The following is a 111,856-nucleotide window of genomic DNA, read 5'->3' as shown; positions in this document are numbered from 1 at the left end:
GAGAGACATTGAGGGGCTGGAGCGTGTCCAGGGAAGGGAACGGAGCTGGGAAGGGGCTGGAGCCCCAGGAGCGGCTGAGGGAGCTGGGAAAGGGACTCAGGCTGGAGCAAAGGAGGCTCAGGGGGGACCTTGTGGCTCTGCACAAGTCCCTGACAGGAGGGGGCAGCCGGGGGGGTCGGGCTCTGCTCGCAGGGAACAGGGACAGGAGGAGAGGGAATGGCCTCAGGCTGGGCCAGGGGAGGTTTAGATCGGATATTTAGAAAAATGTCTTCACAAAAAGGAGTGTCAAGCCCTGGGCCAGGACAGTGGTGGAGTTGGTTATTTATATCTATGTGGGGGTTTTTTTTCAGGCTGTTTTACAGAAACTTAAGCGATTTTTGAAATAATCAGCATGGAAAGCATTGCTGAAGCTTTACATTTGGTACAGCACATGCCAAGGTAGCTGAGGATTTTTCACTTAACCTTATCAATACCCAGAAAGGGAATCTGCTGGGATCTGTGGCTTTACCATTCCTCTGGATTATACTGTGCCTGCCTGAATTTCAGCACTTTCTCACTGGCAGACCAAATCCTGTCTCACATGGAACATAAAAGCATCTCCAGCAGCAGATTGAGGGCCAGGATTCTGCCCCTCTGCCCCGCTCAGGTGAGACCCCACCTGCAGAGCTGCCCCAGCCCTGGGGAACAACAGCACAAGGACCTGGAGCTGCTGCAGCCAGTCCAGAGGAGGCACCAAGATGCTCCAGGGCTGGAGCCCCTCTGCTCTGCAGCCAGCCTGGGACAGCTGCGGGTGTTCAGCTGCACAAGAGAAGGCTCCAGGGAGAGCTCAGAGCCCCTGGCAGGGCCTAAAGGGGCTCCAGGAGAGCTGCAGAGGGACTGGGGACAAGGCATGGAGGGACAGGACACAGGGAATGGCTTCCCAGTGCCAGAGGGCAAGGCTGGATGGGATATTGGGAAGGAATTGCTGTCTGTGAGGGTGGGCAGGCCCTGGCACAGGGTGCCCACAGAAACTGTGGCTGCCCCATCCTTCAGGCTCAGGTTGGACATGGCTTGATGTGGTGTCCAGCCCTTTAAGGGAATGTAGCATCCAAGATTCACAGATGCTTGTGATCAAAAGTCAGACCACCTAATATAAGCCCATGGCAGTGGGTTTTGGATAAAGGGGTAGGGGAAAGGGAGTAAAGCTGGGTGGACTAAAGAGGGGGAAAGAGGATGAAAGAGAGCCACCAGGAGAGGATGAAAGAGAGCCGCCAGCCGTGGCTCCAGCGTTGATCAGCTGATAGGGTTTCCAGGGTGTCTGTATGGGTGGTATTGATGGGGGGAGCTTTTATAGAGAGTTTCTCTACCCTGGAGGTAACTTTCTCACTTTCCATGCAAATTTATCATCTGCAATTCATTCTTCTAGACCTTCCTGGAAATGGATCAGAGGGCTTCAGGGGTCTCTGGTGGTCTTGATTCCCCATACAGTCCTAGACCACTTCTCAGCCTCATTCCTGTGCTGTGTTGTTTTTATCTCCAGGAACTAGAACAAGGATGTTTGTCCCAGAAAAATGCTGCCCTATCTCTGAATGGCCCCTTCTCCAACCACATCCTGTTCTCCTCACAGCTGTGTTTTTACCAACGAGCCTTGATTGTTGTTACCAACAATCCTTGGTTGGCTCCACAGTTATCCAAGTATTGGTGTTTGAGGCATGCACACATTAGCCTGTGCACAAAAATCTCAAGACACAGTCAGAATTGCAAAGCAAATCAGTTTTATTAGTCACGCTAGCAATAAATACATACCGACCCCTGGATGCTGGAGAAGCTGCCGAGCAGGAGAAGGAGATGGAGCATGGCTCCCGAGCAGGAGGGGCAGGAAGACAGTGCACAGGACAGGGCGTCCCCTGGATGAAAATGGCTTGCATCATGTCTTCCTCTCCCCGCCATCCCACGGCCACACCTTATATCTCCTCCTCAGGAAAGGCCAGCTTCAGCATCATCTCACACGGGGCCAGCGTGAGACGAGGTCACAACGGCCCATGATCACACCTCCATGCCAACAATGGCTTTACTGTGTATTGTTCCCCTGTCACAGGATGAATCCCACCAGGTGACTGATAAATAGTTTCATTTCTGAAGGTTAGTCCTACCAACTAACAGTAATGTCTTCTTCTACATTATCTTGTCGACATGCACAACCGTGGACCAAATATGTCAGGCCTTAGATCTGTCTTTGGTCCCTGACACACTTATCTTCTGTGCTTCTGTACTTGGGGCAACCAGATTTAATCCATGAAACAGATAGCAGCTAACAAGCAAGCTCTGAATGATGTCCATGTGTTAAGAGAAAATGAACTACTTGTTGGGGGCATTGCCTTGTCAAGGTTTAAGGCTTGACATGCTTCAATGATCTCAGACCTAGGGGGAAGTTAACAAAGCTTGGGGAGAAGGATGTACCACTGACAGTGGGCACAGAGAATGTAGAATTTACAGGCCACAGGGATATCTGCTTGAGCTTCCAAGATGAGGAAGAAACTAATAAAGTGAACCCATCATCTCTGCTGAAATCAGCTCTGACTGGGTAAAGAGTAATTCTGGCAGGGGGGATCTGCAACCACAGACTCACAGACCACTGACCCAAGAAACCCACCGACACAAAGAAGAGATAGACTGGGCACGAGAAATGACAGAATCATGAACCAATAGAATACTAATTAGTAAGAGAACTGTGTAACAGGTAGCCAGTGAACGGTTGTTCCTTTGTATGCTAAAACATATAAATAGTGAGGAGTTTTGGTAGTTGTGGAATACCACTGAGCACCCATGCTTGTACAACCCTGCAAGAAATAATCAGTGTCTCTCTTGTGCGTCTAATTATTGGCTTGTTGCACACCAGGTAAGAATTCCAATTTTTGCAGGCAACACTGTCACTGCCCCTATCCCTTTCCCTACCCCTGATACTGAGCCCCGCAAGATTTGCACCCCTCAAGATTTAATCAGTAGATGTAGCAGGACAGCAATGATGAAGCAGTTGCACATTGTGAGCATTGTATGCTTGGCTAATTTTTAAAGAAATCAAGACGATTCCAAGAGGAATGGACTGTTTGGATGAGACCCACCAGGACTGAAGTCAGCAGGACTGAGCATTACCTGGGAGAGAGTAATTCCGGCAGTGGGAGATTGTGGCCAGCATCTTACTGACCACCAACTCAAGACTAATGAACATGAGGAGAGAGAGACCTAACTAGCAAAGAAGGATCTGAGTGGTAATTAATTGAAGTGGTAGTTAATAAAATGTTACTAACTAACAGAGAAGTTATGTAATTTGTAACCAATGAATGTTGATGCCTTCGGTTGTTGAAATTTATAAATAGAGTATCATTTTGATGATGAACACACTACACACCCAACTCCCTGCTTTGTGCTAACTAGAGTAAGATAGAAATACCTCGCCTCGGTGTGTGAAATCGTGCTGCACACCGGGGAACGAGCCCGCGGTCAGGGTAACACTTCTGTCCCTGATTCTGTCCCTGTATCTGCCCCTGTCCTTACCTCCGTTCTTTTCCGTGCCCCTGTCCCTAACCTTGTCCCTGTCCCTGTCCTTTTCCGTGCCCCTGTCCCTACCCTTGTCCCCGTGCCTGTTCCTTTCCATGTCCCCGTACTTGTTCCCGTTTCTTTCCGTGCTCCTGCCCTTGTCCCTGTCCCTTCCTCAGTTCCTGTCCGTATTCCTTCCCCTGTCCCTGCCCTTGTCCCATCTTCCGTCCTCCCTTACTCCCCGCCCCTTCCGCCCGCTCAGGGCTATTTCAAGGACACCTCCCACAGCGGGCTTTTTTCTAAGAGCCTCATTTAGGCTTTGTTAATTATTTGTATTACTTTTATTACATATTACACATATTTGTGCGTGCAGACAGATAGATTGATACATATATACACACAGATAAACCAGGGGCACGGGAAGCAGTCGCGTTTCGCGCCCCGCCCCCTGGGCGCGGCCTCGGCGCCAAAAGGGGCGTGAGGCGCCGCCGCCATTTTGTGTGCAGAGCGCGCGGCCGGCTGCCCTCAGCGTCCCCCAGCCTGAGCCTCCCCCGGGACCCGCCGCCGCCACGATGCTCTCCGCCCGCGTGGCCGCCGCCCTCGCCCGCTCCCTGCCGCGGCAGGCCGGCCTGGTGAGCGCCATGCCCGCCCCGCAGCCGGCGGGGCCGGGGGGACGCGGCGTTGCCGCCATCTTGGGGGCCGCGGTGACATTGAGGGGGTGAGGGGGTGACATCTGGAGGGAAGCAGGGGGTGTCCCCTCAGCGTTGTGTGACAGACCCCGCTGAGGAACGGGGTGTCCTTGCCCCGGCTCGGGGTACTGGCTGAAAGCTGCCAGGGCAAGGTCAAGGTTGTGGGTGTGAGGTGCGGGGGGGTGGAGGGGTTTATCCTGTGTTTGTGAGGAAATGGAGGGTGGGAAGAGCCATGAGGAACTACTCCTGCCAGTGTTTCCAGTGAATATGAATGGGGGAGAGGCCTGCTCGGGGAGCAGGGCATTAAATGGTATCAGCGTTGCTGCATAGTGTTGCACTGGGAGCCTTGCTTAAAGGTGCAAAAGCATAATGTTATAATTCACTCATCATCATAGATTTTTTTCTTTAGTGTTTAAAATTGGCAATGAGAAGAGTTTCTTCACTGGAAGGATGATTAGACATCGGAAGGGGCTGCCCGGGGGGGTGATGAAGTCACCAGCACTAGAGGTGTTTAAGGCTATAATGCACTTAGTGCTGTGGTCTAGTTGGCAAGGTGGTGTTTGGTAATAGGTTGTACTCAATGATCTCAGAGCTCTTTTCCAAAGTACTTGTGATTCTGATTTTTTTTGTTACAGTGCTTTGTGGTTTTTTTTTTCCATGTGTGCCATGTGTGTTAACAATACCAAAACCACTGCAGTGAGATTTGTCTTAGAGGACACAACCTTACTTGTCCCTGTGCAGAACCTGAGTGGTGCAGTGATTTCTCTGTGCCCCAGGATTCTGATGTTCAGCACAGAATTGCCAAATGTGAGGATGTTTCTTTTCGGGAGCTGCTGCAGCACTTGATGGTGACATCAGTGCACTGCAGACAAATGCACTGAGGCCTTTGGAGCAATCTCCTTCACTATCTGTCTTTTCTTAGTGGTGCTGGACTTGGTTCCAGAGCTCCACAGCTGTGAATGCAGTGCTGTGGAGCTTAACTCAACTGAGATGCATCATAAGCAGCTCAAGATCAAAGATGTGTTAATCTCTCAGCATTCTTTTTTTTTTTTTTGCATGATTGAGAAAATCCACTGTTACTGACAATGACTTATTTTAGATTTCCAGAAACACCCTTGGTGCAGCATTTGTTGCTACAAGAAACCTCCATGCCTCCAAACCATGCTTTCAGAAAACTGGTGAGTCTGAGAAAAGTCTTGAGTGTGGTTTAAGAATTTGGTCTGTCAGACAGAAAGGAATTAGATTATGGTGAGTGTTGGTTGACAGCACTCGAGGAGATTTATATTTTGAGAGTATTTAAGTGAACTGTTACCTGCTCACATGCAGCAAACTGCACTTTAATAGCTTGACAATGCCCCCTCAGCAGGGAGTGGCCATGTGTCAGCTGGCTTGCTTAGGTCGGCTGCTTCACTAGGATTCCAGTCACATGCATCATTATTTGAAAATTATTTGAAAAAACAGTGTCACAGATTGGAGTTGCCTGTAACAGAATGAAGGAGTGGGTGACTTTCCCAGGCCTGCCTGGGTTTGACCTTGTGTCCTTGAGCACAACTTTTTTTGCTGCCAACAGTTTGGTGTTTAGAGAAGACAGCTGCACTGCGTAGCAGTGTGTTTGGCAGTGCTTTACGCATATTTTTTGAAATGTTTTAAGGTGATTAAAGGCATTAGTAGAAAATAAGTTTTACGGTGTTATTTTCTGTTTTTTAGCTGAGGAGATAACAAGCTGTTGTAAGTCAAATGGAAGAAATATGGAGAATATGTTTTTATATCTTATATCAAACAACTTTCTCCCGAAACTTAGTGAAGTTCCTTTATATCGGTGTGCATCTTGGATTACAAATCATTTGGCAGAGTGTTCTGATGCGTCCAAGGCTAAGTAACTGCTCTGCAATCAGGCCTGTTGTGCCTGGCCTAAGGCTGATTAATTAATCTAATTGCTTTCTAGGGAGAGACAGTGTAGGACATAATCAGGAAAGTGGACAGCTACACAGTGAGCCATGTTTTGGTTGAAGCTGGCTGGTAATGATGAGTTGAAGCTGCTTTTATTAGCTGGGAATACAGAGGCTGGTATTTATCTTATCCTAAGCAAAGGTGTTGTTAGCTAGACTTGGTTGTGCAGCTAGAAAGGCCACTTTGTGAATTCGAGGCAGACTTACTGAGTGCTTATTGTACCATACCATGCTAATGTGATCTGGAACATCTCTCTCTAGGTACTGCTGAGGTATCCTCTATTCTTGAGGAGCGCATCCTGGGAGCTGACACCTCGGCTGAGCTGGAGGAGACAGGCCGCGTGCTCTCGATTGGTGACGGTATTGCCCGTGTGTATGGCCTGAGGAATGTCCAGGCAGAAGAGATGGTTGAATTCTCTTCTGGGCTGAAGGTAAGCAGTCATTAAAGCAGTTCCTCCAGCACAGAGATACAATTCTTTAGGAAGAACCTGAGACTGTGCTCGGAGGTATCGCTAGGAAGGTTGTGTTAACTTCATTGCAACTTTAATATGTAGTAACTGGTGATTTTTTTAACATTTGTAACACTTTGCTTTCAGTATCAGCATCTGATTCTCAGCCAGCATTTGAGCTTTGTCTTAATTTAGAAAGTAGTAACTTGGCACTGGATTTTTTTCTTTGGTTTCAGGGTGTCTTTTCTGTTTGCTGTTTAATAATGGCCTCTGCTTCAATACATTATGCAGCTTGCTGGCTTCTTGTAGCCCTAACAGTGGGTTAGAGTTAAAAACCTGTTTCAAGAGTAGTGCAACAGCTCTTTGAGCATTTTTAATGACCTGTCTCACCTTGGGCACAGAAAGAGCCAGTGCTTTTCCCTTGTCTAGCTTCTAGGCAAGGGAGTAATGTTGCACTTGAACTTTGCTTACCCTTCCTGTTCTTTTTAGAGAAACGAGTGACTTGAGTGCTAGGCTGCTGAGGTATAATTACTTGGTAGGTTGAAAGCTTAGGCAGGTTCTCTAACCCATGTGGAAGGAAATAGATACTTTGTACATAAAAGCAGAACATTGACTATTGTCACAAATAAGGTTGAGGTAGATCATGTAGGATTTTGTACACAGTAAAATAATAATGTCAATATTGAAATTTTTATGCATGTCAGTATGGATTTTCTCAGGATAATGTGATCTCTGTCCCAGGGTATGTCCTTGAATTTGGAGCCCGACAACGTTGGTGTTGTCGTGTTTGGTAATGACAGACTGATCAAGGAGGGAGATGTTGTGAAGAGGACTGGTGCCATTGTGGATGTTCCAGTGGGGGAAGAGCTGCTGGGCCGTGTTGTAGATGCCCTGGGTAATCCAATTGATGGGAAGGTAAGTGTAGCTGGGTGTTAGCTACCTCTGCTTCTCTCTGTGTGGTACAGACCTCAGCAGTTTTTTCCTCTCTTTTAAGGGCGCTATTGCATCTAAGACACGTAGGAGAGTTGGCTTGAAGGCCCCTGGGATCATTCCCAGGATCTCTGTGCGTGAGCCCATGCAGACTGGGATTAAGGCTGTGGACAGCTTGGTCCCCATTGGTCGTGGCCAGCGTGAGCTGATCATTGGTGACAGGCAGACCGGGTAAGTTAAATGCTCAAGCCTAAAACGTTCCTTAAACAGAGACTTGGGTACAGCATGTGCCAAGGTACAGGGCTGGGTAGGGGCTGGGAGAACCTTGGATGGCGTAACTTACCAGCCTCTCTGTTCTACAGGAAAACTTCAATTGCAATTGACACAATAATCAACCAGAAACGATTCAACGATGGCACAGATGAGAAGAAGAAGCTGTACTGTATCTATGTTGCAATTGGCCAGAAGAGATCCACTGTTGCTCAGCTGGTGAAGAGGCTTACTGATGCAGGTATGGATTTTTGGAGATGGTTGAGCCTAATGACACCTAATGTTTGGCACCTAATGACATCCTGTTCTCATTGCAATGCTGAGTACTGCTGTGACCTCTCCTGGCTGCAAGTGTAGACAGAATTCTTACTAAATGAGTGAATTACTTAATATTGTGAACAGGAAATCTCTATAGGTATCTGGTGAAGAAAATACCATTTGTGCTGTATCACAATTAGGAAGACTATTTTGAGGTCCCCAAACTGCTGAATTGCTTCTGGAAAAGTCACCCTGTGGTTTTAAGGTTTTTTTCAGCAGGCTTGAAAGCTTCATCTTGGCAGTCAGGTAGGCCTGGTGACAAGCTGTGGCCTTCAAGTTGTCATGGACTTGGCATTTGTCCCATGTGTTCCATATGCCAGTCAGTGTGAATGGCAGCTGCAAATTTAGTGAAGACCTTTCACTGTCCAAACACAAGGCATTAAATTATAGCATCTCTTCAGAGTCAGTGATCTCTATGACCAAGGCTCCACTTGTAACAGGGCTTGCAAGAGATCAGGCACGTTGACCTCTTGCCTGCTGAGCCTGGCGTCTATCACAGAAAAAAACACATTTTAAGGACAATAATTTGTTTGAGACTATGTAGCAAAGGGTTGTACTTTCTTGCAGCAGCCAGGAAACCATGGGCTTTCAGTGTGAGTTACTTTTCTAGAACAGAAGCTTGTCTTAGTTTTAAGCTTCGTTTTAATTGGGAAAGAAGTCTGCAAGTGTTAGATGTTAGCTGCCACAAACTTGCCTTTGAGACTTCCTGAGTCAGTGTTGCTAGCAGATGTGTTCAGCTGGTGTGCTGGGCTTTCCTGTAGCAGCCTAGTGACACTGCCTGGACTTGCTTCAGCACTGGTACTTGACATGCTTGTTGTGTTTGCTGATTTGGGAGTGATGAGGTAATGGCACTCAGAGGTGTCTCCAATCCTTTCCAGATGCCATGAAGTACACCATTGTGGTGTCTGCCACAGCCTCCGATGCAGCACCCCTGCAGTATCTGGCTCCCTATTCAGGCTGCTCCATGGGGGAGTACTTCAGAGACAACGGGAAACACGCACTAATCATCTACGATGACTTGTCCAAACAGGTCAGGAAGCTTTGGTTTTAGGCCTTGTGGTGTGGTGTCGGTGTTTGTAGCTGTAAGATCACCTCAGGCTTAGAAATCCAAAATGCTAAGTGGGGTGCTGAGCTCTGAAGGCTGTCTTTGCACCACACAGGCCGTTGCCTATCGTCAGATGTCTCTGCTGCTGCGCCGCCCCCCTGGCCGTGAGGCCTACCCAGGTGATGTGTTCTACCTGCACTCTCGGCTGCTGGAGAGAGCAGCCAAAATGAACGACTCCTTCGGGGGTGGCTCTCTGACCGCCTTGCCTGTCATCGAGACTCAGGCTGGGGACGTGTCTGCTTACATTCCAACCAATGTCATCTCCATCACTGATGGACAGGTAGGCCTTCCTCACAGCCCAGCATCTCCATGGAACTTAGTGGCTGGTCTCTGAGGAGGCCTCCAGGCTTCTGAACAAGATGATGATACAATTCCATCCTGCAGATTTTCTTGGAAACTGAGTTGTTCTACAAAGGTATCCGTCCAGCCATCAACGTTGGTCTGTCTGTGTCCCGTGTGGGTTCTGCTGCTCAGACCAGGGCTATGAAGCAGGTAATTGTGAAATTGTTGTTCCTCCTCATGCTAGAGATGAGTGGTGTGTAGGCGTTCCAAGCCATTTCATTCTGATGAGCTGTGAACAGAGGGAACAAAGCTTTGGATTTCTTAGTGTTACAAAATGATAAAAGAACAAACGTTAGCGATCTCTTAATGCTCCCATTGCCTGCTGAGAAAGGTGTGGGAGAAAGGGAAACAGTATCTGCATAAAGATGTGTACCGGATTAAATTTTGATCTGCTGAACTGGGTACTGATCACTTAGAAGTAGAGAATGCTCTCTTAACCCCAGGCTTTTAGTCCAGGTATGGAAATAGAGAGGTTTAGTATCAACAGTTGCTGTTTCAGGGAGAAATAGCATGCTTATGTGAAAGGGTGGGATTTTTAGAAATGCTTATGATCATCTGTCAGTTTTTAGATTGACTTGTCTGGAATGCAGGCAGACCTGACTCGTGAGAACTCTCGGCTGCAAGATAACCTTCCAACTCTAGAGACACTTGCAGGTGATCACAGTGGCTCTGACTTGTCCCCTGCAGGTGGCAGGTACCATGAAGCTGGAGCTGGCTCAGTACCGGGAGGTCGCTGCCTTCGCCCAGTTCGGCTCTGACCTGGATGCTGCCACGCAGCAGCTGCTGAACCGCGGTGTACGCCTGACAGAGCTGCTCAAGCAGGGCCAGTATGGTGAGTGCCCTGGCTTGGCAGGTCTGGGTGCCCATTAGTGCCTTGTGCTAACGAGGTTGGGCTTGGTTGGCATTTACTGTGTCTGTTCTGTGCACATGATAAATGCAGATTTGCTTGAACCAAACTGTCCATGTGCACTTGGTCTTCCAAGGACTCTGTGTAGTCTGATGTGTCTTTATGGAAGAGTTCCAGTGGTGTGAGTGCTGTCTTTTCCTGCAGTTCCCATGGCTATTGAGGAGCAGGTGGCAGTCATCTATGCTGGTGTCAGAGGTCACTTGGACAAGCTGGAGCCCAGCAAGATCACAAAATTTGAGAGTGCTTTCCTAGCTCATGTAATAAGCCAGCACCAGGCACTCCTCTCCACAATCAGGTATGGTGGTTTGTTTACCTCGCTTTATCTCAAGGGTGTTGATGTCTGGAGTGCAGATGATGGTCATCGAGCTGTTAATTTAGTGTATCCTAGAACATCAGGCTTTCAGCTGGCTGTATCGTAACTGGGGGTTAAATCAGCCTTCCTACCATCCACCTGCCTCAGCTTCAGCTTTTAGGAAATGCAGCTGATGCTTAAAGTGAACCTACTTAAAATGCATCTCCTCTAACTTGTTCCTGAAATCACTTGATTGAGTCAGTTCCTTATTTTGGACAGCTTTAAGCTGTTGGAGTGTTGTGGGTTAAGTGCTGCTGAGTGAACTCTTGGGGATTGAGTATTTCCAACGGCCTGTCCTGGAAACTGGTCCTGGCTTTTTTTTTGTCATGAGGGAGATCATGTGCCTTCTGTCTCTGGGGCACAGCTCTCTAGGTAGGGCCTTGCTGGAATATGTATGGCTGTTGTGAAAGAATTTGCAGGCAGACTTCAGTTCTTAAACAGGACTGGCTCTTTTAGGAAAAGGGATGTTCTATCAGTGGGATGGTGGCTTCATGCACCAAACAAATGTGTTCATTTATCTACTGATTTTGTTAGACGTGGGGAGATTTGTTGTAAAGCTTCTATGTTTGTCTTGGGGGTTGACCCTGTTTTGATTGCTGTGTCAGAAGTTTAACTGAACTCTTCCCACAGGACCGAAGGGAAGATCTCCGACCAGACAGAAGCGAAGTTGAAGGAAATAGTCACAAATTTTCTGGCTACTTTTGAAGCATAAACTCCTAAAACTGTTCAAACAGACTAGGCTGTTGTGATCCAGTGTTCCAGCTCCGTCAAAGATGAAAGCATGTGCGACTTGAATGTACAGATCTCGGTGAGAATAAAGGTTCCCATGTAAAAAGGCTCTGTTCTGAATGTAAAAATACCGTGTTCTGAATGATTGCCTTTTGTCTGTACTTCTGTCTGGCTCCTGTGCCTGTAGAACCACAGAGCTGAACTCCCCCGGGCACAGCCCTGCTAGAGGAACCCCAGAAATTTAGGGCTATCTTTACTGGTTGAGTGAGCAAACATCCCTGACATGAACCAGGAGGATGACAGAGCTGAGGGACCTTCTCAGTGTTCATCCTTTGTTCCGGGCAGCTTATCCTGCAGAAAGGCAGTGCTGCTGGGGAGGCAGCTTGTGCTGTCCTGTCATGAGGATAACCCACTGGACGTCACAGGAATCTCTTAACTGCCTGAGACTGTGAGACAGCATTTCTTGGAATTGCTGTCTGACCCATCCTGGTGCCAGGCCTTTGGTAGACTCATCCTTGTGTTTCAGGACAACTGCAGGTGTAGCTGTCACAATAGTAGTAGCTAGAAATATAAATCCTAGAATCCCAGAATGGTTCTGATTGGATGATCTTGAAGATCATCTTGCTCCACCCTCTGGTCATGGGCAGGGGCACTTTCCATTGTCCCAGGCTGGTCCAAGCCTTGTCCAGCCTGACCTTGAACACTTCTAGAGATGGGGCACCCACAGCTGCTCTGGGCAGCCTGTGCCAGGGCCTTGCCAGCCTTACTACCCTCACCAGAATTCCTTTCAAATATACCATCTAACCTTGGGCTTTTGTCACTATGAAGCCATTGCTCCTTGTCACTCTAGATCCTTCTACATTGTCTCTTTCCACCTTTCTTGTCAGCTCCCTTCAGATACTGGAAAGCCACAATTAGGTCACCCGAAAGCCACCTCCTCTGCAGGCTGAACAAGCCCAATTCTCCCAATCTTTCCGCACAGCAGAGCTCCTCCATCCCTCTGCTCATCTTGGTGCCTCCTCTGGACTGGCTGAAGCAGCTCCAGGTCCTTGTGCTGTTGGAGCCCAGGGCTGGGGCAGCTCTGCAGGTGGGGTCTCACCTGAGCAGGACAGAATCCCCCCTCCCTGCTGCTCACACTGGGGATCTGCCCAGCACAGGGGGGTTTTCAGGGCTGGAGCAGGACTAGCGTTGGTGTGTGCACTGTCTCCAGTTGACATCCTGTACCAGAGCGTCCTGCCTCCCAGTGCAAACCGGTAGAGTTACCGGCAGCTGGAAACATTCTCAGTTAAGGTTATACAGGATTCTCTTGTTATTGGCCTGAGTGCTTTGAGAGAGTGAGCTCTGCAGTACTGGGCAAAAATAAACACACACTTGCAGCCCTGAGATGTCAGATACCTTTCTGGGAACAGTTAGTGCTGTGCTCCAGGAGGAGGGGCTCCTGTGCAGATCTTTGGTCTGTCACCATCTTGTTTCTTTTCCCCCGCAGCCCCAGAAGAGGTGGCAGTGGGGGCCTCACAGGTGTGAGGGAATACTGCTGTGGAACGTTTCTGCTCTGATCTGCGCAACATCACTTGTTCCTACCAGGACAGCTTTTACAACTTGTGACTGTGTTCCTGCTCAGTGATTAAACCTCATTTAGTATTTGGTGTTGCTGTGCCATGTTTTACTTACATGCTGCTATAGTTGGAAAGCCCTGAGCTCAGAGATGTCTTAGTCCAAAATTGCATAGAGACAGTGTATTTTTCTAGTAACATAAGATAAATATTCCAAGGTTCAGGTTTCTGCCCTCCTGCCGCTGTGATGCAGGAAGGTGGTAACTTCCTCATGGAAGCACCATGTGGTAAATACATCCAGTCAGGTCATCGTGAAGGTCAGTGGATGAAGGTTTTGGAGGATGGGTCATGGGTCCATGGGCTGCCCTGGACAAGAGGTGGGGCTGGGAAGCTGGGAAATGGTGAGTGCATCACAAAATCACAGTGGGTTTGGTTTGAAAGGACCTTGAAGATCATCTACATCCACCCCCTGTTGTGGGCAGGACATCTTCCTCTATCCCAGGTTACTTCAAGCCCCATCCAGCCTGGCCTTGGTCACTTCCAGGGATGGGGCAGCCACGGCTTCTCTGGGCACCCTGTGCCAGGGCCTCACCACGGTCACAGGGAAGAATCTCTTCCCAGTATCACATCTAACACTGCCCTCTCTCAGTGGGAAGCCATTCCCTCTTGTTTCGTTACTCCGTGCCCATGTCCCAAGTCCCTCTCCAGCTCTCCTAGAGCCTATTTAGGTGCTTGATGTTGTGGATCCATGGTGAGGGTTTGTGCTCTCTCGTGTCAGGACGCTGCACAGGGTTAGTCTGCCTAAATCAGCCTCAGGTTACAATTGAGCAGATTTATTTCAGTAAGTGGAAAATGCTTTTTTTTACATCACTGGAGTGTTTTAGCTGTCCCTGTGTTCAAGCAGAGGCAGCAATGAGGGCAGTGGGTGTGATTGAGGCATTTCGGCACATAGTTTCATATCTCTGCTTTCGTAGTTTCAAAGCATTGCCCTGAAGTCCGTCAAGGAGTTCCTTGTGTCAGGCAATGGCCCCTAATAAACTGTGAGTGACACGGGATGTGTGTTGTGAAGGAGGGCTCTGTGCGTTCGGGAGCGGCTGCGGAGGCTCAGGCTGGAGCAAAGGAGGCTCAGGGGGGACTTTCTGGCTCTGCACAACTCCCTGACGGGAGGGAGGAGCCAGGAGGGTTTGGGCTGTGCTCCCAAGGTACAAGGTACAGGCCAGGAAACAGCCTGCAGCTGTGCCAGGAGAGGTTTAGATTGGATATTAGGAAAATGTCTTTACCTAGAGGGTTTTCCTGCCCTGGCACAGGCTTCCCAGAGCAGTGGTAAAGTCCTCATCCTTGTATTTAAGAATCCTGTGCATGTGTGGGGCATGGGTTAATGGTGGGCTTGGCAGTGCTGGGCGAATGGTTGGACTCGAGGTCTCTGGAGGTCTTTTCCAACCTAAGCAATTCTATGAGTCCATGAAACCTTCCCAAAATACTCCTGCAGCTCCGAGGCGGGCGGGCAGGGCACTGCAGGTGGCGTGGGCACGGCTGTGCAGCCGCCGGCCGAGCTGCTCCCGCTCCGCTCCGTCTTCCCTTGGGGAAGCCGCGCGGTTCAGCGGGATCGGCCCTCACGGATGGGTTTGTCCCACGGCCCGTGGATGCCGAGCTCCCTTCCCCGTCCGTAGCACCCGCCCGCCGCAGCCCGGGCCGCTCCTCGGCCCGCGGCGATCCTGGGGCGGGAGCACCCGTGCGTGGGAGGGGACTCCGCGGGGCGGGCCGAGCCGGGCCGGGCCGGGCAGGGAGCGGCGGAGCGCGGCGGCGGCGGCAGCAGGATGAGGGAGGCGCGGTTCAGGGACCACTTCTGGGTGAGCGGAAGCACTGCGGGACCGGGGCAGCGGGGGCAGAGCCAGCCAGAGCCGAGGGGGCACAGCTGGAAGTGGAGGGATCACTGCTCTCTGGTTAGAGTTAGCTCCAAAGCCAACGATCGTGGTCGTGGGGTGACTTTGCTGAGTGCTCTGGGTCGGTAAAACACTGCCGCAGGGTGCCCAGAGAAGCCGTGGTTGCCCCATCCCTAGAAATGTCCAAGGCCAGGTTGGATGAGGCTTGGAGCAACCTGGAATAGTGGAAGGTGTCCCTGCCCATGGCAGGGGGTGGAATGGGATGGGCTTTAAGGTCCCTTCCAACCCACACCATTCTGGGATTCTGTGATGCCCAGCAGGCACTGCCCACCCATGCACAGAACTCCTGAGAGTTCTGGCTTTACAACCTGCTCCATGCAGCCAAAATAATCCCAGCAAGTAGCTGCTGCCTTGCTGGAGGAAGTCAGTGCCAGGTTGAAGGATTTGATAACATTAATTGGCCATCGGTGAATTACTTGGAGACACCATGGCCAAAAATGTTCTCTTGATGTGGAGCTAATCCCGGACTAGGAGCAAATCACTCGGTGTGTGCTGCTACCAGCTGCTGAGCCATGGAGGAAAACCCACGGTTCAGAGAAAACCACAATTTATTCTTTTCAGTCTGAATTATGCTTTTATAAAAGGAGAAGTGCAGGAAACCCACATATCTGCTGCAAAACTTCAGCTCTGTGGCTACTCAGTTCCTCTTGTGGTGGACCTTCATTCCAAGTACTGGCAACCAGGAAGTAAATTACCAAATTTGGTCTTTTGGGGCTGAAAACCTGCATCTGTGAATGGTGCTTGGGGTTTCCCAGATGTTGCTTGAAAGCTGCTCCCATCTTGTAGGATGTGGAAGAGAAGCACAAGCCCCAGGAAGAGCTGGCACCGGGTTTGGGGCTCCTGAGTGTTGAGGAATAAGTGCAGAACACCAGGCTCACCCAGCATCATTAGCGAGTTAACTGGCAGAGGGTTGTCAAATACATGGAGAATAAAGCCAACTTTGCATCTGGCTGCTGCTTCCCAGCTATTTGTTGCAGAGCAGTTTTCCAAGGTGCTCCCTTTGCTTTGCAAACAGGCAGAGGGAAGGTTTTGAGGGTGGTGGTAGCATCCCCCCAGGCTGGGGGAATAACTGTGATGCCAGGAAGGCTGAATAGACAAGGTTTGTCACGCCTCAGTGGCACATTGCATTGAAGAAGAGCTGCTCGCCGCAGGGCTGACTTCAGCTTCTTCTGTCTAGTTTGTTCCTCTCCAGCTGTGGTGTGGTGCTTTTTGAAGGAGGATCCTGGAGGAGGGGGCTCAGTAGGAGAAAACACCAGCACAGGAGCAGCCTCCAGCTCCCAGGGCAAGGTGGATCTGGGGCATTGCATGGGGCGCTCACTCTTGCCTGACCCCTTTTACTGCAAATACGGTTATTTCCTGAACAATCCCTGGTTCTTGCTGAGCCCCAAAACACTTGGTGCTGCCAGGGATTTTTCCTGGTTTTTGTTCTTTCTGAAGCCTTCATGCTCCAAGCCCCCTGACCGAGGAAATGTGCCTGGGGCAGGCAGCTGGGGTGGAGGTTGGACTGGATGGGAACATGATGGATGTGACTCAGTGGAGAGACTGAGGCCCCTCTGCGGTCATTGGGCCCATGGAAAAGGCAGGTACCACCCCAAGCAGCTGCCACACCACGTACTGGTGACTGTGCATCAGCTGTGAGGGCTGGGGAGGAGGAGGGGAGTAAGGGCAGGAAGCAAAAAACAAATCAAGATGAGGTGTGGAGGGCTGCACATCCAGCTTCTGCCTGCTGCTGAGTGCTGTGAGTGGGTATGCACTTCCTCCTGCAATTTTCCTCTTAAATGGCTTTGCGTAAGGCAAAAATAGAAGAAGTCTTTGCCAAAGCAAGTGATTTCTTAGAATCAAAGAAGCATAGAGCAGTTTGGGTTGGGAAAGACCTTACAAACCATCTAGTCCACCACCCTACTATAGTCAGGGACACCTTCCACTAGACCAGGGTGCTCCAAGCCCCGTCCAACCTGGCCTGGAACACTTTCAGGGATGGCATAGCCACAGCTTGTGTGGGTAACCTGTGCCGGTGTTTTAACACCCTCATCAAAAACAATCCAAACAATTCCTTCCTTATATTTAATATGAATCTCCCCTCTTTTAGTTTAAAACCATCATTTCTTGTCCTATCATTACAAAGAGCTTGGTGAGGCACAACTTTCATCTTCTGTAGGTTCTTCACCTATCAGATAAGGTGAGATCAAGAAAACCATTGCTGCATGATTCTGGGCAGGTGGCAGAAGCTGCCACACATTGTTCTTCAGTGGTGATGCTGGCTCAGCTTCAGGTCTGCTGGTCCAACAAAATGTCCACGTCTTTTTTTTTTGCCCCAAATTAACTCATCATCCCACTCTACCTGCAGAATCCCTCAATACTGGGAAAAATGTATGTTATTCTGGTGGGGGCAAATTTCTCAGTGGTTAGGACAGCCTGATGAGAAGGGGGAGACTTTGGGAGTGCTCCAGGGGAGATATGCTCCAATTGACAAGACAGAGTCTAAAAAATGTCCAGGCCCTCAAAACCTAGGCCAGTTTTGGTATTGAATCCTCCAGGTTTGAAATGTGGCTGGTTGTGAGTGATGACCTCCAAATTTCTTTGTGTGGATAGGATGATAAGGGTGAGGGTGGTGAGACCTTGGCACAGGTTTCCCGGAGAAGCTGTGGCTGCCCCTGGATCCCTGGAAGTGTCCAAGGCCAGGTTGGACAGGGCTTGGAGCAACCTGGGATAGTGGAAGGTGTCCCTGCCCATGGCAGGGGGTGGGACTGGATGAGGTTTAAGGTCTGTTTCAACCCAAACCATTCTTGGATTCTGTGATTGTATGCTAAGCTGCAGCCCACCCTTTGCTCTGTCGGGGTAGCAGGGCTGTGCTTCTAGCCTCACCTGGGGACTGATTTAGTTTTAAACCCCACCAGTTCTGGTTCCTTCAGTGGGTGCTGTGTCTGTTCCTGCACTGGCTCCTGTTCCCTGCTGGAGCTGATGGTGTGATATTCCTGATGTGCTCTGTCGGGAAAGCACGGGGCTACTTGGCTCTCTGCGCTGAAGTTTGCTCTTGGGTCTCAACACAAGATGATAAATTTTCTTAAATAAAGAGGTTTGCTCTCTGGCACCCCACTGCAGCTCCTGCTTGCTCAGGGACTGAAGTCCGGACATGCCTGAAGCCGAACATTTTTTGCCCGGCATGCTCCAGTTCCCATGTCACTCCCTCCCACCAGCTGTGTGTCCTGCCTGCCTGTGAGAGAGCTGTGCAAAACCAGAAATACCCCAAAGCTTGTGTTTGTTTGTCTTTGCCCTGCCTGTAGTGATTGCCACAAGTTGGGCAAGCATGACGCTTTGTTTTCATTTGTTTTTGCAATCTGCTCTTCTTCTTTCACTATGTGAGGTCTTCTCTTTCACTTTTTTTCACTTTCTTTCTACATGCTTTGTTCTCCACAAGCTGATTCTTGCACGTATTTTGGATAACCCAACAGCCTTGGGTCTCATCACTGCACTTTGGTGCTGTAAAACCATATGGTAAAAATAGAAATGACAGTAATGCTAAGAACCGTTCTAATTCTGATCTGTGGGTCAATAGGTTGCAACTTGAAGAGTGGAATTTTGGTCATTTGGTTTTAATGAGACAATGCTCTGCTCCCTGCAGTGTATTTAGAGATGCTGCTAAAACAACCCATGGCTGGGGAGGACGCAGCCCTGGGTTCTTGGGTTTATTCCCTGGCTGCTGACTGGTGATGTGATGCTGGATGTTTTACTTCCCCTTTCTCCTGCTTGTCCTTCTCTAAACGGGGACTGGCTTGGTGAAACTTAGCAGTGTTGTGAAATCCCCAGGTCATTGTTTCAAAGGAACAAGGTAGGGTTTGTGGGAAGAAGAGGTCGTTGCGTCAAGGCAGGATGGTCCATTGCTTTTGGCTTCTCTGGGACAAGCAGGGAAGGTGTTGGCGTAGGGGGAGGAAACTTCAAATGGAAAATTACTAATCAAAAAGCTGCTTTTTGCAGGAATACTGATCCGAGGTGGGTGGATTTGCAGTGAGGCCTTTTCCTCCCTGCAATGAGTTTTGTCTGTCCTGTTGTACCCTCCTGGTTACGGGGTGGGGAGGAACTGCAACCTTGTGCAGGCTCTCCTCACTCTACTCCCTGCAGGCACCAGCATAAGCACTTCTCTTTGTCTCAGCAACTTCTGCAGGATACTGAGCGATTCTGAGGCTGCACCCTGAGCAAGGACAGCACAGCCAGTTACAGTTGCACAGTGTTTCTGACTACTAAAATAGTCACCGGCTTCTGGTGCCTTTCTCTAAGCACACAAGGCTGAGGAAACGTACTGAGAGCTTGGAATAAATATAGATCTTTCAAGAGATGGTTCATGAACAAGTGCAGTGCCCCAAACCGTTCAGTTTGGGAAGGTTGGGACAGACTGGTGGAGGGCAAAAAGGCTCTGCAAGGGCATCTGGGCAGGCTGGATCCATGGGCTGAGGCTGGTGGTGTGAGGGGCAATGAGAACAAGTGCCAGATCTTGCACTTGGGCCACACCAAGCCCTGCGACTCCAGGCTGGGGCAGAGGGGCTGGAAAGTGTCCGGAAAAGCCCTGGGGGTGCTGGTGCCAGCAGCTGGACATGAGCCCAGGGGTGCCCAGGTGGGCAAGAGGCCAGTGGCCCCTGGGCTGTCCCAGCCAGGGTATGGCCACAGCCCCAGGGCAGGGCCCGTCCCCTGTGCTGGCACTGCTGAGGCACCTCCAGTGCTGGGGACAGCTCTGGGCCCCTCAGGACAGGAGAGACATTGAGGGGCTGGAGCGTGTCCAGGGAAGGGAACGGAGCTGGGAAGGGGCTGGAGCCCCAGGAGCGGCTGAGGGAGCTGGGAAAGGGACTCAGGCTGGAGCAAAGGAGGCTCAGGGGGGACCTTGTGGCTCTGCACAAGTCCCTGACAGGAGGGGGCAGCCGGGGGGGTCGGGCTCTGCTCGCAGGGAACAGGGACAGGAGGAGAGGGAATGGCCTCAGGTTGAGTCAGGTGAGGTTTAGACTGGATTTTAGGGAAAATTCCTTCATGGAAAGGATTATTAATCCTAGGAACAGGCTGTCCAGGGGAGTGTTTGAGTCCCTATCCCTGGAAGGATTTAAAAGCTGTGTGGATGGGGCACTTGGGGACATGGGTTGGACAGTGGTGGGCTGGGCAGTGCTGGGGAGTGACTGGACTCAATGGTCTTGGATGGCTTTTCCAACTTAAACATTTCTGTGTTTCTATGTTTCTCCAATGCCATTTGCTTCATAGGGTGTGTGTCTGCAGGGGTTTTCCGTGTAAAGTGGGGCAGAAGATGGAAACGCCAAGGTCAGCAGCTTGCTGTGACTCAGACAGGATCATGACGTGCTTTCATATCCCCACCAGAGCATTTTAGCCCCTCTTTTGGCTGAAGATGTAACCAAATCCCAAAACATCACAAGCAGCACGCAAATTCCTTCTCCTTACTGAGTCCATTGGGTGCAAATCCAGGCAGCAGATCAGGAAGGGGGGTGCATGTCCTGCAGGCTCGGGAAACATCAGGTGCTGCTTTGTCACCTTGAAATCATCCGTTTGCAGTTTCCATGGGCTGTCCTCTAAATAGCACATGGGCTCAGAGCTCTGCCCAGCAGGGAGGGCCAGGACAGATGTCTGCTGGAGAGTGGCAGGAGAGGCCCTCGTGCTCTGTTTGGGCAGGGCTTGGTGCAACTCCCCTGTTGCAGCGGGGTCTCCTGCAACATGCATTAGACAGTGAGGCCTGTGGAAAGAAATAGGGAGCAATTCTTGATAGAAGTTTCAGAGATCTTTATTCTCCAGGCACATGGCCGGGGGACTGCTGAAGAATTGAGCAATCACCAGACAAGCAGGGTCCTCCCTGGGCAGGGGAACACAAAATAAGCAATGGGGAACAGGATTAGGGCACATGTGACCAGGGAGCAGGGAGACCCCATGCCTAGGCCATGCCTCTACCCCAGGGTCCCCTCTCCCAGGACCCCATGGCAGGCGGGGAGGAACCCCAACACTCCCCGTCCTTCATACCTGTCTTTGGGTTAGTTTATTACATTTTTAAATCTTCTTCTCTGTTCCCATGGCTCTGTGCTTGCTGTGTGGCACTTCCATTGCTGTCACCAGCCCTGCCTTTGCAGTCACAGAATCCCAGAGTGGTTTGGGTTGAAAGGGACCCTCATGACCATCCCATTCCACCCCCTGCCATGGGCAGGGACACCTTCCACTGTCCCATGTTGCTCCAAGCCCTGTCCAACCTGGCCTTGGACACTTCCAGGGATCCAGGGGCAGCCACAGCTGCTCTGGGCACCCTGTGCCAGGGCCTGCCCACCCTCACAGACAGCAATTCCTTCCCAATATCCCATCCATCCCTGCCCTCTGGCAGTGGGAAGCCATTCCCTGTGTCCTGTCCCTCCGTGCCTTGTCCCAAGTTCCTCTCCAGCTCTCCTGGAACCTCTTCAGGCCCTGCCAGGGGCTCTGAGGTCTCCTGGGAGCCTTCTCCAGGCTGAACACCCCCAGTCATGCTGGTCCTTTTGACTCTTCCTTTGCCAAACCTGCTCAGAAGGGTGCTGCAAAGGCTGATTTCACACTATACAGCCCTGCCCAGCTCTGTTTGGGACCAGAGTTCCTCGCATGGAAGCCTCTCACAGGGGGATTTAAAAGCCATGTCGATGTGGCACTTGAGGACATGGGTTAGTGGTGGCCATGGCAGTGCCAGGGAATGTTTGGACTTGATTGTGTTAGAGGGCTTTTCCAACCTAAATGATTTTATGGTTCTGTGTTTCATGTAACACCTTGCACCCTGGGGTCTGGTCCAGCCTTGGGTGCTTAGGAAACACACATGTGCTGGAATTAAATCCTTCTGCTGTAGGAGGAAGAGTGATAAAACAAGGAGCTTAATGCACATTATTGATGGATACTCCCAGTTTTCCCCTTGACCTGTCTGCCTGGCACCGAGAGCCCAAGAGTCCCGGGCAGCAGAGCAGGATGCAGGAGCCTTTGGGTGCCCCTGGACATGCAATGATGGGGCTCTGACCCTCCCTCCTGCCTGGGCTTGCAGTGACCAGCAGTTGTGCTCTGCATCCATTTTGTTTCCTTTGAAATGGGGGATAGGAATTCAAGTTAGGCTGTTCATTTTGCAAATGTAATGAAGACTGACTTCAGTGCAGTGTTTCCTTTTCACAGACCTGATTAGTGAAGATGTAGAGCAACCTGAGAGCTGGTTGTTATCAGTACTAACCTCATTTTGGAGAGACATTTGTTCTTTGTAAAGGAAGTTTGGTTTCTGCTTAAGTCCTGCTCCACAGTCCGGTCTTCTGTGCATCCCACAGACACAGCAAAGCTGATCTGGGATCCCTGTGGATTTCCTGTCAGTCCCACTCCATCAGATCTCCCCTTCACTTCTTGCTTTCTGGTCACTGGCAGTCAAGTACTTGAATAGGGAATTCCTCTTAATTAAATCCTTCCTTTATTGCAAATACCAGCCCTGTTCTCCTCATTTATTGCACCAGGAATAAGCTCTTGAGAAATCCCCTCTTCTGCTGCCTGCACTTTAATGCCAGATCTCTGCATACTCTCATCCTGGCTTTGAACCACGTCCTGAACCTCTCCATCCTGCCACTATTCCTCTTCAGGTTTCTCGATAACCTTCTGTGGCTTTTGTTTCCTGTTGCTGAGCTTCATACCTGCTCCTACTACTGCTCCCTTTCTGCAGCCTCTTCCCCTATATTTCTCCCTGTGTTTCTTTCCCTGGAGGTGTTCAAAAGGCAGGTGGATGTGGCACTAGTCTTTGTTCCAGAAGACAACAGGTGGAACCTTCTGCTTGGCTTGCTGCTTCTGCTTCAGGTTCTGTCCAGACTGGGAGAGTTCATGGTCTTTGCACTATCAAAGCACTTAGGAGCCCTGCCCTTAGCCTGGGGTGGTAAATTCCCAACAGTCATAGGGCAAAAGTCCATTTTTTGTCCTAAGGTGCTTCAATGCATGGGAATGGGGAAAGAATGGGGTAGAGTAAGTCAGCCTACATCATTGCTGCAACTATCTTTTTCTTTTCTTCTCTTTTTCTTCTTCTTCTTTTTCTTTTTTTTTTCTTTTTTTTCCTTTTTCTTCTTTTTCTTCTTCTTCTTTTTCTTCTTCTTCTTCTTCTTCTTCTTCTTTTCATCTTCTTCTTTTTCTTCTTTTTCTTCTTTTTCTTCTTTTTCTTCTTTTTCTTTTTCTTTGTCTTCTTCGTCTTCTTCTTCATCTTCTTCTTCTTCTTCTTCTTCTTCTTCTTCTTCTTCATGCATCAATGCAATATATGTTTTTAGGAATAATTTGCAAGAAAACACTGACCCTTCAGAAGTCTATAGCAAGTGTGAATGGCATAGGTGTACCTTGTTTCAAATTGCCACCATTGCTCTTATTCTGAAGTCTCTCCCATCCCTAAAAGAAAAGATTTTATTTCCTGAAGAGGCACTTGCATGCTTGCTCCCACTGAGCCATGGCCTGTGCAAATGCCTCAGGAGGTGGCAGTGGCCCTGGATTGCACTGACAAGGACATGACTCCTGTTCCTGTGTTTTCAGAGCACGGATCTGACCAGCACAGTTGGCTACGACAGCATCATTCAGCATCTGAATGATGGCAGGAAGAACTGCAAAGAGTTTGAAGACTTCCTGAAGGAAAGGTAGGGAGCTGCCTCTGGCAGCAGGTTAGGTTGAGCCTGGAAGTGATGCTGTGGCACTGCTCCTTCTCCTGGTATTCCCAGTTTGATTTCTGCCATGTGTAACTGTCCACTATGTTAAAATGCTGTCCCATGAAGTTCACCTTGCTGCTCACCTTGCAGAAGATCAGATTGGAAGATCTTGGCCTAGGAGAGGCACGGCTTTGTCCTGACTTTGTCTTTGTATGTTATGAACGCCCCACAGATTCAGTGTTAAAAAGTGGTAGGGTTAGGTACTGCTGTTATTAATCAGAGGAGATGACCTAAGCAGAGGTTCTGTGGCTACAGAAACAGCTGAGAGGATCTGGCCATGTATTTTGCCTTTATGGTTCACCTGGTTAGCAGTGGCTAAATGTGAAGAGCATTGTAGAACACTGTACATTGAATCAATGTCATGTTGGCAGTGACAACTGGAGAAAACCAACCTCTGACTGCATGACTTGGTACAGAGCAGCCTGGAACAAACATAATGGGCATGATCAGGAGGAGAACTGCACTTAGAGGTGCCTAATGCACCGACATCTGTTCAGGCTGTAATCCCATGTTCCAGAAGAACTTGGGCCTTCCAATGAGGAAGTGGACCCTGAGAACCACGTCTCACTCATCCATGACAATGCAGAGTGCCAAAAGCCTCCTTCACACCCTGTGTCCTCTTCATTCTTGAAGGAGGTGTAGGTTGCCACTGAAGTGTCTAGCCAGGAGGAGATCAGAGGCTGGACCTGGGTTTGCCGCTCCCTGGACTTGGCCCAGTTGTCCAGCATGGCTGTTACACAGTCCCAGCTATGGAGAATGTGCCTGCTGGATGTTTTGTCTCAAACAAAGTTCATGGGAATGCTGTTAGGTAGGAAAAAAAAAAAAATTGATCTGTAATATGTATTTTTTTTCAAATTCCCTATTAGCTTCTGGAGTTTTTAGAGTTAAGGTAGGTGAATTTCACTGCCAAACTCCAGAAATCAACCACCCAGGGGTCTGCCTCTGTGTTAGAAGTTAAGGCATTTTAGAAAGTTACTTGTTTTATTCAGTAGACATTCTAATGGCAGCCTCTAGCAGTACTTGTTCCTTTCCACTGGCCGCAGACAGCTAGGGTTGCCCACATGGAGAGAACTACACTTGACCAAGCAAGTCCAGCCCTGGTTGTCTGTAGTGATTTCAAAGCGGCTGCAGAGAACTGGTTGTTCTTACACTGCAACACATGGGCTCTCTTTTCCTCCTTCCTTTCTTCCAAGAGGGGGAGGTAATGTAGTCTCTCAAGGGTGTTATTTATGTCACCTCACAAGATTTGGTCTCTTCTTCAGGTGCTCTTCCTAAGGATTAGTGCCAGGTACAGAGAGTACTTACTACCACACATTGACAGAGGGCAGTTAGGTGGGATATTGGGAGGGAATTCTTCCCTGTGATGGTGGGCAGGCCCTGGCACAGGATTCCCAGAGAAGCTGTGGCTGTCCCATCCCAGGAAGCATCCAAGGCCAGGTTGGAGGGGGCTTGGGAGCACCCTGGGATAGTGGAAGATGTCCCTGCCCATGGCACAGGATGGAATTGGATGAGCTTTGAGGTCCCTTCCAACCCAAACCAGTTGATAATTTGTGACTCTATAATTTCTCTCTTTTCTCAACAGGGCAATTATAGAAGAAAAGTATGGCAAGGAGCTCATTAACTTGTCAAAGAAGAAGCCCTGTGGGCAGACAGAGCTGAAGTAAGTTCACAGTCTCCTGTGTTTATGGGTCTTTCTGGAGCAACCAAGGAGGAAGAGAAGGAAGGAAGCTGTGGGAGACAAAACAGAATTGAAATGTGATTGGGGTGTTCAGAAGATGAGCTGAAATAGTTCTCATGAATGAACAATGCCCCGCTGGGTTCTGCTTTTCTTTGAGTTGGACCCCACCAAGTTCCCACCAGCCACAGATTAACCAAAGCACTGTAGACGCTCGAGGGGTGTGGGCTGGTGGGTCAGCAGAAAGCTGAGGATCATGAGACCTTGGGTTAGCTCTAGACAGATTTTGTGCCAGAGGGAAGTACAGGTACTTCCTTGACTCAAACCTGGTGGACCTTCAGAGTCCAGAATGCTGTGGCCACTCCATTTCCCAAGTGACCCTTGGCGCCTTCTGCTTCCTCTTTTGTTTCTGTGCTTTATACAAGCCCAGACTGATGTTCCCTGGTCATTTACTTACAGTTTTATATTGAGGTGTCACATAAAATGTTTCTGACATCTTTACTGTGCAATATTAATAGGGAGAATAGCTCCCTACTTTTCCAACCACTGGCAAATGCACCACGTTGAAATCGTTCATCTGTTCCAAATGATGGTTTTAGGAGGTTGCCTGAAACATTTGTCATGAAACTTTGAATTTTTAATAGCATCCAGTGTTCAGAAAAATATAAAGTATATCTCAAACCAAGTGAACTGTGTTATACCTGCTGAGAGGGGGAAAAAGCTGGAGGTGCTAAGAGGGTAAATAAATGTGCTTTGAGGTACTTTGGTCAGTGTTGAGTGAGCTCTGTTTTGGGAGAGGTGCTCTGCTGATGTCTGTGCCTGACTGTGCTTTCCCACCCTTTTTAATGCCCTGCCCATGTTTTTCAGTACACTGAAGAGATCCCTTGATGTTTTCAAGCAACGTAAGTAATTCTTTGTGTTTGCCAGGACACTTGGCAGCACCAAAGCCTGAAGGCAACTGCTTGGGAAGAAAATAACAGGGAAATCTCTAAAGCTGTGCAGTGCTGAGGACAGGCATAGGCTGTACTGCTGGCCTGGCTCATCCCAGCGTGTGGGGTTTGGGACAAAGTGAGCCAGGGCACAGGTGGGACAGGAGACACACAGGGAATCATTTTGGGGATCTCTTGGGCTTTCAGATCCAGGTGCAGCTCAGAGGTCATCTTTATGTTGCACATAGGAAGCTGTGCATGGGAAGATCATCTAGAGTTTGTTAGGCTTGTCCTCTTCACAAACACACAGTAACTCACACCTCAGACCTGGGGACAGCTCTGGGTCCCTCAGGACAAGAGAGACATTGAGGGGCTGGAGCGTGTCCAGGGAAGGGAACGGAGCTGGGAAGGGGCTGGAGCCCCAGGAGCGGCTGAGGGAGCTGGGAAAGGGGCTCAGGCTGGAGCAAAGGAGGCTCAGGGGGGACCTTGTGGCTCTGCACAAGTCCCTGACAGGAGGGGGCAGCCGGGGGGGTCGGGCTCTGCTTGCAGGGAACAGGGACAGGAGGAGAGGGAACGGCCTCAGGCTGGGCCAGGGGAGGTTTAGGTTGGATATTAGGGAAATTTTTTCATAAAAAGGGTTGTCCAGCCCTGTCCCAGCTGCCCAGGGCGGTGTTGGAGTCCCCAGCCCTGAAGGGGTTTAAAAGCCGTGTGGATGTGGCACGTGGGGACATGGGTCAGTGGTGGCCTTGGCAGTGCTGGGGGAATGGTTGAACTTGAGGATCTTAAGAGGGCTTTTCCAACCTAAATGATTGTGTGATTCTAACTGGAGCATGTAAAAGATGGTGCTTTGGCTGCCACGCATTGTCATGTGTCACATCCTGCCAGGGTACCATCAGACAGCGCCTCGAGGGTGAGAATCTGCTATCCTGTGCCCAGTCCACCCCCTGCCCGATACAGGTTTCTTTGCTGCCCCTGTGGACCTCCCTAACAAGGCTCTGCCCTCACCACTGCTGACTGTTGACAGCTGTGTGTTTGGAGCAGCTTTGGGGGTTGAATCATGAGCTGCCATTTGGCTCCACTCCCATGGTGAGCTTGCTGGGGTGGTGTTTCACGGTGTGGCCTCTCACTTTCAGCAAGAGCAGCTTGAGATTGTTTTAGCCTTCATTTTTCTGTGCTCCAAGTTGGTGCCTGCTGTCCTGGGGCAGTGCAATGTGTTGAAACATGCCTAGATTTATCTGCATAAGGGGGAGAATTTTCTCAAACTGGGGGGCAGGTCCCAGCAGGATTGATCCTTACATTGGCAAGCACTGCTTGGAGGCTGCTTCAAACAAGTTGCTGCTTTTTCATGTTTCTGAGACTGGATGTGTGATGTGTTGTAAGCTGACATGAGAAACAGTCTCTTTAGGAATATACATATAGATACTGAATTTATTTTCTTTTTGCAGAGATAGACAATGTGGGACAAGGTCACATCCAGCTGGCACAAACCCTTCGGGAGGAAGCAAAGAAGATGGAGGACTTCAGGGAAAAGCAAAAGCTGCATCGGAAAAAGGTCAGGCACTGTGGGAAGATGTGCCTTCCTGCAGGGTGCTGATCCTGCCCCAGCAAGGGGCTGATCTCGGTGTTGTCTCATGCCTTGCCCCAGCCCCCACCACATCCCCGCTGCTGGGAAGTGCTGAGTTCCTTCCTCTGTGTAGTAACTGTGTTCGACTGTGTAGTAACCTCCAACTTCCTTCTTCTCACTTCCACGTCTTCTTCGTGTGCTTTTTGGGGTCAGCCGCAGCACTGGAATGTTTTTAAAGCATTTGTTTATAGTGCTGTATGATCTCCATAGGGGCTGCTAAAACAGCCAAGCCTTTTAACTTCCTCTGGCTTGAGATTCCTTTGTCTGGAAAACCAGGGGAAACTGCTAGAGCCAGGGACTGGCTTGTACCTAGCAGAGGGGAGTGGGCTTCCCAGTTTTGCCAGAGTCTATGGAGGTGATACAGTACTATATATTGCTAGGATTTAGTTTGTAGAGCTCCTTTGCATACACAATTCAAGGCTTAGGCAGAAGCATAAAAGATGAGTTTTGTGAAGATGCTTTGTGTTAATGGAGGTCCTTAAACACATCTCAGTGTGGCTCTTCCTCTTCTAAACCACACGGTGTGTCCTGGAGCTTTGATGGTCAGTGATGTGCTGACCCCAGGTCTGTTGTCTTCACAGATCGAGCTGATAATGGAGGCGATTCACAAAAACAGGAATCTGCAGTACAAGAAGACCATGGAGGTAAACCGAATCTGGGGCTGTTTCTTGCCATGTGGGTTAATGCTGCTCACACAAACACACATACACACACAGAGTGCTGGGACAGGCTTAAATGAGAAGGGTTTCCTCTTCTGCTGTGACTCAATGCTGTGTCTGTGCGAGTGGTGTGCAGGCTGTGCTCAGGAACATGCCAAGGACAAGGCCAGTGATAGCATTGCAGGGTTGGATACAGATGATTTGGAATCAGAGAATTATCTGGGTTGGAAAAGGCCTCTAAGATGCTTGAGTCCAACCATTTGCCCAGCACTGCAAAGCCCACCACTAACCCATCTCCCCAAGTGCCGCATCCCACACCTGCTTTGAACACTTCCATGGATGGTGACTACACCACTGCCCTGGGCAGCCTGTTCCAGGGCATGAAAACCCTGTCTTTGAAGAAGTTTTTCTGAATATCTACTCTAAACCTCCTCTGATGCAACTGGAGGCCATTTCCTCTTACCCTGTCCCTTGCACCCTGGGAGCAGAGCCTGACACACCCCTGGCTGCCCCCTCCTGTCAGGGAGTTGTGGAAAGACAGAAGGTCCCCCCTGAGCCTCCTTTTCTCCAGGCTGAGCCCCACCAGCTCCCTCAGCTGCTTCTCATCAAACTTGTGCTCCTGCCTGTTACCCAGCCCTTCTCTGGACATGTTCATGGACTTGACTGATAGCTTTTCACTGCAATCCAAGAGCAGCCTGCCTTGCAAGGCTTTTCCCAAGCTGCAGGGCACCTTTTGTGCCACTCCCTGCTCTGCAGGCAGCCTGTTCCCTCTCAGGCTGAGCTTTTCCCCAAGGCCTCCCCCTGAGGTGTGTCTGCATCTCGCTGTTCCCGGTGTCTATCCTAGGCCAAGCGTCTGTATGAGCAGCGGTGCCGGGACAAGGATGAGGCAGAGCAGGCTGTGCACCGCAACGCCAACCTGGTCACACAGAAGCAGCAGGAGAAGGTACAGGAAGTGGGTGGCCGGGGGATAGGGGAAAAGGGATGTCTTTCCTTGCAGCTCTCCTGCCCCACAGCTCTTCTCCTAGCTCTGGGTTTTGGGGTGAGGTGAGGTGGCTGGTGATGTTCCCCAGTGGGGCTGCAGTGCCATTGGTGATGCACCCAGGCTCTGCTTCACCTTCCTTCTCTCTCCTGTTATTGGCAGCTGTTCCTGAAGCTGGCTCAGACGAAATCAGCACTGGAGGACACTGGTGAGTGTGGAAATACCATGCTGGGAGGGCAAGGGAAGTGTTTCCAGGGGCAGTGGGTTGTGAAGCTGTGGAGTGGCTTGTGGGGGAGCTCCAGCCCTTTGGTCGGACACGGCTCCTCAAAAACACCTGCCCAAGGTATTGGCAGTGGGCAACCTCCCTGGAGAAGCTTGCATGGCCCCACCAAGGCCGTGTCCTTCTGCTTTACCTCTCATCTCCCAGCCTTTTACCTTCTAGTGAAGGGATTTTTTTATTGAATGTTAATCATGGAATTACAGAATCATAAAATGACTTGGGTTGGAAGGGACCTTAAAGGTCATATTGTTCCAACCCCACTGCCCTGGGCAGAGACACCTTCAGCTGAAATGTGATTTATCTCACAGACAGGAGTTACCAGCAGAGTGTGACCACACTGGAGAAGATCCGGGAAGAGTGGCAGAACGAGCACATCAAAGCTTGTGAGGTAAATGCCCCTAAACACCTCCACAAGCGTGGTCCTCTGGGTTTGCAATACTGGCTGCAGGCCTCAGGGACAGTGCAGATTTGTCTTCTGAGTATTCCCCTGGCAGTGAAGCAGCAGGATGTATTGCAGCTAACCCTGGGTGTCTGTCTCAAGCTTGGCTTCTGGATTCAAGGCCCCACTGCTTCAAGGTTTCCACTATTTTTTTATTATTTTTATTTTCCACCACCTTTTAAAATTGGCAGAGTCAAGGTAGTGACATTTTTGCCCATTACCTGCGTGCATGTTTGGTGTGGCTGTCATCTTGAATAGCTGTGGTCACCTCTGGATACTCAGTGTCTCCAGGCCAGTACATCCTAGAGCCTCAACAACAACTGGAAGAGTCTGTCTGAAACTCTGGAAGACTTTAGATGACTTCTCAGCAGAGGCTGGTGGTGGTGGGGGATGCAGGTGAAGCCATCTCCACATGCAAGCTGTGCCAGGAGTTGTTCAGCTTGTGTCTCACAGACTGTGCAGTAGTGTGGGAAACCCTCTGAGTGGGTGTATCAGCCTGAAGCAGACTGCCTCACAGAGAAGTGGTCCAGCAGGGATTTCTAGCACATGCTGGGGAATTCCAGACTGGTAGCGAGAGGGCTGAGCAGCTGCTCTGCTGCTGGCCTGTGATCTGTGACTTGGGGATGGAGGGATTGCGAAGATTGAGATTTTATCCCAGATCTGCTTCAGGCTTGCAACCAGCTTTCCCATTCCCAGCTGTGCTGATCCCTTTCCAAGTTACCTCTCATCAGGCTGCTATTCTACTGTTCCCTTTTGAACTGGAATTTGCTGTCTGGTGTGTGTGGGTGTCTCTGTGCTGGTGTACTTTTGGTGTCTTCTCTGGAAGTCTCTAGGATGGAGACACAGTTTAGTGGTGGGTTGGCAGTGCTGGCTTAGTGGTGGGACTCGATGCTCTTAGACAGTTTTTCCAACCCTAACGATTCTGTGGTGGGGAGTGGAAAGCAGCAGTTTCACTTTTGCAGGTGGATCACATGGAGGTTTTCCTCTCCATGTGTTGAAAAGGTCATAAGCGGTAGCAAGTGTGTATGTTCATGGAAATATATAAAAGCATGTGAAACTGAGGTGTACCAGACAGCAGATTTCAAAAGGGTTTAAACCTGCTTGGAAAAGGGTTGGGCTGGAAAGAGCAAGAAGACCAACCAGTCAATACACCTCTGTTTGAACCTGAGCCAGCAGTGTGCCCTGGTGGCCAAGAAGGCCAATGGCACCTGGCCTGGATCAGAAATAGTGTGGTCAGCGGGACCAGGGAGGTCATTCTTCCCCTGTGCTCGGCACTGGTGAGGCCACACCTCGAGTGCTGTGTCCAGTTCTTGGCCCCTCAGTTCAGGAAGGACGTGGAGATGCTCAAACGTGTCCAAAGGAGGGCAACAGGGCTGGTGAGGGGCTTGGAACACAAACCCTGTGAGGAACGCCTGAGGGAGCTGGGGTTCTTTAGCCTGGAGAAAAGGAGACTCAGAGGTGACCTTATCACTTTCTACAACTCCCTGAAAGGTGGTTGTAGTCAGGTGGGGCTTGGTCTCTTTTTCCAAGCAGCAACTGACAGAACAAGAGGACACAGCCTTAAGCTGCACCAGGGGAAATTTAGGTTGGATGTTAGGAAGAAGTTTTTTACTGAAAGAGTGATAAAGTTCTGGAATCATCTGCCTGGGAGGTGGTGGAGTCACCATCCCTGGATGTGTTTAAAAAAAGATTGGATGTGGCCCTCAGTGCCATGGTTTAGTTGAGCTGGTGTTAGGGCATGGATTGGACTCAGTGGTCTTGAAGGTCTCTTCCAACCTGGTGATGCTGTGATTCTGTGATTCTGTGTTTTCATACATCCCCAGTGCTTTTTATATTGCTCCATAACTGGAACATGGAAATGTTAAAAAAAAAAAGTACATGTGGCACGTGGGGAAATGTGTTAGTGGTGGCCTTGGCAGTGCAGGGGTAACAGTGGGATTCGATGATCTTAGAGGGCTTTTCCAACCTAAATGATTCTGTGACACAAGGGTACCTGTGTAAGGGAAGTGGGCTGGGACCACAGGAGCACAGGGTACCTTGGGAACCTGTACTGCCTTTAGGAAGCTGAGTTGGTCTCCCCAGAGGTAGCAATGTGCAGGGTGGTCCCCTCCACGTCAGTCCTGCAGATTTTCAAGCTTAGCACTCACCTTTGAATTACCTGGTTGCATAGAGGGATCATTGCTCCTCGGGATGAACCAGAGAACTCATGGCTTCCTTGTTTCCTGCAGAAGACCGACACCAACTGCTCTAGGCAGTTATCTTTGTTGTGACACGTGGGGGTGAGAAGCAATCAGGACAAAAGAGATTTGCCCTCGTTTTAATAATGTTTTGGACAGTTTTGTCTGTGTCGTTTCAGTTCTTTGAGACTCAGGAGTGTGAGCGGATCAACTATTTCCGTAATGCCCTCTGGCTCCACGTCAACCAGCTCTCCCTGGGCTGTGTCCAGAATGATGAGGTACCTCAACTGAAAATCTTAATTTTTCTGCATGGGAGGCAAAGTCAAATTTGTTTTCCTGGGCACCTAAGCTGTGTTCTGTCCAAGTTGGGCTGCGGCCCTTGACTGACCGCAGATACCAGCATGAGCGGGCAAGCAGAAGGATTGGCCAAAACTGTTGCAAATGGGGTTTCCTCTGGGATTCCCACATTTTTTGAGGGTGGTGAGGCCGTGGCACTCGGTGCCCAGAGAAGCTGTGGTTGCCCCATCCCTAGAAATGTCCAAGGCCAAGTTGGACGTGGCTTGGAGCAACTTGGGACAGTGGATGGTGTCCCTGCCCATGGCAGGGGGTGGAATGGGATGGGCTTTAAGGTTCCTTTCCAACCCAAACCATTCTGGGATTCTGTGCTTCCTGTGACACTGAAGCTTGTGTGCTGCGTGAGTACTGGCCTTTCACTGTGTGTGGGAAGCAATTGGGAAAAAACCTTATTTTTTGACCTGATGTATAGAAATGCATTTTATTTCCCTTTTGCAGAAATATGAGGAAATCCGCAAGAGTTTAGAAATGTGCAGCATTGAGAAGGATGTTGATTTTTTCGTAAATTTACGCAAAACTGGAAGTTTGGCTCCAGGTAAGAGCTTAGTAGAATCTGACAAAGTAGTGCTACTGCTCTGTACTCCTCATGGAGCTGGCTGCTCTGGTCAGCATCTTTTTGTGTGCAGAAAACACTCATTTTGCATTTCATTCATTGCCATGCAGCACTAGTCTCTGTCACTTTTGACAGCCCCTGGAGATAATAGTCCTGTTTTTTTAGTTTCCTGATCAGGTGTTTTCTCAGAGAGGGGAAAGACTTAGCAGCTGAATGTTGGTATAAAAAGTATTTTATGTCTATAAGAGGCCTGTACTTTACTGCTGTCAACTTTTCCTAGCTCCTGTTGTTTATGAAAACTACTATAATGCCCAGAGAAATGTGACTCCAGTGAGAAGTCCAGCTCCTGTACCTATATCAAGGTAAGGAGTGTGACATGTACAACTGCAATTGTTACTGCAAATTATGCTCGCTCCCCCAAAACAGGCATATTTTGTTCCTTTCAGTCTATTGGAAGCTTGCCTTGAGGGTATTAGAGAAAAATATTTGCTTGCATGGCTCTTGGTGTGATCTGTCTGTCTGAGGGGAGTTAAAAGCATTTGTGGGTGGAGGGAGGAACTGCAGAGCCGGATTCAGTCTTGTGGGACAGAAGCTGGGCAGGGAGGACACGGTGAAGGGTTTTTCTGCTGGGGGCAAGATGATGACTGGGGCCGAGGCTCATGCTAAGGATGAGTTGCCATTTTGGCTGCCACACTGGGAGAGGAGTCATGTTCAATTACGGCTTCCTGATGTCTCACTCTGGGCAAAGGCATGTACAAAGATGCACCCTGAGGCTCACTCATGAATTTTTCCTTGAGTTAGTGCTTTCTGGTTATTTTTTCCTCTCCCCCTCTGTATCAGGTTCAGTTCTCATGTTTGCCAAGCGGGGTGTGGGTGATGAGCCCACCATGACTTGCTTTATCAGGTCTCCATAAAGCCCAGGCTGGCCAAACCTCTTGCCCTCCCACCAGCCCTGCGAGGGCAGCTGGGGGTGCAGAACCAGGGCAAAGGGAGTCCCTTAGCCACGCAGATCCTCAGCTCTGTGTTTCCTTCTTGCAGGAGGGGACCCCTGCCCACCCCGACCAGCGCACCAGGTGAGTTACTGCTTTGTGGGCTTTCTGGCCCCACAGAGGAACTCTCTCTTCAGCCCTTGCCCAAAGTCCCTTTCCAGCTCTCTTGAACCCCCTTTAGGCACTGGAAGGAGCTCTGAGGTCTCCCTGGACCCTTCTCTTCTCCAAGTGAACACCCCCAGCTCTCTCACCCTGACTTGAGCCTCATTCACTCTTGCATTCCATCCCTTTAACATGGATGGCCAGTGTGTGGTGCTTCTGTTCCATTTAAAGTCATGTAATGAGCACTTTTCATGGGAAACCTGAAGGGTTTTTTTTGTGCTCTGTGTTTCAGGGGAGCCTGATTATGCCACAGTTGATGGCTACAGCTTGGTACATTTCTAACAGTCACAGTAAGTACCCACTTTTGATGAAGAAACGGGGCATAAAAGAAAGAGGGTGAGGAATTTTTTACCTGGGCAGATAGTAAAATGACAAGGGGGAATGGTTTTATACTAAAAGAGGGTAGATGTAGATTAGCTAGCAGGGAGAAATTCTTCCCTGTGAGGGTGGTGAGGCCCTGGCACAGGCTGCCCAGAGAAGCTGTGACTGCCCCATCCCTGAAAGTGTTCTAGGCCAGGTTGGATGGGGCTTGGAGCAACCTGGGATAGTGGAAGGTGTCCCTGACCGTGGCAGGGGGCTTAGAATTAGATGGTCCTGAAGGTCCATTCCAACCCCAACCATTTTGTGATTCTGTAAGAAAGGATTTAAAATGAGATGAAACTACACAGAAGAGGGACAGTGGAGAAAGAAAGGTCATTGGTTAAGGGATGACATTTTGAGGTGACTGGAAGTGATGCTCCTGTCAGCCCTCCCATCACTTATCTGAGCTGGAGCTGTGGTTTAGACACTGTTGATCCTGTTCTCTAGGTTTTCCAGAAGGCAGAAGACACTGTTGGTCTGACCAGCATGGCAGAGGTGGTGTTTCCAGTTATTTCCAGACACACAGAGCTGAAGTTCTTCTGCTTTTAAAGAGAATATTTGAGGACTCCAGTATTTATTTTTACATTCAGAAAGTGCTTACTAAAATCTGTGCCTTTGATCAGCAAACTCCTTGGATGGATCTTCACACTCAGAGGAAGAAAAGGACCAGATCATCAGGGGTGATCTGTGTCAGAAGAAGTTTTTTATTTGAAGTGCTTCTAAAGTGCAGCCATCTAGAAAGGCTGGAGCCTCCCACTCTGTAGATAATTAAGAGGTTGTATGTGCTGAGAGCAGTGCTGCATGATGCTTTGGGCACACTGGCTTGTGTTCAGGGTATGTACATCCCTCTCAGATCTCAGGTTTTGTGTGTTCCTAAAGTCTTTTGCCTGTTTCTTAAGTCTTTCATTAGTGGGGATTAAACTTGTCATTTAGATCAAATTTTACTCGTATCTCTCAGAAATCTTACTTAGAGGGGCACCAGCCGTTGCACTGCATGTCTGGCTTAGCTGTAGGTGTGCTCCACGCTTAAGCGCTGACACTCGAAGCTGATTTGCATCTACCCAGGGAGGGGCTGTACCACATCCAACCTGCTGGGAGGTCCCAGGAAGGATCTGAAGGAATTAGTTCAACTCTTCCAACCACCTCTGCCATGAAGCTCTTGTGAGCTTTTAGGTTCATCAGGTTGTCCCTGGTAAGCTTTGGAGACTAGGGCTTGGAGCAACGTGGTCTAGTGGAAGGTGTCCCTGCCCATAGCAGCAGGGAGTTGGAACTAGGTGTCCTTTAAGATCCCTCCCAACCCAAACCGTCCTGGGATTCTCTGATTCCATGATTTAATTAACTTCTGTGATTCTCTAAACTTTGGACTTGTTCTGGCTATGCACCACTGGAAACAAACTTACCTACTGCTGGAGCCGTGAAACTTGTTTTCTGAGCAGATCTCCTGAAAGTTTCTGCCCTTGTTGGTACCATATATATATATAGATATGATTATGGCTTTGATTCAGAAGCTTACGTGCTTCAGGGCTGCTGGTCTCTCTGATGTCCCTGTGTGCAGTGCTGCTTCACTGCTCCTCACTGCCTTATGACACTGCACACAGGGACACAGGACATGGGGATAAACACACAGTTTACTTGTCTAAACCTGGTGCCAGGTCACTAACCTGGAGCAACAGGATTTGCTGTTTTTATGATGTTTTTCAAGTTGCATCTGCATGGCTTCAATATGTGCCTTAGCCCATCAGTCCTAGGGGCTTTTACTGTATTTATTTGTGTGGGGAAGATGACAGCGAGCTCTAAAATCTGCCCTGCTGCCTCACAGTGAGTTGTGTGAAGTGCACATGCCAAGCAATTGACTATCCTATTTTATTTCTGAAAGACCAAGGACACAAATACTCTTCTGAAGGAGCCTGCTGTAGTCTTAGTTCTATAAATATATATATTAAAAAATAAGTTTTGAGTCTTGTGTTGTGGATATGCATTCTTTTTAAAAGTTGTCATGTTCACTTTCTGTTGGGGATAGGTTTGGGACCCATTCAAAGCATCCTAGTCTCTTCTAGAAGGAAACCTACAAGATCACATCCTTTACCTTTATTTCAATACCTTGCTCAATACCAACACAGTAGTGTGAGAAAACACCCCAAAAGAGAATGGCATGAGAAGTGCTTATGATTAGCCATGAGTTGCAGACCACGCAGGGCTGTTTGCCCTGGAAGAGTGTCTGCTCTGCAATAACTTGCATGGTTTATTTTCTGGGATTTTTCCACTAACTGAGCACAATAGTTGCTGTTAGGCTTTTCTGGATGTAGAGGTCCCCAGTGAGGCTGAAACTTGGCTTGCACATTTACTAAGAGCAGAGAAGTAATCCCAAAATAGGGGTGCTGGGGAAGGTTTCCCCCTAGACCCACATACAGTTTACCTTTCCCGTAGATAGTACAAATTCCAGGTTACGCTAATAACATGAGGACTTCTCAAGCCCTAAGTACAAGGTCCCACGGAGAGAACAGTGCCTGTTCAAGGCCATTAACTGGACTGTGATGTGTTCTGCAAGGTGCCACTGAGTGCTGGGTGCACTCATCCTCCTGGGGACTGGGAGAAGTCACTCCTGTCCCAGTGGGGTTCAGGCCCTGCTCCAGCTTTTGCTCCCTGGGGGTGACTGGGAGGATCTGAGGGACAGCAGTTCCAGGCCTGGGGCTGAGCCAGCATTCCCGCTGTGCTGGAGGTGTCTCAGGCCCTGGGGCAGACAGAAGCGACCTCACACTACCCATCCTTGCTAGTGGGGCTTGGCTTCTCATCCCACGTTCCCTCTGGCAGAAGCTTGGGCTGACCCTATGGATGGTCTTTGAATCCCTATAGCAGTCTCTGGTTCACTATAAACTATCTCTGGGTCCCTATGGACAGTCTGTGGGTCCCTATAGCAGTCTGTGTGTCCCTGTGGAGGGTCTGTTTGCCCCTGTGGACGATAGATCAGTCGCTTTGGATGATCTGTGTGTCTCTGTGGATGATCTCTGGGTCCCTGTAGTGGACCCTGCTCATCCATGGAGTGTCTGTCAGTCCCTATGGACAGTCTGTGGATCCCTATGGATGGTTTCTGGGTCCTTACAGCAGATCCCACTCACCTATGGATGGTCTGTGGGGCCCCCGCGGACGGTCTGTGTGCCCACGGACGCTCTGTGTGTCCGCATGGACGTTCTTGTGGGTCCCCTACGGACGCTCTGTCAGTCCCTGTCGTGATCTGTTGGTCCCTATGGCTGTTCTGTGTGACCCCATGGACGGTCTGTCAGTCCCCACGGAGTGTCTGTGTGTCCCCACAGACTGTGTGTCAGTCCCCATGGGTGCTCTGTGGGTCCTTATGGACAGTGTGAGTGTCCCCACGGACGATCCACCTGCGCCCCTCTCGCCCCCCGCCCCTCCCTCAGCCGCTCCCTCAGCTGCTCACCCCGCCCCGCCCTCACGGCCGCGGCCCCGCCCCCACCGCAGCCGCGCCCTGTGATTGGCCAGTGCCGCGGGGGGCGCGTCCCGCCGCCCATCGCTCTCTGTGATTGGCCAGTGCCGCGGGGGGCGTGTCCCGCCGCCCATCGCTCTCTGTGATTGGCCGGTGCCGCGGGGGGCGTGTCCCGCCGCCCGTCCCTGCGCGGCCCGGTGCCGCCTCAGCGCGGGGCAGCGGGGCCATGGCCGAGGCCGTGCGACCCCCGCGCCGCGCCCGCGCCCGCGCCAAGGTAACGCGGCACCGACGGGGGCGAGGGGCGTCACCCGCGGGCGGGGGTGAGGGGGCGGCGAGGAGGTGTCCCGCGTATGGGGGTGGCCGCGCCGGGCCGTGTTTACATCCGTGTTTGTGCGGTCTCTCATGGTGGAGGGTGGAGAGTGGGGGAGCGTGTGTGGGTGATGCTGCTGTGGGAGTTTTTTTTTGTTTCATAGAAGGATTCCTGCTGCTTCCTGCTGTTCTGCACTCCGTATCCATGGATTTGTCGTGTTTGCCGGGCGGGTGACGGGTGTGATAGGCCTTGTGCTGTAGCAGGATGTAAACAAGGTTTTTTTTTAATGTTGTCCTGCGGCCTCCTGAGGGGTCCCGTGTCCTGTGGGAGAGCTGGGGAAATGTGCAGCAGTGGAACTTGTGCGCATTTACAGTGTTATAGTGTACTGTGAGGTGACAGTCCTACTGACAGAGTTGGGGGTGTTCAGCTGCACAAGAGAAGGCTCCAGGGAGAGCTCAGAGCCCCTGGCAGGGCCTAAAGAGGTTCCAGGAGAGCTGCAGAGGGACTGGGGACAAGGCATGGAAGGAAAGGACACAGGGAATGGCTTCCCAGTGCCAGAGGGCAGGGCTGGATGGGATATTGGGAAGGAATTGCTGTCTGTGAGGGTGGGCAGGCCCTGGCACAGGGTGCCCAGAGCAGCTGTGGCTGCCCCTGGATCCCTGGCAGTGTCCAAGGCCAGATTGGACGGGGCTTGGAGCAACGTGGGATAGTGGAAGGTGTCCCTGGACACGGCAGGGGTTGGAATTAGATGGTCTTTAAGTTCCCTTCGACCCAAGTCATTCAGTGCTTCTGTGGTACTACATCTCCTCTAGGTTTGGCTTTGAAATGCTGAGAACACGAGGCCGCATGTAACTCATGACAGTGCTGCTTCTTCTTAAGTTGGTGCTGCAGTTTTTAAGTATCACTCTTCCTAGGTTTTTATCCTGTTTTGATTGTGTTCCTTGCTCGTGGTATTAGTACTGACAGCTTTCTGAAAGCTTTGTTTTCTTCACACAGAATGTTTGTGGGAGTGATCTGAACTACCTCACAAAGTGGAAATGTTTCCCTCTTTCTTGTTGTCCCTACGGACAACCATATAGAGCAAGGGCATTGAAGTAATGACTGTCAAAGCTCTTTGAAGACACTGAATTAATTGACCAGTGTTCTGTAAAACAAGGGTTAAATCTAAGTGTCAGGTGTGGGTGTGCTTCTTGAATAGAAGGCAAGTAAAGATTTGGGGGAAAAGCAATCCCAGGAGAGATACTGTGTCATTGTTTTGGTTTTGATTCAGCGCCCTGGCGTGTGCAAGGCAGTCAAACCTTCAAACTGCTGCCTAAGAGAATTGGTTCCCTGCAGGAAGGTGGTGAGTCATGGATGACACGCTGGTATTTCGTTAAGGACGTGTGTGGTGACTCCAGTCTTTAGCCATCTCTGCCAGGTGAAATTCACTGTGAAACAATTCACTGGAGGTGTCACATGTGAGAACCCTGAATTCTCCAGTACTACACATGACCCATTTCTGGTATTTCTATTGCTATTACTGTGCTCACCTCTGTTAATACCCGGGCGTGCCTGAGGATACAGTTTGTGGGTCAGTCACATTAACGACTTTTCCATTCCCATGCCACAGAAAAAGCTGTAATCCTTTGAAATGCTGGAATTCTTGTGAGCTGAGAGAAAGGCTGGCTCAGCTGTGGAGCTGCCAAGTGGTAGAATGGAGCCCAGGGCTTTCTGACAATAGTAGTCCCAAAGTTAAACTTGTGAAGCACCAGACTGATTCAAACAGTGATGTGGCAATGCCAGTGCACCTGGAAAAGGTGATGAGGAGGCTTTCTGTCTGTTTGTTTCTGTGGGTGGCACTCAGGTTACTTCAGAGATATTTCCTGAAAAGTAGTAAGTGTCCTTAGAATTCGAGGGTCACTGATGATGTGCAAGGAGAGGAGGGTGGTCAGGCATGGGGCAATGCTAATGAGCAGGTGCCATCTTCCTGTCCCTGGGAATATTCCAGGCCAGGTTGGATGGGGCTTGGAGCAACCTGGTCTGGTGGAAGGTGTCCCTGGTCATGGAAAGGGTTGGAATGAGATGATCTTTAAGGTCCCTTCCAACCCAAACCGTTCTGGGATTCTTTGATATGTGGGTTAAGCAGATTTTGCTTCCATGTTAGTTCAGAACCTGATTTCTCTCGTTCTTTCTCAGATGAAATCCCATTTAATGATTATGCCATTTTTTTTGGCTAGGAGAGTGAGAACTGAAAGGCACTTCATAAATTTTAAAAACAGCTGTGTCCGGGAGGGGTGCAGGCTGGTATGAGAGCTAAAGGGAGTTTATTCTGTATGAGGACTGCAAGAGGAAATGTTGAGATTGTAGAGGGGAGAGGACCAGCATGTGTTTGTAAAGTGTGTGGATCAATACCCTGTATAAATATGATTTACTGATACAGTATCCTGTGGAAGTTACTGACTTTGAGGTAATTGTCAGGAGATGTTAATTACGACAAGTCCCAGCTTTAAAAAATTGCGCTGATGTATTTTTAACCTCTCACCTGCAGCTTTAGTTAGTGAGTCAGAGCTGTTTTGTGATCAGAAGTGTTTACAGGTTTTAATATACCAGAAAACAGTATGAAACAAAGCCTGAGTAATTCCTTTTTTGTAAAGGAGCTGTGACCATACATTCAGTGTAAAATTAGTCTTGAGATCAAGGTGAACTAGTGCCTTGATTTGAGCTGTGTTCATTTATGCTTTCTCTTAAGGCAAAGACATTCAGATGTTTAGTAAAAATACATGTGATACTGTGAGCAAGTTTCCGAAACTGTTGTCTTTTCCCCATTATTATTTCCCCATATTAAAAGCTTGTACTCATTTCACCTGTGTTCATTGTTACGTTATCTGGGTCATCCAAAACTGGAGCGCTGTGACCTAACTCCTCAGTTTTGCTCCTAATAAACTGCTAGTTCTACACAGTTTACAGATTGGCTAATCACTTTGCCAAGTTTTTGTTTTACAAGTTGGCACATGATTTACAGATTATCAAAATCTTTGTTCATTTTCTGTGCTATGCTTTTGGGAAGGAGGCTAATGTACACTTTAGATTAGGTTTATGGGAATTATTTACCCTCAAACTAATTTTAATTTTCAATTGATTTACAATTTTAATGGCACTGTTAAATTTTTCTACATCTCTAGTGTGTATTGCCTGCTGAAAATAGGTATTTCAGTAATTGTTCAAATATCATGATGGTTTTAGAATGTAGCTAGGGGTTACATTCCAGACTCACTTTGTTCTGAAATTACTTTTTTGAAAATATTTTTCATGGATCTGGATCACAGAGTAACTTTTTTTTTTTTTTTTTTTTTTAGCAATACAGTGAAATTGAGTGACTCTTCTTAGGTATCAGGGTCCTGTTATGTTGATTATTTTCTGTGTTAATGAAACAGTTTGTCCTGTGATATTTATAGATTTTTACTTAGAAATGTTGAAGCCTTGTGCAAGAGCTGACCGAGAAAATACACATTGATAGGCAGTCTTCAGCGGGCAGCTAAAGAACAAAGACTTGCTTGGTATATTTGTTTTTATCTTTAATATTACAAAAATTAATATATTAAAAAGGGCTTTTGGAGTCATAATGCTGACCAGTGCTACTTTTGGTGTTGGTGGGATTTGGGATGCAAGATGGAGAGATGCACTTGGCAGTGACACTGTTAATTTTTTTGTTTTTTAGGAAAAAAAGAAAAAAAGTACTGAGGAGCCCCAGGTACAAGAGCCTGATGATGTCTTCCTGCCTCCTGTGGCAGAAGGGTCTTCTCAAGCTGGGAGAGTGCAAATGGAACATCCTGGAGAATTTACAGAAATTCAACTTGGAGATGAAGTAGACAATAGGAAAACTATTAATGATGTGTCTGACATCCCCCAAAGTCATTTATCTTCAGCAAATGAAGGGGGTCTGGCAGTCACTCTGGAGCCTCCCAAACATGCAGAAGAGGTCAAAGCTGGTTCTTCCCAGGAGGAATGTGAGGGGGATGTTGAGAAGAGTGAGAAGAACAAGTTGGACAAACCTCACAGCCCTGTGGAGGCAGCTGCTAGTGGATCAGGAAATTCTGATTTGTTGAGTAGTACCTTTCAGTCCAGCGCTGCTGGCCCTCAGACAGTGCTGGGCTTTGTGCGGGACAGAGGAGCTGAAAACCTACAAGATGTTAGAAATCCTCTCGTCTGCTCTTCAGAGAAGCTTCCTCTCAGCACCTCACAGCGCTCTGAGAAATCCAAGTCACGTGTTCCGCGGCTGGGATTCAGGTCGGTTTATCCAGACCTGTCCTCGGAACTGTCCTACGAGAGACTCACCATCATGGCAGTAAAACCCCTGATGCACCACGAGAGGCTGTACCCAGAGCTCCCCTCTGAGCCAGAGCTGGTGCCATTCACCAGGGAGCAGCTGAAAATCTTTGAGCCCTGTTCGTGGCTGGAGAACGTTGACTCCTATGCTGAGGAATTCGAGAGTGTGGCTCACCAGGACAGGCACGAGTTCTACGAGCTGCTTCTGAACTACATGCGCTGCAGGAAGCAGCTGCTGCTGGCTGAGGCAGAGCTGCAGGCCATGACAACAGACTGCCAAAATGTGAAGGGGAGATTATGGACTTTCAAGGAACAACAGAAAACTGTGCAGGTGCTGTTGCTGAACCTACTTTTGAACCCAAACTAATAGGAAATTGATTTACTTGCTGCCAGGTTTATTGTACTTAAGCTGTTTTGTTGTAAAAGAATCACTGAATGTTACAGGTTGGAGGGGACTTTAAAAATCTGATCCCAACCCTGTGTGCTATGGACAGGGACACCTCCCACTAGACCAGGTTGTTCAAGGCCTTATCCAGCCTGGCTTTGAGCACTGCCAGGATTGGGGCAACCTTCCTGGGCAACCTGTGCCAATGTCTCATCACACTCACTGTAAAGTTTTTTTTTCCTAGTATCTAACCTAAATTTCCTGTTCTTTCAGTTTAATCCTTTTAGTCCTTGTCCTGTCACTACAGTTCCTGACAAAGAGTCCCTGTCCAGCTTCCCTGTAGGCCCCCTGCAGATACTGGAAGGTGCTGTGAGGTTTCCATGCTCCTTCTTTTCTCCAGGCTGAGCAGTCCCAACTTTCTCAGCTTGTCTTCATAGGAAAGGTGCTCCAGTCCTCTTACCAACTTCTTTGCTTCCTCTGGACCTGCTCTAACAGTTCCATGTCCAGAGATTATTGCCTATGCTTTCTGTCTCTCCACTAACCCTCGATACTTCAGAATATCATCCTCTTGAGACTTAAGTTTGTTGTTTTATTTTTAACCTCTGACATGTGCAGGGCACAGGGAGATGTATTGGTGGTCTCTTTTGGGGTCAGAAAGAATGAGCTGTGTACACCCAGTTCTGCCCGTGGTGTCAGGTGAAGTTTGTACCACAGCACTCCGTGCAGGCGTGGGGGACATGTGGTGGAGTGACTGTAGCAGTGATGTCCCATCTGGCCTGCTGCCAACTGTAGGGACAGTTTCCATTGATGTCATTCCTGCTGTCAGAGTGGCAGCTGCAGGGGAGCTCGAGTCATGCTCAGGAGCAGCCCTGTAGCTCAGAGGGTGTGTAGGCCCATCCACTTGCAGTAACTTGTTCCATAAGTGTAGCTGTGGTTTTTCTTACTTCCAGAGTGGTCATGGTACTCTGTAACATTTTTGTCTGCAAAACAGAGGGGTTTATGGAGCTCTTTGGGGCAAACATCAGAAAAGTTTCCCCCAGACTCCTCCTGTGACACTTCCCTTCAGAGCTCAGCATTACAGTGGGAGTGAATGAAAATGTTCTGATGCTGTTTATAGCCCACACATCATCAAAATTGTCTGAAGATGCTGAACACCTATGCATAGGGTAGATTTTACTATTTCTGCGAGTGCAGTTCATCAGAGTTGAGGAATTGAACTGATCTCAATTCTTCCCTTTTTCTTGGGGAATAACACTGAGCCTCACTGGATTCTCAGGTTTGCAGGGATCATTTTTTGTACTGAAAGCAATTTTGGCTTTACTCTTGCATCCTCTAAGGTCATCACAGAGTTGTCTAAGATTTCTACTTGCTTTATTTCATCCCAGTTCAACATATATTTATGTCCAGAATAATTGTTGTCTTTATACCAATTTAAAATTCTTATTCTTCTGATTTAGGAAACACAGGGATGCTTTCAAGCTAAGCTTTCAAAGTGCTGGTTCTGAGGAGTGTTTCTTGGTTGCATACAAGATTAACAGGAATGTTATTTATGAAAAGAATAGCAAGAATGTTACTTATTGTAGTTTTCTTTTGCTGAAGAATTAGAGACAGGGCAGAGGAAAACTGACTTCAGCTTTTAATTTCAGTTTGGGTAAAGGTTAGAGTGTAGGTAATTTCTGAACATTTTAAACATGCAGTGGAGAATTGCTGCAAATTATCAGTTGTGGGAGTTATGAAAATACTTGTTTTGTTCCAGTACATGTTTTAGCTTTAAAACAGCAGATCCAAATGTTTATGAAAATCTATAAACTAAGAAGCAGGTGTACTCACTGGGAGTGAGACACCTGGTTTTGTTCACATCTCTCAGTGCTGCAGGCATGTAACTTCTGGCTGTTTCTAAACCTGAGTTACTGAGGGTTTATAAAATATTTTTTCTTCAGAAGCCAAGGATATGAATCTTCAGTAATCAGTAGCACAGAGGATATTGCCAAATGTTTGTATTTTCCATTTATGAAATGTCCCCTCTTATGAAGGCTTTGAAATCCGTTTAGGAGAGGGTTATATCATGATTGATTTCTGTTACGGTGACCCGGCAAAATGTCAGAACTGCTGACATAAAATATTTGCTCTCTTTTCAGGGTGTGTGTGCAGATCAGTGCAAAGTGACGGGTCACCACCGCTACCAGACAGTGGAGCTGAACGACAGCGTGCTGGGGGAGCTGAAGAAGCTGTTTGAGGCCAAAGCAGAGCACGTGCACCAGACCCTGGCACTGCACTCCTACACTTCGGTGCTGTCCCGCTTGCAAGTGGAGTCCTATGTTTACAGGTTGCTCAGCAGCTCGTCCCTGCTGAGATCTGTGGCCCTGCAGCAGCAAGAACAAGGTGTGTTTGCTGGTCTGGACTGCTCCCAGTCCTAGTCAGGGTGCCCAGCACCTTGTGCAGCTGCAGTTTTGGAGTCTTGTGGTGGAATTTGTGTACTGGAGTGTTTATCTTCTGATGCAAAAAACTGTTGATCTTATGTAGGGATCAGTGAAACTTTTTTCTGACAGGAAAATCTCCCATTCCCTTAACTTTATCATCTGGGCAGTAAAAGCTGAATGCAGGAGTGACTTCTGCTGTCTGAGATGTAGACTAACACTGATTACTGTACAGAAACACTGTGTGGATGGGACACCCAAACTCCCAATCTTTTGTTGTCCAAGGCGATATCTAATACAGTTCTTTTTCCTAATTCTAAAATGAGCTGGATATTTTTCCTGCTTTACTTCCTCTTGGAAGGCCATTTGACATCTTAAACTATTAATGCTTAGAATTGATCTTTTTGGTTTTCATCCTAAGTGTTTGGTTTGAGTTTGTGCCAATATAATCTTTTAGATAAAGTGTTTCCCCTTCTCCTGCCCCAGATATTTTTCTTTCCTAGTGCTCTTCCCTTTGCACTCCCAGATAGTTTATGTGCATAGTAAATGGTGGTTCTTACAAAGCTGATGTTGAGGGAAGGCCTCTTGTGAGAGTAACCATAATATATTCTTCTTATAATTAGTGTCCAGAGCTTAATTATAAGATTAAATAAAGTACTCTTAAGTATTCTTCTCTTACAGATTTAGTAAGCAGCTGTGTTGAAATATATTGGTATCTACAGATACAGAGACCAATTTTTTATGCAATCCCAAACCCACTGTTAATGTTGCTACTTCTTGTCAAAGCTTCTTTAATTCTGTTTTTAATTTACAGTTTCAAAGCAGTCAGAAAATCTCTCTTCAGACTTGAGCCACTTGAAGGAATGTATCAGTGTCCTTTTCAGCTTCACTCGCAGGGTTATTGAAGATCCTCAGTTTCACAGTGACCTTCTCATGTGGCTGCAGAGACTGGTGAGGGAGTATACATGGATATGTCTGATCCAGCACACGGGATGAATTGGGGAATAATTTCTGGAAGTGTTACTCTTTCTCTTACTGTCACATGGGCAATGATTTTTTTGGTGGGGTTTGTTCTACTTGAGGAACCAAATATCTTAGCAGACGTTTAGAATTGATTCCCTTATCTGATAAAGTCAAGCAGCATTAGTGAGGACTGGCACCTGAGCAGCCAGCACTGCTCAAAGTGAACTTAATAATACTCAGTATGCTTTCACTTATTTTGAAAGTAGAACTGTTCAGACTTGTCATGTTTGAGAAACTTTTGTTCTTGCCAATTTCTAAATAAATTAGATTTTAATGCAGGTGTAGAAAAAATAATTACACTGAAGAAAACGGTTTGTGGCTCATAAGGCAAGCAAGCAGATTTTAAATATTGTTCTCCTGTAACATGCTCTGAAAATTTAGGTTTGTTAGAAAGTGTGAGAAAAGAAAGGAGCTGTATTACTCTAGTTAGCAAAACTGTGAGAAAATGAACTTTGAAATTATTTACTTGATTTCTATATACATCCCTTTAGGTGTCTGTGCTGCAGAGAATTGGCTGTCCAGGTGACCATCTCTTCCTCTTCAACCACATCCTTCGGTGTCCGGCTGGCATCAGCGACTGGGCTTGTCCATTCATTCAGGTGTGAATGTTTAATTCTTTATCGTCAGCAGGTTGGAGTGGGAGAGGCGTGGGTAGAAGAGGAGAGTGTCTTGTGCGTGCTCAATCTCTCATGACCCACACTGCCTTTCCAGGTGTGTGGAGTCATGGTGGCAGCTTTTATCCATGTTAGGCCAGCCATGTGCAGGTAACAGCAGAACACACTGCACTCTTAATGGAGAGATTCCATATGAAAGGGAGTCAAGGCCTCATGCACCAGGTTTTGGGAGTGTTCTCCAAAAAGTGGAAAGTGTATTTAGACTTGAAGCAGCAGCTGTATATGAGAAGTGAGATTGGAATCAGGTCTGTGATGTGTGAGGGATCAGGAGGAGCAGATTTTTTTATATCCTGTACACTGAAATGGCACTGGTTTTCGTGGGAAGTTCAGAGGCAAAGGAAAGGGTTCACTTTGTCTAGGTCAGAGGGAGTGCAGATATCCAAAGGCACCAGGATGTTCTTTGAAAGAACATATTTGCTCCTCTAAGAGGAGAAAATGTTGGAAATACAGCCAGAGGAAAAGGGCTTCAATACACTGAGAGGAAAGGCAAACAATGCAATAAAAGTATGGAATAGAATAATTTAGGGTGGGAAAGACCCTTAATGTCACTGAGTCCAATCAACCTAATGTGGTAGGATTTCGACTTCACCTGTGCTCAGTGTCTGAATTAGCCCTGGTGCCCAGACCTACATGTGGAACAAAGAGAGAGGTTGTCTTTTTTTTTTTTTTTTTTTTTTTTTTGATGTGTTGTTTTTATTTTCCCCCCTCCTTTACTTCTTATAAGTAATTCTTTTGGACAAGTCACAATATTTTGCCATGGCAGTACTTTCACCAGGGTGTGGTGCTGTCTGTTACGGATTCTTTTTAGTGTTAACAAAAACCTAGTGAGTTGTGGATTTCTCTGCTAAGATTAATTTGCCCTTTGCTTATTTTGATTTACTTAGATTTTTGCATTTAATTTCAGATCAAAGTCTTGGATAACCCATCAGGTGTCTTTCATTTCATGCAGTCTCTTGCCTTGCTTATGTCTCCTGTCAAGTAAGTATGAACATTACTTTTAAACATGTTCTGATTATTTAAGAGTAGAAAACACAACACAATCTCCTTGTAAAACTCCAAAAGTTCATTGCAGGTAAAGTCATAAAAGTGGGCACAAATAGATTCACAGTTTAATTCAAACTCGTTTTACTCATTCATCTTAAAATTCAGCCTTGGCAGTACCTCCTTGTGCTGTACACAGTATGATGCAGCTTTCTTTCGGCTGTGAAATAGCTTGTGAAGGCTGACAGACCCACAGGTTTTGTTACTGTGGGTTCTGAAGTATCTCTTGCTTTGCACCATGGCCTGTTTTTTATATTGTCTCTGCAATATAATCTCCTGAGTAAAGGTGTTAAGCTGGTGTACACACTGGTTGGACCTCTTGATCTATTTTCCATCCTTTTTATTTTTTTTTTAATTTTTAAAATGTAGAAGGAATGTGGTGCATGGGGAAGCTAGTTAATGACATTAGTCATTAGTGAAATCTGTTATGTTCTCCAGATAAAATACACAACTTGCCTCTCCCCCTGCCCAAATTTTGAGGTCAAGGAATCAAACTGCTGGTATTTAGGGTTGTCACTGTGATCTTGATAGTCTGTCTCTTACTTAAGTGAGAGTCTTGATTATTGAAAGCTTTTACTTCAAAGGATTTTATTTTCACATTTCCTTTCTGTCTGGGGAAACCAGTGTATCCTGAGAGAATGTGTGTTGCCAGTGCCTTTTGATACTTGTGTTTGGAGCAAGGGCTAACTTAATGTGTCTGGGCTGACGTTCTAAATGTTGATACCAGAACTCAGAGCCTCCACAGGGTCTGCTCTTACTGCTGAAAGAGCTGAGGCTTATGTGTTATCTTATCTTGTTCCAGTCCTGAATGTCAGGAACCAGGTTATCCTAGAGTCATTTAAAATCACAGGATTGTTTAGTTTGGGAAAGATCTTTAAGGTTGTTGAGTCCACCCTTAATGCAGAACCACTGCGTTCACTGCTGACATATCCTCTGGTGCCACATGCATGAGCCTTCTGAACACTTCCAGAGATGCTGACTCCACGACTGCCACGGACAATCCGTTGCAGTGCCTGACCATGTTTCCAGGAAAAAAATTTCCCTGATACCCAATCTAAATCTCCTCTAGTGCAACTTGAGGCTGTTTTTGGTCCTATCACTTGTAATGTGGGAGCAGAGCCCAGTTGCTCCAATTGCTCCCCCTCCTGTCAGGGAGTTGTGCAGAGCCACAAGGTCCCCCCTGAGCCTCCTTTGCTCCAGCCTGAGCCCCTTTCCCAGCTCCCTCAGCCGCTCCTGGGGCTCCAGCCCCTTCCCAGCTCCGTTCCCTTCCCTGGACACGCTCCAGCCCCTCAATGTCTCTCCTGTCCTGAGGGGCCCAGAGCTGTCCCCAGCACTGGAGGTGCCTCAGCAGTGCCAGCACAGGGGACGGGCCCTGCCCTGGGGCTGTGGCCACACCCTGGCTGGGACAGCCCAGGGGCCACTGGCCTCTTGCCCACCTGGGCACCCCTGGGCTCATGTCCAGCTGCTGGCACCAGCACCCCCAGGGCCTTTTCTGCCAGGCGCCTTTCTGCTTTACTTGCTAATTTCTTCCTCTTGCATTTGGGTTTTTTAATATCCTCCCTTAACTGAAATACTAATTAATTCAAAAATTTTAATTTTCTAATCTTTTGCACTTGATTTTTACTTATAAACCAGAAATCGTGTGGACTTCATGTGCCATATGAAACCAAGTGAAAGGAAAAGTTCCTCTTCATCTGGGAAGGAATCTGGGAACTGGACTCTGGTAGATGAAGGAGGAGAAGAGGTACAGCAGACACTTCTTTTGTTTCTCTTTTTTTTGTCCTTTATGCTTTTGCTCAAGCTTATTGATCTTTGTGAAATGGGTGAAGAAACTCTGACTTGTTAAGATAAAAAGTGTGATTTGAAATTTACTTCTGTTTTACTCTCCTTTTATCTCTGTGGTATAACTGTAGAGAGTGGAGCTTCCAGTAGTGAGTATTAGCAGAGAGAATTCAAATATTTCAGTTACTCCTTACAAAACTGTAATTAATACAATAGTGAAGCGCTTTACTATTGGTTTTATTGTAAAGCTACTGACAACACCTTGTATTTGTCTATAGGATGAGGATCCCGAAACAAGCTGGATTCTACTCTTGGAAGATGACTTGATTGCTCTGTTGTCACAGTTCCCATTTCATGAACTCTTTCAGCAGGTCCTTGGGTTTAAGTCTGGAGGTAAATTGGTTGCTAAAGAGTTATTCTTCCTTATGCTTATGCTAATTATATTAATGACTACCACTGCCAAGAGTGCTACTGCATCATGGAACTCTCTGTGAGAAGTAATAATGAACCTGTGCAACAGGTCACAGGCTAAAGACATGAGATGGAAGTATATGCCATGTGTATGGGAAAAATAAAAACCTTGTAGCAATATGCATGCTAAACATTGGAGTCTTTTCCCTTAGTTTGGATTTGGTTGCCAGAAGTGCTTTCAGAACCATTTTTCCCCCTTGTCTCTTAGTTGTAATGTTACTGTGATTTTTCTCTGATTTTTTTTTGAAATCTCTGGGGAAGTACATGAAGACAATTGCTTGCCAGAGGTCTTATTACCTCCATAGTTTATTTGTAGTTGCATACTTAGCAGGTATTTATTGTTCATGTCATAAACAAGGCATACATTTCAGTTCACTATATGGTGAATTGTTGCTTTGAGTGCTTGTCAAATTATTTAAAAATCCATAATTCACACTTCTCTTTTTTTTACTGTTATTTTTGTGTCTCCGTCTTAGGTGCTTATTTTCCTGAAAAAACATCTCCCCAGGAGATGATGAAGATTTTTGCCTTTGCAAACTCCTTAGTGGAACTTCTGTCAGTGGGGTTAGAAACATTTAACAGAGCACGGTACCGACAATTTGTGAAGAGAATTGGCCAACTCATCAAGTAAGAGAATTTTTCTCTCTAGTGTGATTTAATCTGTTTTATACATGTATTTGCTATTCAGAGTTGCTAAAAAGCTCCAGAACCAACCATCAAACAACCAAAACAAACCCAAACCCCACCCAAACAATTGTCAGGTAGGTTTTGCTCTGACAGTTGGTCAGTTCAGGGTTAGCCAGTCTGGGAATCTGAAACGGGGAATTGCAAACTCTGAATCCTGTGGGTACAAAGGAGCCAGGTGAGCTGTGGAACACCAGTGTGACTTCCATCAGTGATGTGATTAGGTTTGTCTTGGGTAGTCACTGAAACCCAACAAACAGAAATTCTTTGAATTTCCTCTGTCTATAACCAATGTTACTGCTTTATTTCCATTGTTGCCCAGAATTGCTTCGGGGTTTTTAATTTGCTTCCTGCAAATTATCCTGGTTTTGCAGTAAGTAAATGTAATTGAAATCTAAAAGTTGCTCTTTATTTTTAAATCTCTAGCATTCCCTCTGTATTGCTTCTGTGAGTGTGTTCTTAAGGGGGAATACAGTCAAATCAGAAACAAAATATTTTTCTTTGTGTTATGTAGGGAGTAACTTTCTCAGTGTAATTTTTCCTGTATGAGCTTTCTGCTTGTACTGCCGTTTCATCCTGTATAGTTACCTCAAGGCTCCAAAGGTCACACACAAACTAATTTGCTGTAACAGAATGTTAAGCCTTGTTTTCTTGCAAAACCAGGGAAGGAGAACACAGAAATCTGACTGATGCAATTTATATAGAAACCTCTGGAACCCAGAGGGCAGAATGTTGGGCATGTCTCTTGTGGCTAGACCCTGATCTGGTTGTCCTTGTCTGTGTTTTCATGGGGTGGTGACATACTTAATGATCCTTTGGCTTGTTTCTTCTGCTCTGTAGGATGACACTGTGTCATGTCAGTGACCACTGGGCCCAGTATGTTAGTGGCAATAAACAATACGGATCACTAGAACACCCCTACTCCGTGGAAAAATTGCAACTGGAGTTTGATGAGCTGTTTTTTAGAGCTGTTCTACATGTTCTGAAGGCAAAAAGGTGGGTTGTCCCTTCACTGGCTTCATCTTGGAGGAGTTGAATACTTGAAACTGGGCTTTGGAGTAGCTTTAAATACTTAAAGGTTTAAACAAGACTGAAATAAGTAGGATTTTTCGGTGCATTGGTAGCATCAAGATGAGGAGGAATTATGCCATGGATTGTAGCATCTGACAGAAGCTCTGAAGTCTTGGTCAGTTCAGAATGAGGTTGGCTCAGAATCTGAGGTGCTGATACCCATCCTCACATTCCTCATTCTGTTGCACAGCAGAGGTGCGGGCAGGAGATGTCTCCTTTTCAAATGTTGGGATTTATCAGGGGGGACCTGTTCCTATCTGCCTCTTCAAATCCAACAGGTTGGGAGTCTGGCTGTTCATGTCCGAGATGCCTTACGGAACCTTGTCCAGCAGCATGCTTTGGAGGCTCTTCTTTGTCATGCACTGTGCCGACAACGAGCACCTGGAGCAGGTCTGCTCTACTCTGCAGCCTGCTGACTACAGGCAAAGACTCAAAGGTAAAATTCCCCCACAGAGAACCAATTCTAATCCATTCAGCTGCTGCTGCGTCAGCTATGGGTTTAACTCTTTGCAGGTTGCATTGTTAAATACACCCTTGAGAGCATGACTGGTCCAGTGGCCTTAGAAATGTCTTGGGCAGTTCATGGTTTTCCTGTAGCTGTTTGTCCAAGTCGTCATTTTAACAGCAATTGATAGATTTACTGTCCTGGTTTTCTCTCTGGCTGCCTCAGAGCTGCAAGAGTGACATGTAGGAGGTACCTCATGTATTCTCATATCACCTCCCATCTTGACCTTCAATAGTATTTGGAGAGTGAGGTTTAAATCCTAAAGTGCAGAGTTCTGTATCACTTAGGGTTGGTGTGGCAGTTTTTTGGTTGGGTTTGTTTGTTTGGTTTTCTTTTTTTTTGTGACTGGTTGACTGTTGAATTGTTGATAGTTCTATAAAGTATTTTTAGAGTCCTCTTTTTTTCCACTAAACTTGCTAGTTTTGGTTTCAGTAACTCACATTATCATCCACAATGATGTTTCCCTTATCTCAAGCCTTCTTTTGATACGTTTCTTGTCCTAAGTGGCACCTTTTATTTTTATTTCCTCTGGACTTGTGTCCCATGTTGATCTTCACAGTGACTGTGGTGTCTTCAGCTGTAGCAGAGCTATTTAGAGGCCAGCTGGAATGCTAGTTTCCCTTTGCTGCTGCATTCATGGGTAATATTTCAGAACTTGATTGACAGGGGGACAGGTAAACAAGCAGTAACTCCCTACTTCATGGCTCCTTTGCGGTCTTCAGGGGGAGAAAATCTCGTTTCTGTCAGTTTGATTTCTCAGCTGTCTGGTATCTGAGGTAGCTGTTACTCCATTTGCCAAGTCTTTTGATGGAGAAGCAGGAGACAATGGTGGTCCTGAGATGTTACTGAATGTCTTGACTGTGCAAGCTCAGCTAATATTTAAGGCAATTTGCACAGAGTGGGAGAGAGATACCAAGATTATAGTTGTTTACACTTGATGAAGTGCTGATCTGATAAGCACTTGCCAGCCAAAACAGTAACTGTTACACTGTTTCTGTAGAACATCTTTATTTTTGGTTTTGCTAGAAATTTTTTACTGTATCTATCACGTGTTGCAGTAACAAACACAGTTTGTTTTTTTTTTAAATATATAATTTTTTTTTCAGGCGTTGTTTTGCTTCTAGCTAACTTTTATGTTTCAAAATCCCTGGTATGCTGATGCAGAATTTCTTTATCCTCTTCATTCTCCTCAGTGGGTTATGTCAGCATAATACTGTTTTTCACCAGTGTCTAGACAGGGAATATCAGCAGTTCTTTCAGTGAAATCCATCTAATCTTCTGGAATATCTTCTTTTAACCGACACTTAATGAATTAATGCTTAATTTACTGTAATTCATACCCTGGAAGACCATGACATTAATTTTCTGTTGGGAGAGGACCTTTTTTAATGATTTTCCTTCCCAAATTAAGCTTGAGAAAAGGATGGTGAATCTGCAGGTGGAATGAAGCCTTGGTAATAGATGGAAGCTTTTGGCATCAAATCCATAGGGGCGGGAACATAGTTGCGGTTCTAGTGAGTGGCATCCCTGCTGTGGCAGGGATTTGGAACTAGTTAATATTTAAGATACTTTTTAATCCAAGGATTCTATGATTCTGCTTCTGGTCACAGTTCCCTTGCTGCCAGTACCAAGATTTGAGGAGCCACTGATTTTTAGTGTGTCTCTGGAAGGGAATAGGGCCAAGTAGCAAGTAAATGGTGAAGATGTTGTTTCTCCACGGTGAGACGACAGGGTTTAGGCGGAGTCTCTCTGCTTTCCTTATTTCTTGTCCCCATCCTTCAGTCCCAGGCTATGGCTTGGTGTGGAGTCCACAGGTGACCCCTTCTCCTCACTGTGGGTCACTCTGCTATGCTATTAGATACAGTAATGGTGTGGTCATTTTTGATGTCCTTCTGCATCACCTTGAAAAAACCTTGAAGTACAAGAGGAAACACAGTTGTCTGTAACTTCTGCCATAAGAATAAAAAAGTAGCATTAGGAAAGGGAGGGGAATGGATGAGGCACCCCCTGTTTGTCTGCTGTATCTAGCAGGAGGGTAGGTTGTCTTACTGTTTGGAAGAAACTGTTTTCCTAAGTTGCACAATCCTCTAACATGCTGTTCCATGAACTGTTTTGCCTATACAAGCCTGACCTTCTCAGGTTGGAGTACAGTTGCAAAATTCTTGAAAGCCCTTAAAATAGAATGTAACCTAAGTGCAAGTGTTTGATCACAAGCACGGTGAGCACATGCCTGTTCAGGTTAGGTAGCTGAGTGCCACAATGGGTGCTTTTTCTGTATATTCAACTGCCATGATAAAATCACTGTAAGCAGTGTTTTCTGGCATGTTGTGGTTCAGAGAAGGCAGATCACTCTCCAAAACTTTTTACAGCTCAAATCCTGCTTTCAGTGTTTGTTTTGCTGCACAGTCTCTGTTTAAACTTATTTGGAAGAAATAAAAAACAAAAAACATTTTGAAGCCCTTTACAGGTTCTTTTGTATCCTTACCTTCCTGTTGTCCCATACCCTGAGGAATGGAATATTTTTTTGCTTTTGGCAGTATCTCTTTTGGCTTTAAAGAGGAAACCTGCCTTGAATTTGAGTGAAAGCATCTCTTAGCCTTCCCCCTGTGCAGGTTCAGTTCTCTGTTTTCAGAGATAGATTCCAAACAAATGCATCCAGTATTTTTTCTTGTATTGTATTTGGGAAACTAAAACTTGCCTTTCCTTGTAGCTCTTGGGCATAATCAAGACCTGGGGCTAGGTCCTTGCAGAATTTTTATTTGTAGCTGGCATGGAATGATCTCCACAGATCACTTTTCTAGGATTTGAGTGAATAACTTTATAGATGCTGCTGATGTGTGTCCTATAGCACTTTTATCATGTTTCTTTCACTTGACTTTCTTTCTAGATCCGGAGCACCTTGAACAGTTTGAAAAGTATCTCCAATCAATGAACTGCTCGGAAGAAATCTGTCTGCTCACCACATTTGCTCAGATGGCACAAACCAAACGGGCTGATGTTGATGAGGATTTTATCAAAATCATTGTTTTGGAGATATATGAGGTTAGTAATGTTACTGGGTCCATTCAGGAAAAGAAGGAAAATTCTCTTTTTATTTGTAACAGTGGAAGGTGTGAAACTTTCATGGCTTCTGTAGTTCATTCTACTATGGAATTAAGAAAATGCTACTTTAAAAAAGTACTGAATTAAAATTGCCTGAAGTACTTGTTTTTTTCTGGCAAAAAGAACAGCTTTTCTGTAGGCAAAGCAAGAGTGAAGCAAATGAACAAAAATATATTTCTTTTGTTCTATTTTTCTCATGCAGGCCTAACTGATAGCTATGAAATTCCTTACCTGGTGTTTTTTCTGTTGTTTTTGGTAGGATTTTTTTTTAGTGCCCATGTTGTTCCTGTGTTTAGTTTTGGACATTTTTTTTGGCATGGTGACATAGAACTTTCCTGATCTTCTAGGCCAGTCAGTTTCTCTTTTCATACTGGCATTTATCAACTTTGTATGATGACCAAGAGCAATTTAGTCCTGTAGTTTCCAAAAGGCATTTTATTTCTGTGTCAGTGGAGGTCAGCCAGAAGCAGTAATTTCTCCCTACTCATCTTCCCATCTTCTCAGGTATCCTACGTTAGTCTTTCCACAAGAGAGACATTTTCCAAGGTTGGTCGGGAACTCTTGGGAGCCATTGCCAGCATCCACACACAGATTATTTCTATACTGCTGGATCGGATTAGAGAGACCATTGAGAAGGTGGGGATGGTAAGTGCTGATGTCCATCATTTAAATCAGACACCTAGTTAAACCTAGAGGCCATACCAGGCTGTGTGATAAGACATGGCTTGGTATGAGTGGATGTGTTAAAAGGTCTGTCTGTGGGGTGTTTTGGTCATACCACCCTTTCAGATAGCAGGGCACAGTGCTGATTATTGTTGTGTGCTGAGTCCTGATTTGCACTTTTTGCTCTCTCTCCTCAAAGGTTTCTTTATATCTGTTTAAAGAACTGCCACTGTACCTGTGGAAGCCTTCTTCATCTGAGATAGCCCTGATCCGTGACTGGTTGTTAAATTGCAGCCTGACAACAGTGGAGAATAAACTGGCCTGCATTATTTTGGAAGGGCTGAACTGGGGATTTGGTGAGCATGTATGTATTGAAAACAGGAGCCTTGAACCTCCTCAGTTTTTCAGAGCAGAAGTTTAACTCGACCTGGGAGCAGAGCAGAATTAGAAAACAGTTAATTAATGATATGCTTTTATATTATGGCTGTACACCTAATGGTGCAAAATGTGAATTTCATAATAATTTTACAGCACTCTGCCTGAGGATTTGCTTGTGCTGCACCTGAGTTTAAAAGAGATATTTAAGCAGGAATTTTTTCTCTCAAAACAAGAGGAAACAGCTGACCAGACAATTTTTATGAGTCACATGAATAAAATGCTTTTGGCTTCAGAAACAGAGGAATCCTCCAAAAAATGTGTAGGAGAGCGGTGTGACTGTAGTTTGTGTGCTGGTATCTAGGTATGTTTTTTACAGTGCAAGAAAAGTAATGATTGAAATGAGACATTTCAAAACCCTGAGCATAATTTAAATTATTGGAACTTATTCCATAATACTGGGTTGCTCCAGGAGGTCCATGAGTTCAGGATTCAGTTGAGGGGGAATGCTGTTTCAGAGAAAAACAGAAATAGGTTGGGGGAATAATCCTATTGCCTGTGTTCAGTGATACAGTTTTAGCATTGCATTCTGTGCATTTGATCATCCTGAACTCTTCTCTTTGCCATGATGATGGTTTTACATGAATATTTATTTTTTCTCCCTGTTTCTTGTGAACACGTAAAGAAAAATGAATGTTAGGGAAAATTAACACAGTTCTTCGCTGTGGAATAGCAATGCCATGTCTGTTCCCTTTGATGTGGGGAAAAATGGCTCTTTAATGGCAATTGATGGAGGAATTGCTATATTTTCCTACAAAAAAGATGGTGATGTGATTTGGTTTTGTTTTTAAAAGGAAGAGTTCACGTGTCTGTATTATGTAATTTAAAATGGCATCTGTGGATTTTTTGATTAATTATTATATGTTCATAAAATGCACATGGAAAGTGAATATTATGATGCCTTTTAAAAAAATAATCTAGTTGTTGGGCTTTGTATTGCCCTGTGTGAGCCTGGTACTCTTATCATTGAGCTGAATTTTTTTCACTGGGCAAGATTTTTGCCTAGATAATGCAATAATTAATTTGAAGATCCAGGAAGAGATTAGGATTTATTTCTCTGTAGTGCAGCTGAATGTACAGTTGTAGAGACCTTGTAAATGACTCAAAGCTATGTGTTCTATTGCTGTTTTTAGCAGAATACTCTTCACCTGGATCCGGCTGTCCATTCTGAAGTTGCATTGATGGTCCTGGAAGCATATCAGAAATATCTCTCCCAGAAACCATATGCTGGGCTGCTTTCTGAAAGCATAAAACAGGTATCCCTTCTTCTGAATTACGAGGAATAGCTTATGTGATTTACCAAAATATGAATATCGATCTAATATCGATATCCAACTGAGACAGACAAAAACTCTCTAACAGTTTAGAGTTAGAAAGTGTATGTTTTATTTTTGTGTGGGATAGCTCCCTAAGACACAGGCCCCGATACAAGCAAACGTGATACCTTTTATTCCCAAATATTATGAATATCCAAAATACAAATGCATATTCATAGTGTTAACACCTCCCATTCTCCACTTCATATGGAAATGAGCTTACATGTCATTAGGCACGCGTAGTGTGTGTTCTGAATTGAGTCGGTGGTCTTGAATTGGGTCAGTGATCCTAAGGAAGATGAAGTAACTCCTCTTTCTCACTTCGACCTTTTTGCCTTTCTGAGTTTTAACAATCCTAATTACTTTAGTGACCTCTAAGATTCTTCTTGCGTGACTTTTGGACGAGTTCCCACAAAGGGAGGAAATTGGTAATTGTCCTTGTTCCCTACACCAACTTATCGATGTTTCTATTCCTCGTTCTAAGCACAGCTAAGCAAACATACAAATGACAGATCATCAGTTATTTGGCAATCAGTTACTAACATCTTAAAACCCATTTCAGGTCCAGCTCTCCTAACTATTTTAATTAACTCTCACTGGGCCCAAGTTCTTCCCTTTTCCAACTAATACCAACACAGCTAGCCTATAACTAAAATCTTTGTTTCTTCTAAATCTATGTTTCATATGGATGGCTATAAATGGAAAAAGCTGCAGGGCAAGACCTTGTTTTCTCTTTTTTTTCTTCTTCTTTTTAAAGCTGTTCTTTGTGCAAATAGAATTTCATAACATACCAACACTCAGTGTTGTTTGCACCCACAGAGCTATTTGAAAATAATGTTAGGCTTCTGTTGCACATCTGTATGAGAATCACAGAATGGTTTGGGTAGAAGGGACCTTAAAGCTCATCCAGTTCCACCCCCTGCCATGGGCAGGGACACCTTCCACTATCCCAGGCTGCGCCAAGCCCCGTCCAACCTGGCCTTGGACACTGCCAGGGATGGGACAGCCACAGCTTCTCTGGGCACCCTGTGCCAGGGCCTCCCCACCCTCACAGGGAGGAATTCCTTCCCAATATCTGCTCTAATCTACTCTGTCAGTTTGAAGCCATTCCCCCTTGTCCTGCCACTCCATGCTCTTATAAACAGTCTCTCTCTGTCTCTCTTGAAATAGACATTTTAATTTTGACCCACTTGCAGGTTTGTGTATAGTCACACACTGCTCCTCCTTTACTCATACAGAGGTGGACAGTACTTGATTAATGAAAAGCTGTTTCTCCTTTGCTGGTGAGCATAAGAAAACTCAGTCCAGCTCTTAACCTTATTTGAAGATTCAAGTGTTAATCCCTTTAGGAGTTTCTCAGCAGTGGGCAGCACTGTGTGACCTGAGCACACCACAAACATTTATTAAATTGGTTTTACAGCACCCTGGACTCGCGAAGTGATAGCTCCAAGTTACAGAAGGCAAATGGAAGGATAGAAAAGTCAAGATTAAAAAATCCCTGTTTCAGATATTCAGTCCAAGATGCCTCTATTTATTTACTCAGAGGTTTTAGCACTGTGCTGGGCTTTGTCTTCTCAGTATTTCTTGTACGGTGTTTTCTCCTTCTCTGTGGCTTTTTCCCCCGGCCTTTTCTTCCCACACTCTGAATGTTCTTTGTTGTCTGCTCTGTTCTGACTTGCTTCTCTGCACTACTTAACCGTGATTTGTTTCCCTGTGCCAGCCAGATGAGTCCTCTTTTTTAAGCCTGTGTCAGCCCTAGTTGCCACTTGTGCTGGTGAATCAGTCCTTACTTGCATGAGCCTATAACTAGAATTTGAGAGAAAATAGTGCTTAGGTTCTTGTACCACTACTCAGAGAGGATGAAATATCTGCATTGCCCTCCAGCTCTGCAATTTACACTGCTCTGTCAGAGCATGTACAGTATTTTTTTTCCCAGAGATTTATCATTCCTTCTGACCTAGACAGGGTCTTTGTGACAGTGGACACGTATACATATATCTCTGCCTGTCCACATGCAGGCTTTTTTCTAGGGACAGGCTGCCAGGTTTTAGGCTTTTTGTTGACAGATAGTGTTTTTGCATAGGTTTTTTTATGTTTCCTTTCACTAGCAGTCTTAAATGTTTTAAGCATTATGGAAGGTTGTGTCTGGCTTTTTATTTTTTTTCCTGTATTAAAATTAAAATTTAATTCAAGGTCAACATCTAGCTTGGAAAAATTTAAGCAGACAGTGTAAGTCGATAGCCTTTATCTGAAGGGATGGGGGGTAGGAGAGGGAGGTAGAAATCGAGGCCACAGGAAGAGTGTTTAGATAAACTACATGGTATGTCTAGAAAATGATTGCTGTTAGTCTAATCCTAAAAGATTTGGGTTGGAAGGGACCCCAAAGGTCATCCAGTTCCCTTTCCATGGGCCAAGTCCCAGACCAGTGCCACACGTGCTGTGTCACAGCTGTGCTTCCTCTCATTCCTGCTCCTGCTGCTTTGTTCCAGGTCTCCTACCTGGCCAGCATCGTTCGCTACGGGGAAACACCAGAGACTTCCTTCAATCAGTGGGCATGGAGTTTGATTTTGAGGCTGAAGCTGCACAGGAATGACCGTGGGGTGCAGCAGAGTGGGCTGGCTGTCCCCGTGTACGACACTGCGCTGGACACGGCCGAGTCGGTCACGCTGCACCCCCTGCTCAAGGCTGTGAAGGCAAACATCCCCATCGGCTGCTACCTGGCACTGGCAATGACCACCCTGGGGCACAGGTGAGGGCTTTCTGGGTGTTTGCCTTGGGTGGATGGCCCCAGGGACTGAGCAGCCTCTCTAATGCTTAGCTGAGGGTTGTTAACAACTCTGTGCATGTTTAAAGAGCGAAGGACTTGTGATGCAAGGGATCGAGCAGCTTGTCAGGGACAGCATCTCTGATGAGGAGGAGCTGGGCCTGGTTAGTCTGGAGAAGAGAAGAATGAGAGGGGGATCTCTTTAATGGAGATAGCCATCTCAAAGGGGTGTCCAGAGAATGGTGCTGGACTCTTTTCAGTGGTGTCCAGCAACTGCATGAGGAGCAATGGCCACAACTAAAACACAAGAAGTTTCAGCTCAGCATGGGGAAGAACTTCTTTGCATTGAGGATGGCAGAGAGCTGAAACAGCTGCCCATGGAGGTCATGGATTCTCTCTCTCTGTAGACATTACAAACCCACCTGAACTCGTTCCTTTGTCTCTTGCTCTGGGTGACCCTGCCTTGGAGGGGTTTGGACTGGATAATCTCAAGGTCTCTTGCAACCCCCATACTCTGTGCTTCTGTGACTGTAGTTGCACAGAATCCCAGAATCACTTAGGTTGGAAAAGACCTCCAAGGTCATTGAGTCCAACCTGTGACCAATCCCCACTTTGTCACCCAGTCCAGAGCACTGAGTGCCATGTCCAGTCATTCCTGAGACACCTTCAGGGATGGGGAATCCACTGCCTCCCTTGACAGCTGTTCCACTGCTTAATAGTCCTTTCTGTGAAGAAATTCTTCCTGAATTATTTCAAACAACGTGCTATTTATTTTACTAACAGTTTTTTTTGCCTTCTGCACTTTAGGGTCATAAGAAATAGGACTGAAACTAGGGGTTAACGTAATTTCTCTGGACAGGAGTAGCTTTGAACCACACTTACTGAAAGGGTTGTTCTGGAGGTCATTTCTTGTATTAGGGCAGAACAGCATTCAGAAAATAGGGAGGAGAAAAAACCCACTCACTCTGGGAATGGTAAATAAAGAGCATTGTAAGAGCAGTGAACCTCTTAGCCATGACTGTGTTCCAACACAGTCTTTTCCAGTGCTTTTAGCAAAATTGTAAGTTAGGCTTTTGGATGTATTCAAATGTACTTGTTGATTAAGGTACAGAACCACACAAAATTTGATCAATTCTCACCAGAACTTTTTTCCTTGACTCTGTGATCTCTTTAGTTATGCGTTATACTATTCAAAATTTTCAGTAACTTGTTTTCTACATATAATATTATGTTACTCTTTAAATGAAAAATTATCTGGGCTTTCTTCTCCTTACCCAAGAAAGGCATGGCTTGTGGGTAAGATTGTGTCATAGATACTTCCAAGCACTGGAGTAGTTTGAGACTGATATGAAGGTATTTTGGGTTGAGAGTGGAAATTTTTCTATAACTTTGAGCATGGAATAAAAAACCAAAGAATCTCTTTAGTCTGTTCCAGTGCACCTTCTGTGTTTGGCCTTTGGCTCTCCCTTTCCCTGGAGAGGGAGGCAAGTTGTCCAGGTTAGGCAAGAACAGTGAGCTTTAAAGTGATAGAAACTTGATGAAGACTTGCATCTCCACTGAGTTTTGGAAGACAGGACACTGATGCCTGGAAGAGAATTTGTGAAGGAAGGAGATACTTAGCAAATATTTGAGAAGGAAATACTAAGAAAATCACTCAGCGATTGAGTGACTCCTGCAGCTGAAGAAAAAACCTCTGGATTTAGCTACTTAGGTTTTCAAAATAAAGTGTAAAGTTATGAATGTATTTACATCTCAGTTCATAAAAATGAAATCAAAACCTTTTCCTCCTTTCTGCTGATAGTCAATGTTTTTTTCTTAATTTTATTTTTGTTTGTTTTCTGACAGCATTGAGAAGTTCTGTGCTGAAGGGATCCCTCTTTTGGGTGTACTTGTCCAGAATAGACATCTGAGAACAGTAGTCCATGTGCTGGATAAAATTTTACCCATGTTTTATTCTTGCCAGTATTACCTCCTGAAGAATGAACAGTAAGCATGATATGTTCATAATATGTTCATTTTAAAATTTTATATATTTATTTACTTAATTTATTAATAGTTGCAGTGGAAGTTAATCATAATGTTTTGGTTTAGACCGCCTGACAGTCTCCCAGACAAATCCTGAGTAAGATTTGGGTGCTGATGTAGATCAAGAACTGTGTTTAGTCCTGATGAGCTGCCTTGAATTACAGTCTGCTGTGAAATGTTCATACTGTGCCCATTGTATTGCTAAACTGGAGCAATTAAATCTGCACTGTGGTTGTGAATCAAAGCCTTTCTATATGTATCTCACTGGTGCTATTGAGCTGGTTTAAAATTCTCTGGAAGCAGGTTTTCTATTTATTATTCAGTAGGAGATATTTTAATTTCGTTTGTTGACATCCCTAGGTTTTTATCTTACGTTGAACTGTTCCTTCATCTGGATAGTGGAGTCCCTCAAGGAGTGACCCAGCAGGTTACCCATAAAGTGACACAGCACTTGACAGGAGTGAAGTATGGAGAAAACGTTAAGCTGCTCAGTAGTATGATACAGGTAAAAAGATTATTTAAAAAAGTAAAGGAGGGGAGAGTGTTTAAAAGCAGGCTTATTTGACTGAGCTAGTGTTAAAGGTTAGAAAGGATACTAAACCTGGCAGTTCAGTCACAGAGTACCTGGTATCAAATATTAGTAGTTGGGCTTGGTTTCCTGAAATTCTCCTGCTGAAACTTGCCTAAATCTGGCCGTGCATGTGACACTAACAACAATATTTGCCTTTCAGACTTCTTGGAAAATTCATATCCCAATACCAGGTCAAAACTGTTTAAAAAAGGGAATGTAATATGCAGCACTACTTTCTTGTTTGTGTTATTTGAGGAATGCAGCAGATACATTAATGTTTGAAAGCTTTGCTTTTGGCCATTAATGTGGGCTCTGGAATGGAAAAATGTTCCTGAGTGAGGGAGCAGTAGTATTTTTTTAAGCTCAGAGAGGTCAAAACCCAAAGCTCTCCAAGATTAGAGGGGGGCAGTGGAAACAGACCTATTATTTTTCTTCTGTTTTTGTATCTCGAGTTCTTTTACTCAGAGTTAGAATTAAGATGCAGAAGATCAAGAACTCTTGTTTGGTCTTAGTTGTTTATTACATCTTAGCAGTAATACAGCTGCACAGTGTGTGCCTCTTGGTTGGCAGGGTGGAAAATGGCTGTGAGTTCTCATTTCCAAGGTTTTTTAAAGTCTAAATTAACCAATTATGAAATGCTAAGTAATATGTTTTTACTTACAACCCAGTTACTAACCTTTCATGTTCTGCAGTGCGGAACTTTTGACCCAATGACAGAGCACTCAGATTTGTGAAGAAGAAGGAGAAAGAAGACAAATCCACACCCAAAATCCTCCATATTGTAACCTATTATCACCTATATCCCCTAAACCTAATTTTCTACATTTCTACATATTCCACCCAGTGATAAGACTTTTAATTACACAGCAATAACCTCAGTGTTATCACACAATTTGGGAAACTTTTCCCAGGGTTTTGGATGGAGTACAGTGTACTTCTGAGGATCACTGCCTCTGAGCACTGACAGGCTGAAATTCTCAGAACCCAGGGTTCCAACACACACCTACTCTGGGAAGTCCTTTTGCAGAAACAGCAGGCTGGACTTTAGAAATAGGTGCTATTTATGCCTGCAGGGGTCCTGCTTAAGGCTTCTGTGTCTGTTTTTGCTGATTGCACAAGGTCCTTTGCTCTTCAGACTTCAGAATCTGCAGAAAATTGGAGGCTGAAGATGACAAAGCTGTCCTTACTTGGGTATAGAGACTGTTGTTGTAAATTATTTAATTTAAGGATTGGCCCACAGCCTCAAGCAAGTCATACAGTTCTCCAATAAATTCTTAAGCTTTACTCAAAGCTGCAATCTGTTGACTAATTTTACCTTTTAATTTGTCAGACTCACATCTTTCTAAGTGACCAGCCAAACGGAGTGGGGCCAGCTGCCGTCCTGGAGTTCTGGGTGCAGGTCCTTACCAGCCAGCAGCTGTGGCACAGGGACCGCGCCACGCTCTGCCTGCTGGATGACTTGTGCAAAGCTGCTTTTCAGTACAGCCAAGAGGACTGTGTGCAAAAGCTGCTTTACCAGCAGCACAAGGTAAATAGCTGTGGTGTTTTGGTGTGGCTGTTGAGTAAATGGTCAGTTCGTGTGTTGCACAGTCTGATTTTGAGGTGAATGTATTTTCCTGAAGTGCAACAAGAACGGCTGTGAAATCCTAGAATGGTTTGGGTTGGGAGGGACCTTTACAGCCCATCCAGTTCCACTCCTGCTATGGGCAGGGACACCTTCCAGGGAAACCTAGACCAGGTTGCTCCAAGCACTGTCCAGCCTAATCTTCAGCACTTCCAGGGATGAGGCAGCCACAACTTCTCTGGACAACCGGTTGTGATGATGAGTGATGATGGGGTTATCTGATTTGTTACTGAGTGGGTCAAAATTAATGAAATGTCTGATATTTTAATAATAATGATAATAATTATTAATAAAACCAATTTGCTATACAATTTTGATTCATATGAGTTCTGTTGTAGTTTGTCTTTTTTGCATTTCAAATATTTGGTTGTTTAGAACAAAAATGGAGCTTCTTCTGAAAAACCAGACACTGTCACTGTAACGGGATGTTTTCACTGAAAAAGACAGTCCAAGCAGTGGTGCCTGGCTGAGCTGAGGTTGGAAAGTAGCAACAGGAGGTGGAAAGGAACCTGGATGAAGACTGAGTGATGCACCTGTAGCTTCTAAATCACCTGCTCACAAAAAAAACCCCAGATGTTTTCTGTTTTATGCAGAACGCTTTGGGCTATCACTGTGACAAGGGTCTGCTGTCTTCTCTCGTCAGCTGGATCGTGGCAGGCAATGTCACACCATCCTTTGTGGAGGGCAATGCCAACTCCTCTCAGGTGAGTGCCATGATGGTGTTGTGTGATGGGAAAAGCAGCATACTGGTCTAGGGATCTTTTTTTTTTTTTAAGATCTCTTTCTTGGTCACTTTTTCTTCCTATCCCAGAGTTTTCTTGCGAGGAAATCCTACTTTAGCCTAAGAGAATACTGTGGGTTTGTTGCACTAAAAGGAACATGGATATTTTACATGGGGAGAGTTTTGTCTAATCTGCATCCAAGAATTCATATAATAGGATTGGATAGTTAAATTTTCTTCTAATCTGGTATTATTCTTGATCTGTTTAAGAAGACAAAATCTGTAAAGCCAGACTTTTCTATTAGATCAGTCTTTATCTGATAAGTGTTTTGAATTCCAGCTGCTTTCTCTCTGCTTAAGTGAGCTCCTTATTCAAGCAAAAAGGGAAAAAACTCTTGCAGTACCCCAGACAGAGATGTGTAGTGCAGGTGGAAGAGAGGAGATCTTGTTTTACAGAGACTCTCTGGGTAGTTCTGTCAGTTTTCTCTGGTTTTCCCCTTCTTTCCCAAGATTGTACGAAGGGGAAGTTTGAATTTAAGGGTAAAGAGGTTTTGTTGTTGAGATGTGATACTGTTTTTTGCAACTCTGCAGTGAGAATCTGTCAAACACCTATTCCTCTTAAGAGAGCATCAAGCTTCCTGATGCTGCCCCCTGCCATTTTGTTACCAATATTTCTCTTATTTCTGGGTTGTCCAGGTCTGGTTTGCATGGACGGTGTTAAATGTGGAGTCAATATTTGAAGAAGATTCACAGCTTCGCAGAGTTGTGGAGGGGGAGCTGGTTATCAATGCTTTAACTCCTGATCAAGCTTTGAAGGTGAGAGAACTGTTCATCCCTTTTTATTATTTTATTGGAGAGGACTGCTGGGGAAAAGGGTTCCCTTGTGTCATTTAGGTTTTTTTCTTATGTACTACTTTCTTACCAGGATAAAAGCATAAATAATGCTTTACTTGGCTGTGCAGGAGAAAATGTACCTCAGGGAAATTTTCTTTTACATTTTGAGTATGATTGAGTTCTTCTATGTTTAAAAGCTACCATGGAAATATCTGATTTTACTGTATCAATATTTACAGAAAACTAATTTGTGCTTTTACATGAGTTTCTGGGTCATCTAAATGCCTCACAAGCTTCAGTGGATTTATCCCCTGATATGGGGAGTGCTTATTTTTCAGATGGGAAAACATGTCTGTATTTCAAACAGATGATTTCTCAGATGACATGAATTTACAGGAGACTGGCCTTTACTTTTCTCTGTTTTCTGAATTATTTTCCAAGGCTTTCAAAACTGTTCAGGTCTCTCCTTTAAGAAGGCACTTAATCAGCTCTACTTCAGGCCACATTGCAGCATTTTCCAGCTTCTTTGCCCAAATTCAGTTATAAATTCTGGAGTGAAGCAAGTGAAAACCAAAACTGTCCATTCTCAAAGTGTAACTTTTGGCCCATCCTTCGTCTCAGCTGTTTCAGTGTGTTTTAATGAAGGAGGTAGCTCTGTGAAAATAGGTTTGTTTGGGCTGTGTCCAGTACATGTCTTGCATCCTTGGAGCTGGTTTGGAAAACATTTGTTCTTTAGCTTGCATGGCTTGATTCAGCTGGAAAACAAATCGGGTGTGGGCAGTGTGTGGAAAAGGATGCCAGAAGTCTGGTGTAGGGGATGAGGGAGTGCCAGGGTCTGCTCTGAGACTTGGGAACTCAGAAGAGCCTCCCATTCCCCTGCTTCAGGCACAGTCCAGGGGAGCTTGGAGTGGGACTGTTTAATGATTTACTGGATTTGTGGTGTTGCTGAAATGGGGTGCTGCTACTCATTGCGTTGTCTTTGTTCTGCTTTTGCTTCTGTGTTCTTTCTTCACATTAGTTATACTTTGCATTTAGAATTTTCACTAGAGGTATATTACATGTAATCTGGAAAAAGCTAAAAGTAGCACGCTGGAGATCTAAACCAGGGACATCTACTTCTGTGAGGAAGAACAGTAATTAACTGTAATTAACACCAGTGGCCCATATGTTGGCCTGGTGTCAGAGCCATCATGCTGGGTTTTTGTAAACATCAGAGGTGTAGGTCTGCTCTCCAACGTAACCGTGAGATGGGCAGCTCATCCTTCAAGGCCCATAGCAGATATGTGACGGCTTCCAAAGTTTTCTCCTCTGTAATTACCAAGTGTTCACGCTGTGTTAATCCGCTCAGTTAGCCTGTGACAGCCTGTTACAGCACCACACTTGTCTGGAAATGTTGTTTCTGCAGAAAGCCCAGACCCAGCTGAAGCTGCCCATCGTCCCTTCCCTTCAGAGGCTCATGATTTACCGCTGGGCTCACCAGGCCCTTGCTACCCCTGCAGATCACCCTCTCATGCCTCTGATCTGGCAGAAGTTCTTCCTCCTGTACCTTCACCGACCAGGACCACAGTATGGGTGAGTCTGACCTGCTCCAGCAGCTAGCAAGCACTCATTAAGTGCACAGAAGAAAGTGAAAGTAAGTGCGTTACACTGACTGAACCTGAAAGCAGTGGGTACCAGCAGCTTCTATGGTGAGCCAATTTATCTGCAGAGATGCTGATTTGACATTTGCAACAAGACTTAGTTGTGCTTTTTTGTTCATTTTTAGATTACCTGTAGGTGGTTGTATTGGAAGACGCTTTTTCCAGAGTGCAGCTCATGTTAACTTGCTGACTGAGATGAAGCAGCGGCTGACAGAGGTAGCAGACTTCCACCACGCTGCCAGTAAAGCACTGAGAGTGGAGAGTCCTGAGGGCAGTGAGAGGTCACCAGAGAAGGCCAGCTGCTCACCTGATTACCTGACTTCACCTGAGCTGCATAAGGAACTTGTCAGGTAAAAAAAGCCTGCCCAGTTCCATCTTAATCAATGCAACTGCCTGAGTAACTGCTACAGCGTAGTTGTAGCTGTGTGAGGAATGAAGGGATGTGACCTTAGATGTACTGCAGGCACTTACTAAAAGCATGAAATCACAGAACCATTCAGGTTGAAAAAGCCTTCCAAGATCAAGTCCAGCATTTAACCCAGCATTGTCAAGGCTGCCACTAACCCATGTCCCCAAGTGCATGGGTGTGCTCAAATCCATTCTTCTGTTTGCACAACTTGTTTGAGAGGGGGCTGGTCTTCTAAAAATAAAACATTATTGATAGATTTGTCACTCCCCTTAGGGAAAAAGCTTTGCTTTTTAATGAATGGTAGCCCCATGCTGGCAAAATATTTATTATTTAGGCATATCTGCTACTCGCATGTACGTCACTAGCTATAAATGTAAAAGGCTACTTGGTGTGTATGCATGTTTGTCGCAGACCAGGACCTGAATTGGTCTGAGTAAGATTACTTCATCAGGAAATTTACTGGGGACTTCAGCACGTGGTTCAGTGCAGTTTACTTAGTTAGCAGCCTAAAGGTGAGTTCTCTCAAGTGTCTTCTGTGCCACCTGAAAAATGGTAAATCTGCTTACCAAAACCTCGCCACAAGACTCCCTTTTTGTCTTGGAGTAGGCTAAAGAGAGGGACACAGTCACTCACTGCCACTCAGCTGCTGAATGCCCACTTTTTTGAGGGATGGTAGCTCCTAAGAGCTGTCTATACCTCATGCACACTAAACTTGAGGCAGTATGTGAATATTCCCAGGAGCTAGTTGAAAAGATGATTTGAAGAGAGTCCCTTGTTCAGGGACCCTGGATGTGTGGAATCTGAGCTCCTGCTCAGTGCTCCCCTCAGCAATCAGTAGGTACTGTACAAACAAACAAGGGGGATCATAAATCCCACCTGGTTGCCTGTGAAAAATAATCCAGAGATGCTCACTGGGTGAACTTGATTAATATTTTCAGTCTTTCATTTAAAAAATGTTTCCCACTCCAACAGAGAGCCAGACTGCTCTACACCCAAATAAATCTTATGCTCAGGAAGTTTAATGACCTGTCTAGTTTCCTAGACAGGAGCGAAATTATTGGTAGGGTTTATAGGGGCTGATTCTTGGAACTGGTGTACTTCCATTTTTTCACCAGTGACACTGATGAAGGAAGCAGGAGTTTGCTAGCGATATTTAATAGCACAGTGTGAAGATTTAATGGCATTCTACTCCTTCCTTGTCAGGAAGGCTTGGATGGTGTGATAGTGAAAATGGTACCCGTGGGTGGAATGATGTCAGCTGAAGAAAAAGGTGTATTTATGTTACAATTTTAACAGAGGAGGAAATGAGAATGAACTAGCCATGATTGAGACTCTGAAAAGAAATTAAAAGATGTGGCTTAACTCAGGCATGACTTTTTGGAGCGGGCACTGCAGAGAGGTTGTGGGGTGAGAAGCCAATCTTGCTCACATGTAATCTGTTTATTGCTTTGCTCTTTTGAGTGGGGTTGTGGTGATACTTCTTGACATAAGAGACAGTCAGTCCTGGGTCTTATGCTAGTTTGCATAAATGTTTTCTTTTTCAGAATTTGTCCTATTACCTTTGTTGTTGCTGTTCATACTTCTCTAAGAAGCTTCTTTCCACCGCTGGTGTTTAACTTGACAGTAAACGAGTGAAAAAGCACCTGAAGTACCTGTTTTTAACCATGTTACCTTGTAGCATTATTTGTTGCCTTAATTCTAAACCTTAGAACAATCAAACTCACACTAATTTTATTTTTTTTCCTTTTTTTCCCTTTTTTTTCTTCCCTCAGGCTTTGTAATGTTTTAATTTTGTGGTTGGAAGAAGAGAGTTTCCAGAAAGGAGATACATACATTCCCTCTTTACCAAAGCAGTATGATGCACACAGACTTGCTAAAGTCATGCAGAATCAACAGGTGAGTTGCTAATAACACTGACAATCTGAAATCTCCTTGCTAAAATGAGTCCTTGAAGTCAGTGGGTGACTTGTGTCACTGGTCTTTAATACACATACAGCATGTATGATACCTTCATGGCTCTAACCTTTTTCCTAAAACCCTGTGCTATCCCAAACTGCCTTCCTTTATGTTTGAAAGAGGACTCAGATGTAAATTTCTTGCATATCTGTCATTTCTTGCAGCACAGTACTTTTTCTGTACTGCTCTGTAATTAGTATTAGAGGGTAATTTAATTTGTAACTTTAAATAACAAATGACTGGAAGCCAAAACGTGCTTGTGTTGGTAGTCTGTAAAATGTCAAAGGTTCAAATATAAGTTAGTGAGTGTGTATTATTCTGTTCTTGAAGACTAAAGACTTAGTATAAGCAAAACCCTGCAAGAGGGGAGATTTTGGAAGGACATTTCCTTATGCTTGCTTTGTTTTCTCTCCTACAGTGTATGTGACTGCTGGAAATACAGCCTGCTTTAGCCTGGCTGCAGTTAATCATGCCATGATCTTTTAAACTATCTTGGTCTCTTGTATTCCCTTTTTAGGAACAGATTTTTAGTAATCTCTCTTTCCCTTTGCCTCTTATTTATCAGAAATTATACCATGTGTTAGATTTCATCTCTAAGTGTCACAAGTGCTTTTCAGTCAATATCTATATATGTAATAAAAAGTGTTCAGTTTTTCTTTCAATTTTAGATTTTTTGCCCTTAATAATAAATTTCATGTGACTTAAAACTGCAGGGTATATTTTTATTTATTTGCTTTAGTTCCCCAGGTCCTAGGATGGGTGGACAGCACATGATACATGATCAAAATGGGGATGATAATTTAATTATTTTGTGCTTCAGGATCTGTGGATGGAGTATGTCAATGTGGAACTCATACACCATGAGTTTCAGGAAGCTCTGAACCTTTGGCTGCAGGTTCAGCTTGAGTCCCATACAACCTGTGCTTCTGCAGGGCAAACAGATTTCACCAATCCTTTGTCAGGTAAGAGATGAAAATACTGTTATGGAAACTGTGCCTTAAAGACTTACTGGGATGTCAAAGCCTTGGTTCCTTTAGGAGCTTGATGATGCCTGTCAATAAAGTTATTAATATGGTTTGTTTTCTATGGGTACAGTATTTTCCTTGAAGTTGTTACAGTTTTCTCACTAAGATTCTTGTGTGAGAGGTTAACATTGATGCTTTTTGGCTTCAAGTTTGCCATGTCACAGAGCAGAGCTAGGGCTTCATGGGCAAGCTCGCCAAAAATTCCTCTGCACAGAGGATGTTCCAGACATTTTCCCAAAGTTCAGACAGTGACAGGTACAAGCAAAGGTAAAACCAGCTGTACCTGAAAACATATTTTCTCTGTTTCGTTTTTTTTAAGTTTTGTTTTGTTTGTTTGTTTTCTGTTTAGTGTTGTTTTTCCCAGTGTGTTTCCCTGGAATTTTGGTGTGGTAAAAGTGCTGTTCTAGCACAGAAGGGGTGATAGTCATGACTGGTATATTAAGGATGTGGTGAGATTGGATTTGGGGCTGATCCAAAGAAGGGGAAGGAGTGAGGGAATAGAAGGGAACTGGAATAGTTCCATAGCTGAAGTGGCACTGTTTGGACAAAGAAACTGAATGCAAATCAGCAGGACAAGAGGGCAGACCCGGAGAGAGGCTGTGCTTTGAGGAATTGGCACTGACAAGACTAAAGATGAGGATGAGCTGTAGGGAAAGGAACATGAATTTTGATTAGAATTTTGTTTGGGAGCCTCTGTCAGATGAGTAAAATAAATGGGGTGACAGGAAAACTGGAAGATAGGAGTGTTTGGGGAAAACAAGGAAACCATTGGGTCTTTTGATCCTAATCTTTGTGTGATGGAAGAGCTGGTCATGAAAATTAGCTGTGTGAAATAAACTTTGGCAAAAATAGGAAGATTAGTCGAGTGATTTTTTTTTTTTCTTTTTAAAAGGGGGAATCCTGAGAAATATTTGTCCACAGTTAAAAATGCTTCATGCAAATAAATGTTTTTGTTCAGCTTCTCCTAGTTTTCTTATTGACCAAACTTGTTTCTCCTTTTTTTTTTTGTAGCCAAAGTGAGGATCATGAATAATTTGAAGAAGTTTGATACTCCCAAGCCCCCTCTGCCACTGCAGACGATGAAGGCTCCTGTGCCAGTGATTTCCTCTGCCAGTCTCGTGAGTCAGAAAGATGCAATCCAGCTTATGCGCACGGACCTGAACATCTTGCAGCAACACGCCAGGTGAGTCATGTCTGTGTTCCTTGTGCCTCAGCAGTGTGTCCAGCAGTGCCTTAAAATGATCATGGAGTCTCTGAATGGTTTGGGTTGGGAGGCACCTTAAAGCTCACCCCATTCCACCCCGTGCTGTGAGTAGGGACACCTTCCACTATCCCAGGGTGTTCCAAGCCCCAATGTCCAACACTTCCAGGGATCCTGGGGCAGCCACAGCTGCTCTGGGCAACCTGTGCCAGGGCCTCAGCACCCTCAGAGGGAACAATTTCTTCCTGAAGATGCCCTTCACAGCAGCCTCATTTGTGGTGTTGGCACAAGACTGTCAATACTTGATTTCTGCTTCTTGTCCCATTTGTTCTATCTTTCTTCTGGTCTATCATGTTGTCATTCTACTTCTTCAACTGAGATAAGAGTGCACAAGTCTTATCTAATGACCGAGATTACCTCAGACAGCATCTAACTTCTTTTCTCATTTGTCATATTTCCTGAAATAAAGCCTCCTTTTAGGCTAGATTTGTTGACAACGAGTTATTTAACCCTTTGGCACTGATGTAGTAGTTGCAATATGAAACACCCAGGGGAGAAATCTGATTTCTGGTTCTGCTAGCTTTGCGATGAAAGAGGCTTTCTGTTTTTAATATTCCTACTCAGATATCCAGCTGAATTGTTTTCAATCACAATTGGTCAATCTGTAGTCATTCTTACTCATTGTAGTCATTTAATAACGATATTATGAACCAGAACAAAAACTACTAAGCCCACGAGAGGCTGTGTCTAAACAATTCCAGCATTAATTTTAGGTGGGTTCTCTTTTTTCTTTCTTTTTTTCCCCCTTCTGACTGAATCATCACACTCCAGCTTTTTTTTTTTTTTTGTCTGGTGGAAAATTACGTTTCCTACAGAGATTATTCTGTTTAGTGTCCTTCCAGGTTGTCATCTAAAGTAATTCAAAAGAACTCACACATACTTGAGTATTTTTGTTCTTATGAACCTGTTTTTTTTATTACTTTGAAGTGCTATTACTTTGAAGTTTTAGCTCAATTTCATTTAATAACCTTTTATGTTTTCCAGGAAGGTGTCATGAGTCTTTGTACAGCACATCAAATTGAAGTCTCCTCTGTTGCTTATAAAATCTTAGCCTTGCCGTTTCCGGGAAAGATTGTGGTAATTTTATTAATAAATGCCTTTCAGAACTGCAGCTCTCTGGGAGTCTCAGCATGTTGCTCTGAACAGTGAGATACTGGACACGGTGCCTAAGCTGTATGTCAACAGGGAGGAGCAGATCACCCTCCACCTGGAGTGCAGGGGAACTTCAAATAAAGGCTGCCAGGGAGCAGCTCAGCTCACCATCCAGGTTAGAGGCACGGCATCACCTCTGTTTTGGGGCTGTTGGACATAGAGGATGAGTGTGAAATGGCTGAATTACTGTAAAAATGGTAGTGTGTGACCAAATAAATCCACAGACATCTTAGTGATCTGAAACACCTCATGTGTAATGCTCAGAAGGAGAAGCAGATCAAGAGCTGAAGAATAAGTTGTTGCATGATTTTTTTTGCTCATGGTATCCATTCTAAACTGCTTCCCAGTGTATGGATGTGGGAATTTGCCTGCTGATAGGAATAGAAGCATGAAAATGTTTAAAGATGTTGCTTAGTAAATGAATTTTTTGATCCCCTCTAAGTTTTAGTCCCTGTGGATTAAAAGCCTTAGATAAAAGACATGAATTATATTAGTGCGTATGATAATTAATTAGGAACATGTCCAAAGATGTGTGCTTGGGCACAATGTACTGAATCTGATCAAAGCTCTCAGGGGGAAAACCATCCAAATTCAGAGTTCTCTGACTGACTGGACTGTGCTTTGTTTTTACGAATAGCTGCAACATGGAAGAGTTTTAGCAAAACCGTGTTAATTCTGAAATGAGTATGTGTCCTTTTGTCATTTAGTTTGAAGGGAAGCACAAAAATGAAGCAGTGAGCCAGCAGCTTCATGCTTTGCGCAAAGAAGTGAGACAACTGCAGGCAGAAGCCATGAAGCCACCTTCTCTGGGTGTTGTGGAAGCAGCTGTTCACGTGGAGAATTTCATAACGTAGGTTGTTCAGACACTGCTCTGGGCAGGGGTGTTTGTATTTCCATTTTGGTATGTTGGAGTTAAAATGTGGAATCTGTTCATGTGTTTTCCCTCATGCTTGTCAGCTTGGGCCAACAATCCTGAGACCTCTAAAGGAGTATTTTTTATTATCAGAGGGTCACTGAGGCTCAACAAGGCACACACTATTGTGTTGTACTTCTGTTTATTGTTTTCTACTTCTTTTTATTGTTCTGTGCCTTATAACAGCCTTCCTAATCCTGTAAAAGCACACTGAGTCATGACACGGATGCTGTGCTAAACTTCAGGAAGTGGCAAACTTGTACCACAGCTGTCTCAGCTATAGGCTAAATTACATGATTCCAGTATGACTCTCTATGGGTTTTTCTGTATTATAGTGCAGAGCATAATTCTTTAATAGAGTGCTATAATTTGAAGTAGTTTTTCAATTTGTGAAACCAAATGTTGCAGTGGAAGCAGGCTAGATAATACCACTCTTTTAGGGAGTGTGAATAAAATGGGGTCATCCAAGGCCCTCTTGCTCACTTGAAGATCTTTTACAGTTCTTTCCAGAGGTCCACTTTTGCAACTTCATTCTCAATTTTCCAAATTTCTGCTGGGATTCTCTTAGTGTAGCTGGTTTGCTACAGAGTGTAATGATTGTACAAGTAAAAGGATTTACTTACTACTTCTACTTGTTCATTCTTGATCGTTGATTTGAAAAATTCTGTGGATGAACTAGTCCTTGGGATTTACATCTGTGAAACTGCATCTTCTTCAGCTCTTTTAATTCAGACTCAGTGGAGACAGGGATTTAATCTCAACAAAACATTTACTTGGCAATACACAAGAAAAGATTGATTCTGTTTTAATTCTTTTATTGTTGAGCCTGTGAAATAAAATGAGGTAATTTTTCTTGCAATACAAAGGTAGTTGAGATGCCATCAGAATATGATGATTACTTGATTAGAGGGAGAAATAATCCAGTGGAACTCTGCTGTGGAAGTCTTTCAGTGTTCACTTTCTGACTGTGGTTATAGAGACTTGCTAAGGTTTGGAAGTATCCATTTCAGGCAGCAAAATTACATGAGCTAAATCTGTGACTTTTCAGCCTGGATATGAGAAGGAGGGATACTCAGGGGATATCACAAATACCCATCTCAAGGCTATATATTGGCAAGAAACCTTTCTTTATTGTCACAGGTTATTCTCTGTGTGTAAATTTAATTTGCCTTTTTAACCTAATTTTTTAGGGCCCTCATAAATATCTACAAGGTGCAGCCTATGCCTGCAATCAAGAAAGTTGGAATTGGCTTGTTTTTTACACTGGTAGAATATGTGTGTGATGAAACTCAACGCAATCCTCCCACAAGACAGTTCTTCACGTCCTGCATTGAGATTCTGGGCCAAGTGAGTTTACTTCTTGAATATGAAAATATTTTTCTAAGTTTTTAAAATTTGATTTTTGGATGCCTATTCTTATTCAAATTGCTTGCTGACATTGGGAGGTCTAACATGTTCAGAAGCCTGAAAGTTAATTTCTAAGCTTCTATCCCATTTTCTTTTCAACTAATTGTGTAATATGCACAGTCTTCAGGAAAGGCAAGGCTTGCATTTAAGCAAAATAAAAACTTGATCTGAGGTGCCTGCCTAATGTGAATAAATTGTCATTGTGCTAGTTAAATGCTAGAGTTTGGCAGATAACTGGGGTTTGGATACTTTCAGTTCATAGAAGTGTGTTTCAGCATAGACTTTGCTTTTACTTGTCGCTTTCTGGTTGATGTACATCTTGTCAACTTCTGTATTTAGACGTTTTCTTCTACAGCCTTGCAGTGTTCTCTGTGTAGTGAGTTATACCAGAAGTTTGCTGGAAGAGAAGATAAGTGCTTGTTGGTGGTGATAATGTTTGCTGTGTTTGTGCACTGAGAAAAATCATTAGCCTCTGCTTTGGGTCAAGATCCTTATTTTTATCTTAGATGCAGCTTATTTCCATGTGCAGCTGTCCTTGAGCACCTCTAACAGCTGAAGTGATGAGAAGTTCTTCAGAGCTGTAGTTCAGTTAAATTTTTCCTATTATCAAGCACGGCTGGTCAGATCAGGATTCATTTTCTTGTACTATTCCATCAGAAAAAAATGGTATTTCCAGGCAACATATGTGATCATAAATGCTGTTTTAAAATGTGCTAGGGAGATGTGTTTATTTTGTGTTATATCTTGTGGACCAACAGCATTTAGCTGATGTTAATCTCATACAGTGTTTTGTTTTTGAGAAAATCTTCCCTTTTTATAAAAGGACCAAAACTGTGACTGTGGAAACAACTAGCTTAAGAGATGTATTGCCCAGTTGGCTCGTATTTGGCTGTTATATTTTCCACCATTCCCACTTTTCTCAGGTGTTCATCAGTGGGACCAAATCAGAGTGCAAGCGTTTGCTCCAGACAATCCTGCAGAATCGAAGGCTTTGTACTCTCCTTTCTCCTTACTTCACTCCTGTTGCCTCTCCCAGTGAATTTGTGACTTTATACGAAAAAGTTGTGGCCTTTCTGAGTGAGGATAATAGTGATGTTGTCTTCATGCTGCTGACAAAGGTAAAGTCTGGTCTGTGGGTGTTCTTCCCCTGAAGACCTTGTCTTTGGGCTAAAGAGGAAAGAAGTGCAAATCTGGTATTTTAAAATAGCATTGACCGGTTCTGTAGAGCTGTGTTGGTCATACTGAATAGTAATTTAAGCTCAAGAGGTGCTGGAGTCAAAAGAGAATAGCTTAAATAGCCTTTTCTAGCACACATAGTATCAGTATGTGCTTCCCAGGGCTTAGTGCTGAAATTAAAACCATCTCTTGATGGCTTCTTCTGCCTGATTATCTCTGCAGCGACATTCATCACAGTAGCCAGTGAATGCCAGGTATCTTATAACAAAATTTGGAACAGTGTCTGCATTTGCCAGCTCTTTTTGGCACCCACGTCCTTCCTGCCTGTCTTAAAACTGAATTAGGTAATAGCAAGTGATTTACACATATCGTGTTACTCATGATAGTGCCAGTGGAGAAATTAGTGTAACACTTGGCCTTTGATACTGCTCTGATTCTCCTCTTTAGTTACAGGGTGACAGCTGGAAGCAGCAGAGAGTCTGTCCTGGGCAGGACTCTGAGCTGTCCATGGTGACAGTGGCCAGCATTGTCCCTGCTGACCGAGGTCTGAGCAGCTGCTCAAGAGGCTACAAAAGCTTTGCTCCTCCGTCTAAAAATTTATGGACTATGGACATCAGGTCCAGTTTAATGCTTGTGTGGAAACTCAGATGCATCTTTATCAATCTGAGCCCCCCTGCCAAGGGCTGTTTAATAAATCTAGGGACTTCTGCGGTATGCTAAATCATAGCCTTTGGAGAGTGAGGTTTGGAGCTAGGGCTAACAAGATGCACATTCATGAGGGTTTTCTTAAACACATAAAAATGTCATGATTTTATTTCCCTGGCGATTTCTCCCTTCTCCCAGAAGTGTTGTGGCTGTCAAATCTAGTGCTTGCGAATGCTCCCTGTGCTCTGTTCTAGTTTGACCTCACGCAGTGGTTGAGCGTGGCCAAGCCGCCTCTCTCGGAGCGCACCCAGCTCCTGGAGTCCATTCACTTGGCCCTCAATGCATGTGGCCTGGAACCTGAAGAAGATATTTTGATGCCATTTAATATCTTCTGCAAGCATTGGACTAACCTTCTCCAGTATCAGTTCCCTGACCACTACAGTGATTTCTTAAGGTTGTTTGTGCAAAGTAAGTATCTGAGGTGATGCATTTTAAGCTCCTTGTGTAGAACCCTTCTGGCTTAAAAAAGTGAACTCTGTGCAGTAGAGTTAAACAGCAACAAATGCAGTACAACTTAGACTTCCTTAGGTTTCTGTGGGCACTTTCATGTGCCTTGCTATGTGATGTATTTTTATTAGACATATTGTAGCTCTTCTGTGGCTCAGGGCACACACATCCATGACAACAGATTTTTCAGCCCATGTAGCAGGAGAAGGATGGAGGAGTGGTCTCCTGTTAATGGAAGCACCTATTAATTATGGTTATGCCACAGTCTGTAATGCAGAAACCAAAACCAAAGGGTTTTTGATCACCCTTCAATATCAGGTGGAGAACTGGAAATATGAAGACCTGGAACTGACACTGAAATCTGCTGAAAATGTCCTGGTTGACATTTGATGCCACCCATAATCTGATGTGTCCCTCAAATGAGAGCAAAAGTACTTCTCTTTGTCATGCCATACCTGCTGAGGTACCAGCTGTCTCTAAATGTGTGTTTGCGGCCAGGGATGTACAAAGTGCCTGGGAAGATCTCTAAGGAGAGAAACATGTAGATGCCAAAAGGAAATGTTAAGTTGATTACATTTGCAAATTAGAGATAATCTCTCACTCTCAAACTTGGGGCTTTCAAACTCCCGTGTTACCTAATTTTTCGTGTAGCAGGGAGCTCTAATTTCAACCTTTTTTGAGAGAAGGGGACTAACTTTGTGGTTTTCACGCGTGCATTCCCTTCTTTCTCCTAAGGCTCATCAGAGCAGCTTCTAAGCCCTGACTGCTGGAAGGCATCACTTAGAGCTTTGGGGTGTGATTCACTGGCGATTGAGCAGGGCAGTGTCAAGAGAAGTGATTCTGCTGAAGCTCCTGTGGTGAGGGAGGCTGCAAAAACTCTCCTCTCTACAGAACAGGTGGGTGCCTCTTGGGTTGATTGATATTTTTCAGGTGAAACAGCTTCTCTCCAGTGACAGATAGCACTGCTGTGCAGCCTTTCTGCAGCTGATTAACAGCTTCCTTCTTTTTACAGGTCAGAGAGACAATAGAATGGCTTTCTACATCCTTCTGCAAACTCCGACTGGCCTCGGTGGACTTCGGGACTTTCGGCCTGTTTTCAAAATGGACTCCTTATGTGGCTGAAGTGAACAAATTCCTGGAGTATCTCATTAAACGACTTATTGACACTGAAGTTGACAATTTAGCCCAAGAACCTATTGGGAGTAGCAGAATTTTAGCAGGTAATGTGTCTTAAAAGCAAATTACTTAAGTACCTAATTTCTCTAATTCTGCCTGTTAAGGGCCATTTAAATAAACAGTAAAATTTTTTACTTTGCATTTGTATTAAAATACAGATGGGAAATGTTGATGCTACTTCGTGGCCGTGTAGGACTTTATGCTTTATAATCTGAGAAGGAAGCTCTTTTATATTTGAGCTTGCTTCAAAATTATTTTATGAGGTGATTGCACTTTCTTCAAGAAAAATAGTCTTTTGCACTGAGCAGAGGTTTGGAAGGAGATACTACTGAATTTCATCATGCATGATTTAGATCTGGAGAAAGTTGGCTTTTACTTTAATTTTTAATTAATTTTAATTTAAATTTTAATTAAAACATTTTAGTATGTGGAGGTTTAAAGTGTGGATCATCATTACCCCCACAATCTCTGGTGTATTATTAAAATTATACTAATAAAACATCTTAACAATGCAAAATGCTCATGATGGTTGTTCATACAGCCATATTGTTAACAGTTATTATCAAGCATATTGTATTTTAAATTCTTATTTGACTAGAAAGGACTGATTGAATAGTTGGATTCAATGATCTTAGAGGTCTTTTCCAGTCTTAATTATTCTATAATTCTGTGAATGTTAGAGTGAGAAAAGGATATTATATGCAAATTTAGAAAAGTGTAATATGTTCACTGTTGTTGATTTGAAAGAAAAAAGCAACTGTTTTGTTTCCTTTTAGCATTGCAGTCCTTGTATTCAGTCATTGCTGGACTCTTTAAACCATGGATACTGGTCTTGGATAAAGAAGATGCAAGGTATGTATTGCATTTTAAAATTAAATTAATTTTTGCTAAAGTAGGGACTTTAGTCCTGTAAGAATGACTTTCATTATTACCTGGTTTTTAATAATTTGTGACTGTCTTGCCTTCCATTTAAATAGGTCTCACTTTGTCATTTCCTTAATAATTACAGAACTAATTAATGACCTACATCAAATTTTCCAAGGTTTGGATAGAATAATTATTTTAGATATGACAAAGATCTTGTAATAATAACATGAGCAGAGCTTGATTATGTGAAGGATTTCACTCAGTTTTAAAAACACTGAAACTTGAATTTCAGATTCCCTTTTTTTAGCTTCCATAATATCTATAATACCTGTTTAAAAGAAAACAAAAAAGCCAAACAAATATAACCTCAAATGCCAGTGGTATGTAAAGAAACTTCAGGCTAAATCAGTGCTGTGATGATCTATTGCCTTGTGTACCTCTGCCTTCACGTAAAAAGTTAGTTATGCTACTATACATTCAAATTGTGCTTTCTTTCAAAATTAAAAGCTTTTGGAGTTGTGAATGCACTGTCAGCACTGAAGTTAGGAGGTTGTCTGCAGTTGGTGAATAATATCACTGAGAAACTCTGTTGTTTTAATTCCATCATGAAATACCAAACAAGTAATTTCTGGTTACTCTTCAATGGGATAGTAAACTATGTAGCTCTTCTAAGGAAGAAGAGGAGAGTCCCAAAGAGCTGAAAGTGGGAGAACTGCTGATACTTGTACTTCACTGCTTTAGAATATTTAAATTGCAAATGTTTATGATCAGGTAACTGAACACTGAAATTTGTGTTGTGCCTGTTTTCAGTAGCCAGCCCTGCTACCCTTGGCTGGAGAGTGACACTCCTGTAGCCTCCACCGTGGTCGGTTTGTTTGCAGATTGCATCAAGCTTTTGCATGAGAGCTTTAAAGGTGAGCATGAAATCCTAACCTCCTCACTTCTGATTTGGAGAAAAAAACCACAGAAATTTAGTGTGCATTTTTTTCTTTGAGTGTATTTTAGTGTAACTCACAAGTTTTCATCTTCAGAAATAGACTTTCTTCTGAAAGCAAGTTTTATCTGAATTTTTTTCTGTTGTTAATTCAGCAATTTTCTTTGATTCTAGAAAAGCTGTTGCCAAGCCACCATGGGGCTCTCTGGTTACACCTAATGCATTACTGTGAATGTTGCACAGCCCCCAAAATGCCAGAGTTTATTCTCTATGCTTTCCACACTGAGTTCAGAAGGCTTCCATGGAAGGAAATGCATCCCGACCAGATGCTTATGGAAGAGTTCTTTAAAGTGAGTTCATGGAAACTGTTGAATTAAGTTTGAAGTCAGTGCTGCCCTCGAAAAGAGCTGGAGAGCAAGAGACAGTTCTTTTAGCAAGTAGGCTTTTAAAGTTTGTTTGTAGCATTCACAGCTGCTCAGTTTGTGATGGATTTTTGTAAAGGAGTGCTTTTGAGTCCTAGACAAAGTTGTGGGGAGCTGTACAGCTCCCTTTTCGTTGATGTGCTTGAATGTCTCATTTATTGCTTATGTATATAATGTTTTTAGTTAGATTTAATATATTTTGCTAGTGCCATGTTGTTCTCACTTCCAAGTCATCTGAGACAAGGTAAAGCTGCAAGAGGGGGAATGAAATGATGGAGAGAAGACATTTGTCTACTCTTCTGCTGACCTAAAATGCTGCTGTAGATTTACAGTTGGCTAAGGAACTAAAAAGTATGAAAGTACTTACATCTTACATTGTACTTGCATTGTTTTACGCACCTTTTTCCCTTTCTCCTTTCTAGATTGAAAGAGGCAGCCCCAAGAGTTGTTTCTTGTTCTTGGGTTATGTTTTATGTGAAATAAACTGGGTCAGTGTCCTCTCTGATGCTTGGAATCCCAACCCTCACCCTCAGACTCACAACATGATTGTCTGTTTGCTGTATATGATGGTGCTGTTGGCAAAGGAGGAACAGCTTATAGGCAAAGAGGTAATTTTTGTGAAGGTTCTTACCCATCTCTTAAAAGAAAAATAATCCTTTACTAGAAGGGACATGCAATGTGACTAAGTCCAGTTCATTGCTTCTGGAGGACTCTGCAGAGGGTCTTGATTGTCTTCAAGAAGTCCCATTTCACATCTGTCAGCTTTCTTCCACTTGCAGCATCTTCTGTTCTCCATTTCCTCTGAGGCATTACAAGATGCCACATCAAGATGTCACCAGCAGCCTTTGACCATCATTGTATTTCAGTTTAGGAAAATTACCAGAGTTCATGTGCTTTGACCTGAACGTGTTTGCTTATCAGAACCTTCTCAAGCTTCAGAAGATAGCTGTTTGCACATGGTGTGAGTCAGCCTCAGGAATTCCCTCCTTCCCTCCAGCAGTGTGTTAAACTGACACACTGTCAGGAGGTTTTTGCCTCCCAGAGCACTCTTGTGACGCCTTGATCTAAATCTCAAACTTTCTCAGCCCTGTGTTCCAGGGCATGAGCAACTTGAGAAGTACTTGTTGTACCAGTGTCACATTCCTGTAGAAGTAGTGTAATTTGTGTTAGTTCTGGATTGTCAGCACAATTCTAGTATTTGTTCATTCTAAAACCTGTAGAAACATAGAGTAGGATATAGAATATCCTGAGTTGGAAGTAGTCATGGAGTCCAGCTCCCAGCCCTGCCCAGACACCCCAGCAATCCCACCCTGGGCATCCCTGGTAGCGCTGTCCAAACGCTCCTGGAGCTCTGGCAGCCTCGGGGCCGTGCCCATTCCCTGGGGAGCCTGGGCAGTGCCCAGCACCCTCTGGGGGAAGAACCTTTCCCTGATACTCATCCTGCACCTCTCCTGACTCAGCTCCATGCCAGCTGGTGTTTCTCTGTGTCCAGGGGCTCTTTTTTTACTGCAGATATTTAAGAATAGATGAGAGCTGCTTGTAAACAGACAGCTTTCCATCTGCTGACTTGCACTGCTTGTGTGAGCTGTGTCTCCATCCCTGCTGTGCTGTTTAGGGTGGTGTTTATGAGAAAAAGCACATGTGGAGTCTCCCAGGTTGGTGGATGATTCACTGAATCAAAAATTAGGGACACAATTTCTACTGTGAACTTAGATGAACCTATTTTTAAAAATAATATTTTAATGCCTCTTTTAAACCTGTACTGAAGTGACTTTAACTTGAAGGGTCTCCATATCTTTCTAGCCATCTTTACGTTTTTACATGTCAGATTTTAACATTTTTTTCCACTGACTTTCATGCTTGATTAGAGCTACTGCAACAGTCTGCATACAGTTTTGCAAATGCTAGAGATGAAATACATGTGTTAGCTTACTGCTTGAATAAAGAATTGGTTTTCAGACAGACTCCCAATGGTCATCTATTTCTGTGGCTTTTCTGCTCCATCTCCTTCAAATTCTGAAGCCAGATCTTCCTTCCAGTATTGAGTACGGTGCATATGAATTGAAAACTGCAAAGAAGGTGTAGCTTAAACCCATGTCCTTAAATCTTCAGGAATCTCCACTCATAAATCTTCTTGGACAGACCAGCTCCCTTCCTTGGCAGCTTGTGGGCATTTCATCTTACCAAAGCATCATCAGCTACTGCAACAGTCACTACCCTCCCTCTGTTATCCTTGCTAAGGATGCTGGAGCTGAACTGATCGTGAAGCTCCTGAAAATCTCAGCAGGCTTTGGGGCATCTTCGGATAGTCACATCCACCTTGTGAGTTGAACTAGTTTTGGAGCATCTCCATGCTGTTACTGGCTTTTGCAAAGTTCTGCTTGTGTATATTACAGAATAAGGAAAGAGTTCTAGGTGTGATTTTTCTTTTTTTTTTTTTTTTTTTTTTTTTGGTCCCCTAATTGATTTTAATTTTGTTTGACAGGATGCAACACTGAAGTGCCGAGCATACATTCGCCAGGTGGTTCAGTTCCTCAGCACCTTAGAACAAAGTGGAAAGATAACCCTTGCTGTTTTGGAACAAGAAATGGCCAAGTTGCTAGATGATGTAGTGATCTTTAGTCCCCCAGGTTTGTGTTGAAGAAATGGCAAATCACCTTAAAGCTGTTCAATGCTTTGTTCTGCTGAGTAGATTGATCTGTGATGATTTAATTATTTGCATTACTGTCATGTGTCCCTTACAGGCAGCAGGGCATGGTGCTTTGGTGATGTATATATAAGTGGTATATTAGCACAAAGCAAAAATATGAATCTTACTCCACGGAGCTGTCAAGAGTGACAGAACCAACATTAAAAACAGGGGTTGTGTTGTGAATAAAACTGGCTGATACACAGGAGCTTGAGGGATAAATTTCTTTGTCATCTGGTGGTTTAGGGTTTTTTCTAATTTTTATTTTACTCGTCATTTACCTCTTTTTTGAAGGGAGGAATGACACAAATCCATTCTCTTGGTCCTGAGCGATTAGAAGTAATGGCTACAAACTTAAAGTGGGGAAAATTAGGTTAGATGTTAGGAAGAAAGTCTTTACTCTGAGGGTGGTGAGACACTGGCACAGGCTGCCCAGGGGGGTTTTAGATGCCCCAACCCTAGCAGTGCTCCAGGCCACGTTGGATAAGTCCTTGAACAACCTGGTCTAGTGAAAGTGTCCCTGCCCATGGCAGGAAGGTTGGGACTAGATGATGTTTAAGGTCTCTTCCAACCCCTAACATTTTATGATTCTATGAGTGGATTCTCACAAATGGTTCTAAATCGTAAAACTAGTAAAACTTGACAGTATTGACATAGAAGAGGTATATTGGTGTACCCTAGTGGTATGGTGTGTCCAGACACACAGGATTTATCTAGATCTCCTTTTTAGTACCAGTACTATCTTGAGGTTCCTCTGTCAAACTGTGAGTTCAGGTGAAAACTGTGTCTCGCTGTAGTCCGCAGAAATGGTTGTGAGGGGCTGTGTCTCTTCTGCCCATGGCCCACAAAGATGTGTAACGAGGAAGACCAGTGTCCACACAAAGTGTCCAGTGGTGAAGCTGAACCTGGGTTCCAGCGTCTCTTCACTGAAATGCTTCTCTGCTTTCTGACTTGCAGACATGGATCTGCAGACGCGCCACCTGGCCCTCAGCAGCCTGTTCACGGAAACGCTGATGATGCTGAACAACTCCAGCATCACCACGGCCGAGTCTCTGCGGGGCAGCCTGCGCAAGTGGATCAACAGCAGAGTGCAGGGGCTGCTGGCCATGCCCCTCCTCACGGCCGCGTGCCACAGCCTGGCCTCCGTGCGCCACATGGCCGAGACCACAGAGGCCTGCATCACTTCCTACTTCAGCAAGGGTAGGAGCCTGTCTCTGTGTCACTGCCTCTGATCAGTCCGGGATGCCACTGTGCACAAATCATCTGGAATTATGAAGTGCTTGAGGTTGGAAAGGGTGTTAAAGATCACCTTGTTCTGGCCCCTCTGCCATGGGTAGGGACAAGGGGAAATGGCTTCACGCTGATGCAGGGTAGATGGGATATGAGAGAGAAATTCTTCCCTGTGAGGGTGTTGGGGCCCTGGCACAAGTTTCTCAGAGAACCTGGGGCTTCTCCATCCCTGGAAATGTCCAAGGGCAGGTTGGACGGGGCTTGGAGCAACCTGGTCTAATGGAAGATGTCCCCGCCCATGGCTGGGGGTGGTATAAGATGGTCTTTTAGTTCCCTTCCAACCCAAACTATTTTGTGATTCTGTGATTGTGGTTTGGGTTTTACAGCTGCTCTAATTGTGTGTTTCCTTAATATCCATACCTGTCTCCGTGAAAACCGATTTGCTCTGTGTAGTGTGGCTGTTTTTCCAGCTAAAGTGGAGGACTTCATAAAAAAAAAAATCACCCCAGGAGAACAAAAGACATTTTTCCCCTTCTCTGTAGGGTGTTCTGTAGGCTAATTTAAGAAAAAAATACTCTGGTTTGGTAAAACTCTGTAAGTGTGGTGTGCGTGGTTTTCTTTGGTTTTTTTTTTCTTCTATTTTTCTGTTTACATAATCCTTGTGGAACTACATTTCTGTTTCTTTCACTCTGTGGAAGATTTTAGTACACCTGAGGGAAATACTTCTAATTCCATTGCTAAAATGTTCAAATTTTAGTCCTGGCTGAATGCTGAGAAAATAATCTTCACCTTGACCTCAAGGAGGTGCCCTATGATAGTGGAATTTTTCTTTCCTCTCCATCAGTTGCATGATATGCTGATTCCCTGAAAAACACCTAAACCAGCCCAGATTCTCTTAACTAGTAGCCCTGGTTCTTAGGTTTTACCAAGTGCTGCTTTCTCACACGCTTTTTATTCTTCTGCTTTCTTCAAAGATTCCCCTCATCACCAGGAGTTAGGCTGGGGCCCTATACTTGCCTCCCTCCAAGTTCCTGAGCTAACCATGGAAGAATTCCTGCAGGAGTGCCTGTCTTTAGGAAGCTACTTGACCCTCTATGTCTACCTGCTGCAATGCCTGAACACTGACCAAACCCTTACCAATGAAATGAAAATCCTGCTGACCATCAGCAAATGGCTGGAGCAAGTGTACCCCAGGTATGAAACTTGAAGCTTCTGAATGTGCCCAAACTTTTAGATTATTATTATTTATATTAAAGTTTATTTAGAGTTGTGTAGCTGGTATAATTAGGTGGCCCTGGTTAATTAAGTTAATTTCAACAGGCTGCTGGATGAAATGGCCTGTCCTTCTCTATCTACTGAGTCTACCCATATGCAGTGCCAACAGAAAATAGTTGTGGTGGTTTAAGAGAAGAAGAAATTTAATTTGCTAGCAAATTAGTGAGTTTCAGTCATTTTTCAGTCAGATGAGCTCGGTTTCAATGACAGCCTGGATTTGCGCTCAGTTAAAATGACCAAAAGCAAACCCTGAATTGCTCTGGGTTCCACTTCCCAGCGTGTCCACAAGGTGGGATGTGTTATGTGCTGAATATTCAGTCTGGCATTCTGAGAGACCTGGTGCTGAAAGCTGCTGGATGGGGCCTGTGCAGCAGCTCTGAACCAAGTCTGGAGCCAGTGGATCTGGTGGGATGCCCAGGGTTGGTGGCCTGTATTGCTGTAAAACTTCTCAGATAACTGGGTTCTGTGGGGAAAGGATGCATAGCCTTGGGGTCAAAATAAAAATACTTAACATATGTAACAACTGTAGTTAGAGTTGCTGCTGAAGTTGCCAGGATTTAGCAATCCTGATTATCATTTTTCTGTGTTAGCGTTGATAATGTTCATATTTTCTGTAAAAGAACAATTTGGGAAAAGGTATGTTCCCACTGTTTCTTGAAATTCAAAAAACACTTTCACTGTGGTACGTACTGTAGTAATTTGATTGCCAAGGTGTGAAGGAGACAGCAAAGCCACCATATAAAGCAGATTAAACCTTGCTCTAAACATCAGATCTGAGATTGCCTGGGATAGGAAATGACTGGGAGGAGTAATGTGAGGATAGTCTGATGCAGGAAACTCATGCTGGTGCTTTATGTGGAAAATCTGAGCTCGTTAACTTGAACTGCCAGCTGTTTGGGGAAAGATTAAAAATAGCATAGGGGGAACTTCATTTTGGGCTTTACTCAACAAAAATCTTCAATGTTTCCTAATCTCAAGGATCATATTAAAAGTCTAAATTGTTGTGGTAACAACATCCAGTGCTTCTTAAAGTGTTTTATTGGTAAGTAAAAAAAAGAACAAACAAGTAAAGATACAGCTTAATTCCTTTTGTGCCAAGTCTTAGGCAAGTTTAAATCCACTTACGACCGCAGTATCATTTATTTCCAGTTGTAAAGCTTAAAAGGAAGCACTGTTCTTTGTCCTCTTACAGGCCCTTAAAACCTGCTAGCTGGTGGATCAAATCCCTAACAGTAGCAGTTACAGCAGTATAATAACTGGTGGGGTAGTATAGTTTATGCTATCCTTATGTAATAAAATTAGCTGTCACTAATTAACAATCTGAATTCTTCATGGATCTAATGGGGAGAGAAATAAACTTCTTAACCTATGCATCAGACTCTTTTTATTTTCTCTAATTTTTCTCCTTACATCTTCCCTAAAGCTCAGCAAAGGAAGAGGCAAAGCTGTTTCTCTGGTGGCATAAAGCCATGCAGTTATCCTTGGTGCAGCTAGAGCAAGATGACCCTGTTCTGATTGAATCTGTCATCCGAACCCTGCTGTCCATCCAGGGCCGGCAGAGCCAGCTGGCTGAGGAGAGACTCACTTCTGGATTGCTTGGTGCTATTGGGTTAGGCAGGAGGTCTCCTTTGTCACCCAGGTGAGGGCTGAGACTGTGGTGAGTCAATTGGTTTGAGTCATGGTGTTGAAGAAACTGCAGCCTGGGTCAGAATGCCCAGTGCAGTGTCAGAAGGTGATCAGAATCCAGGCTGCCTTCAGATCTGTAAAGTTGTTTGGACCTATCACAGAAAAAGCACAAGAGAGTGTGTTCATCAGGTTAAGAAGCGAGTATGAACCTCTGCAAAGGTGGTGAAAAAGGAAAGAAAATGCAGTTCTGATTCTGTCCACCTCCAGCAAAGTTTGTAGGCAGATACAAACTTCGTATTTGAACTGTTAGTTAGAGGGAGATACTTCCAGCTGGTCTGTAGAAAACTGCTTCAGCTTTCTACACAGACTTCACAAGATTTTGTTTAAAAGCAGACACATTGCATTTTCTGTCCTAACCTTGAGGTATTGGAAATGTTAAGAGAAGCTCAAAGGAGCATGTGCTTGCTTGTGATTCGGTCTACCTTCTAAAGAGAGACACTAAGTTTGTTAGGTGTCAAAATCAAGTTCACTGTGGAAAGAATGCTGAGAAAAAATCCCATAATTGTTTGTGGAACACCAATTCAACCCTGCACCTAAACATAACTTTGTGTTTATAAAGACCTTCTGGGATGCAGTGCTGTTCAAATTGCCCTGAATTTTTGGTGTCATTCAACTCATCCCTTGATTTGGGCCGTAATAATGTTTTATATTCTGTCACCCGAGGAGTATTTCAGATGTGAGGTGAGGAGTATTTCAGCTAGGCTTGAAACTGATGCAACTTTTCATGTGAAGGGTATTTTGTTATCTTCTAGTATGTGTTGTGTCCTGTTGTGTGTATACCCAGAGAAGCTGGGATCCCCTTCCAGTCCTGGAAGTGTCCAAGGCCAGGTTGCACGGGGCTTGGAGCAGCCTGTTCTTGTGGAAGGTGTTGCTGCCCATGGCAGAGGGGTGGAATGAGATGAGGTTTAAGGTCCCTTCCAACCCCAGCCATTCTGGGATTCTGTGATATTGAAGTGACACTGGAATAGATCCTCTCAAGCCTTTACTTCGTTCCTCATGCAGTAGATACCTCATGGATAGATCTTACAATTTATCTGCTGCTGAGATGTGAAAATCTGGTGTCACCTTGTCCCTCTGTGCTCTCCCTGTGCAGGTTTCGGGTGGTTGCCCGCAGTTTGTCCACCTTCCTCCTGGTGCAGATCCCTGCAGAGAGCCAGGTGCGCCTCAAGGCTGGGTCGGAGCCCAGGCTGTCTCAGAAGGCTCAGCAGGTGAGGTGTGCCCATCTCTGGCTGCTTGACGTGCCCTCTCTGCGTGCTTGTTTAGCTTTTGGGGTGAACTTTGTAAGAGTCACTGCAAGCATTTCTTCAAGGTAAATCCTGCTCTGACCTTGTTGTTGAACTTCGGCAGTAGGACTGTGTGTTTGACTCTGTCCTAAAGTGATCCTGGGTAAAACTTACAGTGTTTTGCATTAATATGAAGGCACCATTTTCTAATCTTACACAATTAAAAGGGGCAGACGAACATATGTCTGTAAAACCCGACTTCAGAAAGTTTGGAACATAGCAGGTAGAAGGAATTTAAAACAAACAGGAAAAAACAGTGCTGCTGTGGTTTGCACTGCTTTTCAGTGATAAAGCAGGGCTACATTCACACTGACATTTGTTTATGTGCAGTCAGGGCTTAAAAGTCCTGTGACAAATAAACATTCCTCCTTTAGCATGTGCACTGACTGTGGTGTTCTTTCAGTAAGCTCTTGAGAAGAGGAAGGAGCTGTTGGTTGGAAACCAAAGCAAAGTAGCTCAGTACAACTTGTTTCTCTAAGAAAAGAACAAAACTTGTTCAGAAATATTTTCTACATTTTCCCTTGCTAGACTTGCCAACGTAGACTTCTCTACATAAAATTTTTAACTTGACAGTTAATATCTAACTTTAATACTATTAATGGGAACAAAACAATACTTTTACGAAAGTCAATATATTCAAAACAACCTAAAGTGAAGATCTAAGTGTGTTGCAGCTTGTAGTTTGACATAATTTCTGTGAAACCATGTCTTGAGTTCATGAAGTAAATATTTTACAACATTTGGGTTACAGAATCCTAGGAAGCCTTAATAGGACAGTTTTTGTGTTGATCTTGGGGAGAGAACAGCTTGACAAATACAAGTTGACTTGAAACACTGTTATGGGATTGTAGTTTACAGTTGTTTTGTTCTGAGTACTCTGTGGAGGTGAGGATCCTTTAGGGGAATTGTGCAGACGGTGGTGTGTTACGGATCGAGGTACACACAGCTAACAGCATCTTCCCTTCTCCCTGTAGGCACTGAATGCTCTCGAAGCCATGTCATCCAACAAACAATACATGGATTTCCAAGAGCAGCTCTCCCAGGCCTCTCTGTTCATCAAGCACCCCGAGCACTGCCTTCGGGATGGCAATAACCTCCTGTCCCTGCTCGTGAACACGCTGTACCCAGAAGTGCATTATTTGGACAGCATTCGGTAGCGGCGCTGGGTGCGCGGGGCCGGCGGCGGCTCTGGTTTACAAACAGCGTCCTTATTGCACAAATGATTTTTACCTTCAGAATTCCACTTTAATTAAGTCAGACCTGTGAATAGGAACTGCACACTGTCAAGTTTTCTCCACTTCAAGGTTTTCTTGCTTTCCTTTTGAATTTTAGGCCTGTGGAATTGCTTAATGGTTTGGGTTTCTTGGGGCTTTTTTTGGTGGTTTGTTCTTTTTTTTTTTTTTTTTTTTTTGACTGAAAGCACTTGAGTATCTTCTGTGCGTGGTGCCCTTTGAAGAGAAGGGTGCCTGGGGATAGGTGTACAAATCACTAGTCAGCACAGCTCATCCTGTAGTGTCTGAAATTTTTGCTTGGTGCCTTTTTTTATTTTCCAGTGTGTCATCACTCAGACCAGTTCAAAGTGAATGGAAGACTGTGTGTAAAAGAGGTTTGACTTTCTTAACCAGGATACCTCTGAGTCTTACCTGAGTGTGTGTCTAGTGATTTTTGTGAAATCCCTGTATTTGAAGAGATGGTATTTTAAATCTTGACTTTTTTGCTATCCCACAGAAATCTGTAGTTTAGAGGCATGCCTACAATCTTTGACCACTTCTGTAAATACCAACAAAAATAGGAACTAAAGAACTTTTTTTTTTTTCCTGTTTTCTAAATATTAGTGTGTCTGCATCTATATTGCTTGATTAAATGCAAGTAACTTCTAGCCAAGTTCAAGGGGATTTAAATCCAGAGACATATTTTCTGGATCTCCAGTGTCTGAGAGGGGAACAGTCAGTTATGATCACGTTAAATAGGATTCCTTAATTACTAAAGTCTGGTTGTTTAGGAAATGTTTAACAACCACCACTTAAGCTTATTCTCTTCTGCCTAGCTGGGCATGACATGACAGGATTTTAGATGACACTGTGAAGAGGCATTTTTGTTGTATTAAATTTGGTGATCACTTGTTACAATTCTGTTGCCAAAGCATGAACCATGAGCCTGTAAATCTGTTGTTTCATCTGAATGATCACTGCTTTTGTTGCCGTGTCTGATCATAGGATGCACTTTTGTTTAGGAAAAGCAGAAGGAGAATTTTCCCGGTACTTGTTTGATGTCCCTTTAATCACTGATCTGTTTGAGCTGTCCCAAGGTCCTGCAGTCCCAGTCCCTACAGCTCTGTGAACGAACTGATCGCTTTTTCTCTTCCTCCATTAATTGTGCCTTTGTGTTTATGACACGGTTGCACGTTAAAACATGAGTTCTGGTCAATAGGGGATAGAAATGTGCTACCTGCTGTCTGGTCAATGATGCTTTGAACTGTTGCTCTTAAACCATGGTTCTGGTGCTAGAGGACAGATCACCTTTTCCTTCTTGGCAGATTCTGCTAATTATGCCAGCTGGGTCATTAGATCACCGTCATTTTAATGTGGTCTTAGAGTTCTTTGCTCTATCTGCGAGCCTATAAATAAATATATATATGTACATCCCCCTATATAGTAACCAGATACCAATGCAGCATGGTTTTTAACAGACTCTTTTGGAAAATTCATGTCTGGAGGAATACATTCTGCTGCTTTTGCCCCCAAAGACTTAAAACCACTGGGTTTATTAGGCTCATTGTTACTGATCAGTTGCATATAAATGTGAAGAAGTCAGAAATATGTGTTTGACATGCACTTTCAAAATGAGGAATTGTTTCAGCTGTTGAGTTTTTACAAATGTTGTATTTATAACATGCTCTGTCTGCAAAGACCATGCAAAATAAAAAAGGAAAATCAAGCAATTTGTAACAGACACTGTGGTATTTTCAACTTGGTAGAAGGATCCACATCAGATAACACATAATTGCTGTATCTGTCACCACAGACCAGTCTTCTGGCTTCATGATCAGTGTGGCAGTGGCTGAAGTCTGAACCTGAATTGTAGTTCTCTGTGCAAGTGTGAACTCCAGAGCTTGAGGCCTTATTTTCCAAGTGGTGACCAATAGATTGACTTTTTATTCTTTCTAGTTTTACTGGAAAGACTTTGGCATTCCCTGCACCTCCCAGATGAGTTCAGTACCTGAAGCCTCCTGGTGTGTGCACTGTCCCTCCAGTTTATACTGGTTTGAGTGGGTGTTTGAGTCTCCCATGAGGACCAGGGGGAATGAGTTGGTTTTGGGATGCTTCTGTCTGGACCCAAACTAGTTGAGTTAAAAGAAGTAATTTTTGAAAGAAAAATTCAGAAAGCCAAGCCTCAATCTCATGCACAGGTAGAAGTGGGTTCTCATTACTCTGTCTGTAAATCATAAGGGCTCAGAAATCCAATTCAATTTGTCCAGCTGATATCTCTGAGGTCTCTTTCCTCTGTGACACCTGTGAAACCGAGCTCACAGATCTGTGACTACACTGTCTACTCTAACTTCCCTTTTCTCTTTGCATCTCTTCTTACTTTTATTAAATCTGGCTTTGTCACTGCTGGGATTTTAAGCTGGGATTTAAAAGATCAGGTTCAAGTATATCCTTGCATCTATTTCTGTCTTTTCTCCCCTTATCATCCTGGCCAAGTAATTTAAAATTCTGCTTTGCTTTCCCAGTGCAGATATTACGAAGGGGTGAACTTTAAAATAATGATTCCCAGCCTGGGGTTGAGCTTGCAGGCTTGATGGTATTTCAGTAGCAGTTTGGTGGTTGTTACCAGGGGCAGGATTGTGCAGGGAACAGTTTTGGAGCTGCTGCACTGGGATGGCTGCACAGAGCATCAAATCCAGCAGTAGAAACGTGAAAGTAGGTTCAAGCCACTTGCTCTTTCTTAATTCTTTCTCCTCCTCCTCATCTAAGCCAACGTGTTGCTCTTTCCAGCCTTATCCTGGGCATCTGTCTGCCTCTGCAGGACTCCAGGTTGACCCACATTGCCCTATACCATAAGCTGGGCCTGTTCACCTCACCTTGGAGGATGTTTACAGTTGGGTTAGAGATTTGTCTGTGCTTGGCCTTTTTGTGACTTTGTACTAGTGACTTCATCTCAGAAGAGAGATTTAAGAGATGAGTAGTCAGGCCTTAAAAAAACTTCTCTGTGTAACACAGGGATGGAAATGGTTTAGACCCCAAAATTGGGTGTATTGGAACATTTTCACAGCACATTTATCACAAAGCTCTGAGTTTCTGGGCACTCAGAGCTGCAGTAAAGTTAGAACACAGACTAGTTTAGACTTCTTATGTCCTGCCTTCAGCTCTACCAGTTTTTAGAAACCATCTTCCTTTTTTGCTTGGATGCCTCTTTAAAGTTAAGGTTTCCTTTAAACTCTTAAATAAACTCTTCTGGACATTTAGGAATAATAATAATAATTTTAAAAAAGGAAACAAACCCCATCAGAAACTCCAGTAGTGTTTTGCCACAGCTAGTATTTGAAACATGTCGGTAGCCCACTTGGATGTGGTTGGACAAGTGGAGTGGTGAAAACGGCTTTTCGGAGCAATGTTTGAAAAATACCAAAGCAAAAAGCTGTGAGACAATTTTATACTGTCACCTGCTTGCTAAATATCTGATACGGGCTAAAAACACACAGATAGGGTAAAACTGACATCCTGTGCTTTGCTCTTCCAGCTCCATCCCTTCTTTTTTTTCTTGTTTCCCCTTAAAGGCTGCTCTCACTTGTGAGGAGCAGCAGGGCTGGAACTCACAGCATCATGGAAGGGACCGTCGAGATCATCCAGTTCCAACCTCCCCGAGGCTGGTCTGACCTTCTGTGCCTCAGCCAAGGCCAGCTCTGTGTTCCCTGGGGAAGGACACCTGTGGGGGGAGCGGGTGGGGATGGGTCCACGTCCCCTGCTCAGCTGCGCCTCGGCACGGCCCCTCCTGTGGGCAGGGTCTGGCTGCCGCCGTGTCTGCGGTCAAAGTTCTCGTAGGTGCACTCTGGCAGCTGTGGCCTGGCAGGAGGAGATGTTGGAAAGGTGAGGGCACGTTTCAGGCTGCTGCGGGTTTTGCGAGTGGCTCCAGTGAATGTCAGAGCATCTGTGACACTCTGAGACAGATCCTCTTCTACTTCACAGTAGTTTTTAAGGGTCTGAGTTGCAACTGCTGTTTTACAGCTTAAAAGCTTTTACATCTTAAAGTATGCAGAGCAATCTCCTGCACCCTTAGCATCCACTGTGCTACTGTCCTGCTCAGAGCCTCGGGAGGTTGTCACAAACCTCTCCTGTGAAGGATCTTCTTATGTAAGTGTTGGCTTTAAGCCTTCTTATCTATGTAAGTATCTATGCAAATATAACCCAGGGTGCAGTGTGGTTTACCCTGATAAATCCGCAAAACTATGCTTTTTTTATGCCTTTTTACAAGTAGTTACAAATTTGACTGTAGGATTAAATTCCTTGTTGTTTCTTTGGCTGTGCCCTGTATGCTTGACTGTCCTGCTGGGATGGCCATGGCCATTGTTCTTGTGTAAGGTCAGGGAAGGAGACATGTAGGGGTAACTCAGGAGGGTGGTATCACAAAGAAATGAAACTACTCAGATTGAAAGGGGGCAGCCCCATGCAGATGTAATTATCCTTGACCTCAGATACATCTTCTGTACCATTAGACCAAGGGTTGTTTCTGGTAGGAATTTTTTTTTTTTTAATTTATTTTTTCCCATCCCAGTAGTTTGGCCACCCTATCTGTCAGGAGTGTCCAAGATCAGTGTTGTGCTGGGTAATGGGAAATGCCAGGGATTTGTGGGAGCATGCTGTGGATGCCAGCCCAAGAATCAGGCCCTGTCACACCCGAGCTGGGCTGTTTGCTGTCTCCATACCTTCCCTGCACACTTGGCTGAGCTCATCAGCTTTGGTGTGGCAGCTGCTTCTGCTCCATTACAAACTGGGGTGCAGAGGGAGGGGAAGATTTCTGTTTGACAGTGTCAGCACAGACTCCATCCCTGGCCTTTCCCTTGGGTGGATGATCCATTGTTAGTTTAACGTGGCATCACAGAACCATGGAATGGTTTGGGTTGGGAGGCACCTCATCATTCAAACCTCATACAGTGCCATCCCCTGCCATGGGCAGGGACACCTTCCATGGTCCCAGGCTGCTCCAAGCCCCGTCCAACCTGGCCTTGGACACTGCCAGGGATCCAGGGGCAGCCACAGCTGCTCTGGGCACCCTGTGCCAGGGCCTGCCCACCCTCACAGACAGCAATTCCTTCCCAATATCCCATCCAGCCCTGCCCTCTGGCACTGGGAAGCCATTCCCTGTGTCCTGTCCCTCCATGCCTTGTCCCCAGTCCCTCTGCAGCTCTCCTGGAGCCCCTTTAGGCCCTGCCAGGGGCTCTGAGCTCTTCCTGGAGCCTTCTCTTGTGCAGCTGAACACCCCCAGCTCTCCCAGCCTACCTGGAGCCTTCCAGCCATGCTCTGGGCTTAAGGCACATCCAAACTTGTGTTAGCCCTTTGCTGGTGTAGCAGCCGTGTGCTGTGGTCTTTACACTGCTGCCCAGTCCCCTGTCCTCACACCACTGGGGTCTCCTCTCAGCTGTGCCCAAGCCAGAACCTCCTCCCAGCAGTGTCCAGTCCTTGTTCCCTCATGCTGGCTCACCTGACCATCAGCTGAACCCTTTCCTTGCCCCAGGAGCCTGCTCTGAGGCCAGAGAATTGTTACCAAGACCAAGGACACACTGCACTTCTCACCTGGGCCATCCTCACTCTCCTGCAGGATAACATGAGTAGAAGGCAAGACATCCTTACCTGGCCAGGCTGGATGGAGCAGAGGGGGAACCTGTGAAGTGGGAAGGATGATGTGGGTTAGCAATGAGATCAGAGTGGGCTGGGAAGCCAGGAGTGACCTAGAGCTGTTGGGAAGCTGCACCGGAGGGTGGTTGTGACACTCCAGTGAGTGGGAAGAAGCCCTGATGTCAGGTGTGGGGCCCTCTTCATGTTCTTGGGAATTAGGCACTGGAATATAAGGAACAAAAGCATTTTTGGTTGGTTTGACAGCTTCTACTGTTCAAATCAAGTGGTGGCTTCCATGAGTGTGACATCAGATTGTCCCTACAGATGAGTCCCAGCGGTGGGACATCTCATTCCCCTCAGTCCCCTCCTGTCGATGCCACCACTCAGCAGCACTGGAGGGCTGGGGGCCAGTGGCCTCCTGGCTGCTTGGGATGTCATATCCGTCAGTCCATGGGCTGATCCTCATCTCCTGTAAGCTGGGCATTCCCTGATCTCACAGCCTTGGTGTGGCTGGAAGGTGGGATTTCTCAAATGCTGGCTACTGGGTAGTGAGGCCCTGGGGGACTGACAAGGGCGATCTGTAAAATGAGGGTGCTCATCCCAGGAGATTAAACTTGTGTGGGATGCAGCAAAGGGAAATCCTGGCTGTGAGCTACAGGGGAAGTAATTAGCCTGCTTCAAGGAAAAAAAAAATCTGTTTATGTAGGCTGTGGCTTCTCCACTAATCTCCCCTCTGTTGGTTTATTAACATTTCTTCCTGGGCACAGGGAAACTCCTGCCCCCTCTGAATTTTCAAAGGCCCCCTGTGTCAGTAGGCTGTGACCAGCCAGCCAAGAGCTCTTGGCTCTTCCTGCTAGAATTATCCTCCTAGGGTAGAAAATAATAAAATCATTAATATTCCCCCCCCCAAACAAACAAACAAACACACTGCCTGACTGTTTCTGCTCTATCCATCCCTGGTTGCCAGTCGGCTGGAGGGAAGTCAGGACACTGACCTTCTCTGGAGAAAACGGTGAAGCTCAGCATCACCAGCAAAATGAGCACCTTGATTCCCAGCGGCACAAAGATCAGGATCATGAAGGAGGAGCTGTCGGAGGCTCTGAGTTTGTAGAAGTAGAGGGCCCCCTCTGCCCTGCCGTGGCTGTTGACAGCAGTGCAGGTGTATTTCCCGTCGTGGGTCAGGGACCGCAGCTCCTTGGTGACGCTGTGGCCGGAGCTGCTGGTGGAGCTGGGGTTGCCGTAGAGGGGTCCGGTCCAGGTCAGGGCGGGCGCTGGCTCCCCCTCGGCCGTGCAGCGGGCCTGGAAGGTGTGGTCCCTGTTGGAGCTGACCGTGATGTTAATGATCCTGGGAGCGGCTGTGGGAATCGCAACAGGGGAGGGAAAGTGGGTCAGGCTGCAAAGGCAGGTCTGGTGCAAAACACCCGGAGTGAAGTTTTGGTCTTGGTGGACCCTCAGCATTGTTCTCTCAGGGTGAAGTTGGGCACTGGTGGGGGAGAGCTGGACCTGCCCTGCCCCTGAACCCCCCGTGCCCTGGGCTGATCCCCAGCGTGGGCAGCAGGGGAGGGGGGATTCTGCCCCTCTGCCCCGCTCAGGGGAGACCCCACCTGCAGAGCTGCCCCAGCCCTGGGGAACAACAGCACAGGGACCTGGAGCTGCTGCAGCCAGTCCAGAGGAGGCACCAAGATGCTCCAGGGCTGGAGCCCCTCTGCTCTGCAGCCAGCCTGGGACAGCTGCGGGTGTTCAGCTGCACAAGAGAAGGCTCCAGGGAGAGCTCAGAGCCCCTGGCAGGGCCTAAAGGGGCTCCAAGCAAAATAGGGACAGGACTTGCTGTGACAGGACAAGGATTAATGTTTCGGAATTAAAAGAATAGAGATTTAGATTGGATGTAAGGAGGAAATTTTTTGAAAAGAGGGGTTTCCCAGAGAAGCTGTGGCTGCTCCACCCCTGGAAATGTCCAGTACCAGGTTGGACAAGGCTTGGAGCAACCTGGTCTAGTGGAAGGTGTCCCTGGCCATGGCAGGGGGGTTGGACGAGATGAGCTTTAAAGATTCTCTTCAGTTGAAACTGTTTTATGACTCTATAGATGTCTGGATCAGCCCTCTCCTTCCTTGTTTTTCTTGGCACTTTCTTCCCCTAGATTCCCCCACCCAGCCCATGTTGGATAGAGGGGCAAAAGGATTCACCCAGCAAAGCCTGGATGCAAGCATGTGTACTCTGTTTGTTTTATCCCAGTAATGCCTCACTCATTTTTCTGAACCTTGACCAACTTCAACTGTTGTGCCCTTCCTTGGTGGCAGAAGGCAGAGAAGTACCACCCACCATTGTAGGCACAGGTGCAGCTGGTGACCTTTTTGGACTTGGCTGCAAGTCCACGTGGTCCAGGACATGTCAACCACAGTGTTCTGCACAAGTATTTTTTGGCTGTTCCTTCAATTCCTGACCTCCAGAGCGCACGTGGATGGACCCATTTGTGTGAGCCCTTTGCTCAGTGCCTGGGACTTGCCAGATTTGGCAGGTTAGTTATAGGAAAATTTCTGCTTCTTGCCACAACCTATTTTTGGTGTTTTTTTCCAGCCCCAGAGTGACCAGATCACCTTTAGGTGGGACATTAGGAGAAATTTCTTCACGGAAGGGGTGATTAGACATTGGAAGGGGCTGCCCAGGGAGATGGTGGAGCTCTTTTCCCTGGAAGTGTTCAAAAAGGTGCTACAGAAAATGAAGGGCACTAAGTGAGTATCCTTACAGAGGAAGAGCAGGAATTCATTTTTTTTCAGACTAGACAACAAAAATAGAGTTTGCAACCACCTACAGCACATCTTCCCCTTCGTCCACACAGTGCAAGAGGAATCTGAGGCTGTGTGTCATGGGTCTCTGTGTTTTGGTTTTTAAATTAACCTTTTAAGCATTAATTAACCCCTCCCAATCACAGCGTCAGGGCCCATTCCCAAGCAGGGTACTGTTTGTGTGTGTGTTATCATTCCTCTGGTGTTAAAATCCCCTGAGAAACAGGTCTTGCTGCCATCCTGGCCTGGTCCTGCTGTGTGTGGGTGCTCATGAGCTGGGGCAACTGAAGGAGAGCCTCAACTGTGCAGAACTTCTCAAGAAACAACCAAGCTCATCCTTGGGTCCCATCTGGACACCCACGCTGCACAGCAGGTGTAAGGAACTTCCCTCTCAAAAGCAAAATCACCCAACCTCATGGCCTGGGTAAGATCTGAGTCTGCTTCTGAGGCCTCTCTCCTAGCTCCCCCTTGATCTGTGAGCTTGCCCTGGGAAGTGGGATTAGCATTTGACATTTGTTGCTCTGAGCTGGCTTTCCAGGACATTTGTACTTCATGTTTCACGCTCCAGAGGATTCTGGATTTATATTACCTGGGTACCAGGTATCTTGTCTTTCCAATCCCCTGCTACCAGCCACGCCCTGTTGTGCTAGCGCCTGTGAACGTGTGGTCAGCACCTGGGCTGTCCAGTTCAGGTTCTGATGGAGAGGATGTCTTTAACCCCATCTTGGCTCACCCCAGCTTGCCTCTGCTGCCTGCCCTGCTCCTGTGCTGCAGGGACTAAGTGGGATGCTCAGCTTTTGGTGGGCTCTCACCCCAACTGCCAGAGCCTCGCCATTTCCTTACTGGTTGTGTTCCTATTCCCTTCCCTGCATTGTGCTCATTGTCTTATGCTGGAAGACTGAGGAGCACAGTGAATATTCCCTGCTATAACGGAGAAAGAAAAGCCAACCCTTTGGAAAACCATCTCAGGTAAACTTCTGCTACCATTTGTCATTTCCCACATCCTGTGGCTCTTCCCTAGAGGGTGGCTTTGCCTCCTTTGTCTCTCGCACCCTCTTACCAATCACATGCAGCTTTATCCCATTCCTGCTCTCATACTTGTCGTGGATGTCTCCGGCTAGCTCCACCCGGCAGAAGTACCTCTCGCTGTCGCTCCAGGTCAGGTTGTCAATCCTGATGGACAGGTCCTTGTGCCGGGGGTTGCCCAGCAGCTTGTACTTGCTCTTGTGGCTGATGGCAGTCTTGCAGAGCTCGCTGCTGCTCTGGCTCACACACTTGAAGACTATCGTGCCATTGTAAGGCTCCTTGATCCTCCAAATGGCCGTGAGGGCCCGGTCAAATGTTTTGTAGGGGTGTGTGAAAGTGCAGGGCAGGATAACCATCTTCCCAAGCTCTCCAGTAACGTCAGAGGGGACGTGGACAGACCAGCCATTGCACTGCACACCTACAAGCAAGAAGGGATCATGGAATTGCAGAATGGTTTGGGTGGAAGGGGCCTTAAAATTCATTTCATTCCACCCCCCTGCCATGGGCAGGGACATCTTTCACTATCCCACATTGCTCCAAGCCCTGTCCAACCTGGTCTTGGACACTTCCAGGGATGGGGCAGCCGCAGCTTCTCTGGGAAACCTGTGCCAGGGCCTCCCCAGCCTCACAGCCAAGAATTTCTTCCTAATATCTAATCTAAATCTCCCCTCTTTCAGTTTAATATATAGACACGTCTATCCACCCACTGTTCTGCTACTACCAACAGCTGTAGCAGCAGATTGTGGCTTCAGAAACATCTGTGCTGGCATTCCTGTCTTATGAAAAACTCATTTCATTAGATATGGGGCTCTCAGTAGCTGGGGATACCTGTGAAATGTAAAAGTGTCCTGTAAGTAGTTCCACCCATTCCTGGTCTTGCTGGCTTCACCATATGGGCATTCAGCTGTCAGATTACTCCTGCAGACTCAAAGATAAGATTTGTTTTTTGTTCCTGTATCTGTGGACCATAACACTTGACAAATATCTCTGTGGCAGTGCAGCTTGTATTCATCTATTGTGTGCTACACAATGGACAAAGGCCGTCCTAGGGCCAGTTCTCTGTTCAGGTATTTACATCGAGTCAGCTCCAAGCCAGTATTTTGATTACTGAGATCTGGAGTTGTGCTGCCCTGTCATACACAATAACGATATGGGCACCTTTTCCAGCCCAGGTAATCTAATAAACTATGCTGCAGCACTGCAGGAGCTTCGTGAAGCTCATGGGTTTGGAGCACAAGGACCTGGCACTGAAAACTGTAATTGCTATTGCTTTCTAGCTTATTTGCTCTTGTTTTAGCTATTTTGCAGCATGTCACTGCAACCTTTACTTTGGGAGAACTGTAGATTATGTGCTTCTGAGTACAACTTGCTTCTCTCTGCCACCCTTTTGATTAGTTTTTTCTTTGTTTTCAATCTTAAGCAAAGAACATTTTTTTTTTTTTTTTGGCACATAAGCCCCCCCTTGCCTTCCAGATGAAAAATAATGTTAAAAATAAGTGCTTTTAATGCTAACATCTCCGCCCATTTCCATGGAAACACAGTTTGCCTAGTTATGAGTGGAGGGAGTTGTTAACATTCTGTGTATAATTTACCCTTAACTCTAAAGCTTCAGCGTGGTAGGCCTGCCATATTCCTTTTGTTATATCCAGGCTCCATTTGTTCCTGGAACTGACGCTCTCATGAGAAACAGAGAGGCAAATAGCCTGCCCACCTTACAGAAAGTAACTCCCAAAAAGGGTTGTCAAGATGAGTGAATCTGCTGGTTGTCAGTGGGAAAGGTCATGAAGACAACAGCAAGAGCTGGGGTCCAGCCCAGGCACTACCCTTGCTCTGGAAAATGCTGTTTAACAGTGTCTCTAGCAAATCTCAGAGAGTTTAATGGAATTTAAGAGCATATTTGAAGTTAAATGAGAGCTTAAGTGCTCAGTGGAACTGGAAAATACTGCGTCTGTTGCATAATAACTCCTAAGGAATATGAAAGGAGGGTGGTGATGAAAATGCTGCATCCACCTGACAAAGCTGGGGAAAAGTTAGATGAATTCCCTGCACAAGTTAGAAAAACAAAAAAAAAATGCAAAAATCCCCCACAAACTGAGGACCTCTCTGAGTCTGAGTTTCCCAGGGTTGTCACATGCACTTGGAATTTCAGGATGCTTTTAAGCAGCGTGATGGAGGGTGCAATTCTTGGAGAGTTTGTTGTAGCAGGCAGTTCCCTGGCACTTGGACTAGAGTGAGAGGAGAAGCTGTGATCAGACAGGGGTTGACAGCAAGCTCAGAACTCACCCTTCCTGGAGATGCGAAGGAGGCACAGCAGAACCAAGCCGAGCTCTCTCATGCTGGTTGATGTTCTCCCCTGAGGGGCATCAGCAAACCAGAACCATCTCCTTACATCTGAGCTACTGGTATTGCAGTCACAAAAGGTTTTTCCAGGGGCAGAAGAAGTTGTGGTTTTCTTCTCCTTGGAGTGAATGAGTCGTTTAGCTGAACCAGCTCCGGGTTCAGATATTAATAGTTCTGTGGTCAGTCATATGAAAATTACACCAGAAGGAATCACAGTATTAACCATTTTCCAGCTAAAGGGAGGGGATTGCAGATTGGGGCTGCAAACACCCATGCCATGTGTGTGACTGGGCAAGAAGGGATGGCCTTGCAGTGCTACCAACTCACCAGGCTGGAGGAAATCCTTGCAATCTGCCTGAGGGTGTGACAAGCAAGACTCTTGCTGTCCTGGCTTCAGGCAGTTCCTCCTCCTGAACCTGGAGCCTGCAAACCAGCTGTGCTTTACTCCTTGTGCTCACTGGTTGTTTTCATCCCCAGGTATAGAAAAAAACCTCAAACCACTCTTCTTTTGAGGTCACTTGTGCCAAGGTTCACTGGTAGATGAGTGGTTTGTTGTCCCCTGGCACCTTGCTCTGTCCACACTCACATGACCCCGATGAGCGATGAGTCATTCCCTCCTTTGAAATTAGCTGAATTCCAGCTTTTTGCCCAGCATCCTTGTGCAAATGCTCGCTGTTTTCCTTCTGGGTTTAGCTTTAGCAAATTTACTGTGCAGTTTGCTCATCTGCAGAGCTCGGGGCCTGTGGGGAGCTGACCGTGTTTTCCCCCTCGTCATCCCCCTTATGGTGATCCCGGGACTAAGTTTATCCTTGGGGCACGAATTCCCTGTCTGGGTTTAGCTTGAGGTCTGCTGCCTTTGCTTCAGGCCAGAGGGAGGGAGGGAGGGATGGTGTGTCCTGACTAATCTCACCTCGTCTGGGATGCTGCTGTAGGGCCCCTCTGCCTCCTTCCTGGACGGGGACGGGGACAGCAGCAGGATTCACAGACAGGCTGGACAGGGAGCAACCTGGGATAGTGGAAGGTGTCCCTGCCCGTGGTGGAACGGGATGAGCTTCCAGGCGCCTCCCATCCCAAAGCATTCCGTGATTCCCGCTGCCGGCAGCCACTGGAGGGCTCCCAGAGCCAGGATAAGATGCTGCTGAGTTGCCGCTGCGACTTTCTCTGTGCCCAGAACCAGCGCCCTGTTCTCTTCTGAACTTGAGGAAAGCCTCCTAGAAGAGGGACCTTGAGATGTGATAGTGGGAAGTGTGTTCGCTGCTTTTTGATCCCTTTCTTTCTTCTGTTTGTAGTGTTTGTGAAGAGAGAGATTTCTGTTTTCCCCAGGCTTTTTGGAGGAGGCTCTGAGAGTATGCAGCTCTTATTTATGGTTGTTTGGACCTGTTGCTACTCGGCCAAGAGTGTTATTATTTCAAATACGGGCTTAGATCCCTGCCCAGTCCCTATGCATGTCATCCTTGAGTAGGAGCATTAGGACCCAGGTCTAATTACTTTGCAAACTGTCCTTAGCAGCTGTAAAACGTAAGTCATGCCAGCAGCAGCTGAGAAACCTGAGGGCAAGGGTGGTGGAAGCAAGAGACCTGTAATCCCTATCACATCTGTGATATGTGCCTTTTCTGTGTACCTCCCCCTTCTTCCTCTGTGTGCAGTTTGATTCTATCTATTTGTGGTGTAAAGTTTTTGGTGGTGTGACTCTTTTTAAGCATTTCACCACTCATGGCACAGTGGGACTCAGTGGATTGAAGTAAAAGTTTAAAGTGAAATCCATGTTAAAAACATCTTGTTACAGTGCAGCATAAATGATTCATGTAAAGGATAGCTGCAGTTAACACCAGTATGATCCTCTTCCTCTTTAATGTTTTACTGCAGCATCTCCTAGAAAAATATCTGGTAAATCAGAGCAGAACTACAAACCCTTCGAGTTTTATCTGTGGACTGATTTTCTTTTTGGACCATGACTATTGGAATGAGGCATTTGAGTGTTTAAAATACAGAGTTGATAATGTATAGCTGAAAAAATTTACAACTATTTGAATCAGCCAAAAAATGTTGCAAACAAAATCATCTATTGCTGTGTGATCCACAGACTCTGCGACCTTTTTTCCCTGGTCTGTGCTTAAATAATATGTGAGATTTCAGTATGGAAGCCTGCTTCTGGTCCAACACCAAAACCGGGATGCTATCCATATTTATCAAATACTTGTTTTAGTACTGGTAAATCTAAAGGCTGCAAAAAATGACATTTTTCTTGTCTCCCTAAGAAATTCCTGCCGTGTTTTGTGACGAATGATTGAGGGATTGCCCCAGGGGATGTTTAGATTGGCTGTTAGGGAAAATTTCTTCACCAAAGGGTTGTCCAGCCCTGGCATAGCTGCCCAAGGCAAGGGTGGAGTCCCCATCCCTGGAGGGGTTGAAAAGCTGTGTGGATGTGGCACCTGGGGACATGGGGCAGTGGTGGCCTTGGCAGTGCTGGGGGAGTGGCTGGACTGGATGGTTTCAGAGGGCTTTTCAGCCTAAATTATTCCAAGACTCTGTGGCTGGGTGGTGATCTGCACCCAGGTTGCAACGTGTGGCTGGAGATGAGCGTGGCAGAACTCGTCCCTCCTGGTCCCAGGTTTGTCACTGAGGACTGAACCAAGGAGTTATTTGTGTAGCTGTACCTGTGCTGACAATGCACCCACTAATTCAGGGACCAGAGTGAAGGCAGGTGTTCCCACTTCCCTCCCTTTTAGGTCTTAGTTTCAGCTCCAAGGTTTTCTACTTCAATTACTTCAGCATCATGTGTGCTCCTAGTCCACCGAGAGTGCCAACCTGCACATATTCGAAGCAAAAGCCTTGTGTTTTGTCACATCTGGCTTTCTTACCTGAAGGGGTTGGCTCTGTGAAGTACTGGGAACTGAAGCTGGGAGGCCAGAGGGGCTTTCCCTCTGTCTAGTCCCGGTCAGCAGCAGAAAGTGGAGCCACGCTCCCCTTTTTGGGAAGCTGCTGTGGGCTGCCCATCTTCCCTTTGCATCCACTTCATCCTCACCAAGCTAGAGGCAGGAAAAAAATTATGGGTAAACCTACAGAGCAGGGAAAGAAAGGGATGGAGGGTGTAAAGTGCAGGCACCATTATTGATGGCCACACTGATCCTGCTTCCTGGCTTTGAGTGTTACTGCAGAACACTGTCACCACTGCCTCAAGCTCCTGATGATCCAGTCGGAAAGTCTACAGGTTCAGTCACTTGCCTGTGGTGTTTGCTCAGCCCCTCACCAATGCTCCTGACCTGGGAAGTTCTCCTGCCTGTCATCCCATTGCTCCAAGGTCTGGGGCTGTTCCACCACTGAAGCTGTGTTGGCAGGCTCATGGAGCTGTAACAGGGGTGCTGGTGAGCTCTTGTTGCCTCTGGTGAACATCAACTAAAGCAAATTAAGTGTATAAGTGGGTAATTTGCACCTAGTGGGCAATTAATGCATGAAAAACTGTTGCGGTGAACCACGGCCAAAGCCAGGGTCAGCCGGATCAAGTGGACCCAAAGGTCCATTGGTTTGATGCTGCCCCAGCCCAAAAGCCCTGAGCATTCAAAAGGCTGTGAAAAACATATAAATCTGTCCCTTACCATTGGCTGCAGCCCTCCCCTCCCCTTATTTCTCATATTTGGTTCTCTTTCCAGAGAGTTCTATGTGCCTTGGTAGTTAATTGGCCTTTGTTATCCCTCCCCGCCTATCCCTTCTCCCATTTGCTGTAATTCCTTCTCCCCACCTCCGTAACACCCCCGGCTGATGTTCCATTGGTAACTGTGTGGTTTCCATGCCCATATTGTGGGGGTACAAGACCCCCTGCAAGCCACATTTCTTGGCTTTCTCCGTGGATTTCCCATTTCTTCAATAAACCCCTTCCCCCAGGAGAAAGTCCCTCTGCTTTTTTCCTGCCTCTTTCTCGCACCTTCACCATCGGTGGGCAAGGTGATCCCGACCTGAAGCTTCTCCTGCCCTCCTGTGCCGCAGTCGGCTCTGTCCACCCCCGTTCAGAGCAGGCAGAAGATTGCCCGGTGCCAGGACAGCGTGCTAGCCGCACGGCACCACGGCAAAAAACAGCTTGTGTTATGGGCAGAGCCTGGCGGGTGGAAGAAGACAAGAGAAGTGTCTCTCTCTAAGTCGTTTGTTGACTCTTCGGTCACATCCATTGAGGTGGATGAACAGCTCTGATCTCCCAAACTGCTGCATTTCTGTCCCTGCTGCTGCCTGTTGACATCCTCTGCTCTGCTCTGACCACGGAACACCCGCAGACAGGCAGTAGCCTGGTGGTCTCTGCTTTGCCCATACCAAGACAGGTCAGAGCCATTAAGGGGATGATCTTGGGGCCGAGTTAGTGCTGGTGCTCACCTCCTCCAGACTGGTCCTGGTCCGGAGCCCAGCCAGCAGTGTAGATACACCTGCTCTAACCACTGCTTCACGCTGACGAGCCTGAGGTGGCCGCAGCAGAGAGACCTTTGACTCACAAGGGATCTGTACCAACTTGCTTAATGACAGCTGTGGAACGTTTTAGGACTGCCAACACTCCTCAGACCCCTGCCAGCTTACCAGCCACTGAGTGTCCTCTCCTGGCCTGGCCATTCTGTCACCCAGAGGGTCTGGCCTGGTCTCTGTGTGACGCTGGGATTAGCCTGAGCCAGGGGCTGAGCAAGCTGGCAGGACAGATACGCTGCACATCCCTCTAGACTAATCCAAATCATGTGTCTGATTAAAGGCACTTGAAATGCCACCAGAACAGAAGTCCCTGCCCACCCTTCCTGCTGAAAGAGAGCCTTTGGAGATTTTTGTGCTCTGTCTTTCCCTGCTGAATGGGCACAGCTGGTGATTTAAGAGGTTTATGCTCCTCTGGTTGTAGATTCCATAGCTCTTCCCTTGGATGAGAGCTGCTCTCCTTTGGGAGGGAGCGTGGGCTGGTTTTATCCACCAGGCCACACAATATCTGAAGCACATCCTGAACTTCCCCTTGACAGGACACTCTTGGTCAGTGAAGGGGTGGGTCTGGTGCATGGTCTGAGCTTTGATCACTTGTGTACTGCCTTGCTTCACAGGCTCTAAACAGATTCAAAAGCACTTAGAATGAGATCTGTGGTGATGAATGTGGGCACCTGTCTAGGATGTGCCTCTGGAGAATAACTTTACACCTCTTGCTGTCACTCACTCATTCAGACCCTGCCTTGCCTGAGATCCTGTGCCCTTTAGAGTGACATTTATTGTGGCATCTTTTCTGAGAAATGTTCCGTCCTGTTGTCCTTTGTCCTTCCTAATCTGTGGTAGCCTGTAGTGTTTTCACTGATTTAAAGGTAAAATTTAATCAGAATGTTGTCACGGTTTTTGGTTGGTTGTTGTTCCTTAGTTTGTGGGATTTTTTGTTGGGTTTGGGTTTTTTTTTGGAACTTTGGTGGTTAAATCTGGGCTGTTCAGCCATTTCCCCTTGCTGGTGAACTTCAGCTGAATTTCTCCACTTGGCATTACCTGTTGCTGTGTGGCTCCACAAGTGCTTTGACTGCTCCTCAGCATCTGTAAGCATCATCCACAGGTTTTCCACCTTGCAAGGCTACCTCACCATCATCTCTATTCTTAAAATATGACCCAGCATGTGTTTGAAACTAATAAAGGCCAGCGGACACCACTGCATCCGCTAATCTGTTCTGCTGTGTAATTTCTAGCATAGCATAGAGAGTTTTCATCCTTTTTCTCCTGAACTAAATTCCAAACCTTGGATCTGACCTGGGTGTTGAGTTAGCACGTGCGGTAGGAAGGAGTGAGAAAAGGCACAGCTCCCACAGCCCCTGCACTGGGCAAGTGTGGGAGGAAAGCTGCAGGCCTGAAGCCAAGCTGTTGAGATAACAAATGAGGCAAGGCTGAGTGACCACTCTTCCCTAGGGACTGTGTCCAGAGGCAATATTCATTGACAGCCTTGGCCTGATTGTCCCTGGATCGTCTATGCTGCTGTTAAATCTGCAGCTGAGTTATAAGCAGAGGCAAGAGTATTTTAATGGCATTGTAGAGACTTGTGCCTTTAAGGAGACCACTACAAATAATTTTTGTAGGTAGCACATGACCTGGGGGAAGAGTAAGCAGTGTTCTGAACTACTATTGAAGCAGGAGACCTTGACTGGAATTCTTGGCAGAGCCTGTCAGTGCAAGATCAGCTCCTTTCTAGCTGGGACAGGAATTAGATGAGGGAGATGCAGGCACCAACTTCCCTTGCCCTGGTGGAGTTATTTGCCTCTGGCAGAGCCAAGAGAAGGAGTAATTTTTGCCCCATGGCAGGGGTTCCCCAGAAAGCAGTTTGATGGTGGGATTCTCTTGCAGTTTAACTTTCCTTGGGGTTGTTCTTAGAGTTTGTTTTCTCAGTGGGTGTGATTTTCTGACTGATACAGGCAGCAGGGCTACAGAGGACATACTAAATCAAAATCACAGAAATATGGATTCACAGAATCAGAGTTACTTCTTTACTTTAGCCTCAGGAAACATTTCTGGTAGAAAATGGAAAATTTAGAGGGAGTAGATGGCAAAATGTGGGTAAGTGTCCAAATCCAGCTGTTTCTGTGTTGCTGGTACTGGTATCTGCTGGGTCAGGATGTCCCAGAAGTTGAAGTGACATGTGAATTGTAGCATGTAACAATGCATATATAGACTCAGAGAATGAGTTGGGTTAGGGTAGAAGGGACCCTAAAGATCACCTAGTTCCAACCTGCCTGCCAGGTATGGGGACACCTTCCACTAGTCTAGGTTGCTCCAAACCCAATCCAAACTGGCCTGGAGCCCTTCCAGGGAGGGGGCAGCCACAGCTTATCTGGGTAACCTATGTCAGTCAGTACCTCACCACCCTCACAGGGAAGAATTTTTTCCTAAACCTACTCTTTCTCAGTTTGAAGACAACTTTTCATTTTTTCTTTTGCTTCCTCTGGTCTCTGATGGCACAGAAGTGTTCCCAAAAAGCCGGTGCTAACCCTTTCAGGCCAGTGTAACCTTTACTTAATTGCACGACTGACACAACCTCATGTAGCTCTTGAGATACAGAGTGAGATAAGGCCCCTGCCTAGGGGAGCTCGCTCTCATTAACAGTGATGGATGATGGCATTGACTCCTGGGATTAAGATCACAGGCTGATAAGGTAGAAGAGAAGTGCTGTGGGGAGTGCATTGTTCATATCAGCTCTCACCTCATGCGGGTTGGAGCAAACAATAACTTACATTCCTCAATACTCCCAGCTCACAACCGTGTGTGCACGTGGGCTGTTGGCTCCCTGGCAGCAGCTTGCTGGAAGCCCTGTGTTCTTGTCCAGGCAGGATTGGAAAGGGAAGCTTCACCAGAGGAGGGAAGACGCTTGACACAGAGGTGGCAAAATGAGGGAAGCTGAGGAAGCGTGGTGGGAAAGTGGGGTGAAGGACAGGGTGCAGCCTGGGGCTGGAGGTGATGCTGCAGTGTCAGGGAACAGCAGAGCCTGGGAGCTGAGGGCAGGATGGACCCTTGCAGGAGGATGCTTCAGAGAATATCTTGAGCTGGGAGGGACCCACCAGGATCATTGAGTCCAGCCCTGCACAGACACCCCAGAAATCCCCTCTGTGCATCCCTGGCAGCGCTGTCCAAATGCTCCTGGAGCTCTGGCAGCCTCGGGGCTGTGCCCATTCCCTGGGGAGCCTGGGCAGTGCCCAGCACCCTCTGGGGGAAGAACCTTTCCCTGACATCCAACCTAAGCCTTGCTGGCACAGCTCCAACTGTTCCCTGGGTCCTGTCCCTGCTCACAGAGAGCAGAGATCAGTGCCTGCCATTTCCATATAGTGATTTCTCTGCTCTCTGGTCCTGAACCCCCTTTATGGATTGTGACCTTTGTGAAGAGACTGCCTTAAAGCACAGCAGGATGGAGCCAAGGCACCAGCGCGATGAAATTTTGTCACGCTGCAGGGTAGATAAAATACTGGTAGTCTGAAGCTGGGGTCAGGCAAAGCAGGTGGTGAAGGGACTGTGCTGGTTAGGAGTGGACATGATGGATGGAAAGAGCAGTTAATGGCACTTCTTGGCAGACAGGGCAGGCAGGTTTCTCACAATGCTCTGCTTCTCATGTGACATCCTCAGAGACCTTGGTGCAGTTAACCAGAGA

General features: G+C 45.8%; 4 protein-coding genes across 5 annotated transcripts; 3 read left to right on the top strand and 1 right to left on the bottom strand.

The window, feature by feature from the left end:
• Positions 1-3,988: 3,988 nt before the first annotated feature.
• Positions 3,989-11,698, top strand: ATP5F1A (ATP synthase F1 subunit alpha). The gene is made up of 12 exons (XM_042028783.1): positions 3,989-4,148; positions 5,305-5,383; positions 6,416-6,585; positions 7,345-7,518; positions 7,598-7,764; positions 7,896-8,044; positions 9,000-9,151; positions 9,282-9,506; positions 9,611-9,718; positions 10,256-10,400; positions 10,620-10,770; positions 11,458-11,698. The coding sequence occupies exons 1-12, from the start codon at positions 4,089-4,091 to the stop codon at positions 11,537-11,539; spliced, it is 1,662 nt and encodes a 553-aa protein (XP_041884717.1). The 5' UTR covers positions 3,989-4,088; the 3' UTR covers positions 11,540-11,698.
• A 3,154-nt stretch (positions 11,699-14,852) lies between these two features.
• On the top strand, positions 14,853-36,891 carry PSTPIP2 (proline-serine-threonine phosphatase interacting protein 2). Its single transcript, XM_042028782.1, has 15 exons — positions 14,853-14,959; positions 23,585-23,685; positions 25,337-25,414; positions 26,297-26,331; positions 27,804-27,910; positions 28,564-28,626; positions 29,486-29,584; positions 29,783-29,828; positions 30,209-30,288; positions 32,696-32,794; positions 33,309-33,405; positions 33,704-33,785; positions 34,462-34,496; positions 34,807-34,864; positions 35,382-36,891. The coding sequence occupies exons 1-14, from the start codon at positions 14,927-14,929 to the stop codon at positions 34,854-34,856; spliced, it is 1,005 nt and encodes a 334-aa protein (XP_041884716.1). The 5' UTR covers positions 14,853-14,926; the 3' UTR covers positions 34,857-34,864; positions 35,382-36,891.
• A 1,672-nt stretch (positions 36,892-38,563) lies between these two features.
• EPG5 (ectopic P-granules autophagy protein 5 homolog) lies at positions 38,564-93,689 on the top strand. Of its 2 annotated transcripts, none has more exons than XM_042028780.1 (44): positions 38,564-38,650; positions 42,384-43,322; positions 45,515-45,758; positions 46,608-46,744; positions 47,308-47,415; positions 48,395-48,468; positions 50,167-50,275; positions 50,592-50,706; positions 51,261-51,411; positions 52,309-52,464; positions 52,818-52,975; positions 55,932-56,086; positions 56,651-56,791; positions 57,009-57,173; positions 58,381-58,500; positions 61,050-61,309; positions 63,170-63,310; positions 63,710-63,854; positions 65,251-65,448; positions 66,138-66,248; positions 66,962-67,081; positions 68,505-68,671; positions 68,865-69,089; positions 70,921-71,044; positions 71,925-72,066; positions 73,141-73,312; positions 74,495-74,657; positions 75,250-75,392; positions 76,646-76,802; positions 77,786-77,980; positions 78,938-79,151; positions 79,926-80,086; positions 80,203-80,410; positions 81,143-81,218; positions 82,044-82,147; positions 82,342-82,517; positions 83,012-83,197; positions 84,702-84,911; positions 85,075-85,219; positions 86,236-86,478; positions 87,483-87,702; positions 89,207-89,422; positions 90,563-90,677; positions 91,727-93,689. In XM_042028780.1, the coding sequence occupies exons 1-44, from the start codon at positions 38,603-38,605 to the stop codon at positions 91,907-91,909; spliced, it is 7,740 nt and encodes a 2,579-aa protein (XP_041884714.1). In that variant the 5' UTR covers positions 38,564-38,602; the 3' UTR covers positions 91,910-93,689. The 2 variants fall into 2 exon arrangements, with proteins under 2 accessions (XP_041884714.1, XP_041884713.1); XM_042028779.1 differs by having other exon boundaries at positions 58,378-58,500.
• Positions 93,690-95,390: 1,701 nt separating this feature from the next.
• Positions 95,391-103,932, bottom strand: SIGLEC15 (sialic acid binding Ig like lectin 15). Its single transcript, XM_042028781.1, has 5 exons — positions 103,681-103,932; positions 101,432-101,815; positions 98,584-98,943; positions 97,604-97,634; positions 95,391-95,818 (listed from the first exon to the last, which is right to left on the bottom strand). The coding sequence occupies exons 1-5, from the start codon at positions 103,730-103,732 to the stop codon at positions 95,722-95,724; spliced, it is 924 nt and encodes a 307-aa protein (XP_041884715.1). The 5' UTR covers positions 103,733-103,932; the 3' UTR covers positions 95,391-95,721.
• Positions 103,933-111,856: the final 7,924 nt, after the last annotated feature.

The sequence above is a fragment of the Corvus kubaryi genome, unplaced genomic scaffold, assembly GCF_017639235.1.
Source record: "Corvus kubaryi isolate FWS band 111438036 unplaced genomic scaffold, C.kubaryi_AGA036_p1.0 37308, whole genome shotgun sequence".
Classification (NCBI taxonomy): Eukaryota; Metazoa; Chordata; class Aves; order Passeriformes; family Corvidae; genus Corvus; species Corvus kubaryi.
Note: the sequence above shows the minus strand (reverse complement) of the source record. Positions and strands in the feature narration are given on the sequence as shown.

Excerpts from the sequence above, each read along its gene's own strand:
- ATP5F1A (XM_042028783.1), top strand. The coding sequence starts at position 4,089 with ATGCTCTCCGCCCGCGTGGCCGCCGCCCTCGCCCGCTCCCTGCCGCGG. Across the intron at positions 5,384-6,415 it reads ACCATGCTTTCAGAAAACTG|GTACTGCTGAGGTATCCTCT; the intron begins GTGAGTCTGAGA and ends ATCTCTCTCTAG. Across the intron at positions 8,045-8,999 it reads GAAGAGGCTTACTGATGCAG|ATGCCATGAAGTACACCATT; the intron begins GTATGGATTTTT and ends AATCCTTTCCAG.
- PSTPIP2 (XM_042028782.1), top strand. The coding sequence starts at position 14,927 with ATGAGGGAGGCGCGGTTCAGGGACCACTTCTGG. Across the intron at positions 27,911-28,563 it reads AAAAGCTGCATCGGAAAAAG|ATCGAGCTGATAATGGAGGC; the intron begins GTCAGGCACTGT and ends TTGTCTTCACAG. Across the intron at positions 29,829-30,208 it reads ATCAGCACTGGAGGACACTG|ACAGGAGTTACCAGCAGAGT; the intron begins GTGAGTGTGGAA and ends TTTATCTCACAG.
- EPG5 (XM_042028779.1), top strand. The coding sequence starts at position 38,603 with ATGGCCGAGGCCGTGCGACCCCCGCGCCGCGCCCGCGCCCGCGCCAAG. Across the intron at positions 67,082-68,504 it reads CTCCTGATCAAGCTTTGAAG|AAAGCCCAGACCCAGCTGAA; the intron begins GTGAGAGAACTG and ends TTGTTTCTGCAG. Across the intron at positions 85,220-86,235 it reads AGTGATCTTTAGTCCCCCAG|ACATGGATCTGCAGACGCGC; the intron begins GTTTGTGTTGAA and ends TCTGACTTGCAG.
- SIGLEC15 (XM_042028781.1), bottom strand. The coding sequence starts at position 103,732 with ATGAGAGAGCTCGGCTTGGTTCTGCTGTGCCTCCTTCGCATCTCCAGG. Across the intron at positions 98,944-101,431 it reads GATAAAGCTGCATGTGATTG|CCGCTCCCAGGATCATTAAC; the intron begins GTAAGAGGGTGC and ends CGATTCCCACAG. Across the intron at positions 97,635-98,583 it reads CACCGTTTTCTCCAGAGAAG|GTTCCCCCTCTGCTCCATCC; the intron begins GTCAGTGTCCTG and ends CCCACTTCACAG.